Raw genomic sequence first — 144,179 nt, forward strand, 5'->3', positions numbered from 1 at the left:
AGGACAAGGAATCTTCACAGAGCTGGTGAAATACCAAACAATCAACAGGGTGAAGATCTTTCAGTATGGAAAGTATAGTCAAAGGCATTAGACAGAAAATTAGGAGATTATTTTGCCTTTCACTGGAGTTAAGCTAAGGTAAATGACATAACACTGGGTCTGGATTAGAAACGGAACAGCTGATTACAGCTTAGGGCATGAAATTTGAAAAGAGCTGAGTCAGTCATTAGGAGCAGAACTTAAAATGAAACCCTAGAGACAGCTAAAGTACTTGATATTAAAAACCAAAGCCTATCTACTCTTCTGCTTGTAAATTCTCTGCATGCCATGAACTCTACATGACTACTTTGCATGACCACCACAGCCTTTTTACAGACTACCATTTCTGCCCTGAAATGCTGAGTTCTGTTGCACTCTGAGGGTCGAGGTAGTCCACAACATCCTCATTTGTTTTCTGTGACTTTTTGGTCTTCCTGAACCTCCTGCATTCGGTATGACTCTCCCGCTGGGTGTTATCCATGGGTAGTGATAAGTCTGGTTTCTGCAAGTACTTCTCATCCTGTTCCACGTTTTCTTTTGTAATAAAGTCTCTCCCACTCCAGCTGTCAATCTCAACACTCTGTTTCAACATTCCAAAAGCAGGGACAGGAAGACGTTGAAGAGCTTTCAGATTTTATTCAGCTAAGAAAGCAGCTTGAGTTAGGCCTGCTGAAGGACTGTTTGCAGTGTGAATTCCTACAGCAAATACCATGGCAGTGTACGAGTTTTTCTGATTTTTCTGATTAGGATTTATCATCTTTTCCCTGAATTACTTCTTCCATGCTCTTAGGAGGGAGGGTGCTTGTGTTTCATAAAGGGCAGCTTAATGAAAGCTAACACTGACAAGGCACCCTGTGTGGCTCTGCCACAGAGATGCTTTTGTTCCTTGCTCTAAACCAGAAGATGTCAGAGAACTGTTAGAGCACAAGGCAACAGACATTTCCTCACAGCTGCTGAAGCCTGTGACAAAAGGCATGCACACACAGCGCCCCCACCAGATACTTTAAACTGGGTCCTTTCATGGCATTCATACGAATGCATTCAGCCTGCAAACTGACAGCTTCCTGCAGCGCCTGCAAAATTCAAGTGGAGAAGCAATGGGATATTACTGCTGTCTTTGCCCAGCTTTCTTCTGGTGTCCCCCTTCCTACAGAAATATTTTGCAACAGACTCGGCTTTGCAGCCTGTGTATGCAGAATAGCAGGCAGTACACTGGTAGAGCACGGAGGGAAATAAGAGTCTTTTTCAGCAGTTTACTCTTCTTTCTGATGCTGTTAACAAAACAAGAAATGAAAAAAAGAATCCATCCCAACCCTGACTTTTTCTATTAGGAATGAAGAAATCTGGGTTTATATTCTATTCCTGCTCACTACTTTACTGTAAATGACTTACTTTCACAGGGTCAGAGAAGGGTCTGGGCTGGAAGTGACCTGCAAAGGTCATCTAGTCCAAACCCCTCTGCAGTCAGCAGGGACATCCTCAACTAGACCAGGTTGTCCAGAGCCCCAGAGACATGCCTTAGTTTATACTCATATGAAAAAAAAAAAAAAAAAAGGAATAAATTGATATTTCTCTTGGGACTTCTTGTTACAAAAGGGTAAAAACTCCTGCATTAAAGATAAATACCTGCTGTTAGTACAGCTTCAGCACATTGATTGGAGAAAAAAATGTTAAGTAAGATTAAACACCTAGGTTGGTGATGAGGCCCCATGCCTGAAGGTATTAAAGGTCAGGCTCAACAGGGCTCTGAGCAGCGTGATCTAGTAGAGGATGTCCCTGCTGACTGCAAGAGGATTGGACTAGGTGACCTTTAGAGGTCCCTTCCAACCCAAGCTATTCCGTGATTAAGCACATCCATCTTGTCCTAAGTCCTTTCACCCATGCTGAAGCACCTTCATTGCCACCTTGCCCCGGTGAAGCACCCTCATTCTCTGTGCAGTGCACATATACCTCTTCACCTACATATAGCAACAAACTGCACACAATAAAGAACACAACGGGAGCTGTTCAAACCCCCTAAGGCAAGGGTTCAAGATCACACTTTGTGCTAGCCTTTAAAATCCTGAGTTTGCTTGCAGAGCCCCTTCTAAGGATGAGGGATTTGTGAGGAATGAGTGAAAAACATGATACTGAACACAGGAAGACTGTACAAAAGTGGGAGCTAGGCGACAGTCGGGGTAATAAGTGAAGCCATAAATAACCTTGTACATTTACAGTGCCAGACAGAGAAGCAGATCCTATGAAGCATACCAAATCAATAACCACGAACACATAACCTCTTCCTTCCCACCTACTTCTCTTCCAGTACCTTTGCAGAGGCAGCCACACAGAATAGAGATTTCAGGAAAAAAAAGGATTTTAATCTAACATCTCCTAGGTTGAGGTAATTAGCAAGAGCTAACATTCAATGATGCTTTCCTCGTGAACGGATGCCAAGAGTTATGAAACCTTGCCTGGCAGATAAATGGGACCTTTCTCAGCCTGCTGTCTTACAAATGATCCTCTGTGTACAGCCATTATTTCAGTCAGACGCTGGCAGCTCTGCAATTGTTCATGGCCTCTGTGAAGAATGGTACCTGTCACATAATTTGGCTGCTCCAACTTCTAAGAGACCTGCATTCAGCTTGTCTGAAATGCTGAACACCTGCACACGGGGAAGCAACAGAAAACAGAAGGAAACATAAACCCCAAGGGTATTCACATGCCTCCATATGTAGGTTAACTCTCCTCAGCACTGTCCCAAGGAAATTTTGCTAGAACTTGCTTCTAAAGTTGTGCAGATGGTTCCCTACCCACTCGTGAGAAAACACTGCTGAGTAGCCCTCCTCCACTGCTGTCCTCTTCCCTGGCAGCCATATCATCACAGGGACTTCTTGGTTGTTACTCTGTCACTTCTGACTTGGTCTTATGATAACTAACTCCTTTAAGAGCTGAAATTGCTTTTCTAAAATTCAGGTTCCTGACTCTGCTCCTTGACTGATTTGTGTCCCTTAGTACTGCAAATTCCACGAGTACATGATCACTGAAGCCCAGGCTGCCTCCAGTCTTGACATCCCTGATGAGCTCAGCTGCACTGGTGACCGATAGATCCAGTACTGCATCCCCATTTCTTGTCTCAAGATATTATCATCCAAGCACTCCACGGTTGCCTACAGCTTGCTGTGCTACTTTACTAGCAAGTGTCAGGGTCCCCCAGCAGAATAAAAGCCAGTAAGCAGGATGCCTCCTGTAGCTGGAGTAGGAATGCTTCATCTATAAGCTCCTCTTGATCAGGAGGCCTGTACTAGATTATGACCACAAGGTTCCTCTTGTTGCCTTGATCTCTAATTCCTGACCATAAGCTTTTGACTTGGTGGTGGTTATTCTTTAGAGACATCTCTTTACATTCAATCCATTTCTCAACATAAAGAGCAACACTTCTTTCCCTCCTTCCCCTCCCTGTCTCTTCTGAACAGCTTGTATCCGTTGATAGCCACACTCCACTCCCAGGATTCATCCAACCAGGTTTCAGTGACGGCCACTACACTATAGTCTTCCAGGAGCTTCCATCTCCTCCTGTTGGTTGTCCATGCAGCAAGGTAACTTCCACCTCCTCCTGTTGCCCATGTTGTGAGTTCATGTAAAGGCTTTAGCTGGGTTGTCAGCTGTGTCCCCTTGGAGAGAAGCACCCCTTAATTCCCTTTATGTGTTTCCCTGTTGGCTGCTACTACATTGCAATTCTTAGTTAAGCACTGGACAGGTCTGTTGACCTCCTTGCTACCTGAACTACTGTGTATCTTCAGGGCTATTGTGACTTGCAAGTGAAGGTGACAAGTATCCTGTTGCAATTCTCTGTTATGTGTCTTCAGGAGTATGCTAACAATATTCAACACACTCAACATATTGGCACCTACCTTTCAGATATCCCAATACCCTGAAATCAGTAAACACTCATGCTTGAGCCTCTTCCATGACTCATAATAATACTTCCATACTTCATAATAAATAACACATAGCAGCAGATTAAAGGCTGGTGATTTATGACAACCAGAAGAGCATGACAGAAAACCCAAAAAAGCCATCATGGGGAAACTGATCTTAAAGAACCCCTCAGAAAACAAACCAAACATTTTATTTTCTGTTCTTTGAAGATGAATGTGTAATAATGACCAGCCAGAGGTTGATTTCTTCTACTGAAAGTTCATTCAACAACACACAGGTGAAATGCGTTCTAGCAACACTTACCTACAACTATTTTAATGTATCCAGTTGACAATTTGATCAGTTTCACAATATTTGACAGCATGTGTCACTGGGACAATTTTGAGATGAGAATCCTCCAGACCAGGTTTAAGCCTGACAAAACAGAAATGGCAGAGATGGTTCATATTCTGTATGATGGAAGTAGCCCTCACTCAGACACAAGGGATTGCTTCTCTGTGCGTAGAACAAGTCCACCTTTATGATTTTATTTCTGTATGGAAACTTGTATTGGTTTGAGCTGATGGGCCCCACTGGGAGGGATGTGGGACAGAGGATGGAGGGATGAGGCTATGCTCCCAGAAAGCAGCACAGAGCAACAGAGCAAGCTGGATGGTACATTCTACACCATGCTCTAGTCGTGCTCAGTGTGGCAGGAAGGGGGTTTATGGATTTGCAATACATGCCAGAGTTTGTAAAGTTTCCTGTTTCACAATTGGTTTTTTTGTGCTTCTTCCCCAGTTTCTAGGCTGGGGCTTGCCCCTCTTGTTCCATTTTTTGTTTGCCTGCAGCAGTGGCAGATTTCCATGGTGTATGTTGATGCTTTTTCTCCATTGTCACAGAATGTCAGTGGCTGGAAGGGACCTCAAAAGCTCATCCAGTCCAACCTGCCCTGCCAGAGCAAGATCACCTATACCAGATCACACAGGAACACATCCAGGAGGGTTCTGAGTATCTGTGGAAAGGGAGACTCCACAACCCCCCTGGGTAGCCTGTCCCAGGGTTCTGTCACCTTCACAGGGAAAAAAATCATCCTCATGTTTCCATGGAAATTCCTATGCCTCGACTTCCACCCATCGCCCCTTGTGTTATCGTTGGGTATCACCAAGCAGAGCCTGGCTGTATCCTGTTGGCACTCACCCTTTACACCTTTACCAACATTCATGAGGTCATGCCTCAGGCTCCTCCTCTCCAAGTTAAAGAGTCCCAACTCCCTCAGTTTCTCCTCATAAGAGAGGTGTTCCTTCCATTCCTTTCATCATCACTGTAGCTCTGTGCTGGACTCTCTCAAGCTGCTGTTTTCCCTTTCTGTAATCTGATACCTGTGCAATAGATCAGGAAATTGTCCTTAACTCAAATGACATTTTGGCTTTTTCCAGGCCTCTTTCCTCCTTGACCACCCAAAGAGGGGGGGGAAGAAGAAAACCCCTGTGTTGTAAGTGGCCTGCCAGGACTCAGTTGCTAGCTGAGTTAAAAGCAGAACACAAGTAAATCAGCTTTTGCTTTGATAATGTTTATCCGTAAAAGTAGATGAGCAAAAAGGAAACAGGAACAATCTGAAGCCTAGCATTTTCTAGCAAGGCAAAAGCAAACTAACACAGGGATTTTTTAACCTGTGTAGCCCTCAGGTAGGATGCTCACTTATACCTTTGTTAACCCTTGCCTGGAATCAGCCTGGACATGAATCCATCAACCTAGTTACTGATATAGAATCACAGAAGAAGGTCAGGGGCTGGAACGGATCTTGAAAGCTCGAGTCCAACCTCCTTGCAGAGCAGGATCACCTATAACAGATCACACAGGAATGTGTCCAGGTGGGTTCTGAGTATCTCCAGAGGGAGATATTCAAAACTCCACTGTTAACTGTAGGATTCTTTCCAGGCAAAACGGTCATTGTTAAGGTGCAAACTAAACTTTTTAATTAGAATATAAAAATGCTACTTAGAAGTTCTTTTTCTCTTGAACAGATTAACTCAAATAATCCAAGGACAGTTTGCTATTGATCACAGTTAAAGTATTTAATGACAAAATCAAGGCTTCCAATAATGACTCAAGAGAGTAGATCCCACTTTATGTTTTTCTTCTGTTTTGGTCTTCCCCCCCAACAGCAGAAAATAATTTCTACATCTTTGAGAACTTTCATGGAATTAAGTTACAATAGATACCAGCAAGTATTACAATTCTGGCCTATCATAGCCAAACCTACCTATGAGATAAGTAATTTTGTTTTTCTTGTTAGCATTTCACATAATGCACACCTTTTGCTAGACACAAAAGTAGCCTTTTAAGACAAGAGTTTGTAGTACAGCAGTCAAGTTCTAACAATGCATCATTTTTATTCTCCGCAGAACTTTACAAAGATAAAAGAGACTTATTGATGTTGTTACAATTTACAAATACATTCTTCCATATGAAACATTAACCTGAAGTATATGTTATGTACATGACTACTTAATAACACTAGGTTGTATCCACTACAAGCTAAGTCCCAGAAGGAAACAGCAATGCTGTCAAGATTTACCTTTGGAGAGACATTCACACACCTCTGATTATCTAAAAGCTACCAAAAGGTTGCAGTTGAATGAACAAAACAAACAGGCAGATGAATTGCTCTGCCCTCCTTCAGAATTTCCACAGTAAATGGCTGAAAGTCCTGAGGTATGATCTATAACACAAAACACACTGAACTGGAGGACAGAAAAACCCAAAATGCTCTAAAACTGTCAGTGTAGCTAAAGCAGTATTTTGGGGTAGCTCAGCTCTGAAAAAGCTCTGGGAAGTTAGCAGCACAACTGCAACCTTGTTCTGTCCAGCAGATATTCATGTAAACAGCTGCAAAGCAACATCTGTTAAGCTGAATTCAGACAACTAATTCTTGTCAGTTTTACCTCACCTGGGGTTTAGCGATTTCTCCTGAATTACTGACAGCAGAAGACCAGCTAGGTGGCAGCAGTTCAAAACCTATTCCTTCCTGCTCTCAGGAGAAAGAGACTTGTGAGGTTAGCAGCATAACAAGACTTACAAAAGGAGTGGAAACGATGATGACAGAAGACAGCTACGTGGTCAAGAAAACTGACTCCCTGACTAATTTCTAATGCAGCTACTTTTAAACATTTAGTGCCCAGCAGAAGTTTGACTTCTAACGAGGGACTGGTTGTTGTGCAGAAATACCCACAGTCATCACAAGAGCACTCGGGAAGCTACTGGCACTTCCAGGGCAAGCATTAACAGCACACAGCTCAGCAGAGGATACAGAGGCCATGGCGTTAATGAGCCTGTTCCGACTCAGAACAGACGTGGCCAAACTCCCTTTCAGTTGATATAATAACTGGTAGGGGTGACGCTAAATAGATCTAAATGATTCTACTATGCTACACAGATGACAAATTTACCCTCCCTCCATTCCCACTGTGAAATGAAATACAAAGCTTTGTACAAAAGGGTTTAAATTACAGGGACAACAAACAGATGTCAAGTTTGAATAGAATCACTTCACTGCACAGTCATCCTTCAAAGGAGAATTATTTTCCTAAAGCCAAGCATCTTTGGGTATTTCCAAGAGGTTTTCACTTACTTCAGCTTGCAGGAACTAAAACAAGAGTCTCAATTACTACAGAAGCATTTATCTCCCTTACAAACACCGCTCTGAGGATTTTAGACTGTTTAAAGTGTCGTTAATAATGCAAAAATCTTATTCTACATTGAAAATGAAGACTACAGTACATTCATGTAACGCCAGCTTGCTGGCTCACTGGTTAGATGAGGATACAAACGAAGAGCAGACATCTTCAGAAGATCAAGGCTGAAATTTCTGCTAGAATTTCTGTTTCCAGCTCACTGGTAAAAAAAACAACGAACCAACAACTAACAACAAAAAAATAGTACAGAAAATAATGCAGCTTCCCCCTTTTCCTCCCCCTTTCTCTTTTCCTTTTAGTAGTTTATTAGAGCATCTTAAAAATGTGAAGCCAACAGCTGTGAGGAAGAGAAACCTACTTATTATTGTAGGAGAATATAGTGCACGTATTGCATACAATGAATAGAGACTGAAGTTGGGAGTCAATCGTCAAGTGACAATATAGACTGAAAACTGAGACCCAAAATAGGAGTTAGGATTCTAATATACTAAGACATGCTTGTTGAAAACCCCTGTTTAAACATAAAAGTTAAAAAATCAAACTCTAGCTAACATAAAAGTCACTCTAACAGGCCAAATTTCTTATCTGTTCCCCAATACTCCTACCGTGGGGTTCAGGAAAAGCAGATTATTTGGGAAATGGTGCACTTCTATTCTCCCAAGTCGTTGCATCCTTATTTAACAGTTAGCTACAGAATCACAGGTAGAAAAAAGAAAGTGAAATGTTAATTTTCTAACAGATTGCTAAATACCAGACTGTTTGACGAGCAGCTCTGTGTGTACAGATGTAAAAATGACTTTTTTTGTCCTCAATTTTGGAACCTCCAGCATATATTCTGTGGGTTTTGTTATGCTACCCAAACAACCAATCCATGAGGGAAAACAGAAATACTCAAAATGCAACTCTAATAACAGATTTCTGTATGAAATCCAGACATGCACTTCTGAATGCTGGTGCTGGCACATGCCAAACTTCTCACACTGCACAGCAGAAGCAAGTTTCCTGTTGCCCAGGTTAGAGCTGTTCAATCACTACAGTTACAACCTCCAGGCAATTAATTCCCATATTCACATTCTGCTGATGATATGAAAAATGAAATATACCCCTTGCTTGGGTTTTATCTCCACACATACCAGTTAAATATTTTTTTTGTACAAATGGGGAATATTATTACTGTTTTAATCCTGATCAGCTTGGCATTTGGTCCAGTTTTCCCTGTTTGCTTTCACTCCTGTAACAACTGAAATACAGGTAAGAAAGTACTGCAGGACTGTGTGGCAATATTACAAAAAGAGGAACAAAAAAAAGTAAGTCAAAAAAGGTAGAAATGCAACACTTTTTCCTGCACAGAAACTGAAAATGCATCTCCACTGAACTGGAAGAACTAAAGCACGCAGTAGTCTGGATCTCCTGCAAGAACTGCTGAATAGAGCTTTTCCAGTTTCTCCTGGGAAGATTTCAACTTTGGGCAGTGTCTCAGCATTTGTGCTTCATGGCAAGCTGAAAAACAAAACCAAAGTGAAATTAAAGAGTGATTGCATGTAAAAAGAGCTATGGCAAATTTATGTGGTCGCTGCCCAGATCAAAAGAACATGCATCAGAAGAATTCTCCAAAAGATGCTTGAAACCCTTAACTTCTTTCTTTTGCTGTGACAGATACATCAAGTCTCCCTTTGCTGTGTGGGGAAGACAGCAGTTATCAGCTTTCTCAGCAATGTTTCCCAGTGTTCCACTACTTTTTGCTACCTGTGAGGAAGGGCTAGAGCAAGATGCTAGAAACAAAGACCACTCGTTTAGACCTAACAATCTGGGAACTTAAATACGATCAGAAATCCTAGACAAGCAATTTAAGACATCTGCTCAGCAGCTCTGCCACTACAGCAGGATGAAAATGAACTACTGATTGCCTTTCTACCTCTGATGATTTCAATGTTAAACAATCATAAAATGGACTTAAAACTGAGAATAAGAGGGGAGAGAAAAGAGCTTAAGTGAGTTAAATAAAAAGTGCAGGCAAACTGAGCTAATGTCATATGGTATGGAAACCCCCTTTGGTCAGTTTGGGTCAGCTGGTCTCTCCCAAGATCTCGCCCACCTCTGTTAGTGGGGGCATGTTGGAAAAGCACAGCACTGGTGCACAACAGAGGACCAACCACTGGTGTGTTCACAGGATCACAGGATGTTAGGAGCTGGAAGGGACCTCCATAGATCATTGAGTCATCCTCTCTGCCACAGCAGGACCATAGAGTCTAGTGCAGGTCACACAGGAACACATCCAGGGCTTGAAAGACTGCTGAGAAGGAGACTCCACAGTCTCTCTGGGGAGCCTGTTCCAGTGCTCTGTGACTCTTACAGAAAAGTTCTTCCTCATGCTGAGGTGGAATTTCCTGTGCTGTAGTATATACCCATTAATCCTTGTCCTGTCACAGGGTACAAGTGAGGAGAGTTTGTCCCCTCCCGCTTGACCCTCAGCCCTCAGAAAAGCATTGATTAGATTCCCTCTAAGTCTTCTCTTCACACAGAAAAGCCCCAGGTGCCTCAGCCTCTCCTCAAAGGGCAGTGCTCCAGCTCCTTCAGCATCTTACAAGCAGATTCCTATCCCTCTTGAACTGGAGCCCAAAACTGAATGCAATATTCCAGGTGAGGTCTCACCAGGGCAGAGTAGAAGGGGAGAAGAACCTCCCTCAATCTGCTGACCACACTCCTCCTAATGCACTTCAGGATCTCATTGGCCTTCCAGGCCACAAGGACATGTTGTTATCAACAGCCTTCCATCTACCATTACAAAACACAGCACTGTGAAAGATGCTTTGGGGAAAACCAACTCCACCTGAACCAAACTCAATACAAAGTTATAAACCAGAAAACTGCCAAATGAGGAACTGCATCAAGGAATAACAGCAACCAACTGCAATTTCTTCTAGAAATTCTTCCTCTCACAGTACAGCAGTGTGTGGCTCTGACCTACTGAGAGCCTTGTTCCATTAAACTCTTACCTTGTGTGCAGTTTTCCCACTAAACTCTTACCTTGTGTGCAGTTTCTGCGAACTGCTGAGCACTGTTTTTCAGCTCCTCTGTCTTTTCTTCTGCTCGACCTAGCCTTTCACCACGCTCATTCAAAGCCTGGCTTGCCTTCTGTACTGCACTTGTCACACTGTCTGCTGCTGAATGGAGTATGCTATTTCCTGCAATAGCAAAAGAAACAGAAGACCCAAACATCTATTATGCTTTGTATTAAGTACAAGTATTTTTGTGCAGAAAGTTATAGAGCAGATATGTTATCTGCTAATCATCCATCTCCATTTTTGGATAGCAGAGTAAATTGTTTTCTCACTCAAACCATATCATACAGGTACCAGTGCTGCAATGTAATACTTGGGTAATACAAGAAGAAGTGAACATTAACTTAGCTTCATAGTTTTTAAGCCTTATGCTCATACATCACATCAGGAGGGTGTTCTACTAAATCACTGAAGCCATCCCCAAGTGCACACACCACTCATGTTAATACAGATTAACTCTGATTGAATATCACATTATTTCCCTGGAGAATACATGACTGACTCTGCAGGACAAGTCTGGATGCATTTAACTTTTGTTTTTCCAATTACTGTAACAATATTTCACTTTCAATTGCCCCCCCTACTACTAGAGTTATTTTATGCTGCTCTGATCCATCTACCTTTGACTCCTCTCCATGTGGAGCACTGGCCATATTTCATGTCATCATACACTTTATTTAAACCTTAGTAGCTGAAGTCTCAGCAAGGCTCAGTACCTTCTAAGCTTTCAGCTTTATCTTTCTAGTCAACTTGTTTGTTTTATCTCTTCTGTGGCCTACAGTGTAGCAATTACTCCAGTTTTTCAACAGAACAGCATTTCTCCTCTACATCTCTCCCTTTTACGTGCTCACTCTTTTCAGTAATCTTTCTCTACTGCTTCTGAACAGAAGGGATCATCCTCTTTCCAGAATGAACTTCTGGTAAATGTTCGTAATATGCAGAATCACACAAACTGAAAACTCTTCAAAGTTTATATGTTATCAGTATGAACTGGTAGATATTAATACACATGGAGCATCAAAAAAATATTGTGTCCTATCCTTTACCCATTTCATCAAAAGAAGTAGTAAAAAAATCAGCTTTGCGTGATACAGTCCCTTGGTGTCAGCCACAAGCTTTAAAATTTAACCTACTTTGCAGGGAATTTATTATCAGGCTGGAGAGAATCTCATGAGGTTCAGCTAGGCAAAGAGTAAGGTCCTGCACCTAGGCTGGGGCAATCCTAGATATCAATCTACACTGGGAGATGATGAGATTGAGAGATGTCCTGTGGAAAAGGATTTGGGGGGTGCTGGTTGATGAGAAGCTGCACATTAGCCACTGTGCACTTGCTGCCCAGAAGGCCAACGGCCATCTGGGCTGCATCAAAAGCAGTGAGGCCAGAGGTGGAGAGATGGGATTCTGCCACTTTACTCTCCGGCAATACTAAGACAAGATCTAGAGCCCTCAACACAGGAAAGCCATGGACCTGGCAGAATGACTCCTCGGGAGAGCCACAAAAATGATGAGGGAGCTGGAATACCTCTGGTATGAGGACAGGCTGAGGGAGTTGGGGTTGCTCAGTCTTGAGAAGAGGAAGCGCCAATGAGACCTCATAGTGCCTTCCAGTACCTGAAAGGAGCTACCAGAAGGCTGCAGAGGGACTGTTTGCAAAGCTGCACCAAGTACTACAGCAAATCTTCTGTTGCAACAGTCTCCTGTTCTTACAGACATACAAAGAAAAGAAAAACTAACCACAAACCTAAGTGCTTTTCTTCATCTGTAAAGTGTGTCTACTTCAAAAACATTACCAACTTAAAAAAATAAACCCCAATCATTAATTTGAAGGTTTTCTAAGGCGAAAGAACAAAAGTCCCATTCAGCCTTGTTTGAGAGATAACACACCTTTCCATAGAAACAGCAAGCAAACAGTGAAGAATGAAAGTGAAGGCTGCCCCAAGTAGCCTGTGGAACAACTGTACAAGCTGCACATGCAAGAACTCTTGAGATTAAAAAAAATGCCTTAAAATTGTATTGAAGTAAAACACCAACTATGGAGGTGGGGGAGGGACCCAAGAACCTCCACACAATGACTCACACATGATGAGTCAATATGAGAAATACAGCTTGGAACAACCTGGCCTCCTGTATACCAACATTGTTCCATTTTTAACATCAGCAATTAAGAATAATGGATGTATAGAAAGTGGAACAGATGCAGGTTTAGACTTCTATTTTTTCTATTAATTCCTATTTATTTTCTGTTCTATTCCATTTTCTGTTATTTATATGCAACAAAGATGCTGCACAACAATTGACATTGATGCTGAAACATGTACCTGAGAACACTGAGAGCTGGAATTTGCAGAGACAGAAATGAAATGTCAACTTTTACACTGCTCTCTCTTCAGACACTGAGGAAGCAGATCATAAAAGCAAGTAACTTTAAATACAGCACACTGGTTTACTTCAAGAGTTTTCAGTCAATTATCATTTTGGTTTTTAGAAAAAGTCTGCTAAAATCTGCTAATTTAGTTAAATCAAACTGATTTTCTAGTTGAAATCCAGTACTGAGATTCATTTGGCATCTCCTTAGGTAACATTTCCAACAAATACATGTTCAGGGCAATACTACAAGGGAAATAGTTTCCCTTTTTTGGTAAAGGCTTGAACCTCTTGTATAAATCAATGCCAGCTTTCCAGGGTAAGAGTTTTAAAAGCTCTTAATGCTGGATTAATTCTCTTGTTGCTTTACAAGGTTACAAATACTCTGCTGAATTCAAGAGAGGCAGGATATATAGGGAGTTTAGTATCTTCTGCAGACTTAAGTTGGTAAAAGTTAGCACAGATTGCTGGAATGTGTCCAGAGAAGGTCCACGAGGATGATCAAAGGGTTAGAGCACCTCTCCTATGGAGACAGACTAAGAGTTGGGGATGTTCAGTCTGGAGAAGAGAAGGCTCTGAGGAGACCTTACTCTGGCCTTCCAGTGCCTGAAGGGAGCTACAGGAAAGCTGGTGAGGGACTTTCTAGGATGCTGAGTAGCGAGGACTAGGGGGGAATGGATCCAAGCTAGAGGAGGGAAGATTTACATTAGACATTAAGAAGTTCTTCACCATAAGGGTAGCAAGACACTGGAACAGGTTCCCTAAAAAGCTTGGGCAAAGACAATTTTAGGCTAGGCTGGATGGGGCTCCGGGCAACCTAAATCTAGTGTATGGAGTCCCTTCCCAGGGCAGGGGCATTGGGAACTAGATGATCCTTGAGGTCCCTTCCAATCCTGACAATTCTGTGATTGCTGACCTTGCTAGTGCCAACAGGAAAAGTGTAGACTGACAGTGCTCTGTACTTTCCTGAAAACATCAGGATTTGTGGCCAAAGACTGGTAATTGTTACTCCACATTGTTTTCAGTGGAGAAGAAAGAGCTTGGAAGTTCTCCCTAGGTAAGCTCTGCTCTACTTTTCTATGGGTGGCAACTTGCAGAAGCCAGGATTCTGAGACCGTTCAAGAGAAGCATTTTTAGACAAATCTTCTGCAGTGCAATGTGAGTAAAATATTTTTAATTCCACTCTAATCTATGAGCAACACAGAAACCTACATGTCAGTAGCCTACTGAATTTCATCAGTGTATTTTTGCAGCAGGTGTAGGTGGTTTCTGGTATGACTGACTGTGCCTTTTCCTCACATTAGTATCACTGCAAAAACAGCCACACTCATACTGGGATGCATTGGAGAATCAATGCCATGAAAAAAATCACAACCTGCCAAAGTTTTAAGCTGCTCTCTAGGAGGTAAATACTAAAAGATCTTCAGAGAAATTTGCTTTGCGAGAGAATAAAACTGCCTGAACTGTGCTTCTTTAGGTGTAAACTTGCACCAACCATTTGCACTGAGTCAGCTACGTGTGACTCCTGGAGTCTGGAAATGCTGTTTTCTGTCTTTGTTTAGCTTCTCCCCAGAGATGTGGCAATTTCGGATAACCACCTTGTTTGGTTTTGTCTGGTGGACACAAAAAGCCTTAAGGAATTTCAGAACTTCTCATACACTGGGTGAAGCACACAAGCTCAAGAGCTGCAAGATGGCATAAACCCCACCAAAAGGTGTTTATGGGCCAGTTGGGAGTTTTGAGTTGTTTTTAGTAGGGAGCCACTTGCATTATTCCCAAGATGTTCAACTCCAAGGGCATCTGAGCTCAAATTTTGCATGGTTTATTTTTACTCTCTTTACAAATGTTTACTGTTCACTGTGATCAGATAGAAGTATGTGCTTGTGTTCCTGCTTCTTCCTAGAGTACACAGAGATCCTCCTAGTTTTGGAGTGCATTTATTTTTCAGAACAGACCCCAGCAGGTGAGACTAGTGACTCTCCTTTTTCAAATGAAAAAAAAGAAAGTTTACAGATTTTGTCACTAAAAGCTTTTCCTTAAAAAAAACCAAACCAAACCAAACCAAATCTCATTGCTGGTGACCTCCTCTGGACCTAACCTGAAGTACTGCATCCACCTCTGGAGACCTCAACACAGCAAGGACGTGGCCCTGATGGAGTAGGTCCAGAGGAGGGCCACAGAAATGATCAGGGGGCTGGAGCACCTCTGCTATGAGGACAGACTGAGGGAGCTGGGGTTGTTCAGCCTGAAGACAAGAAGACTCTGGGGAGACCTAGTGGCAGGCTGCCACTGCCTGAAGGAGGCTACAAGAAGGCTGCAGAGGGACTGTTTGCAAAAGCCTGAATTGACAGGATGGTTTGAAATGAGAGCAGAGCAGACTGAGACTGGATGTTAGCATGAGGGTGGTGGAAGACTGGAACAGGTTGCCCAGGGAGGTACTTGAGATTCTATCTCTGGATATATTTCAGGTCAGGCTAGACAAGGCTCTGGGCATCCTGATCTAGTAGATAATGTCCCTCCTTACAGCAGGGAGGGTTGGACTGTATGACCTTTGGAGGTCCCTTCCAACCCAGACCATTCTATGATTTTATTTATTTAGTTCTGGCAGGTTTCTAATTCTTCATACCAACAATGTTATTAAATTTCACTTACATATAAACTGTGATTGACTAAAGAAAATCACAAAGAAAAAACCCAGTTTGCTAGTATTTCAATCTGTGCTCTCATGTAGCAAATCTCTTCCTGGCAAGTTACCTAAGAATAGGAAAATTGCTCAAGCAAAAAAAAAAATCAATTTCAAGTCAAGTGTTTTTGTGATTTTTGACAACCAACCTGTTTGGTCTGGAATGAACTTCACAATATTATAAAGTTTATTTTCCCTTAAAAGCTACAGTTAATTTCTTTAGTGTCTCTTAGCATTTCATGCTGCCATCCAGGCTGCTAATGTTAAATAGCATGAGCCTTGATGCTGACTTAAAAGGAATACCAAGAGAACCTGGCTACTGTTCAGATTATTTTTTCTTTCTGAATGATCAGATCTATTTTAATCCACCCTCATCTTTCTCAGCCTTCATTACAAGTTTTTAAAGACACCTACCAGTAATTACTGCACAAAGATCTACTTCCTTGATACTGAACTCCTTCACTACTTCTTTAAAAAGTTTTAATAGACTAGAGAGAGGGAAAAAAAAAAGAAATCTGTCAGCATGACAGCTCATTCCAGTCACAATGAGAAGGTTTTCTTTAAATCTAATGTCCTTTTGTGCCTTTCTGTCAGTGAAGGGTGGCTATTTTAGCATTCAGCCTCTGTCAGAGATAACATTGGTATGCTAAACCTGAAAGTAACATGGCTCAAGAGAAACTGTGGGAAGGAATCCTCTACTGTGGGCTGAGTGGGAATTTGGACTGGGTACAGCTAAACTATGGAATTATAGGACGGCTTAGGTTGGAAGGGACCTCAGAAATCATCTACTCCAACCTCCCAACTATGGGCAGAGATGCCTCTCAACTAGACTCTGCTGTTCAAGGCCTCATCCAACCTGGCCTTGGACACCCCTAGGGAGGAGGTATCCACAGCCTCCCTGGGCAACCTACTCCAGTCTTGCCATCCTCATACTGAAGAATTTCTTCCTAAGATCCAGTCTGAACCTACACTCCCTCAGCTTCAAACCATTTCTCTTGTCCTATTGCTAGACACCCTTATGAATAGTTCCTTTGCAGCCTTCCTGTAGGATCCCTGCAGGTATTGGAAGACAGCTCTAAGGTCCCCTTGAAGTCTTCTCTAAGCTGAACAACCTCACCTCCCTCAGCCTATCCTCATAGCAGAGGTGTTCCAGCCCTTGGATCATCTTTGTGGCCCTCCTCTGGACTCCTCCCAACAGCTCTGTGTCCTTATGTCCACCATACTGCAGGTAAGCAGGCTCTGCAGTCTGCAGCCCCTGATGCAGACTTCCCTACACTTCCCCTAAAGGCACCAGAACACAAAAGCTGCTCCAATGAAAAATCTCTCTCCATGTTCAAAGCTGAGAGGTGGGCTTTGCCCTACCAAAAAACCCTGAAGTGTTTCTGAATGTGGCAGAAACTGGATGATTCCAACAACATTACTGGGCTCAGAACAGCTACAAGAAGTCACAGAAAACCTCACTTCTGGCTTGCAGTTAGTAGTGTGTGTCCGTAGTAACATATCTCATGCCCATAGTATTGTTTAGTTTTATTTTCAATTTAATCAGTCTGCAATCAATGAAGAGTGGGTGTCAAGATGAAGATGCCAGGCTCTTTTGGTGATGCCAGGACAAAGAACAATGGCTACAAGCTCGAACACAGGAGGTTCCACCTCAACACAAGGAGACACTTCTCTATAAATGAGGGTGATGGAACACTGGAGCAGGCTGCCCAGAGAGGTTGTGGAATCTCCTTCTCTGGAGACTTTCAAAACGCTCCTGAATGAGTTCATGTGTGGCCTGCCCTAGGTGAACCTGCTTTGGTATGGGGGTTGGACTCCATAGGGAGGTCACACCCAACTCCTAATATTCTGTGTCTCTAGCTACATTTAGATCTGTACTGTAGCCAGCTGTTTGATCTCCTTCAGAAAAACATGCTTCAACCTTAACTGCTTTTGACCTTCCATTTAGGAAGGATATTCCTCTCTCTTCCTAAAAGCACTGAGAGCCCCAACAGGGTACATAAGATTTAGCAGTGACCTTGGTTTCTATAGAAGCAAGTATAAACAAGAGCCTTTCTGCATACCAATCCTTAGGAGTAACTACAAACATCAGGCAGCATCGGCCCCAGAAGCAGACACTGTCTGCAAAAACATGCCACATGACTTCAGAAAGTGCAATCACTTAGAAAAGACTTGGCTGAAAAGTGAAATCACTGAACAGAGGATTGGTTCTGTTCTAGCTCAAACCAGGACAGCAGAAGTCATCTTGAGTGAATCATTTTCACCAACTTCATCAAGAGAAGAACCAATCCCACTTTTAGCTGGCCAAGTATTTCCAAACACACCAAATACAAGCATTTGGATGACCTCTGCTGTTTTTTAACTCCCATACTTCAACACTTCCTAATCAGAACCACAGAAGTTACAATGGAACACAGTAGACCATTAGTTGGCCAAAACCTGACAGAATGGCTTCTGCCAAACACAGGAAATAAAATGTAAATCAAGTGGAAAAGATGAGGTCTTAATAAATAAAATTTATTATATGGGTTCAACATGTCTGTATTTTCTTTCTAATGAGCAAAGGTTTATAGGAATTTCTCAGCATGGCTTGCAAAATCCTAGCTTTAGAAAGAGCTGCATTGCAAAAAAATGTTCTTATGGTTCTGCATGGGGCTACAGAAGTCTTTCAAGGACAGCTGAGTGGGACAAGCTTTCCTGCCATAGTCAGAAGAACTGTATCTGGAGCTAGTGGCCTTTCAATTTAAACAGTGTCTTTAAACAATATAGGAGCCATAAGAGTAAAAAATGAAGATTGTTCATTGATGATATCTCTTCATAATGAAACAAAAGCAACCTTGAACTACTGAGATTCTCTTTTGTTTTATTCAGTACTCCATAGCAATAGTGTCAAGTCACCTACTCACACTCTTGAACAGTTATTATAAATGCTTCTATAAGCAGAGATTATTTGTGTTGACTGAAGAGATGCATGTCCTTATGCACACTAAAAGGAAGCTGTTGCACAGATCATAGAATTGCCTGAGTTGGAAGTGACCTCTGAAGGCCATGTAGTTCAACCCTCCCTCTCTGAAGTCAGCAAGGGCATCCTCCATTAGATCAGGTTGCCCAGAGCCCTGTTGAGCGTCACCTCGAGCATCTCCAGGGATGGGGCCCCAACCACCTCCCTGGACAACCTGTTCCAGTGTTCCACCACCCTCATGGTAAAGAGCTTGTTTCTAACATGCAAATGTGAAGTATGTTATGAAAAGCTCTACAAGTAATTACTCTTTTATGTCACCTAAGTAAGACCAGACACAAAGGCGAAGAAAGAGCCAAATTATTTTCTCCACTGGAAATCAGATAAAGACCAAGAAAAAGAAGAAATCCCCTGCAGATTAAAACTGCTTAGTTTGAGGATGAGGAGCCTGAAGGGAGACCTTATCACCTTCTACAACTACTCGAAAGAACAATAGAGAGGTAGGTGCTGGTCTCTTCTCACATGTAATTAGCAATAGAACAAGAGGCAACAGCCTCAAGCCCCACCAGGGGAGGCTTAGGTAGGACATTAGGAACAATGTTTTCACTGCAAGAATGGTCAAGCACTGGAACAGCCTGCCCAGGGAGGTGAAGGAGCCACCATCCCTGCATGTGTATAAAGGTTGTTTAGATGTGGTGTCTAGCAATGCGGTCAAGTGGTGAACTTGGCAGAGTAGGGTTAATGGCTGGAACTGATGATCCTAAGGCTCTTTTCCAATCCCAATGTTTCTATGGCTCTATATTTCAACTGCTTCACTTTACTGTAGGAATTTCTCTCTTATCTTTACTTAAAATATTGAGTTAATCCTTGGGAGGGCACTATGCTCTTCACTTTACCACATTTTACGCAAATATCTTCTTATAGAGAAATCCTGACAAATTAAAATCAGTATGAAATAACAGTGTATAATTAACATTAGTGCTCACATTAATGTTCATAGGAGAATCATCACAGAATCAACCAGGTTGGAAGAGATCTCGAAGATCATCCAGGACAACCTAGCACCCAGCCCTGTCCAGCCATCTAGACCATGGCACTAAGTGCCTCATCCAGTCTTTTCTTGAACACCTCCAGGGACAGTGACTCCATCACCTCCCTGGGCAGCCCATTCCAATGGCAAATCACTCTCTCTGGTAGCAACTTCCTCCTAACATCCAGCCTATACTTCCCCTGGCACAACTTGAGACTGTGTCCCTTTGCTCTATTGCTGGTTTCCTGGGAGAAGAGAACAACCCCCACCTGGCTGCAACTTCCCTTCAGGTAGTTGTCGACAGCAATGAGGTTCCCCCTGAGCCTCCTCTTCTCCAGGCTAAACAACTCCAGCACCCTCAGCCTCTCCTCATAGGGTTTGTGTTCCAGGCCTTTCATGTTAAATAGTTGCAGTTGGGATCATTAACCTGGCACATAAAACACAGGCCAAATACATTTGCAATTCTGGGAGAAACTTAACACCTAAAGATCCAAGGTGGAAAAAAACTTTGTGAGTTATCACTTTGAAGGAAGAAAACAATTTTTTCTCTTAAAAGTGTAATTTTCTTGGGGATTATAAGACCAATAAAGCCTAAAAATTTTACTGAGCAGTGATATTTGCCCAGATTGACAATGCCGATGGGAAAGGTTTAGATGTTTAGAGAATTGCCAGGAGCATCACTGTTAGAACTTGACCTATCAAGGAGCAGAACATGCAGCTGAAAGAAAGAACCAGCAGCTATATACCATGGCAAGCTGCCGTTTGAGAAGGAGATGACAGATTTAAACACCTTATATGCAGTTCCACTGGAAGTTCATGGACTGAAGATAAACCAGAATTTGTCTAAACAAAGATGCTGCTCAGAGGCATTGTGTCAATACTATTGATCTTCTCATTAACTAGTTAATTACTGAGAAACATAATGTACTGAAGTTCGAAAATGGAGGCAGAGCACACAGTCTGGTTTGTCTACTGATCTGTACTGACCTGCACTTTTCAATAAGGTAGGTGACTTTGAAAATTCCAGATGGAGGGAATGGATGCTGCCACTTTGCTCTGCTTTGCCGAGACCTCACTTGGAGTACTGCATCAAGCTCTGGAGCCCTCAACACGGCAATGATGTGGACCCAATGGAGTGGGTCCAGAGGAGGGCCATGAAGATGACCAAGGGGCTGAAGCACGTTTGTTGTGAGGACAGGCTGAGGGCGCTGGAAGTGTCCAGCCTGGAGAAGAGGAGGCTCTGGGAGAACTTAATAGGCTCCGGTATCTGAAGAGGGCTACAAGAAGCCTGCAGAGGAACTGTTTGTAAAGGCCTGCAGTGATAGGATGAGGGACAGTGGTTTGAAATGAGACAAGAGCAGATTTAGACTGGATGTTAGGAACAGGTTCTTGAGCATTAGGTTGGTGGAAGACTGCAACAGGTAGTCTAGGGATGTAGGTAAGGCCCCATACCTGGAGATGTTCAAGGTAAGGCTCAACAAGGCTCAGAGCAAACTGATCTAGTTGAAGCTGTCTCTGCTGACTGAAGAGGACGTTGGACTAAGATGACTTTTGGAGGTCACTTCCGTCCCACATCATTCTATGATCCTGTTTGCGGAGCTTAGGAAGAATGTGGTCTGGTAAGCTGAGAGCTCTACATGCAAGGGCGATGTTATAGCAACATCCCTGCCATCCACTACCAGTCTGACTGTTGATGTCCAAACTGTTTTCTCTGCTGATTATGCACATTTCTCCCATCTGTTATCAGCTGTCATTAATAAAAATGAAATTGGATGCACCCAATTAATTACTGCTTTAGAGAGCATTTTGCAAAAAACATCTCCACCTTCCAAACTGTACTTAACCACTGAAAACACTTCAGAAAGACGAAAGCCTCTACAGGAAACTCTCTATCTGGCACTTGTTCAGATAGGAGTTTAACTATGTAGAAAATAATTCTTTTTCTTCAAGGAAAGGGGGAATGAGGAAGTCACAAGTTTCCCTAGTCTGAAAGTTTCTCCTAGGCTGTCAAGACTCAGGTGACTTATAGGCATCAGCCAGATTCAGCAATCAAAACCACAAATTTTGTTAGGAGAAGGAATGACACTTTTTTAAACCCCACAGAGTTAGTAGTTGTTCATTACTGCAACACATCACTGAAGGCATGAAGGTAAAGCTCCTCCTGTGCTGAAATCACCATGGAAAACTGCTCACAAAACAGAAGAGCTGTGTCTGGAATGACCCCATAAAAACAACACAACATTAATAAAGGACTAAGTGAGCTCTTGGCTTCTAACTCAGGAAGCTTAGGTATTTCAAACTCAAACTATTTAGCTTGATGAATTCCAAGGGATGGTGGCACTTCACTCAACAGCTCCCTTTCCTTACTGAGCATATTTGTTTTGTTAAAATCATCATTACTAGTGGCATGAGTTCCTAGACTACCATTAGCCCGAGGCTTTCCAACGCTACTTGAACATAACAAGGGATCATAAAAGGTTCACAGAACACACACGTTCTTCCCCTTCTTTTTCATCCCTCTCACCTCCCTGCCAAGTGACTGCCACACATCCTTGTATGTCTACTGGGGCTGTACTGACAACCTTGCTTACACAATCACAAAACCACAGAATGGTTTTAGTTGGAAGAGACCTCCAGAAGCCATCTAGTCCAAGCCCCCCTTGCAGTGAGCAGTTTAGAAGCTCTTTTGAATAAAAGAGGAAACTACAGCTAAAAAGAATCAGACAGATGAAAGGTTTCTGATCAGCTCAAGTTAAGTAGATTACAGAAACAGTACTTCTGTGATTGTAATCCTTGAAAGATAATTCCCTCTTAAAACTTAATGAATTCCCATATCGCATGAATGGAATGTTCTCTACAGAATTTCAACATTTACCTTATCAGCCAGAAAGGATGACTAAGTCATCCGAAACACTGAACACTCATAGGAAGTAGAACCTTTACTGGATTTATTAATTGTAACTTTGAAATACTTGAACCTCAACATCAATTTATCTTTAAAGGTTAATGTCATTTTCCAACTTAAATCTGAGCCTTAAAGCCTGGAAGTGTCCTTGCTCAGCTTGGACTGGAGGATTTCCAGGGATTTCTACCTCCTTTGAAAGCAAACACAACACTCCTGCAGGTCTTTGCACCTAAATCTCAGAGACATGACCTTCAAAAGAAGCATTAATTACCAAAGTCTGCTAACTGTTGTGTTACATATTCTGCACTTCATCTATCTTTTACCAATCACACAACAATAAATCACAATAGTCCCCCTTTAAGAAATCTGATTCTGCCCAGTAAAGCAGAATAGGTTTCAGAGTAAAAGTGATCTCGAATGAAGACTGATTATTTTCCCCTTGTTTGATGTAGGGTAAGCAATTCCTTTGAGACAAATTAGTCTTTTATCTATTCATGCACATAGTGGTCAAGGACAGGTGTGTGCCTAAGAGACACCCTCGAAGTTGTTGCAGACTTCTTGTTCATGTCATTATTGGTTTATGAATCCAGGCAGTTGCATTTCATTTGAGATACAGTAACTTTATAAGCAGAGGATGTGATCTCTAGTGTAATGCAACATGGGACACCCACACAAGGTTTTTCTTCTTGTAGGTAGCACTGTAACACTCCAATTATATTCCTGGCATGGCTGATGTGTGCAGAAGCTGACTTTTCTACCAATTTATTTTTCCAGGCTGTTCAATTTCTTCCACAAAAAGCACTATTTTGAGCACAACTCTAAAGCACCACACCGGCAGTGCAGTACCTTGGAAGCCACAATAAACAACACACAGAGCTTAAATCAATTTCCCAGGAAAATACTTAGCAAGGCACAGAGTGAAAGCAGATACACACAAACACATGGCTGAGAGGTGCTGGAATGCATTACAGATAGGACAGCAGTTCAGCAGAACAGCATTAGAGACCAGCTGTATTTTAATTATAGAGGAGATAATTGAACAGAGCTGCCCCAGCAGACCAGACCAGTGTCTGTCCAGCTGTCTGCATTATCATCTCCTCAAAGGGATACAATACAGCAACAGGGAAGACTGGAGCAACATTACAATGAAAGCATGCCCTAAGCCTCAATAATTAGCAGTTTGCTTGATGACCAGAACAAGATCACTGGGCCAGTGACAACTGCATGAGGTTCAACAAGTCAAAGTGCAAGGTCTTGTATCTGGGTTGGGCCGATCCCAGGCAGAAATCCAGGCTGGGTGCAGGGTGGGTTGAGAGACTTGGGGGTGTTGGATGCTAAGAAGCTCACTGTGATCTGGCAGGGTGCTCATGCAGCATGGAAGGCAGCCAAGTGCTGGGCTGCATTAAGAAGAGTGTGGCCAGTGGGGCAAGAGAGAGGATTCTGTCCCTTTACTGTTCTGTGACTCCACCTCGAATGCTGCATCCAGTTCTGGCATCCCCTATCAGAAGGAGGACACAGAGCTGTTAATAGTGAGTCCACAGGAAAGCATAAGAATAATCCAAGGGCTAGAACACCTCTGCTGTGAGGACAAGCTGAGGGAGTTGGGGTTGTTCAGCCCAGAGAAGAGAAGACTCTGTGAGGGCACCTTAGAGCTGCCTTCCAGTATCTGAAGGAAATCTACAGGAAGGCTGCAGAGGGACTTTTCATGAGGGTGTCTAGCAACAGGACAAGAGGGAATGTCTTTAAGCTGAGGGACAGTAGGTTTAGATTAGATCTGAGGAAGAAGTTCTCCAGTACGAGGGTGGTGGGACTCTGGGATAGGTTGCCCACCTCCTTCTCGGGGGTGTTCCAAGGCCAGGCTGGATGAGGCCTTGAGCAGCGGAGTCTCGTTGAGAGGTGTCCCTGCCCATGGTGGAGAGGTTGGAGTAGACAATCTCTGAAGTCCCTTCCAACCTAAGCCCTTCTATGAAATCTCGCACAGCATGGTAAACCCCACTACATGCTTACCAGGTCTGAAATGTGGTAAAATAAGATGAATCAACAGCATATGAAAAAAAAAATACTCATTACCATTCTTAGACTGACAAGATATTTCTGGAGGAGAAAAAGAATGATCCATTAATAACTCCTGCCAGCTGTCCCAGAGGTTACAGAGGCAAAGATGTAATTACTTTAGGCTGCTATTTTAATTAATTCAGAATGACTGTTAAAAAAAATAAAATCAAAGAATATAGGAAGCACAAAGCCTAAAACAAATAAAATTGGCAAGATCATAATATCCAGCAACCTGAGATCTTGCTCCTTTCCCAGGATTGTGTTTTTCTAATCTGCACATAAATGTGGCAACAGCTGCTTATTCTTATAGGCCCAGAATTAATCTCTGAAGAACTTTAGATGCTGTATCATTGGGCTCTATACAGAAATGAGAGTCAAATTCATCCTGTCTCAGCCTAATGCATTTGTCAAGAATCAAGTTGTTCTAATGAACACAACCTGTAAATGACAAAACTTCTGCACATCATTCAGCTCTTTGTTTTTCATATTAGTGATGTAAAATCGATACAATTTGATTAACTCACCCACCAAATAACAACACAACACAAAGATACTCCAAGTGTCTGATATTCTAGTATCAGAACCTGTACGTCAGAAAGACAGAAAGGTGGAAAATATTTCTGATCTAAGCCAAAATGCCTTCTGCCTCCAAATGCCTGCCATTCCTTCTCTCCAAACCCACATCCAGACTGCACAGGAGCTACGGCCACAGCTCTTCTACATTGCAAACAAAAGGCAAATCTGAAATATTTAGTACAAGGTATTAGTGGGAGGAAACTTATTACAGTTCTCTTAAATTTGTTCTTTGTTCTCAGAATTAGCACTCATACTTTTAGTCACTTCTCATTAGTACTATAATTACTAATGTCATTAATCAAGTTACAGGAAACAGTCTAGACTGTTTAACTCCAGACTATACTGCTACACACTAATCCAATGGAAATGGAGCAAAAAATGCTTCTGGAGAAGATGAATACAGGACAGGACTGTAGCCCACAAGGAGAAGCGTGTGCGTGTGGGAGGAGTTGTAAAAGAAGGAGGGCAATGAAGAGGGTCTGCAGTTCCACAAGGGCACCCATATTTACTTAGGGCTAAGCTCTCAAGCACTTCCTGCAGGCACAGAAGCAGCATGAATTTCACTTTCTTCACTACTGCCCTTCAGGAAGGAAGAAAGGTCAATAAGATAAGTAAATTTGTAAACAAGCCCTTTAAGATCTTTCATCTTCAGTTCCACTTGTAAGAAGTTTTCTTTGGTGGCCTTCTTCTGGCTTTGAAAACATGTATTTGCTACAAGATACACATTACACATCCGGTGTGCATCTCTGTATCATTAAATCCAATCCTGTGGATGTGTCCATATGTACATTCTCACAACATACTTTAAAAATGCTGGTGGAGTATTAGAATTACTACTTTTTCTAGATGGTCAGTTCAGAGTCTCACATCCCTCAGAGAAATCAAAAGCAAGTAATTTAAAACACATGCTGCCTTGGCAGAGGGGATGAAGTGACATAGAACCTTTACATTGGTTTGGGTTGAAAAGGACCTCCAAAGGTCATCTAGTCCAACCCCCCCAGCAGGGACATCCTCACCTAGATCAGGTTGCTCACAGCCTTGTTAAACCTCACCTTGAATATCTCCAGGGATGGGGCCTCCTTGGGAAACCTGTGCCAGTGTTACACCAGATTGTACAGGTTTGAGGTCTCCTTTGGGTGAAGTCTCACCAGATTCAAAACTATTTTATTAGACTTTCCATTGCTCAGTGAGGCATGCAGAGAAAATTACTGGAATTAGAGACAACTAGTACTTGGCTTACAGCTGTAGTTTCTGTCCAATGTAAGCTATTTACCCAGGAATCTGTAACTCAGTGTGAGGAAAATGCTGACAGTGTGAAGAACAGTGAAAGTTCTGTATCCATGAGGAGAGAGTCCTTGGCCCTGTACCATGTCCAAAATCTTTATCCTGTGTACACACAGACTATGTCTGTGCACAGGCAGAATGACAGACAAGAAATATGGAGTCACCATCTGGAGGATGGCTGAAGAATGCCATTTTAGTTATGGTGCTTCAACAGGGAAGTCTGGAGCTCTCAGTATAAGAAGGACACATAGCTGGTGGAGGAGGTCCAGAGGAGGGCCATAAAAAATGACCAGGGGGTTGGAGCACCTCTCTATGGGGACAGGCTGAGGTAGCTTGGGTTGTTCAGCCTGCAGAAGAGAGTGCTCCAGGCAGACCTAATAGCAGCCTGCAACTACCTGAAGGGGGCTACAAGAAAGCTGCAGAGTGACTGTCTGCAAAGGCCTGGAGTGATAGGACGAGGGGCAATGGCTTCAGATGAGAGAAGAGTAGATTTAGATTGGCTCTTAGGAACAAGCTTTTTACCATGAGGGTTGCCTAGGGAGATGGTTTGGACCCTAAACCTGGAAATATTGAAAGTGAGGCTCAACAGGGCTTTGGGTAACCTGATCTTGTTGAGGATGACCCTGCTGACTGCAGAGGGTGCTGGACTAGATGACCTTTGGAAGTGCCTTCCGACCCAGAGCATTCTGTGATTCTGTGACACAGAAGGTCTAGAGTGTATTAAAAAAAGCCAAAGTCAAGCTGAAGCTTATGAACCTCAGCAAACAGATGACAGAGGCTTGATATGAGATTTCTTCCATATGAAATCAAGAAACTGTAGAGGTTATCTCAGGCCATTGGTGCAGAACCTGCTCCTCTGTCTTCCTCAGAGTGAAAACAATGGAAATCCTATTAATATGGAAGGGGGGAAATGGAAGAAGTTTACAATATTTTTTTTGCCTTTTTCTTAGGTTGGGAAGGTACTAAAAGAAAGGAATCACTGAGAGAACAATTCCAATTTGTGACCACAAAGTTAGTGACATTCTCTAAAATGTAAGCACCAAAGTTGATTTCCCCTTTCCTCCAGTTTACCTTTGGTGTTTTAGAGGCAAGGGATGCAGACAAAAAAAACCCCAAAAACAGAAGAAAAGAATGTGTAAAGAAAGCAGCACAAAATCCAGGTTTGATAATAGCACAATGGAATTCTTCTAGATTTATGAGAATCACCAGAAAGAACTGAGTAAGAATTGTTATATTTATAACTGATGTCTATTGTGGGGAAGAAATGACAACTAAAGAAAACTCCAAGTCAGCCTGCACTTCTATTCTATGGCTTGGAGACTCATTGAGAAAGAGAAAATTCATCTTTTATTTCAGCTATTAAGAACGCAGGAGGTGTAAGAACTTCAGAATGCACTGTTTTAGTGAAGACAAAAAAACCCAGAGCATATTCTCAGACATTTCAGTCTAAGAGAACAACCCAAATCGGTTTATTTTCCTCAAGAATCCTCCTCCCAAAATAGTTTTTGTTGTTAGGGAAGAAGACAGTAAATACTAATTTCACATATTGACCAGAATCTTTTACCTAATTAGACATTCTGAAAATTCATCTTCACAGAATCACAGAATCTTAAAGGTTGGAAGAGACCTCCAAATATTGAGTCCAACCTCCCTGCCAAAGCAGGATCACCTAGGGTAGTCCACTCAGGAAAGCATCCAGAATGGTCTTGAAAGTCTCCAGAGGAGATTCCACAACCTCCTAGGGCAGCCTCACTGTAAAGAAGTTTCTCTTCATGTTGAGGTGAAACCTTCTGTGGTCAAGTTTGTATCCAGTGTTCCTTGTCTTATTACTGTGCACCACCAAAAAGAGATTGGCCCCAGCCACCTAACACCCCCTTTGATATGGGACTTATGATGTACCAAACTAAGATATTTCTGTCAAGATGAAGGTAAATTCCACAGAACCCAAGTTCAGTAATAAGCACAGACTTGTGAAAAAATGGCAGTGCTGAGTAGTAGGAAACACGTGACGTGGCCTGGAAATGTTTCTGGGTGAACAAAATTTGAGAGAGAAAATCAAAGTTGCTAAGGAGAATGACTTCTCAACAAGGTGGACAAGGGATGCTGCCTCTAGAACTGAAGACTGGGGAAGCACAGAATAGCAGAAGAGTGTATAGTGGTGCTTGACGGAGAAATGCTGAATCCTAGAATTTTATTACCATGATATTAACATATTCAGATCCACGATTTCAAATTGTAAATAGGTTGGAAGCTCATTTGAAGGCAGAATAACTGACAGTGCAAATCATTTTATGTTCAACTACAGAAAGCAGTCCAGTGTCCAGCTCTTACTGACTTACCTCCCATAATTTTAGATTGGCAGTTGATAAATTCTGGTTTCTTGTCTGTAAGGTATCGCTGACAAGTGTGATGTAGAACCTGAAAGAATGTGCACTTTTCTGATGCTGTGCTTGCCACCCACTGGTCAAAAGCATTTTCAAATAGTAGATCAAATTCTGGGGAATCCTAGAAGAAAACCAAACCACACTGCTATTATTGCCACTTCTATAAATTATTTGGAGAAGGATACAGAGATATTATTTTTTAAAAGGTATTATGCTGGGAAAAAAAAAGCAAAAACGTCACAAAACTCAAAACTATCCTGGATTATTTTTCCTTTATGTGTTTTTTAATGAAAAAAAAAACCAACAAACCAAAACAGGTGAAGGAAGCCTTTTTGCAAGTATTTTTAAATGAAGAATATGCAGATATGACAAAAGTACCCCAAATAAAAAATACTTCTATGCATCTTTTATATTACACAAGGATTTGTGCTTTTCAGTACAAAGTCTACTTTCACACTGTATTATAGATGTGGTTCTGCTCTCAGTGCTCAACCAAAGGAAAACAAACAGCAAGATCTAGTTATTGCATTTAATGTATTATCATAAGGGATTGCATGGGTCTGAACATGAACAAAAACTACCCCCAGCCTAAATCAAAACCCAGCTCTACACCATGCACCAACTGCCAAAATAAATGTATTTTAATTTTTCAAGAAGTCTTGCTATATATTCAGCAGTATTTGTTGCATGTAATTTTATAACCTAATCTAGTAGATACTTTTTTGACACCAGGAATTCATAGAAAGGTAGGTTAGAAAGCAACATGTCTTAAGAACTTGCTAGGATTTTGAATTTGAGACTATCCCAAACATTTGTTCTTTACACAGCTGCACAAGAGATGCTGGAAAAGATCTAAACCTCATGTTAACTTTTTCTCATTATTTTCATTTCCATCATCACTTTTACTCAGAGAAAATACAATTCTACCTGCTTCACTTCACAGGGCAGTGGCCAAAGGGCTTCTTTTTTGTACAAAAGGCCATTACTGGTGGACCATGCTTATGTGGCTGATCAGAGCACAGCTTTGAACAAACTGAGCAGGCTGGTGTACAAGGAACATGGTGAGTCACTCTGTGACCACATCGTATGTGCCTCATTCCTGACTTCTAATTCTCTGGTTCAACTACTCAAGATTTGTATTCATGAGCTCACTATGTGTTAGGACCGACTTTGTCTTGAGAGAGCTCAAGTTCGGCTGTGTATTCCACATTAAAGGAATAATCTGAGAACTAGCTAATGGGGGGTTGGTTTGTTTGCTTTATTTTACTTCTGCTGGGGTATTTTTTTCAGTTGAAATCAGCGCTCATATCAACACCTAAACCACACCACCACCCTTTGTAAAAAAATCCTCAGCAGGACCTGAGGATTATCCTATAAAACATTCAAGGTCCACAATATTTCCCAAACTTGAACCTCAGTAACCTCCACACAGGTGCATGACAAAATGGACCTCATGAGGCTTATAACTAAAAAAAAAAAGGGCAAACAATGTTCTTATTTCAGAAAGAAGAGAGTGAGAAGAACAGTAGGGAAAGGCAGTTGGAAAATAAAGCCTCCAACTCTGAACTTTGGCTTGCTTTTGTATTTCCCATTAAACCTATCACAGATTCCATTGACGTCTTTAAGAACTTGCACTTAAAATCTGTATCTTACCTTTCCAGGTGTATTTAATTAGTGAAACAATGCCTGATTCACAAAGCAGTTACAAAAGAGCTCAATTTTCATGTTCACTTTCTAGACTTGTTAGAACTCACCCGGTTAGGGTCTATCCCGTTGACCTGGCGAAGCTGTTCAAGCATCCACTGCGTTCTCCTGACAAAAGAGGTAGAGCCTTCAAATTGCTTCACCTTCGTGATAGAGGCTTGGGCTGGTTTCTTGTTTGTCACTGGACATGGAAAAAAAAATATAGCTGAAAGGGGTTTAATGTTTCAGTAACATGTCATTTAGTTCAGTGTATCAGTAGGTGGCTCACTGGTGTCCCATGAAGTGCATACATGTCAGTGGTGGTTACGGCAGCACATGTTCCCATTCCTGGGTAACACAGAGAAGAGAACATCCCTTATTGTCAGAATGATGGTATGATGTCAAACAAGTGTTATGCTACTTCAAGTTGGATATTGTTTTAGCCACTATCATCTAAAAGTTGTCAACACCCTTTAAGAAACAGAATCAGCATGAAAGTCTTTGCATCTTCAAAATCACCTTACTGCTTTCTTTCCTAGGCTGCACTGAGTGTGGCCAGTAGGTAAAGAGAGATGATTCTGCCCCTTTACTCTGCTCTTGTGAGACCCCATGTAGAATACACTGTCTAGTTCTTGTGTTCCCAGCATAAGAAGAACACAGAGCTGCTGAAGCAAGTGCTATGAGGACAGGCTGAGGGAGCTGGGATTGTTTAGCCTGGAGAAGACTCCATGAGGGGACCTCAGAGATGTCTTCCAGTACCTGAAAGTATCCTACAGGAAGGCGGCAGAGGGACTTTTCATAAGGATGTCTAGCAACAGCATGAGGCAGAAATGGGTTTAAGCTGAGAGAGAGAGTAGGCTTAGACTGAATCTGAAGGAAGTAAATAATAAAATCATAGAATCACAGAATGATTTGGATTGGAAGTGATCCCTGAAGCTGAGAGCCTTGTCAAACCTGAACTTAGGTATCTCCAGCCACTCAAGAACGCTCTGCTTTAGAAATAAACCAAATGAGCAACACCAATTACTATCTCCTTAACTCAGAAACAAGTTTTCAAAGAGTTCTTAAACATTAAAGCTAACTTTTCAACAGCAAGGAAATTGCTTTCCTGTATTAAGACCAATGTTTTTTTACATCAGTCTAAATTTTAGCCTTGACACAAGTTTAGTAAGCAGTTCTAGGCACTTTTTGCAGTCATTAATTTACATGTCATTTATCTGTTGCTGCATGTTAAATCACTTCCAGACATACTTCTACTTTCTGTGAAGAAATCATTAGTAGATTGTACAGTACAATGATTCTGTAAGAGCTGATATGATTCATTTTTCTCTGTGAACTCTATTTCCCAGGGAGGTAGTTGAGGTCCCATCCTTGGAGACATTCAAAGCCAGACTTGACAAGGCTCTAAGCAACCTGAGCTAGTGTAAGACATCCCTGCTGACTTCAAGGGGTTGGACAGCATGACCTTTGGAGGTCTCCTTCCAACCCAAACCATTCTATGATTAAAGAACAAGTACAAATACATCTTGATTACATGACCTTCTGTATCACTCACCATGCAGTAATTCTGACAGGCCAAAAGGGCTTTTCTAAAGAAGAGCTTACAACAGTCATAGTATCTCAGTTGTCTTTGGTAGAGATTCACATTGACATTTCTCTCCCTTTAGGTCTCAGGCTCCTTATGCACAGTGAAACAGATCTAGCTGCAATCTTTTGCATCTTGGTATTTTAGGAAAGGGAGCCTTTCTAAAACATTCATCAGCTATCCACAAACTCAGCAAACATGCTTCAAAACCATCAGACAGTGTCTGACAGCTTGACAGTAGTATGGCAGTCCTTACAACTTTTGAGACACTCTATGGCAGCTGGGAAAACCATTCTCACTTGCTGCTCATTATGGTGCTTTGCACAACAGAGCACTTCCACACAAGTCCAAGTGCAGGCCAAGTGCAGGGTTCTGCACTTTGGTCACAACAACCCCAAGCAGCACTACAGGCTGGGGACAGTGGCTGGAGAGCAGTCAGGAAGAAAGGGACCTGGGGGTAAGTGGTAGACAGTAGGCTGAAGACGAGCCAGCAGTATGCCCAGGTGGCCAAGAGAGTCAATGGCATCATGGCGTAGATTAGGAACAGTGTGGCCAGCAGGACAAGGGAGGTTATTCTTCCCCTGTACTCAGCACTGGCCAGGCTGCACCTTGACTACTGTGTCCAGTTGTGGGCTCCTCAATTCAAGAGAGATGTTGAGGTGCTGGAAGGTGTCCAGAGAAGGGCAACAAAGCTGGTGAGGGGCCTGGAACACAAACCCTATGAGGAGAGGCTGAGGGAGCTGGGATTGTTTAGCCTGGAGAAGAGAAGGCTCAGGGGGGACCTCATTGCTGTCTACAACGACCTGAAAGGAGGTTGTAGCCAGGTGGGGGTTGGTCTCTTCCACCAGGCAACCAGTAATTGAACAAGGGGACACAGTCTCAAGTTGTGCCAGGGGAGGTATAGGCTGGATGTTAGGAGGAAGTTGATGATGGAGAAAGTGATTTGCCATTGGAATGGGCTGCCCAGGGAGGTGGTGGAGTCACCGTCCCTGAAGGTGTTCAAGAAAAGCCTGGATGAGGCACTTAGTGCCATGATCTAGTTGACTGGATAGGGCTGGGTGATGCCACTGGCTTTCTTGGCCACAAGGACACACTGTTGACTCATGGTCATCCAATATACAGACTAAATAAAAAAAAACTTAGGGTTTTTAAGAGGCTGAAGGCTGGAATCAGGAGATGATTGGAGAAGCAGACACCTCAAAAGCTACAAAATAAGACATCAACATCCAAGTTTTATTAACTGATTTGGCCTTTTGAAGGGTAATTAATCATCTTTAGGCAAGGCCAATAGAGCTAATGACTCAGGTTCTCTCAGTTAAGCCCTATGGACAGAGACTGCATACTAATGTCTGCTTTAAAATGGGTCATCAGATTAGCATTGGAATATTGTCTCATCTAAACCTGGCTCTCTGTAACGCAACTAATGTACAGAAACAAAACAACAAGAAGAAATAATCAAAACAAAACAAAAAAACACCCAAAACAAAACAGAAGAAGCCAAATCCTCTTCCTCTGGTAATCATAAAATGCACAATAAAACTGTTACACATCTACCCTATGTATCTGCTTTGCAAAACAAAATAAAAGCTCAACCCAACCCAAGCAAACAAAAGAGCCAGATCAGAAATAAACCCACATCTATTAAAAGCACTACTGCTTTCATTCACAGATAACTATAAATTATTTGTCTGGAAGTGTGTTTTGCATAATAGAAATGGATAAATTTCCTACCAAAAAAAGAGCCAGTGAATGTATAAATGAATTGACAGTGTACAAAGGATAAGGTAAAGGAAATTCACACAGAGCAAAGAGCGTTTAAAGCAATAGTCAAAATGTTCCTGGACACAGTGCCCTGAGAAGGGACTCCACTCTGGTGAGACACCTCCTGGCACACTGCATCTGGTTCTGGAGCCCCTATTAAGAGAAAAGATAGGGACATACTGGAGTGTGCCCAGAGAAGGGCCACAAGGATGATCAGAGGGCTGGAGCTGCTCTCCTATGAGGACAGGCTGAGAGAAGTGGGGTTATTTAGTCCCGAGAAGAGAAAGCTCCAAGGAGACCCTTTTGTGGCCTTCCAGTACCTGAAGGGGGCTAACAGGAAAGCCAGGGAAGGTCTTTTTAGGATGTCAGGTAGTGATAAGACTGGGAGGAATGGAACAAAATTAGAAGTGGGTAGACTCAGATTGGACGCTAGGAAGAAGTTCTTCACCATGAAGGTGTTGAGACACTGGAACAGCTTGTCCAGGGAGGTGGTAAAAGGCCCATCCCTGGAAGTTTTTAAGGCCAGGCTGGATGTGGCTCTGATCAACCTGATCTAGCATGAGGTGTCCCGGTCCACGGCATAGGGCTTGGAACTGTATGATCTTTGAGGTCCTTTCCAGCCCTGACAATTCCTTGATTCAGTGAAAACCAATTATTTTCTTTGCAAACTCTGTGTATAAGTAACAGATTTCTATTCATAGCTAAATTAAAATCAAGTGGAAATGAAAAAAAAAAAAAAAATCAACGTTTCTCAGATCCTTATTTTCTCTACCTTTGAAGGTTAAAACTAAATGCAACAGTGTGAAAGAAGAAGAAAGCCTAACCAACCTGAAACATGAAAATACAGATCACAGACATCAGGAATCTTTAATATTTAAAAGAGTTTCACTCTGTCAGAAGTTCTGTAAGTAGGACACTCGATGGTGTGAACAGCAGGTGTGCCCCCTTAGCTTACAGTCATGCTGTGACTGTTGGGGGAAAAGCTATAATGCAGCACAGCTACCTGCTGGCTTGGTGGGCGGTCGTACAGAGGACATCGGTTCTACTGCAATCAAATTAATAATGAGCTATTCCCACAAAGAGTCACATATCAGGAGAGGAAAAGCCAATTCTACAAGAGTGTCAAAAACCCCTAATCCACAGTACTATTTGGAGGGTAAATAGTTCCTCAAACAAGGAGAAAAGAATAAACTGAAAAAACAAATATAAGCTATGCAAAACACCCCAAAGATCTGCATTTCACCAAACACAGCCTCACACAAAAATAGTGCCTGATCATGAAGACAACAGTTGATACTAGGAGCAGCACTGTACCACCTTGCTGACTTTCTCCTGTTGTTGTCACTGTGTAGTCACTGCACAATGCAGAGAAAGGGGTTTATTTTACAATAAACTGCTCATTACATCTCCCTCTGCTTAACTCTTCTGTTTGACTTTCAGCTTCTCTCCAGTGAGAAATGAGATGCAGACTAGCATTAGGGATGTCACCTCCCTGGAGGTGTTTAAGCTTAGGTTGGATGAGGCCTTGATCAACCTGAGCTAGTGGAAGGTGTCCCTGCCCATGGCAGGGGGTTTAGAATTAGATGATTTTTAAGATCCTTTCCAACCCAAAACATTCTATCAATCTACAGTCAGGCAAATTTGATACATGGTAAAACTGTTAATCTGTAAAAAAAAAAAAGTACCAAATTATTTCTTTTTTCCCCCTAGAAGCCTATACTTGAAGTTATGATCTGTAAATACAACCTCTTCTAAAGAGATGCACAACCTGCAAACCAAAATCTGACAGCACAGCTTTCTCATCCCATCACAATTCAATCTTGTGTTTCATTCAGTCCTTTGGAGTGCACTGGGAGTAGCAGCGTGGCTCACCTATATTATATTGTATGTTTTACAAGATTCTCTGGAAACATGCTTGATATGGAAAACACATACATTTCCTTCCAGCCAGACACAGAATCACTGAGGCTGGAAAAGACCTCTGAGATCATCAAGTCCAGCCTATGACCTAACACCACAACATCAGCTAAACCATGCTAGAAGAAGAACGAGACACAACCAGATGAAAATAATGACTTGAACTTCTTTAAAATGGGAGTCCCTAAGTGCAGCTTTACTGTGGAATTTCCTCATGAGGGAGATTAAATCTGGGCAGTTAAAAATCCAATGCAGTTTCCTTCACAGCATGACATTGTTATAATCTTGCTATATTCCAGCGCTAAAGTTTGGAAAAGGTCATCAACAAACTTAAGACCAAGCAGCAAAAGTTTGGCAATGCTTATCCAGAGCAAAGATAAAATTGGTGTAGTTTTATTTTATTAGGAGTTTTACTCTCACTAAATGTCTTTACTAGCATCTCAGCTCTTATGCAACATACCTGTCATTAAAATTAAAGTTAATCCAGAATTAAGAGATATCATAAAACTCAACTTTCAGGGAGGAAAACAAAAAACCGACAAAAAAAGTGTCCACTGATACCAGTGGCAGCCTTAGGAAGCACCCAGCACATTGCAGAAGAGATTTAATGTAAATCTAATACCTTCCTCTGCCCTCCACAGAAGTTTTTCTGCCCGTTCTAATTCCATTATGGTTTAAAGAAGCTTCTGTTGTATACAACACTCAGATTTGCCAAGTATTTGTAATTTTGTGACAGACTGGCATTACTTTGTCTAAACATCCTGGAGATTCTCCACTGCCACCTGCTCATTTGTACAATACAGAACTTTAAAATGGAAACAGACTTCTTAAGGTCATGTCTAAGCAGGGCAAGCATTAACATTCAGCGATGCTGCTTAATGGGAAAACACAGTAAAACCAAGTGTGAAACTCACCCACAGTGATATTTTTTCCTAACCTTCCCCTTTTAACAAAGTGGGATTTCCACAGCTGTGACTTGTTACCTTTGCCTCCTAGTTTTCCACTGCAGATAACTAAGAAGACTCTAGTCCTGCCTTCTTTACAAGCATGAAACATTCAGGGACTGGAGGGCTGCGATGAGATTCCCCTGACATCTTGTCTTCTCTTCTGAACTTTTCTAAACAAACCCAGTTTTACCAGTCTCTTCTCCCATCATAGGCTACAGCTTCCCAAACACCTTAACTGACTTGTGCTAGACTGAAGTTTCACGGTAGGTGCCCTGTTCTAGGAGGCTGAAAGCAGGTTTCCAGGTGCAGTCCCATATGCTCATAATAGTTCTTGCTATCTGCAGGCTATGCGCCTGCTAATGGAGCTCAACACGCAGTGTGCCTGCGCTGCTGCAAGGGTGGTCAACTGACACCTCTCCAGCCTGTCTTCTCAAGAGGCTACTCCCAACTCAGTCAACCAGCACCAGCCTGAGCAGTGGATTATTCCAAGTCAGGTGCAAGAATTCATATTTGTCTTGGCTGAATGTCATCATGAATGGCTGAAGTTTCCATCATCCATTCCTTCATCTAAAGTCAGACTACTCTAAGCCTTGTCTCTCTCCTTCCATGTCAATTATTCCCCTCCAACTTGGTATCACTTGTAAACCTAAGGGAAGCATAACACATCCTGTTGTCCTAGTCCTAGACCAGGATATGACCTAGCATAGGCTCTGAGATCAGCCTCTGCACTGTGTCACTAGTGGCTGGCGAGTTAAACTCTGAAGCACTGAGGAGACACAAAAATCACACCTTTGAGCCCTGTGGTGCTCCTAGGTCTTCCCCTGAGCTCAACAGTCCATCTCTCCAATGCAAGGCAAATTACTGAGTCTGCCTGCAAAGACAGGCAGAATATTAAAAATGATGCTACACTTCTCCATGACTATCTTCCTATGTGATAACCAAGTGATATCAGCCTTACTTGAGATTCTATTACAAGCATCAATACATCAATTTACTCTTGCAATGCAAAAAAGTGAGCTGTGTATCTTCTGTCTTATGGTGTCCATTTTACACAATTACTTATACCTACACTTCTACCCTCAGCAATATTCTACTTTAGCATTACTTAATTATTGAAGGCTCAGGGCCTAACACTGAAAATCAGATCAATAATCACAGAATGGATTGAGTTGAAAGAGACCTCCAGAGGTCATCTAGTCCAACCTCTCTTCAGTCAGCAGGGACATCCTCAACTAAATCAGATTGCTCACAGCCTTGTTAAGCCTCACCATGAATATCTCCAAGGGTGGGGCCTCAACTACATCCCTGGGCAACTTCTTGCAGTCTTTCACCACCCTCATGGTGAAGACCTTGCTCCTAACATCCAATCTAAATCTACTCTGCTCTCATTTGAAACCATTGCCCCTCATCCTAGTACTGCAGGGCTTTGCAAACAGTCCCTCTGCAACCTTGCTGTAGCCCACTTCAGGTACTGGCAGGCTGCAATTAGGTCTCCCAGAGCCTTCTCTCCTGCAGGCTGAACAACCCCAGCTCCCTCAGCCTGTCCACATAGCAGAGGTGTTACAGCCCCTGATCTTCAGGGCTCTCCTCTGGACCTGCCCCACCAGGTCCATGTCCTTTCCTGTGCTGAGGACTCCAGAGCTGGATGCAGTACTTCAGGTAAAGTCAATGATGCCAAACATTGTGTCTAAGGATCCAGCACTGAGCAGATTTACAAATGAAATTTGATTTGCAATTTCAATTTATGTAATGTTTACATAAGCTTATAGTGAAAGCCTGAATGTACTCTAAAGATACACAGAAATGACATAGCTAACAATTCTGTTATTCAACTTAGTTGGTGTCAGCACTTTGTCCTGGTCAAATTCTGTATTGTTAACATTTACATCACATTTGTTTTTGTGTCCTGATGACTCTGGAAAAACTGCAAGCACTTAAAATTGCAGGGATTAAGTAAAATAAAAACCCCAACAATATTTCTACAGATCACCCATTCCTCCACTTAGAATCACAGAATCATAATGATCAGGGTTGGAAGAGATCTCAAAAGGTCATCTAGTGCAGTCCTCTCTGCAGTCAGCAGGGACATCCTCTACTAGATCAGGTTGCCCACAGCCTTGTTGACCCTGATCTTGAATATCTCCAGAGATGTGGTCTCAACTACCTCCCTGGACAACCTGTTCCTGTGTTCTACTACCCTCCTGGTGCAGAACTTGTTGCCATTAATTTTAAATTTATATCAACAAAGAGAAGACTCTCCAAATGCCAGGGCTACCAACTGGAATTTCCACATATAATTCACTCATTCCTATTTTTCTTGTGTGAAATTCACCAGTGTGCAATTTCACACATATTTGTATTTGCCCTTTAAAACATTTTGCGGGGTTTGGTTATGTCTTTTTGGAGTTTCTTTCCTGTTCTCTGGTTTTATGTGCCTGTAAATCAGGCAATTCCCACCCCTAAATGAAAGCTCCCATGTGCAATCCCACAGTGTGTGTATAGTTGAGCAATTGCTTGATTCTCTTTCTCTCTAACACACAGTATTAGCATATTCTATTATTCTAAGGCTCATTGCTTACAAATTTGCTGTTAATGGCTTCTTCCCACTGCATAGTTTAGAGCCAAAAATCACTCTAAGTGTTGGCTTGTCTGCTGCCTGTAATTGCCCTGTTAGACTCATTCATAAATACTTATTGGTAACAGCAGTTAAACGATGCAGCAAAGAATACAATATATCTGCTGTCCTTACTGTAAATTAGTTTAAATGTGTCAATGTGTTTCTCAGGGGCTCCAAACTATGCTGAAATGTGTTAACAGAACGCCCTTGAACTATAGTAGTGCCATAGTAACTCCAGAGTTTTATCTTCCTTAAGATTTCAAACTATGTGAAACAAAACTCTTTCAAAGCTTGATGAAAACCATAAGCCTATAGAACTTTTAGAGCAGTAGACACGAAGGCCAACAAGTAGCCATGCTCCCCTCAAAAGACAAAAGTTGCTTTTTTTAACATAAAAAGAACAACATAAAATTAATTTCTAAAAACTGTAATAAAAATGCAGTTGCATTTGTTAAAATTACTAATAGCAGCAGACAAACAGGTACAGTTGACATTGGTTCAGGTTGGAAAGACCTCCAAAGGTTATCTAATTCAACCTTCCTGTCAGCAGGGACATCCTCAACTAGGTCAGGTTGCTTAGAGCCTTGTTCAGCCTCAGATCTCTAAGGGTGAGTCCTCAACTACCTCCCTGCGCAACTTGTTGCAGTGTTCCACCATCCTCATGGTAAAGAACCTGTTCTTAACATCCAATCTAAATCTACTCTTCTCTCATTTCAAACCATTGCCCTCATCCTAGCACTGCAGACCTTTGCAAACAGTCCCTCTGCAGCCTTCCTGTAGCCCCCTTCAGCTAGCGGACAGCTGCTAACAAGTCTTCATAGAGCCTTCTCTTCTGCAGGCTGAACAAACCCAGCTCCATCAGCCTGTCCTCATAGCAGGCCTTTGGAAACAGTCCTCCTGCAGCCTTCTTGTAGGACCCCTTCAAGTACTGGCAGGCTGTTTCTGTATTCCATGTATACCTATCTCCGTGTTCCACACTATATAATTTAATTATCATTTACTTAAGATATTTACAACATAATTAAGATACACATGAGTGGATTCAGTACCATTACAGGTGGACTTCCTCCAAGTCCAAGCTAAAGTAAACCTAGAAGTAATACACAGGAACAATCAAAGGTTGTGCAAGGACATTTTGCAATGAAAAAATAAAAACAACATTTTTCAATCTATGAAAGAAGAGCTAAAGGTTAGGAAGAAAGAACAAGGGCAGGAGAGGTGTAGAAGTAGTCCCAGCCTTTGAGAAGAGCCTGAGGATGGTGAGTAGGGAGAGAACTATTTCAGTTCTTCCTCATTTCTCACAGTAACTAGAAAACATTAAATTATGTTAATTAAAAAGAAAGGAGTCACAGGCAATTAAAAAATTAAATCACTGTCACAGAACAGCAGAAAACCTAGATGGGTTTAAACATTAATTAGAAAAGCTAGTAAAGGAGGATTGTTAAAAAATAAAGCAGAAAGAGCCAGTACCAAATTCACTAAGCCTAAGATTTATGAAGGAGACAGAAAATATATTAGTGAGAATATTGACACATTTGCCCTCTTCTTCTCTCCACTCCCCAAGTACTCAGCATTAACCAGTAGCAAACAAATTTGTTGCTAGGTGGATCCCTCTTGGTACCAATGTTACAGACTAACCAGTCATAGCCAAATTAACTCTTCCTTAGCCACAAGCACTATGAAGCTATTCAATCAAAACCCACTACAGAACAAAAAGCAAACCTGCTGACTCATGTTTCTTTGCAAGTTACCAAATCTTTGGATGCTTCTGAAGGAAAACCAAACAAACTATTGCCAGATTTATTTCTCAGCTACCTTCTGCAAAGCCATTAAAGGCTTCAAAATGGTTAAAGATGCTGAGCAACAAAAAGAATACTGTAAAAGCATACTGATATAAGCAAGTGGAAGTCTCATTTCAGATCAAAGGTTATTTACTTTACTGGGCTCAGCTCTACAGTTTCAGGAAGCAGGGCTGAGAAACTCAGAATTGCAGGCCACACATTGCTGTTAACTGAGCTGCACACTTGTGTTACAAGACATTGCTGTTTGCAGACTTCAGGCTTCTAACATTTCCCTTTTCTGTCAGAGCCCTGTGACAATGGCATATCAACCTTCATAAGCTAAGATAAAAGGAGAACATGACAAGAAGCTCTGGCACAATCTACTTTCCCCTAACAGCTCTCTTCCATACCAGTTCACAGCCAAGCTGTCCTCAGCCGTCAAGAGATAACTGTGTCAGAGCTCCACATCTCTGGCTGATGTTTCAGGAGGAAAACAATCCCAAGCCATTGTATACTACACAATAAAGGTAATATTTTTTGTTCGTGTAAACTGAGAAAGATTTCAACCTAGCAGCACCAAACAGCTACATCACCCAGGCTCATTAAGCATTTGAAGAGTGACCTAAAAGAAAGGGAGAAACTTTTCCACCCTTCTGTGTTTGCCAAATTGCCCAGACATAAGAGCTATTAATTTCATTTCAAAAGGACCTTGCAGAAAGGTCATCTCTGCAGTAATAAATGACCTTTAAGCTGCACAGCTTTCCTTCCTACCCATGAAGCACATACATGTAAGCATCATAATTCCATTAAAAATAAAAAACAAAGAGGAAAATGGATGCTGTTCAATGCAATAATTTTGCCTAGGAATAAAGTAGCTTTTTACTTATATCTCACTATGAGGTACAAGGATTAGAATGTGACAGGGAAAATAATGCTGCCAATTACGTTCTCCACAACTCACCTGACACCATCTATCAGAAGCGTTTCTTCTAAGAAGGATGAAGCTGGAGGTACTTACAACTATTGCTGACCCCCATTGGACTCTCTAGTATTTCCCTGTTCCTCTTGAACTTGGGAGCCCAGAAGTGGACAGAGTACTCCAGATGCGGCCTCACTAGGGCAGAGTAGAGTGAGAGGAGAACCTCCCTTGACTTGCTGGCCGCACTCCTCATGTACTTCAGGGTACCACTGACCATTCTGGCCACAAAAGCATGCTGTTGTCCAATGGATAACTACTTGCCCACCAGGACTCCAAGGTCTTTCTCCATGGAACTAGTTTCCAGCAGGTCAATCCCTAATCTGTTCTGCTGGATTTCACTTTGTTCCTGTTTTGCTTATTTACATATAATATTTTTATTTTATTTTTAATCAATGTAGAACTCATTTATGAAGACCTCACTTGATCTTACTAAGCTTGAATACAGCTTTGCACAAACACATTGAAACTGTGCAGGATTTGTACCAGCACCGAATCAGAGATTCAGTGCAGAAACAGCAGAGACTATGCTTAGAAGCTTGGTACCTCTATGCCTTAAGCAGGGTACTGCTGCCAGCTACCTTCTCCCATTGCCTTGGGCGTCACTGTGTCCCATGCTGTGGCTTTGATAGTCACAGAAAGAACCACACTGCAAAGAGAACAGGCTGCAAAAGAACACAGGAAAACAGAAATATTTTCCAGTTGAATCAGTTCCTGACCTGTGCACAAACTGCACAGGTTGCCTTTAGAGGGAATGGCAACTCCCTGAATGCACATCAAGCGGTTAACTATAGACTTATGCTGAAGGAATAGCTCTGCAGCCTTGTTTCAGACCTGTCACTTTTTTAGGTGGTTTTGGCATTAGTTTTATGCTTTGGGTTGGGTTTGTGGTTTTGTTTTTGTTTTTTTCCCCTCTGTCTGATCTTCATTCTGACACATTGCCCAGTGCGTTATTGAGCTAATCCCATGTCTTGCATAACCTGCACCATGTCAGTCTCTCATTACACCAGACAGAACCTGACCTATTCAACCTCAGTCTGCTAAGCAGTATTTTGAGACCTACATTACAGGAAAGGCATATATTAAAGATAGGGCTTCTTCCAATCTTAAGTTTTGTAAATTCTCTATAGCCTCCCTGTTGATTTCATGTTTATGTCAAACCTCTTCTGCAAAAACAAACATGAAACCAACCAAACCTCTGTAGCTTGAGAAGGAATTCATTTAATTGTCAAAAATCAAACCACAGTAATTTACTTACATTAAGAAAACTGACCCTAATGGCTAGCTTAAAACAGTTCCTTGCACCAGTGTTTCCTATCTGGACTTGATGATCTCAGAGGTCCTTTCCAGCCTGGATCAGAGGTCTTGATAGTTGGACCTGATTTCAAGAGGTCTTTTCCAGCCCAAACAATTCTATGATACTATTGTACTTTTCAAGCTGGTATATATGGCTTGAGCTGTATCTTACACAATTTAATTCATTTAAATACTTCACCTATATTTGCCTGGAAATCTCACGTAGAAACACAGGCATTTTGCTGAAGATTGCTTGGAGTCCTCAACACCACAAAAATCTCACCCTAGTACTGCTTCACTACGATAAAGAGCTCTCATAGTTGCATATACTTCTGTCAGTGATCAAATAAACAGATTGAAAAGCTCACGTCCTAGAATGACATTAGCTACTTCAAGTACCTAGAGGAGAAACACACTGATACTTGGTTTTTTTCCACCCTGCTTATAGCTGTTGGGGAAAAATAACCCAATGAACTACCTCAATATCTACTTGAAGTTCCTGTAGTTCCTTAGTCTTTCACATACAAAATACAGAACCATTTTGGTACTGAAACACTTAAGAGATTAGAGAATGCATGGTGTTATAGGCAGAATTTTGCAGGGGATAACTCTTGTTTATAAGAATTTCCAAGAACAAACAAGAAATTGTAATACTCAGTCCTGAAAAACAAATGAGACCTTTTAGTAGTTTATTTTTAAGGCAGGATTTCATGCTATCTTCAGATTAGTATCGCTGAGGACAATCTAGGACATAAATCAGTACCTTTTAATAGGAATGCCAGCCTCTTACTAATTCATTCTGCCATCCTATAAAGCTCAGCTTTAAGTTTTACATATTACAGAGAAAATTCATAGTGGATTCTTGGCATATTAATAATGTTGAACTTTAAAACCGAGCGTAGCATACTGCATAACACTACAGAAATTGCAGTTGTATAGCCCCAGACTGCAGTAAGTTCTCATCATTGATAATTCACAGAATGGCTTAGGTTGGAAAGGACCTCTATTCCAACCTCCCCACCATGGCCAGGGACACCTCTCAGCTAGACTTGGCTGCTCAAGGTCTCATCCAGCCTGGTCTTGAACTTCCCTAGGGAGAAGGCAACCACAACCTCACCAGGCAACCTATTCCAGAGTTGCACTGCCCTCATATCAAAGAACTTCATCCTAAGATCCAATTTAAACCTACTCTCCCTCAGCTTCAAACCATTCCCACTGGTCCTGTTGCTAGACACCCTTATGAAAAGTCCCTCTGCAGCCTTCGTATAGGATGCCTTCAGGTATGGGAAGGCAGCTCTAAGGTCCCCCTCTTGGAGTCTTCTCTTCTCCAGCCTGAACAACCCCAGCTCCCTCAGGCTACCTTCACAGCAGAGGTGTTCCAGCCCTTGGATCATCTTTGTGGTCCTAATACCTATTACATTTATGTAATGAAAAGGATTTCATAATGTAAGAAGCAGCTGCATCTTGAAGGCTTATATGAACGTGGAATACATAACATGGGCAAGGCACAGCCGAAAGTGATGATTTGGATGATCCTGTGGAGTTAAAAAACAGAGTAATGACTGAGTGGGAAACGATTACGTTTTATTACTGCGCTATGATAAACAGTGCTTATCTGTGAACCAAGGTTCCAGGTTACATAAGAGATCTTAGTGATGAATGATTTAACAGTCTGGGATGAGATACAGTATGGTTATCACAGATGAAGGTTCTGGGTAACAGAATGTAGGGCTCAGGGTTGGTTCTTTAGTGTGTATATAGAATCTACAACTGAAAGCAAACAGTTCTGAAATTAGTCAAGAGGGAATCTGAAAAGCAAGACCTTAGAGGATAGGCACCTTTCAGTCTTCAAAGAAAGACTTTCCAGATCAGAAGTACACTGAATAATCACGTGTTTGAGTGCAGCAGCAGTCCCTGTTCTGAGGACTAGGAATTACTACAGGAAAACAAACTTCCATTCTCCAGGACTGCATCAAAACATTTTTAGGAATAAGATATTTGTATTAATTACTCTGAGAAACTTTAACTTCTTATCTAAAAAACCACCGCCCCCTAAGTGTGTAATCACCCCTGTGGAACACTATCACCAAGTTCAAACACAATCCAACAGCAGGTTGGGCACAACAGACATCTAACCAACTCTGTAATAACTCTGACAATGTTCTGAACAAACGTCTACCAGATGTAAAATAAGGCTTGGTTGAACCAGATATGGTAGTATCCACCTATTTTTATAGATCAGCTCTACTCTCAGCAGGATCCACTGGCTGCAGATAAAACTATATAGTCCAGTTCCCTATCTTGATTCCTTCTTGCCTGGGTTATACTTCTTGACACCACACCGCATTCCTCAGACAGTGCATCTCAAAAAGCTAACAAAGAGAACCTGGAAGAAAATTGAATGAAATTATTTAGGAGTTATCAACACCATTATGAATGGTAGATCAAGCATTACAACACGAAAAATACAGGGAAGACAAGAAAGTCATTTTAGTACCTTCACAGAGCAACTAAACAACCCCAAGGGTGAACGGGTGAAAGGTAAATACATGTTGTATCACTCACATTTTACTTTCCAAGCACACCCAATATTTGTAGAGATGTTCATAAGAATCACCTTTTACTGTTGAAATACTATGACCCTTTTAGACTACAGACCTTACTAATACAGTATTTGTATGGACTGAAATACATCAGTTTAGTAAAGTCATCTCCGTGAACCCTCCTCGGACAGGTGTTCAATTCATAGAATCATAGAATCAACCAGGTTGGAAGAGATCTCCAAGATCATCCAGTCCAACCTATCCCCCAGCCCTACCCAGTCAACTAGACCATGGCACTAAGTGTCCCATTGAGTCTTTTCTTGAACACCTCCAGGGACGGTGCCTCCACCACCTCCCTGGGCAGCCCATTCCAGTGGCAAATCACTCTCTCTGGGAAGAACTTCCTCCTAACATCCAGCCTATACTTCTCCCAGCATAACTTGAGACTGTGTCCCCTTGTTCTATTGCTGGTTGCCTGGGAGAAAAGGCCACCCCCCACCTGGCTACAATGTCCCTTCAGGTAGTTGTAGACAGCATTCTTTACAATCAACACCAAAGGGAACACAGTATTATACATTACTTCAATTGTTATGTTGTTTGGTTTAGCTTTCTGTCATTATATTTCAGTGGTGAAGAAAATCCTGTATTGAAAATATACATAAGTAGTATCTTCACACCCTGCTTAGCCACACTTTGACTGTTCTGCAGCCAGCATAATTCTCAGTGAATGGTTTTCTCTGTGGCACACTTTAATTTACTCCTGCTATTCCCTTCATGCAGACTCAATTCCAATAAAATAACTATGGATACCATTAGCTAAAATATCAAATCTAAGAAAATATGACCCACAGGTTCTAAGCCTCAATCTCCTTTGGCTGATGATAAAGCACTTACAGGTCTGGCTAGATGACAGATATGAGCAGAGCAGTTGCACAGCTGCGCCCTTCTCATTCTGGAGCCTACACACTGTACTATGCACAGCTGCACAGAATGGTACTAGTTGGACCCTGAAGCTGCCTTTTCTCTGTGTCTCACAAAGATCCTGCTTCTGTTTAGTTTTCCTTACTTATTTGGTTGTTATTTGATGTTGGCTTTCTTTCTGGGGGGGTTGTTTGGGATTTTTTTTGGCCTTTTTTAATTGTAGTTTTTAATTTTGTTTGACTTTTAATAAAAGTAAGCTCTACCCAGTGACTCAGGTAATAAAGCATTCTTTGTGGAAATATCCTGCAACATTATGATTCAAGGCTCCTTCTATGTATTTTTTTTGGCATTCTCTAACATAGAATGGTTTGGGTTGGAAGGGACCTCCAAAGGTCATCTAATGCAATCTCCCTGCACTGAAGCATGGACATCCTCCACTAGATCAGATTGCTTAGAGCCTTGTTGAGCCTCATGTTGAAGATCTCCAGGGATGGGACCTCAGCTATCTCCCTGACAGCCTGTTCCAGTATTCCATCACCCTCGTGGTAAAGTGCATGTTCTTAACATCCAATCTAAGTCTCCCCTTCTCTCATTTCAAACCATTGCCCTCGTCCTGTCCTTGCAGGCCTTTGCAAACAGTCTCTCTGCACCCCTCTTGTAGCTGCCATTGGGTACTGCAAGGCCGCTGTTAAAGTGTCCCTGGAGCCTTCTCTTCTGCAGGCTGAACAACCCCAGCTCTCTCAGCTTGTCCTTATAGCAGAGGTGTTCTAGCCCCCTGATCATTTTTGTGGCACTCCTCTGGACTCTGCTCCATAAGGTCCACGTCCTGCCTGTGTTGAGAGCTCCAGAGCTGGATGCAGTATCCAGTAAGATAAAACTAATTCCTATAAAAGTTGCACCCACAGTGTCAGAGTGAAGCTAAAATGGGTTTATGTTCAAAAATAGCCAGCCACCCCTTTTCTTTACAGATCACCCCTCATGCCAGCTTACAATCTCTAGGCACCAACTTGGTGGTTTGCCTTTGTTTCAGGAGCATTGGTAACTAGATTATGAAACTCCTGGTTCAGTAAAAATAACATCTTAAAGTACATGTCAGTCAAGTTATTCCTATTCTAAGAATTTCTGTGCATGCTCTGAGTCAGATTGCTTTAACAGTAAAGCACAGAGTCAGTAAAGCTTGAGAAAGATGCATGTGAATAGATCATATTAATGTTTCCATAATTTATTGAACATTGATTCCATCCAATTCTTGATAGATTTGTATTATGTGCATAATTAAACAAAATCTATCCTTTAAAATTCATTTATTTCCCCAGGAAAAAGAATTTCTCCATCAGCCCTCAAATTGATGCATTCTTTTAATGACTTAAGAGATACTGTCTGCTCAGGCAGCATTTTAAGGCTCAAATAATTTGTATATCTTTTATTAAGGTTTCTCTATACATACAGCTATTTGACAAATTGTCATTAAAATGTCACACAATCAGACAGAAAATATTTTATGGAAAGAAAAAAGTAACCACATTGCTCAAGTTTTATCTGCACTCTTCTGAAAGAAATGCTGAGAGAGAACTTACTGCAAACAGGAAAACTAAATCTAAAGCTGACTTTGAAACATGTAAAGATGGATGTGCTGAATCACAGAATGGTTTGGGTTGGAAGGGATCTCCAAAGGTCATCCACTCCAACCCTCCTGCAGTCAGCAGGGACATCGTCCACTAGATCAGGACGCTCAGAGCCTTGTCCAGCCTCACCTTCAAGATCTTCAGGCATGGAGCCTCAACTGCCTCCCTCGGAAATCTTTTCCAGTCTTCTACCACCCTCATAAGTAAGGTACTTGGTTCCTAACATCCAATCTAAATCTTCTCTCTCATTCGAAACCATTGTTCATTGTCCTATCTCTACAGGCCTTTGCAAACTGTCTCTCTATAGCCTTCTTGTATTCCCCTTCAGACACTGGCAGGCTGCTATGAGGTCTGCCTGAAGCCTTCTATTCTGAACAAGCCCAGCTCCAGCAGCCTGCCCCAAAAGCAAGATCAATCAGCATTCCACTCTCCTGTGTTGTTCACTGGAATGCCAACACGTGGGCTATAGAAAATACAATTTCTTAATACTTATATGGTATAGTATTGATAGAAAATGCTGTGTATAAAGAGGGTAAGAAGCTGTAAATTCTCTTTCTGTTAAGACTAATACAGAAAAGAGAATGAAACATGAACAGATAAGCCAAAAATCTCCCACCAGAAAGAAGCAATATGCTTTAACAAGTGAAAAGGAGGCCAGAGCAGAACAAGCTATAGCAGAAATTTACAGCTGAATCCCAAACACTTAAGAGAAAGCAACCCAGCTGCTTCCAATAAGCCATCCTCACAAACACCTCCAAATGCCCACCCATAAATACAGAATTACAAAGCTCCTCTATTAGTCATTGCTTCTTTGCTTTTCTGTGCAGTTAATTTTCCAAAAGATTTTACAAGAAGGTTCCATGACCAAAAAAAAAAAAAACAAACCAAAAAACAACCCCACAAAAAAACCACCCAAATAATTTTTCAGTAACATTTTCTCTGCCCTTCTCCTGTGCAACTGCCTGTACAGAGCCCACAAGCAAGTGCTAGGAGTACTTTAATAAAATACTGCAAAAATCAGCTAAATTACATCTTTTGATCTGCAAACAAATCATGGACAGCTCACAAAACCCAACAGAAACAGCAAGCATCCAACTGGGCTGGAGGCAAAACATTCAAGGAGAACAAGCAATGGGAATTCTGCACTCCACATGATTACTCCTGAGCAGGGAACAAAGCCAAGTGATAGGATATCGAATTTTCACGGAAATGGCATACAGGAAGTATGGGTTTACAGCTGCAGCAGGAATCCAAAAACAAAGGGAAAGCGAAGCAAACAAAAATGTGATCCAACAGAGCAGACAAGGAATTGAAAACTGAAGAGCTTGATTGAAAAGTTAGAGAAGTGAGAAGAGTGGACTGCTTAAAAGAGTAAGAAGGTAGAAGGGGATAGATAATCAGATGAGGTTAATACTCAGCAAACTATGATTCTGTATTAGGAATGGAAGAGGTCAGCACCAGTGATAGCTGAGAAAGGAAGAACAGTGTTATAACTGTTTAAAAAAAAAAAGAGGTAGATTCTCAGTGGTGCTGGACAGATGGAAATTGAGTTAAACAGAAATAGAGGCAAGTCCACAATGGTTTGTTGCAAGTGAATATTCACATTCAGGAAGGAAGCGTGCAGAATTACACTGAGAATTAACTCAAAGTGAAGGAACTAGACTTAGTGACTGAAGTTTCTCCAAGGTGGTGTTATAACATCAGTCACAATCAGCTGATATGGCAAGATGCAATACCAGTGGCTGCAGAAAGTATTTGCTAATGAAGTATAAGGAAAAAGGAATATTTTAGAAGTAATAAAGAGAAACCTTGCCAAAATAAAACTTGCACAGATGAGAAGACTAAAAGAAGCTGTCCACAACAGGCTTGCTCTAAAATAGGAGGTACTAAGAAAAAAGCATTTTAAACACTTTTTCCAGTCTTTAAATGCATTTTAGATATGCAAAAAGGGGGAAATGCATCATGAAACAAGTACATTTTCCTAAAGTATCCACCAAGAATGTGATCAAGACTGAAGTTTAGACTGGATAGTAGGAAATACTTCTTTACTTGTAAGGGTTCTCAAAGAGTGGAATGGTCTGCCCAGGACAGTGGTAGGGTCATCATCCCTGAAGGTGTTTGAGTGGTGTGTAGACTGGGTGCTTGTGGACATGGTTTAGTGTTGACCCTTCAGTGCTGGGTCAACGGTCTGACTGGATGAACTTGGAGGTCTTTTCCAACCAGATATGTTCTGTTTAAACACTCTGAAACCACACATTATGGGAAAATGCTTAAAATAGGGTAAGCAGAGCTGGAGAAAGTCACAAATATAAGTTCTTCTGAGATTTTCTCCACTCATTTAGATTTGGAGTCCAAAGAAATAATACAACTCTGATTACTCAAGATGTTGAGAATCTGCTACCTAAACAAATGGTGAATACAATTCTTGACAGTAATTCTACTGTTCAGGCTGCTGCTGTGAATAATTGTAGCAGATTAACTTAATGCTACCACTTCCCACTACAGACTGTATGTTTTTAAAACAATGTTTAATGAGTAAAGGTTGAACCAGAAGCTCTTTCAAAGTCCCTTCCAATTTGGGTTGTTCTGCCATCCTATGATTAATATAACATAAGGACTGAATTATGACTAATTAAAAAGTTATTTTTGTCATATTTAAAAGGCTCCTATCTCATCACCTGAATCACAAAAATACAACCCACAAACCAAAAAACCACTACGACTCAGAGATAATCATAAAGTCCTCACAGTATCTCAGTGTGGACAGAAAGATCTATCTTGCAAAATGGCAACATCATGCTCCAATACATCAGTCAAAGTAAGTCTGTAGTTCTATCAGCTTGAGTAGCACAAAAGTTTCATTAGGCTATGTTCATTTCTAGCCAAAAACCAAAGAAACTTCACTTTTGTTTAACACTGATCCATGCTGCTTTATACAAACACCTGGAACACTTCTGCCTTGAGGACAGGCTGAGGGAGCTGGGGTTGTTCAGCCTGGAGAAGGCTGTGAGGAGGCCTAAGAGCAGCCTTCCAGTACTGGAAGGGGAGCCAGGAGAAGGCTGAAGGAGGACTGTTTGCAAAGGCCTGCAGTGATAGGATGAGGGGCAACGGTTTGAAATGAGAGATTTAGATCAGATTTTAGGAACAAGTTTTTCAGCACGAGGGTGGTGGAAGACTGGCACAGGTTGCCCAGGGAAGTAGTTGAGGCCCCATCCCTGGAGATATTCAAGGTGAGGCTCCACAAGGCTGTGCACAGCCTGATCTAGTGGAAGCTGTCCCTGCTGAATGCAGGAGGGTTGGACTGGATGACCTTTAGAGGTCTCTTCGAACCCAAACCATTCTGTGATGCTATGACTACACAGATTTATCAGTCAGTTTGCAGTGATCTTTCAAGATGCCACTACACAAACTATCACTTTTTTCAACTCCAGACAGATTTCAAAGTGTCTCTCCAACTCTTTTCCAATTCCATGTTCTCCATAGTTGAAGACTATTTCTGCTCTTTCGCTTCCCAACTATCTTCCTTTATAGACTAAACACTGGATAAAGAACCAGCGTTCCCTGCAAAATCAGAGCTGAAAGGTAGTCTGGGTGTATTTCTGTGCTAAATTGATGTGGGCTAAACTTAAGCAAGCTCTTCTTCAAAGCAACTGTGATATCTGCATACAAAAATAAACCAGAACACAAATACACAAATTACTCCAGAACTTCTCTAGAAGTTCTTTGTCTAGCTTTTAACTAAATTCAAGAGATTTCAGCTGGGAAAACATAGAAACAAATGAAAATCTTCTTTAGTAGTATTCTAGACAAGTGTAGATATTTCCAGACACTTGAACAGTTAAGGTTTTTGTAGGGATGTGTCATTAATGCAGGTGAACAAACAAGGGTTGGAGCCCCTGTTTACTGAAGCTGTGAAATTTCACCTCACTTGGAACAAGCACACTTCATGCAAATGCTTTAAATGCTTTGTGTAAGCACTTCTCTTGCTAGAGGAGAACAGTCCTTTAACAGCTCTGTTCTCGTCCATGTCTTCGATCCAGTCACACCAAACTGCTCTTGCCATCACTACTGTGGTCCACAATGCAACAAGAGGCAGAGATTTAATGAAACTAACACAGCAGGGGCTGATACCATATTATCCATGGAAAGAATTTACTACTTAGCTCATCTAGCAAGTTTATGTTACAGCTTCCCTTCCAGCTGAGCCTATCCTCTGAAGATATGTTGAGGAGACCATACAGAAGGACGATTAGATGCTTTGAGCAGTTTTTCAATAACCATGTATATTTAGGGGATAGAACTCCCTGACAAACTTGAATACTTGATGAATACTTCACAACATTATAAAGCTGCTACAGATCCCTCCCTTAAAAATTGCATCTAAATGAAGTTTTCTGCAAAACACTTATATTGGAGAATGTGAGGTGCATTATGTTTTTTAACCTTGAGGCTACCAAAGCTACCGTGTGCTGCTGAGCTCTAAAGAACACAGCAGAAGAGCAGCTGACAGGGTGTGCCAGACTTGCTGTATGAAGTTCTTCCAGCGAAACAGTTATTAGAGATTGTTTTAACTTGAACAAACGTCTAGGCAGGCTCCTCCCTGATACAAGGCCAACAAAACTTTGCATAGTTTATATTCTTGCAGCCTCCCCACCCTTCATATGTTGTTTTTTCCTTCCACGTTACGTAAAAACTTCAATGTAGGTAGGCTGGAGGAAAAATGCTGCCTTGTAAATGCAGAACAATTGTGTGGGATAGAATATATACACACACGACACCAGAGGCTTGTTTTCATTGCTACACTTTCATATTACACCAGGGACGGACAAAATTAGTGTGGAATTCCTACCCTACTGTATTTTCTGTGTGGCATTCTACTTGAACCTCTGTGACAGTGGTTTGGATAAATGGGGGGATACAGGCTAATCACAGCAGAAGATCAAGCATCAGCTGTGATCTGTTCTGCTCTTCAACTTCCTTTAAAAAGATTGTTTATAGATTAAAGCCACAAACTGAAAATATTTAGAGATTGGGGCTGTATGAGTCATCCTCTTCCTTGTGAAGGTAATAATAAAACCTGCCTAATGATAGGGAAGCTTGATGGAACATTCCAATCAGCTTAGCAATTCCTGACATGCTGCTCCACATTGAAAGTTACTTGATTGCACCGAAGGTTAAAAGTAGGATGAAAAAATAAAAGATTTGACTACTACAGGTTGGAGTATTATAAAAGATGAGAGAGTTTAATTTGATGTCTGTCTACCATGACAGTCTGTAAACATGCCAGCCACTGCTGAAGAAGAAAGTACTTGTTTTTCTTCACTAGCTGATACCACTACTAAGAGCAGAGATACACAGCAATTGACAGAAGAGCAAGAGGCAAGAAACAAATCCAGATGCTTTCAAGTTCAGCAGTCCATAATGCAGTGAGGCAAGGTATTATAAATATTCCTTTATACCACTAAGAAAAGTAAGCAAGCTGCTCAAAATGAACCCTGTCTGAAAGCAAGCCACACTGGGTTTAACTCTTATGTTACAGGGAGAAAAGTTCTCACCAAAGCTAGCAGTAAGGGGATACTCAGCCAGGGCTTCTGTGCACAGCTGATATATTTCAACTTGAAGGAATAGTTACCATTTAATGTGATTTAGTATATCCTTACTTGTAGCTTTACATTTTTAATCACATGTAAGACAGCACCAAATCCTGCTAAAATCCTCATCCAGACCAAGAACAAACAAACTGCTTCCAAAGACTGCACAACATTAATGCCAGGTTAAAATGCTCGAAACTTGATGCAGGCATCTGCCATGTTCTGGTCAAGTTACTGCACTGAAATATCCTGAAGGAGGCTACTGTCATCTCTTGAAGAAGAAAAACTTCCCCAGCCCAAGGAATTCTGATGAAAGGATGAAGCACAGAACCAATATCCCTTTCTCAGCATGGGAAGGTGGAGTCAGCAATCTAAACAGTAATTCACAGGAACTGTTGGATGCCTCCAAAGAAAATGCTACAAAATTTTTACCAAGAATAACCTCAAAAAGCTTCCTTTATGAATGGGACAACATACAGCTCCCAACACAGCTTCATTCTTTATGCTTGAAAACTTTGTGCATCAGTAAGACTTCCTATGTATCTATATTAACTCTATCCCTAGTACTAATTATTGCAAAATTACATCTGACTAAACAAAGAGATTTGACTCCTCACTTTTCCCAACTAGTTTTCTATGGCTTTGATTGGCTTATGTTTCATCCTTTCTTATTTTTCAAGATAATCTCATCTGATACTTGGAATTCTTCCTAAGGGGTCCATACGGGCTTGAGATGAAAGGAAAAGCAAGTCCAAAAGTTCATTTTTTAACAAAACTGAATGCCACATTAGTAACACGAATTCCCTAGACAGACACATCAGTTTAGAGAATCATAGAATGGTTTAGGCTGGAAGGGACCTCCAAAGGTCATCTAGTCCAACCCCCATGCAGTCAGCAGGGATATCCTCAACCAGATCAGGCGCTTAGAACCTTGTCAAGCCTCATCCTGAACAGCTTCAAGAACAAGACCTCAACTACCTTCCTGGGCAACCTGTTCCAGTCTTCACCACCCTCGTGGTGCAGAACTTGTTCCTAATATCCAATCTAAATCTCCTCTTCTCTCATTTAAAACCACTGCCCCTTGTCCTGTCACTGCTGGACTTTGCAAACAGTCTCTCTGCAGCCTTCTAGTAGACCCCTTGCAAGTACTGGAAAGCTGCTATTAGGTCTCCTCAGAGCCTTCTCTTCTCCAGGCTGAACAACCCCAGCTCTCTCAGCCTCATAGCAGAGGTGTTTCAGCCCTTTGATCATTTTCATGGCCCTCCTCTGGACCTACTCCACGAGGTCCATGTCCTTCTTCTGCTAACGTGATGCACAGTAAGCTTTATCAATCTGCTACAATTCTATTCTGAAAAAGGAAAAATAAAAAGGGGGTGGGCGAGAGTGGAACCCAAATCACTGAACGGCAGACACACACCTTCAGCTTGCAATTTCAAAACTATTTCCTGTATGCAAATCAGATCAAGTTGTGTATTGGAAGGATGCACAGGAGGACAGACACATTCCATCTCCACTTTAAGAACAGAAGAATCCCAAATGCTCATCTTAGGCTGGATGCTTTCAAATGCGCAATTTGGTAGCTTTGCTATATAGAGGTTCCCTCCTACACAAAGCTTGTGTGAAAGAGGACTGGTTATATTCAGCTGAGCAACTCAGAGTCAGCAGGGATCAGAGCATCCACATATACTGAGGGTACTATTCGGAATAGGATCAATAAAAGTAGCCTACCCACCACAGAATTCCATCATTTCCCTTCTACTTCAATAAAGATAAAAAGATCAATGATGAAGAGCAGAAGGTTAATCTGACTGAAGCTACTCTGAAAAACAGTACAATATATTTTTTTAAATATGTAGTAACGTTTTAAACCCCTTCAAAACCAGCTGAAACTAAGCACATCTGAGCTCTCAGAGCAACACAGAATCACACGGATTGGAAAGGACCTCTAAAGATCATCTAGTCCAACCCCTCTGCAGTAAGCAGGGATATCTTATCCCAAGGGCAAAACCAGACACCTTTAATGTCATTCCTAACACACGTCCACAGCTTCTTCCCAAAGGTCTCCAATATGTAGCTTCCCATAGCTATCTAAACCAATTACTTGTTATTCTTAATATCAAAAGAACAATAAAAGGATTATTTACTCATAGCATCTTCATCAATGTGCTTTATTTTTTATTGGCCTTAATGGTTTCATAAAGGTCAACTGAAGTTAATTTTTTCTCATGGTCAGAGATTCTGGTTCACATATTTACACCTGTGCAGCTGTAAAAAGCTTCAGTGAGCTGCTATGGTCAGCTCACTACATAGACACATGGATGTCAGTGAAGGCATAAGGAAGGCAGCCAGAAGCATCACTCCAGAGGACAGGAATAAACACAAACAAATTGACACGAAACAGGCACCTAACTACTTATTGTAGAAACCACAGAATGTTACATCAATTTAACTCCATCCACACCAGCAAATTGTATGACTGGCTTAGCCAACATGAATGCAAAATCTGGGCAGATCTCTGAGTAACTGGAGAGAGCAAGATGCACAATGAGGAAGCTTTAGAGGAACCAGTAGACAGTTGGACAAAGTCTCCAATGTGCCTGTACTTTAACACTAAAAAAAAGCAGTAATAATAAATCTATCATCTACATTTTCCGCATTGCAGAATCATGTCCACCAAATTCTGGAACAGTTTGTTTCCATTGGCCATCAGAAAGTAATCCAGGTAGTTTCAGGTAAAATGCAGAAGTGTTAGGCAGAGCATTGGTGATGACAGTCATATTCCTATTTAAGAAACAGGAATACTTGATGAACACCCACCTTATCTCTCTGAAGGACAGAATAGGAGTCTGTTGTGTGAGACACCATCTGCAGCAGGCAGCCCTTGCACTAAATACAGGGATCATGAATATTGCTCCTGATCCCTGACTGATCATACTAGATGTTCAGCCTGCTGTATCAATCTGAGTCAATGAGTCCAGGGAAAACACCACAACAGGCCTGCAGCTGCCTTCAAATGGCTGTCTAGGTAAGAGCTTGCACAAGACTGGACCACCATTTGGTATGCTTGGCATGCACGTTCTTCTGGGCTGAACAAACCTTGCATGTCCAGTCCGAAAATTATAGAATCCCTTGGGTTGGAAAAGACCTCTAAGACCATCAGGTTCAACCATCAGCCTAGCACTGTCAATTCACCACTAAGCCATATCCCTCTGCATCACATCTATAGTCTTTTAAATACCTCCAGGGATAGTGACTGCACCACCTCCCTTGGCAGCCTGTTCCAGGGCTTGACAATCCTTTTGGTGAGGAAATTTTTCCTGATGTCCATTCTAAACTTCCCCTGGTGCAACTTCCTCTCATCCTGTGTTCTTTTATGCATTACTAATTAAACATTCAATGGAGAACCTAACATCCAAGTGAGTCTGACTCCAAGGGAATGTGCTGTGCCTGGCCATGGACACCTGTGCATCATTCTTCTTAACATTTAAAGAGAGGGGAAATGCTCCCCACCAACTTTCCCACATACACAGTATTGCCTCAAAATACACACTCTGGGGAGGCAATTACAGCATCCTCCTGCAAAATCAGTGGAAAATTAAGTCTAATTTGGTTTCTCAGGTCCTGAGAAGAAACTGAGGGATCCTCTGCACCATAAGCTCTTGAGAAATGGGATGTTTTCTTTAATAACATAGAAAATAAACTGGCAGATTGTCATTTCAGTACAGCAGCAAAACTCCAACAGAAAATGAAAACACAGTAGGACAGAACTGAATTCTTTTGATCTGAATTTCCTTCTCACTGATTTCCAATTTTCAGCTCAGCTACCATGCTGAAAACAACTGCACTTAACCTGCCCTTGAATTCCTAATGAAATGATGGCAAATTTCTGACAGCCAAGTACCTTTCAAGGAGCAAGAGATACAGGTCATTCCTGGGTAATATTCTATTCCATGAGCAACCAGTATGCGAGAAATGACAAATTCATATTTAAAAGAAAAAATTCACAGCACCAAAAAAGATATCATGAAAGCTTCTGTTGGAAGTTTAACCAAGTGGTGTGGCTAGAAATCTGTTGAAGTAGGTGTGCTGTGAGAGCACAAATGAGGATACTCAAAGAACTACTCAAGCTAATAGGCCAAGCCTCTGTCTCTCTATATACTTAGAATCACAGAATGCTAGAAGTTGGAAGGTACCTTGAAAGATCATGCAGTCCAAGCCTTCTGCCAGGGCAGGATCACTTAAAGCAGGTCACACAGAAATGCATTCAGGTGGGTTATGAATTCCTTCCGAGCAGGAGATTCCACAACTTCTCTGGGCAGCCTGTTCCAGGGACTCTGTCACCCTTTCAGGGAAAAGGTTTTCCCTTATGTTCATGTGGAACCTCCTCTGCTCCAGCTTGCACCCACTGCCACTTGTCCTGTCACTGGACATCACTGAAAAGAGCCTGGCTCCATCCTCCTGACACTCACTCTTCATATATTTATAATGAAGTAAAAACAAAGAAAAAACCCCCAAACCAACCAACCAAAGCAACTGCAACTAACAAAACCAAACCAAACAACCTCAAAAACCTCTTGTGATAACAGCCAATAGCTTTTTAAGCTATTTACTACCTGTTTGTTTTAAAAACTGTGAGACATGGCCAGTAAGATTAAATTTTAAAGAAGGAATCTTCATAGAATGGCTCAGGTTGGAAGGGACCTCAGAGCTCATCTACTCCAAGCTCCCTGCCATGGGAAGGGATGCCTCTCAACTAGACTCAGCTGCTCAAGGCCTCTCATCCAGCCTGACCATGAAATCCCCAGGAAGGAGGCATCCACAGCCTCCCTTGACAGCCTACTCCAGAGTCTCACCACACTCAAAAACCCCCAACACGCTCTCCCCCTGCATCTTCACCCTTTTTTGTGTATTATTTCTTAAGATTTCATTGCCTTTTCTTCTGGCTTTTCCAGCACCATTCTTGATAGATTGTACTTTTGCCTAAAACCTATCAACCCCATGCCCCTGAACACATTAATGTAATTTGCAGATGGCAAAATTTGCCCTCTGAGTTTTAAACAACTGCAGCTTTGCAGCTGAATCTCAAGCTCCTCAGCAGAGGGACTAGAAAGAGCAATGCAGCTAGGCTGAGAGTGTTGTGACACAGAGGAATGAAGGTTCAACAGGAACCATCTGGTTCATTCAGTTCACTACAATTGCAATGGATTTTTAGCCCTGAAAGGTCAATGCCACATCCATATGTACAAACTGGAAAGCTTCCAATGTGCTACAGCAAAATTTAAATATTAGAAGTTACTTGGAAAAAAAAAGTAATGATAGGGTGAGGGAGGAAACAACACAGAGAGAACTGTGCACAAGCAAGCGAGAGAGAAAAGATCACTAATGTCCTCTATTTCTGAAGTGACCTTTCAAGTATTTTATGCTTAATTCACAATTCTAAATAAGGCTAACACTATTTTAAACAATTATGCTTCAATTACATAAGACAATGCTGACTAAATTAAAACTGAGATCTGATCCAATAGCTGTCACTAGGTCTGCTAGTGTGGAGGAGGTGAAACATATCCACTTTCAGCTCTGAATGTTGCCTTTTATGTGTTAAATCCTCTTCTACATTAAAAAAATTAAAACATTAAAAGAAAATAAACCAACTCAGTTTGCATCTTCTCTGTCCTGCCTACAGCCACCTTACCTCTGTTTCCCATCTGTCTACTCCTTTCTTGCTGTTCCTCAGCTGAAGAACTCCCAGTGGATCTCTCTTGGCTAATTTGGCCAACACTACCATTACAGAAGGCTAAAAGGTTGCAGGTAACCCTCTAGGCAGTTCTGCCATTCTGCTCTCCTCTGGTAAATCCTCACCCCAAGTACTGCATCCAGCCCTCAACACAGGAAGGTCATGGACCTAGGGGAGTGGGGCCCAGAGGAGGGCCACAAAAATGATCAGGGGGTTGGAATCCCTCTGCTATGAGGACAGGTTAAGGGAGTTGGGGTCGTTCAGACTGGAGAAGAGGAGGTTCTAGAGAGATGTAATAGCAGCCTGCCAGTACCAGAAGAGAACCTACAAGATGGCTGCAGAGGGACTGTTTGCAAAGGCCTACAGTGATAGGACAAGGAGCAATGGTTTGAAATAAGAAGAGATTTAGAATGGATGATAAAAAGTTCTGCACCATGAAGATGCTGGAACACTGCAACAGGTTGCCCAGGGAAGTAGCTGAGAACCCATTTCCAGAGACCTTCAAGGTGAGGCCTAACAAGGCTCTGAGCAACTGGATGTGGTGAAGGACGTCCCTGCTGACTGCAGGGGAGTTGGACCAGGCAACCTTTAAAGGTCCCTTCCAACTTCAGCCATTCTTTGATTTTATGTGCGAGTGTGTGATGTCTCACACCAGCTGCACAGTCACTGGGTTTTACATCCCATTATTTTGAAAGCTTTAGCATTATTTTCAGGAGAAAAGCAGAGTCCATGAAACATTTCCATTTAGTTCAAAAACAACTGCTGTCTTCTGAGATTTGTGAAGTATTGCTTCCTCTGACCACTAACTGTAGTTCCAGTAAGACACACAGAATCAAAGGGAGCAACTGATATGTCTGAAAACTGAAGTGTCTAAATCATCCTAGGATACAAAAGACAATCAGAGGCTCATTTGGCAGATGTAGATACACCAAGGGATTTCTGCCCTCCTGGAATGCTACCTGAAGGAAGGGCTGGAAACTGAAAACTGCACTCAGTGCCTGCAGACAAATGAATTCTACTCTAAGTTTGAAAACAGTTATTAAACTACAGGCAACACAGGATCAAAAAGTGCATTGTAGCTACCTTGAGACAATCTTAAAATAAGGTAAATTTTACTAAAGAATCATAAAAAGCATAATAGAAAAAAGCTAATCAGAACCCTGTAACACCATGGTCGACTTCAAGTAACCCAATCAATGGGTTCATTTACACACTTAACATATTAATTAGACCTTTATTTCTATGAGAAAGTGCAAAAATGTCATACAGCTACCATCTATCCAGTCGCTGAAACCCAGACTCTCCAAAGTGCTACTTTGACATTGGAGGAAGTAAAATTCAATTTCATCTGAACACATTAACAACAAATAGATCATTTCTCCCTGTTCCCTGTGGGCTCTCAAACTGTGTCTTTGTAATTCCTTAGTCCTTCAATCCAGCTATTTCCATCTTCATCTCTTTCAAAGGCAGGTGATTGACACACAAGATCACTGCTCTAAACTGAAAACATTTTCGCTGGAAGTTGTATATCTAAGTACCCAATAGAATCATAGAATCAACCAGGTTGGGAGAGATCTCCAAGATCATCCAGTCCAACCTATCACCCAGACCTGTCCAGTCAACCAGACCACAGCACTAAATGTGTCATCCAGTCTTTTCTTGAACACCTCCAGGGACAGCAACTCCACCACCTCCCTGGGCAGCCCATTCCAATGCCAATCACTCTCTCCGGCAAGAACTTCCTCCTAACATCCAGCCTATACTTTCCCCGGCACAACTTGAGACTGTGTCCCCTTGTTCTATTGCTGGTTGTCTAGGAGAAGAGGCCACCTCCCACCTGCCTACAATGTCCCTTCAGGTAGTTGTAGACAGCAATGAGATCACCCCTGAGCCTCCTCTTCTCCAGGCTAAACAGGCCCAGCTCCCTCAGCCTCTCCTCATAGGGTTTGTGTTCCAGGCCCCTCACCAGCTTTGTTGCCCTTCTCTGGACACATTCCAGCACCTCAACATCTCTCTTGAATTGAGGAGCCCACAACTGGACACAGTACTCAAGGTGTGGCCTGACCAGTGTCGAATACAAGGGAAGAATAACCTCCCTTGTCCTACTGGCCACACTATTCCTGACACAGGCCAGGATGCCATTGGCTCTCTTGGCCGCCTGGACACACTGTTGGCTCATCTGCAGCCTACTATCTACCATTACCCCCAGGTTCCTTTCTGCCTGGCTGCTCTCCAGCCACTCTGTCCCCAGCTTGTAGTGCTGCTTGGGGTTGTTGTGGTCAAAGTGTAGAACCCTGCACTTGGCCTTGTTCAATCTCATCCCATTGGACTCTGCCCACCCATCCAGCCTGTCCAGGTCCCTCTGCAGGGCTCTCCTACCTTCCAGCAGATCAACACCTGCTCCTAGCTTGGTGTCATATGCAAACTTATTGATGCTGGACTCAATCACCTCATCCAGATCATCAATAAAGATGTTCAAGAGGACTGGCCCCAGCACTGATCCCTGGGGAACACCACTAGTGACTGGCTGCCAACATGATGTGGCACCATTCACCACCACTCTCTGGGCCTGGCCTTCCAGCCAGTGCTTGAGCCATATCAGACTGAATCTACCCAAGGCACGAGCTGTCAGCTTTGCCAGGAGCTTGTTGTGGCAGTCAGTGTCAAAGGCTTTGCTGAAGTCCAGGTAGACTACATCTACAGCCTTCTCCACATTCACCAGGAGGGTAACCTGATCAAAAAAGGAGATCGGGTTGGTGAGACAGGACCTGCCCTTCCTAAACCCATGCTGGCTGAGCCTGATCCCTTGGCCACCCTGTAGGTGCTTTGTGATGGCACTCAAGATGATCTGTTCCATGACCTCGCCTGCCACTGAGGTCAGGGTGACAGGTCTGTAGTTTTCTAGTTCCTCCTTTCGACCCTTCTTGTGGATGGACATCACATTGGCCAGCTTCCAGTCTTTTTGATGATTGCTTCTGTATGTTACCAGTAAACTGGTAACATACAGAAGCAATCACCAAAAAAATAAAGAGGAAAATATATTCAGGGTATTATAATTTATATAATGTAACATTTATCCCTTCAGCAAAAAAGCTTTAACCTCAAGAAGCAGACCACTACCAGATTATACATTTGTCCATCCTCTGCAGCTATGCTGTGAGAGAACACCTAATTTCTTTTAAATGATGAAACCACCTCTTCAATTTATTATATAGCATCAATATTAACAGCCTTGAAGATGTAGTTTCTCAAGATTACAGACTGAAGTGCCATAATTCTCTGGTTCCATTATTAAGATTGGAGTCACCCAGCTCCCTATGGCTACAGGTAACATCAAAACAGTTTAGCAAAGACAAACTCAAACAGATAAGAGGATGTCAAAACCGTTAATCTTACCTGACAAGCAGATGTATGTTAAATATTCACCCTGACCCCCAGTAGCTAGGAAAGGTATCTTTTTTTTTGTTCTTCTTTTCACTTGGACGGCTCCCAGCATCCGTTCATCATGTGGGGCAAAAACTTCTTTGCTGATAGCAGATTTGACATTCATTGTAAATCAGATACAGCAGACTGTTGCTCTCTACAAATAAAATGATGGGGGAAAAAAAGTATTAGAAATTCCTACATTATGTAAGTCCAGTTAACACTGGCATTAGAAGTTCAGACATTCAAATAATGTTTTTTAATGACTTGGAAGAACTTAGAATTTCATGAACTTAGAGGCAGGATTCTGAAAGTGTTTACGAGTTGTCACTGAAATTGGTCTCTGTTAAACTAGCTTAGCTGATGAGAGGCAGAAGCTGTCCATAGCAGCATTCCAGAAGGATGCAACATCTTCCTGGAGACACCCTGTAACTCCACGCTGTGTAAAAGCTCCAGTCATTCCCTTTCTGGTAACTGTCCCACATAGACTGGGAAAGCACTGCCAGTGCAGGGAGAAGGAACACCGCGGCTCTTCTGGCAGACAAGAAGTCACGTTCACAGAAGGTACAGAAAGCTTCAGAGGTGGCACAACTGTTCCTTCAGGAACACTGCCCTTGATGACAGCACTGAATTAAACAGCTCCCGCACCTCTTGCAGCTTTAGCACCTCATCCCCTCAACTCCTCCACAGCCAGCAACTGGGCAACTGCACAGGAAACAGTGTCAGATAAACTGTTCAGGTTAACAGAGACAAAACCACACCTCTTCTTTTCTGCCAAGTAATTCTGACCCCGGCCAGTTCCTCTATGTGTTTCATAAGAAAACAGCACAGAAAACTTGGAAGAGACATATGGAGAAGAAAAATAGCTAACTAAATGAAAATACATAAAAAGGGGGAGAGGGGGGAAAGGAGGGGAGCTCTGATCACAGTTCACAGAGAAGGTTAATGTGGACTCATTTGATACTTGATACAATTTAACTACTAGAAAACAGACAAATCCAAGTCAAATTAGATAATGAATCCAAAACTCATGGATCCTTTTTTTTTTCAGTGTGCATACTACCAGCAAAGTAATCATTTTAGCACAAGAGCTGTATTCACGGAGGTGTCAGAGAACAACTTAGTCCAAATCAAATTCACCAAGTACATATTCTAGGATGAAAACATTTTTTTTTGCCAAAATAATATTCAAGAATATATCTTGGTTAAGCAACATAGAGGTGTGGAAATTCTGAAGAGTTTGAACATTAAGTCATTTTACACACCCCTTTACAAAAATCCATTTCCTTGAAATAATGCCTCACCGGACGAACTATGAGGGAAGAAAGAATGTGCAGCTCCTGAAAAGCCACAGAGTGGTTTGGAAGAGATCTCCAAAGGTCATCCAGTCCAACCCTGATGCAGTCAGCAGGAACATCCTCCACTAAAGCAGGATGCTCACAGCCTTGTCTAGTCGCACTTTGAATATCTGCAGGGATGGAGCCTCAACTACTTCCCTGGCAAGTTGTGCCAGCATTCTAGCACCCTCATGGTGAAGAACTTGTTCCTGACATCCAATCTAAGTCTCTTCCCTCATTTCAAACCACTGCCCCTCACCCTGTCACTGCAGGCTTCTGCCAACAGTCCCTAAGCAGCCTTCTTGTGGGTCCCCTTCCAGTACTTGGAAGGCTTATATGATAGGCCACTTCACAGCCTTCTCTGGGCTGAACAACCCCAACTCCCTCAGCCTGTCCTTGTGGTAGAGGTGTTCCAGCCCACCGATCATTTTCATGGTCCTCCTTGCCCCTACTCCATCAAGTCCATGTTCTTCCTGTGTTGAGGTCTCCAGAGCTGGGGGCAGTACAGCAGTGGTCTCACCAGAGCAAAGTGGCAGGATCCCCTCCCTCCATCTCTAGCCATGCTGCTTTTGATGCCATTGGCCTTCTGGGGCTTCAAGCTCACACTGCTGGCTCATGTCCATCTTCTCATCCACCAGCAGGCATCAAGTCCTTTTCCACAGAGCTGCTCTCAATTTCATCATCCCCTAGTCTGGATTGATATCTAGGACTGCCCTGACCTACATGCAGGACCTTACACTTTGTCTTATTTAACCTCATGAGATTCTACTTAGCCTACCTCTCCAGCCTGTCCAGATCCCTCTGGGTGAGATTCCATCCTTCACTTATCAACTGCATCACTTAATAACAAAGACATGAACATGAAAACATAATCAAATGAAGAAATTTAACTGACAGCTACTTAGAAAATATTCTTTCCACATTCATGTTCATGACATCACAATTTTTCCTGCTTTCTGAAACTACTTGCAGTGTATCTTTTACCATCATGGAAGCTGTGGGTACATTTTAAGGAAGTTTTGAGTTTAAGTTTCTTTTTTTACATTCAAAGCCACTGTCAATGACTATGGGTTTAATAACACAGACCTCCTCCTGACCAAGACTGATAAACTCTGCAAAAATAACTTCAATCTAAGACCTTTATATGCTTAAAGAATTTTAAATAGTTTACTGGCAACACAAGTGTTCTAAAGTAAAAATATTCCTGAATTATATACAACTGAAAAACATTTCTCCAGCTTGCAACAATCTGATGCTGTTTATTCTGCAATTGAGCTGCTGAATAGATGTTCTCAGATGTTTTTCTGAGGTTCACACACTGCAAAATAAAGTGTGGTTTCTAAGATACACTCAGTGATGTAAAGGCTTCTTGGGTTAAGAGACAATAGAAACTTTCCTTAGTAGCAGAAAATGTTACTGGTTTCTAGCATCAAAAAACTCCCACGTAGTACTTTGATATCCATTTCAAGGATATTACAAGCAACAAAACTCACTTCATATGCTGAGCCTGGTAAGACTTTGCTGAGCAGGACAGTCAAACAAAGGGACACTGTCCAAATCCTACTCCACAGGTTGCCCAGATAATTTTCCCTCATACATGTGTTGCAGCTTACAGCATGAAACCAGAACTACTGCCACATGTGTAATAACCCAGAACAAATGCAAAACCTATACTGCTGTGGATACATACATGTTTAGCTCTTCATTCAAGTGCTTTTCTGCACAATTGCCACACAAATTGAACTTCAAATAAAGTCTAGCTCAGCATGGGATCACAAAAGAGATTCATGGAAATCACAGAATGCTAGGAGTTGGAAGAGACCTTGGGAGATCATACAGTCTAAGGCCCCTGTCAGAGCAGGGCCACCTAGAGTAGGTCACACAGGAACACATCCAAGGTAGGTTTGAATGTTTCCACAGGAGACCCCACAGCCTCTCTGAGCAGCCTGTTCCAGGCAGTCACCCTCACAGGGAGTTTTTTCTTACATTCATATGGAACCTTCTTTACCCCAGCCTGCACCTGCTGGCCCTTGTACTGTCATTGGATATCTCTGAGCAGAGTCCAGCTCCATCCTCCTGACACTGCCCTGCACATCTTTTTCAACATGAATGAGGCCACCTTTCAGGCTCCTCTGCTCCAAGATAAGAAGCCCCAGCTCCCTCATCAGGGAGATGTTCCACTGCCTTCAGCATCTTTGTGGCTCTGTGCTGGACTCTTTCAGGCAGCTCCCTCAGGCACTTCTTGAAGTGAGTGGCCCAGAACTAGGCACAATATTCTAGATGCAGCCTCACCAAGGCAGAATAGAGGCAGAGGAGAACCTCTCTCCACATACTAACCACAGACCTTCTAACACGCTCCATGATGTCACTGGCATGAACACAGAAGACAGGACAGAACAAGCAAGCACTGGAGTTTGCTGTTACATGCTCTTCACAGAATCACAGAAACATTCTGGTTGGAAAAGATCCCCAGGATCATCAAGTCCAACCATTATCTCCACCCTATGGAGTTCACCCTTAAACCATATCTTCAAGTACCACATCCAAATGACTTTTAAACACATCCAGAGTTGGATGTGTATTAAATGCTTTAAAGAATCATAGAATGTGTTAGGTTGGAAGAGACCTCGGAGATCATCTACTCCAAACTCCCCATTATGGGCAGGGACATCTCTAAACTAGACTCAGCTGCTCAAGGCCTCATCCAGCCTGGCCTTGAACATCCCTGGGTAGCCCATTCCAATGCCTGACCACTCTTGCTGGGAAAAAATGTTTCCTAATGTCCAGTCTAAACCCACAAAGTCGCAGCTTGAGGCCACTTCCTCTTGTTCTACCACTATTTACCTATGAGAAGAGACCAGCAGCAGCCTCTCCACAACCTCTTTGCAGGTAGCTGTGGACAGCTGTTATTCACTTTCTGATTGAGCTGATTGACACACATTCACCAAAGGCTGTACACTACAAGCCAAGGTAGGCACCAGATGTCATAAGTGGAGCTTCCAACTACAATGTACACTCACTGCAAAGGTTGTGATCCTTCTGCTCCCAACACTTGGTTTACAACAGCCTTAGACGTCAGGCAATTTATCTAATGCAGTGCACTGGGCATGGCTGATGAATCTAACAAAGAAACTGACACTAGCACAAAAACCTGTGTAGTTAAAAAGAAAGCAAATAATTATGTCTCTGTGTAGACTTTGAAGTCTCAGAATAGTTTGGGTGAAGTTGTACCACACAGGAGAAAATTCTGCAACTGGATTTAAATAAGTAACCTGCTCCACATTTACTGATGGATCTCTGTAAAAAGATCTTTGCTTAAGCAAGCAAAACACTGCAGTGCACCTCTTTTTAGAAAGCACATGTAAGGTACTCTAATTTTTTCCCATTCTCCAATAGAAACACTTCATAAGAAAAATAATAAATAAATAAAGCTAACAGGAAAAAAATATGCTGGCTGTACACACACAGCTCCATGTAGTACAGGAAGATTTCTTTTCACAGGAATGTTTGCTCTTGGCTCAGAGCAGTGTTTGCTCTTGTTCCAGGACAAACTCAAGCCATCAGCAGTTTCCTTCATGGTCAAATATTAAATGCTTTAAAGAATCATAGAATGTGTTAGGTTGGAAGAGACCTCGGAGATCACCTACTCCAAACTCCCCATTATGGGCAGGGACATCTCTTAACTAGACTCAGCTGCTCAAGGCCTCATCCAGCCTGGCCTTGAACATCCCCAGGGAGGAGGCAGCCACAAGTTCCCTGGCCAGCCTATTCCAGAGCCCTTGTACTGAAGAATTTCTTCCCAAGATCTAGACTAACCTTACTCTCCCTCAGCTTAAAACACTCCCCCCTTGTCCTTTTGCTAAACACCTTGAAGAAAAGTTCCCCTGCAGCCTTCCTGTAGGATCTCTTTAGGTTTTGGAAGGCAGCTCTGAGGTCCCCGTAGAGCCCTCTCTTCCCCAGGCTGAACAACCCCAGCACCTTCATCCTGTCCTCACAGCAGAGGTGTTACAGCCCTTGGATCATCTTTGTGGCCCCCCTCTGGACTTGCTCAACTGCTCTGCATCCTTATGATGGAGACACCAGAAGTAGGTACAGTATATTTACTAAAGGGACAGAACCCCTTCTCTTGCCCTGCTGGCCACACTCCTCTTGATGCAGCCTAGCACATGATTTGCCTTGTGGGTGGCATGAGCACACTGCCAGATCATGATGAGCTTCTCAACCAATACACCCAAGTCACATTTTCAGAAGAAAACTTGTTGGAGGATCACTGAGCAATCCCAGGACAGAGCATTACTGTTCATAATGCTCACTGCTCTGAGGCATGCAGGATTTAAATGTGTCACTAATATGTCTTTGAGAAGAGTTCACATTTCCTGCCTCCTATGATTTCTTTGTTCCGTATGTTCCACACATTTAATTTTGCTCTGCTTTTGGCTGAACAAAGAAAATTCCGTTTTCCTCACCCCAGTTTTTCACTCCAGCCATCGCAGCTTTTCAGAAGAGGATGTCAGCCTTCACACTGTGCCCCCAGCACCCAGCAAAAACACCTGAGAGGAAAGATTCCCCAGCAGATCTGACCCGGTGCCTGCAATGCAGTGTGTACTTGCATCTGTTCATATTTTCCTCTGCTGTAATTCTCCACAATATTTCTTTCACCCCAAACTCCTAGTGAACAGTTTGCCATTCTTCTGAAAGTGTATGAAAGGACTGTAATTAAAGCTAAAAGCTGATACTTTCACAGATCCCACAAGCTTGTTAATAAAAAACTTAGACCATTTTGTGTTCTCAGGCAGCCAGCCAGCAACCAGCTGACTTATCTTTATATCCAGATGTTTTATGGGAGCAAGTGGAAAAAATGATGATTTACAGCACCTTTGTGAAGGTATCTGTACACAGAAAGAACTGGGGGCAGCAATACTCCACACACAGATTTTAAACAGTAGTAAATTAGCAAAGAGAAATTAAGAAAGAAGCAAGAGAAAGATGATAAAGTAACGTCTGCCAAAAGTAGAAGGAAAAGAAAATGTTTGGTATCTTCAGTCTTTCTGCTTTCAAAGATCTTTACTCACAAAAGCAGATGGGCTCACAGGACAGGCTAATCACTGAAGTGCTGCCTGCAGCATGATGTCATCTGAGCAACTCCTGTTGTCGGGCTGCAGTGGTAGCTCTAGCAAGTATTTGAGTCTGATTTTAATAAAGCCACCATCCTGGCAGAGCGCGGTATCTGCTTCAGGAAACCATTTCAAGACACCATTATTAGCCCAGCTTCTGCTATTGTGATAATTGTCTGTACTATTTAGAGTACAGAATGGTCTGGGTTGGAAGGGACCTCCAAAGGTCATCTAGTCCAACCCCCTCTGCAGTAAGCAGGGGCATCCTCAACTAGCTGAAAGCAATGAGACTATATATTTGATCATTAACGTTCAAAATTCAGGTTGGGAGAAGCAAAAAAATAATTGGTAAACAAAGGGAAATAATTAATAAATCCTTAAGAAACAAGTATTAGAACAGATAATACTCAAAGGTAGTTTGTAACAGATTTTGTAAACTTAGTTCTATCCTGAAGAAATAACATCAAGTTTAATTAGCTCTGCCAACAGGGATTAAAATTTACTCTGAAACTTCTGCTACTCTGCTCTGCTAAGACTGCACCTGGAGTACTCTGTCCAGCTCTGGAGCCCTCAACACAGGAAGGATAAGGACCTGATGGAGAAGATCCAGAGGATGGCCACAAAAATGATCAGGAGGCTGTAATATCTGTGCTACGAGGACAGGCTGAAGGAGCATCAAAAAAAGATACCTCACATCTTAGTAATTATTTATTCCCACTTATTAGTAGATTTTTGTACTTCCTACTTTCAGTCTACTTCTCCAATACTGCAAGCTCATTTAAAATTCCAGTCCCAACTTTCAGAACTTCCAATCTCTAGACTGACACCCACCAAAAGTCAGGATGAACATTCTGTTTGCTACCACTTCATCAAGCTGAAATTGCTTGAGACCCAACACAGCCTCCCCTAACTCCTCCAATTTGATCTAGAAAGCTAGCAGCTCCTGTGAATACACTTCTACAATCATTTTTGTGTTCCTACATCTTGTGCTACTTCCATGTAAATTTAAGTTCCTTAGCCCACACATGACTGAAGTCACAGGAGTCAGCTCTCTCTGCCAGTTCCAACTTCATCTAATACTTTATCACAAATCAATTGGTTTAAAGTTGGGGTTGGTTGTTTGGTGTTGGGTTTTTTTTTTTAAGTTCCTCCCCTATTCGTTTCATTCTTTGTCCAATATTTTGGTAAGTAAAAATCATCCCCCCTAAAAAATAATTAAATAATATTGGTAAAAAAGAGCAGCTTGCATTCACCAGTGAACGAGGGACTGGTCTGAAGGACTGCAGTTCCAAGCAGAAGCAATTTCTTTCAGCATTTTGCATTGTTTCACATTTAATTTATGTTCACTTCATGCATTTTTGTTGGCAGAAATCATTGATTTCCCTCTGCGCTTTTCTGCCTTACAACAGCAAAAGTGCTATGTGGTAGTACAGTGAACCACACAAGAGAATTAACCCAGATTTAGTCCATCTTAAAAGAAGAAAAAAAATAGAGATTAGTTTTAGTTTCACTGGGATTAGATCCCTGATTGAGTTAACTACACAGCTGTGTAGTTGGGAGAGAAGAGCAGGGATAAGATTAGGTTGCCTGTTAACTTCAAAGCATTGCAGAACTGCAGTTTAAAGACAGATCCTGAAATATCAGAAGTTCTCATCAAATGGCAAAACTGGCTGACTGAAGGCATGGCACAGGGCAAAAGAGAGACAAAAGCTTTTGAAATCAAAACCTGAAACAAAGGACTAAAACCGAATAAAAAGTGGTAAAACAGAGGAGGTCATGTGGGGTTTCTACCTTATAACAAGCATGTCTCAAGGTAGGAGCAAATTCCTTGCTATGTTGATTCAATTTTTTTTGGGTTGAACAGGAGCACAGCTAAAAGCAGGTCGGAATTGAAGTCCTGTCTGACTGCAGTCTGATTTTTTGATAGTCCAACCTACAGTTGCATTGAAAGAAAAAGTTTATTTTAATATCAATGATCCAAAGCAAACTTCTCTGGATCTTTTACTTTTTCACACAGTTACTATGTAAATAAACATGGCTCCTGAAGCTGGTACTTGTCCATCAGACTACCAGTAACAATTTCTCTACATGTTTATTTTGTAGTGGTTAACAAGACCTAGCAAATAAACTTGAGAACTCACACAGCTGGCTTAAATTCCCAATCCACTTACAACTTCTATCTGCCTTTGATTTAGAAGCTCTCAGCAGGTCTCACATTATGAAATATTTTGCCACAAGAAAATGAAACATTAAGTTCTCCATATCCCAGAGGAAAAGGTAAAACTTTTTTCTTCACCCATATAATACCACCATTTCACCTTGGAGGAGAGTAGAGAGAACCCAAAAGCATAGAATCATAGAATAGTTGGGGTTAAAAGAAACCACCAAAGGTTGTTTAGTCCAATCCCCCTGCATTAAGCAGGGACATCTTCCACTAGATCAGATTGCTTAGAGCCTTCTTGAGCTTCACCTTGAAAAGCTTCAGGGATGGGAAATGTCCTTTCTGGACAACCTGTGCCAGTGTTCCACCACCCTCATGGTAAAGGACTTGGTCCTAAGATCCAATCTAAATCTCCTCTCATTTCAAACCATTGTCCCTTGTTCTGTCCTTGCAGAGCTTTGCAAAGAGTCCCTCTGCAGTCTTCTTGTAGTCCCCTTCAGGTACTGAAAGGCTGCTATTAGGTCTCCCTGGAGCCTTCTCTTCTCCAGGCTGAACAACTCCAGCTCCCTCAGCCTGTCCTTGTAGCAGAGGTGTTCCAGTCCTTGGACCACCTTTAAGGCCCTCCTCTGGACTCACTCTAACAGCTCTGTGTCTGTCCTTCTTATGATGGGGACACCAGAACTGGGTGCAATATTTGAGGTGAGGGTCTCACAAGAGCAGAAATGCAGAAAAAACAGCTTCATTTTCAACAACCACTACTAGTGTCACAATACTGCTTTTCAAGTAGTTTGTGTTTAAAACCCTCCTTCTTTGAAACATTTCCCTACTACTTTCTGTCAGCCACTGAAAGGTTTCTCCCTTCAACGATGGCATTTAACCATAGATAAATTTAGGCTAAAACTGAGCTGGCAGCAACATGCTGTTCCTCACCACTCTTGACATAGTCTTCATCCTCTCTTACTGCATTCAGATTCTCACTTTTACTAAGACAGACATTTTCTTCAAGTGCCTTCCATCCATTTAATGAGGAATAAAGGGAAACTGCTCTCTTGAACAAAGTCCCTAGTATCAAGGGATAAGAGTAGAAGGCCATGAGCTAGCATAAAAGGAAGGTAAGTTTTACTGACTTCACATTATCTGCTTTTGGAGAGCACAGTGAAAATCCTGAAGTCTTCTGATGATTTCATTGCGCTGAGACCAGCACAGTTCCCAGAGCCATGACTCATTCAGATCTCAGCAAATAAAAAAACTGCTGGGGAGACAGATGTTTTGTTTATGATGAATTAATTCCTTCAGCATGTCTTGCTCATAAAAATTCCAGACTTCATTTTGTAAGCAGAAGATAAAGCATGTCAGGCATGTTCTTGCTTACTCTCTTCTGAATACTACTGTATCAAAACTCAAATGGTAAGAGGACACTGCTGATGCTTGAATAACTCTGAAATATTCAGGCTTTAAAGTTTTCTTCTTTAGGTCTTAATCTATTACTGATTATTGTGACCTAGAATTAAACTAAGGCCCAAGTACAATTTATTAACAGATAATTAAGTTGAAAGAAATAAATTTCAGTATTGCTTAATGTGGCCCCTAATCTCAAAACAGTAGGGGGTTTTCATTTCATTAGAGAGGGGATTCTGACACTTTGCTCTGCTCTGGTGAGACCTCACTTGGAGTACTGCATTCAGCTCTGAGGCCCTCAACACACGAAAGACATGAACCTGATGCAGCACATCCAGACATGGGCTACAAAGATGGTCAGGGGCTGGAACACCTCTGCTACAAGAACAGACTGCGGGAGCTGGAGTTGTTCAGCCTGGAGAAGAATAGGATCCAGGGAGACCTAATAGCAGCCTGTTAGTATCTGAAGAGGGCCTACATGAAGGCTGCAGAGGGACTGTTTGCAAAGACCTGCAGTGATAGGAGGAGAGGCAATGGTTTGAAATGAGACAAAAGGAGACTCAGACTGGATCTTAGGAACAAATTCTTTACCATGAGGGTTGGGGAATACTGGTACAGGTTGCCTAGGGATGGAGTTGAGACTCCATTCCTGGAGATACTCAAGGTGAGGCTTGACAAGGCTGTGAGCAACCTGATCTAGCGGAGGATGTCCCTGATGACTGCATTGGGGTTGGACTAGATGACCTTGGAACGTCCCTTCCAACCTGGACCATTCTGTGATTTTTCTCTACCCCTAAAATGAATGGTATTCCAGTATCACCCAGTTAGACATGCACTTCCTTCTGATCAGTGCTCGTTTTCTTCTACCCAACTCTCTGCCATCATTGTATCCTTCTTTGCGCATGACTCATTGATTTCCAACATTGTACTTCCTCCTTCCTATGCAGTCTCTTTTAACCGTACTCTGAGGTGTATCTAATTTGCATCCCAGTGAAGAAAACCTGGCACTTTAGAAGCTTAAAGTAAGCTAAGTACCCATACTTTAGTGAAATCCATGGAACTGGAAACCAGTTCCAAACATGCTGTCAACTCCTCATGTTCAAATATACTGCATTTCACTTGTGTTTATGGGAAACTCTGTTTTTTATGTTCCATACTGCAAAAGAAAGACCTCACTCAGCTTTCATACCAAATACAAAACAAGACATGTATCCATGCATCTGAAATGTTAATTATCTGGAAAAAAAACCTGTGGCAATTAACCAACAAATGTAAGCTGTTACTCATCCCAGCTAGAGATACATGATGCATTTAACCAGTTCTTTAGTAAGATGGATGCTTATTCGAGATGAAAAATACAAATCCCCAAACCCACCATAATCACCACCTCCCCACCAGCCTTGATTTTCTGCTTCTGCAGCAATCAACATGCAGCTGTTACATTCAAGTCTGTTAAGGGTGTTATCAGCTACCTGACAAAGATACAAAAGTACACAAGATAACAGCTGGAGGTCACTTATATCATAACACATTCAATACACCAGCACAGCTCAATATCTAGAGAACTGCTGTGTTCACAGGAGTGATTTTGTCACATTCCCACTGCATTCTTCGCAGTAAGTTTGAGGTTAACCTAGTTTCAGACATATAAAAAGCAGTATTAGAGCTATGCAACTTTTTGTCTACCTTCTACAGCATAAATCTGCAAGCACATTTCTTCCAAATGGAACAAGTGGTTGTGCTGTAGCAAACACTCTCACTAAACCATGTGCTTTACAGAGTGCCCGTAATAAGACAAGTACTAACTTCACTGTTACTTCAGCACAATGAAGAGCTAAAAACAAATCACACTTTCTTACAAAGCAAAATTAGGGTGGAAAAATTCTCAGACTTTTGTTGGTGCTGTAAACCATATTACTTGGTGCATCAATTAGACAAAGTCCTTCACACATTAATTTTTATACTGTTTAAAGGAGAAAGGACATAGATAGAGAAAGGAATGGGGGAAGTGATCCTGTTTTCTCTTGGAGCCTTGTCTGACCATAATTCCCCTCAGGAGGCCTGATCCAGCCCATTACCCGACTGAGCTGATGTCCTGGCCTGATCTCAGTTTGTCCTCAATCCCAGGAAGATGTCCAGTGTCCCAAGGCAGTGGCTGCCCACCAACCATGGCCACAAGTCCCAGCTGCTCCTGGTGCCCTGGCCATAGGGAGCTGCAGGGAGCACCTGGGCAGGTTTAACCCAAGAAAGAAATAAAGGAGCAACTCAAAACTGATCAGTAACTGTTTGCACAAGGAACATCAACAACAGCTTGAGTAAATGTCCTGAGCAGCAAGCAGGAGCCAAAGCCCACACTGACTCAAGCATTTTGTTACCACAGTTATTTCAAGTCTCATTTTGACAGCAAAAGGAAAAAATCCAAAGGAATCAAGCAAACAAAATTGATTTTCACATGCTTTCAGAAACTTCTGAGTAATGGACTGAAAATCACATGAGAGACTGCTGTGGAAGCTACCAGCAAAGGACAGAGCAGACAAGCAGAAGGAAGGAAACAGTTAAAGACATCTAATTGCTTGCACACAGTAGTATCTCTGATTCAGCAGCAGTAGCCAGCCTGAGGCAATTATGCAAGAGACTACCAGAGCACAGCAGTGGGAAGGAAGACAGCCTGCATCTGAAAGCTATACCACTGACTCAAAAACTTTGTGCTCATTTGTAGTTAGCAAGGGCAGCAAGGACTTGAGAACTGCAGATGGAGATCTTCAGAGGGAGGGCTGCAAAACTTGTGCAGAATGACAGCAGCAACCTGCTTTGACTTTGACCTAGAAAGACTACATTATCTGTCTTAGTCACCCTGCCTCCTGTAGGCAAGCTCCAATGCACAGAGAAGTGACAAATTACATTCTTCGAAACACTTCCCAGCATTGTAAGAATGCTCTTGGCCCTTCTGATAAACTTTGAGCTGAGACTTAGTGGGCAAGAAAAGAAGTGAGTAATGCTAGGCTAACAAAAGTGCATTAGAAAATTTGCTCTGTGACACTGGCAAGAAATCCAGTTAGATAGAAGGCAAACTACCAGCCAAGCCTTGTCAGTTCTTTGACACTAGGTCAGTTCAAGAGAGACACTAACCTTTTGACACTAACCAGTTCAAGAGGGACAGGGATCTACTTGAGAGTCCAATGGAGAGCTACAAGGATGCTGAAGGGACTGGAGCACTGCCTGATGAGCAAAGGCTGAGAGACCTGGGGCTGAGAGTCTGAAGAGGAAAAGACTGAGAGGGGATCTAATCTATATGTCTATAAATATCTGAGAGATGGGGTTCAGGAAGGAAGGACACCCTCTGCTCACTTGTGCCCTGAGACAGGACAGGGGGCAATGGATGGAAACTACAGCACAGGGAGCTCCACCTCACCATGAGGAAGAACTTCTCTACAGTAAGGGTCCCGGAGCACTGGAACAGGCTGCCCAGATCGGTTATGAAGTCTCCTTCTCTGGAGCCCTTCCAGCCCTGTTTGGGTGTGTTCCTGTACGACCTGTGTTAGATTCTATGGTCCTGCTCTGGCAGGGGAGTTGGACTGGAAGATCTCCAGAGGTCCCTTCCTATCCCTAACATCCTGTGATCCTGTAACAACGATGTAATAGAGCCTAGCGCGTCACATTGGTGTCAATAAAAAAAATCCTTCTTATTCAAACACAAGAATTCATGCACAAAAGAAGTAACTGCTCAGACCACAACTATTTTTACCAATATGCATCAACACCCTAGGGGGTGTAATCCCTTTTTAGTAAGAAGATAAACAGAGCAGGCCAGAAAGGAGAATTATGCACAGAAAGGTTCAGTGTGGTTCCCTTTCCACATGAGTCAGCAATGCACAGTCTTCTGAATGGCAGAAAGATTCTAGAAGCCTCTTAGCTAATAAATCTGAAGAAATTAAAAAAGGAAATAAATCATTGAATCTGTAGGCATGTCTGAAGAGAAGGAAAAAACCAAATAGCTAGCACTGCTATTGCATAAGTGACAGAGTGAAATTAATGCACTAAATTACACTTCTGAGCAGTTTTCAGAAAGTTAACCCCCTTTCACTGATCACTAGGATGTGCAGCTATCAATAAAACACTGAGTATAAACCTTAATAGCTTAATTAACTCTAGCTCCTATGTATGAGACTGCAACTTAAGACATTTTGGTGTCATATTTCATAATAACCTTTGGTGGGTTCCAGAGGTTTCATCATTTCACGCAGTTTTCTTCCACCTTTGACCAGTGAAGGAATGAAATGAAGAACCTAACTGCACCATCATAAACAAAGACTGTTAGCCTCACTTTTTCGTAACACAAACCTGGTTCTTCTCAATCTTCTTCTGTGTTACATAAGGAGGCAACGCTTTGAGATGTGGAACAGAAAACAGCAGTAAGATGTTGCCAGACGAAGTAGAAGTTAAGAATTATCAGTTATAGGAGAACACCAAAAGCAACAGACCAACTTATTTCTGAGGACAGGACAAGAGTGGGAAGGTTTTCATTCTGAGATAAGCTCAATTCATGTTGAAACTTGGAAACTAGATCTGGAATGTTCCTGCCCAGGGACAAGCCCAGCACAGATTTACAACTAGTATTTCTCTAAGCATTTTTTAATGCCACTCCCAGGTAACCTCCATTGAGAGGTCAGGTTTTTTTTACCCTCAGGAGTTGAAACCAGGAAACAACATTCCCAAATCTGTCTAAACCAAAGGAAAAAAGGGGGCAGTAAAACTACAGAGGAGTAGATTTGCACTGAATATTAGGAATAAGTCTTCATCACGAAGGGTGGTGGAACCCTGAAACAGGTTTCCCAGGAAGGTGGTTGAGGAGATATCGCTGAAGATATTACAGGTCAGGCTGAACAAGGCTCTGAGCTACCTGATCTAGTGGAGGATGCCCCTGCTGACCTCAGCAGGGTTGGACTAGATGACCTTTGGAGTCCCCTTCCAACCCAAACCATTTTATGACTCTATGGTTAAGTACAGATCTCAATCTTCTAAATGTAAATTTCAAACAAAACAAAACCCCTTTGTATTTAGTACCTGATAATGTTGTCAGCTATCATTTGAAATAGACAACTGCCTATCAAAAATAAACCATTTATCTGTAACAGTTTTAACACACACATCTCATGTTTGACAGCTCCATGTGTCCTGTGGGCACCACACTTGATTACATCACTGCCTCTATTACACCATCACTTGGTCTGACACTGCGTTCATGCCTGTGGTTGTGACACATACGCAGGAGGTAACTGCAGTGCTTCCGCAGAGGATAGAGGTACACAACACACTCATAGGTCACATGCAGCCATGCTAGAACAGCTCAGCACTGTAGCACCAAGAAGTAGATGGTGCACTGTACAAATGATGATGCTGACAAGTGTTACAAGACAGACTCAGTTGCTAGAGAATGCCCACAAACCCATTAAAAGTAGTGCAAGCAATGAGACCAAACTCCTGTCTATTCAAAGGCAGATTTGAAAACTGTCATTTATACCAAAGTTGAAATTCACTTCACTAAAAATCTGCAGTGAGAGCCATCGAGCATCCAAATGTGTAAGGAGACTAAAAGACATGCTTAGAGCATATTCATAGAGAGCTTAAGTGAAGCATTCATCTGGTCACTCTCCAGTAATGGCTGAAATCTAAGATTCCAAGTCATCCAAATTTTTCCTTATGGTTTTCAATTTCTTCGAACACGAGTTAAATGCATCCCTTCAGTTGAATTTTTGCTCTGTAACAAGCAAGTTCCAGACAGAGACAGACAGTTTTCTTTCCAACGTACTTACTAACCCCTGCCAAAAGAAACAGCCATGTAATATTCCATGTAACTTCTTTTCAGCTTCTTGTGGGTTACAGAGTATGTGAATTAGTTAACCTGAAGACCAGCAAAGGAAATTCATTAACAATTATCCTTATATTGCATGAATAAGCAAGGTGCCACTTACCACCTTATAGCACAATCCCACAAAAAAGGTTGTGTATGAGTAGAGAGCAGACCTCTTCCTTTAAACCACATAACCAAAAGATATAACAAAGCTCACTGACAAGCATGATGCTGTAAGATTGGAACATTCCCCACTCAGATCCACATAATCCTGCATTTACTGGCTTTTTGGGTGTGATTCTTGAATGAGAAGTAGTAATACGAAAGTGACCAACTGCCACTTCTTACCTAACTGCAGCTCCAAAAGAAAGTCTTAAACTGAGTAGATCTCCAATGTGTTTTCTTCCAATTCAGATGTCATAGAATCACAGAATATATCCAGTTGGAAAAGACTCCAAGTCCACCCCTCAACCCAGCACTGAAAGGTCAACACTAAACCATGTCCCTAAGCATCAGGTCCACACACTGCCTAAACATCCTCAGAGATGGTGACTCCAGCACTGCCCTGGGCAGACCATTCCAATGTTTGAGAATCCTTTCAATGAAGAAATATTTCCCAATATCCATCCTGAACCTCCTCTACTGCAGCTTGGAACCATCTCATCTGCTCCTGTTGCTTGACACCAAGGAGCAAAGGTTGTCCCCTCCTCACTCCAACCTCCCTTGAGGCAGCTCCCCTCAGCCCCCTCTTCTCCAGACGGAACCTCCAGCTCCCTCATGTCCTTCCTGTAGTGGGGGCCCAAAACTGAACACAACACTTGAGGTGTGGCCTCACCAGCACTGAGCACAGGAGGATGATCACCTCCTGTCCCTGGTGGCCACAGTGTGTCTGATACAAGCCAAGATGCCATTTGTTTTCTTGGCCACCTGGGCCACTGCTGGCTCAAGTTCACTTGACAGTCAACCAATACCCCTCAGGTCCCTCTCTGAGTAGCAGTTTTCAAACCACACATTCCCAAGTCTGTAACCTACCATGGGGTTGTTGTGACCCAAGTACAGGACCTGGCACTTGGCCTCATTGAACTTCATACAATTAGCTCTGGCCCACTGGTGTAATTTGACTACTTTCTTAAAAAAAGCTATAAATCCAATCCATTTAAGAACTTTTAGGACAGCTTTAATGAAAGGCCTTATTGCTATTACTCAGTAACACACATCCAAGGAGGACTGTAATTACCTTATTTTCCTTACCTTTATTTAAAGAAGGCAAAAACTACAACTGGAGTCACACACAATTCCTGTTGGTGGTATGGTCCCAGCATAACTTCACAAAATGAATGGAGAGTGTGGAGGTGAAAGGGATAACAAAATCTCCTTGTCAAAAAAAATACAATCTCTTCAAACTACATGAGTTTCATAAACAAATTTATGTCGTTCTAACTTTTTAGAAGCTTTTAAATCACCACTGCCCAGTTTTCTTGAAATTATCAGGCTCTTCTGGCTACCACTGCTCTCCTCACTGATGAGAAAAACACATGTACTACTTCTTCCCTTCAAGACTACCTAGTTTTTCACTTTCATATTCATTTTAATATGATCAAGATTGGATTTCAGTCTAACAATCCCTATCTGCACCCTTACTTTGCCAGCAGATTACAGATTTTTTTCAGGTGGTGTTCCCAAACTCCGAACCTCTCACAGGTGATAGCCCAGCTGCCTCCTCCCTTGTACTGCAAAGATGATGCAAGCTATGTTTCACACACAGACAGAAGAAATTAAATCCTTCTGACACCATTAGGTTTTCTTCACCCTCTGCTAGGACTCAGCTTTCTCAGTAGTCAAGACACCAGTCTGCACAGCTGTGTTCACACTGAGGCACTGTGCTTTCACTGTATCAGCACACTCTGTGCCTTGTAAGTTTACTGACACCTATGAGCTTGCCTAAAATAAAGGACAAATGTTTGCTGAGCATTCAGATGCATGCAGGATCCCTTCTAGCTTTCGCAAATATGTTAACTGCTGCAAGGTATTTGACACTCAGTAAGCCAAGGTACAAACACCTGAGGAAAGTACACGGGGAAAGCTAAATTGCTGCTCACGTTAGAGCAGCCACAAGTTCCTGCTCCTTTAGTCTAGAAGCAGGTGCCTTGTCAGATAAACTATATAAATCAGACACAAGACCAAACCAAAATGTTTACTGTGCTTTGGCTGTCTTTGCTGCTACACAATAGAATTATTTACTATTCTGATGCCTTTTCACAACTGCAATATGAACAATTCAGATCTAGGATTTCCTTATACACAGCCCCAGGGCAGTGTTTCACAAGAAGCACAGTTCTCTCATCTGTGTTTTTCTGAAAGAGAAAAACATGACTCAACTCAAGGTTTTTGAGCCTTGTTACAGTGGGAAGCACAAAGAGACGTGAAGCTGGATGCTGAAGCCAAAAGGAAAAGCATTTCAAAACAAGTATTCGTCAACCAGAAACTTATTCTACAGCTATGAAAGTCTCCCTCAGATTTTTGTTCTTAATGTTCTTCTGTGATCGGCAACGTGCAGGGCATTTGATATCTTGTACAAGCTCCTTCTGTTTAACAATTTGCTACGGCTTAACACTTTTCTTCCCTCTTTAAAGTTTTCTCCTTTTAATGTTAAACCTTCACACTGATCATGCTATAATCTGAGGAGGCATCCTGATGCAATTACATTTTTTTTAGTGAAATTTGGTCAAGCTAGAAGATACAAAAGAAAGGCAATGCAAGTACATGACACCAGGATAAAGAGAAAGAGAACTGAGAGCAAGGAAGGAGGAGAATGACATGAATTTATTTGTATTATTAACTTTCATATGAAGACAAATATGCCACAGAGACAGGACAAACTTAAAAGAAAGGAGAAATTTCTTCCTCTTGGAAGAAGAAAATCCATAAATGTCATGCCTTCAACAAAGATCTGGGATCCTGTTTCACCTTTAAGGTTCATGATGCTTTGTGCTCACTATGTCCAACGACTGGAGAAAGCCCTGACAGTGATCTTCAAGACAGGCAGTTAAAACCTCACAGATAATTCTTTATATTTAACAACTCTCCCAGTAGCTCTCCCATTATGCAAGAGGATTCAGCCATACCTTTTATTAAAGATATCAGTAATATATGAACCACAGTGTAAACAAAATCCAACCAAACAGAAAATTATTCATACCCCATCAAGATAATAAGGCAAATCCAATCGATTTTGCATGCTTTTGTTTTGCAAATAACATTTTTACCCCTACACTGGTAAGGATCAGCTGCTACATTACCACTACTAAGCTTCTGAGCTCTGCATACACCAAGCTGTAGCCTTTAAAACAGATCACCTGGCGTACAGAATTCCTCCACATTCCTCACTGCACTTTCACAACTGATTCCCAATCCACGGCTAAAACAAAAACAACAAAGCCAACAAAACAACCAGAAACTCAAAGATCTGGATTAAAGAACTGACAGCTTTTTAAAACAGAACCCTTATGTGAAATGCAGATGTACAGTAAGCACTTGAAGAGTGGTGATGCTGAGGCAAAATGGAAATTGACACACTGCAGCTAGCATAACAGTTATCAGTGAGGCCAACAATGAACAACATACAGATCATCAGAGAACTTTTGAAGAAGAGAACCATTAAACATCATCCACAAAAAGTCTGACGACACAGTGGTTACATGCTCACATTTACATATGGTTTCTTCTGGTCATTCTCCACGTGGAGTTAGTCAGAACTATCTGGCCATGAGGCCAGATTTCTTCACCAAGGTCAGTAGCATTGAATGCCTTTTAAAAAGTGAAATGAGAATTGCAGTCTTTTAAAAATCATGATTATTCCCGTCCACATGCTTGAAAAGTTTCAAAGGCAGACGGGCTGACCACATTTTCCACATTCATTGCTTAAAATGCTCTAGGGAAAAATCAAAACACCAAACAAAATCCTCCTTAGGATTCATTTTTCTTCAAGAAAAAAACAGAAACCACACAGATTATTCCATTTGCTTAAAGGGAAAACAAGCACTTCATTTGGAACGTGTCTTAAGGGCTGCAAGACCCATCACTGGGAGCCTTCTATTTCTCCAAGGCAATTACATTCATACAGGAAGAACTGCAAGAACAGGTAGGAAACTTCAGAAAAAAACATTTACCATGCAAAAGCCAAAGTATAAGCACATGGCATGATACCAGTGTGTTCTCATAACTTCTTAGGAGGCTGTCATTTTCACAAGGATTGGCAAAAGATATAATGACAGAATGTTTTGGGTTGGAAGGGACCTCCAGAGGTCACCTAGTCCAACTCCCCTGCACTCAGTAGGTACATCCTCCACTAGATCAGGCTGCTCAGAAGCTCGTGGAGCTTGACCTTAAATATCTCCAGTAATGGGGCTCCAAATACCTCCCTGGGAAATCTGTACCACTGTTCCACCACTCTCATGGTAAAAACCTTTTTCTTAACATCCAATCTAAATCTGCTCTTCTCTCATTTCAAACCATTGTCCCTCATCCTAGCACTACAGGCATTTGCAAAGAGTCTTTCTGCACCCTTCTCGTAGACCCCTTCAGGACCCTCCGCAGCCTTCTCTTCTCCAAGCTGAACAACCACAGTTCCCTCAGTCTTTCCTCATAGCAGAGGTGCTCCAGTCCCCTGATCATTTTTTTGGCCCTCCTCCGGACCTGCTCCATCAAGTCCATGTCATTCCTGTATTGAGAGCTCCAGAGTTGAATGCAGTACTCCAGCTAAGTTCTTAACAAAGCAATGTGCAGAAGAATCCCCTCTCTCCATCTGCTGGCCATGCTTCTTCTGATGCAGCCTAGGATGCCATTGGCCTTGTGGGCTGCAAGCTCACACTTCTGGCTCAGATACATCCTTATGAAAAAAAAAGGAGGAAAAAATAGAAAAAAAAAGGATAGTAGATAGGAATGGGAATATCACATCTCACTTTCCTCAAACATACCCCATTTCTCAAGACACAATGGAAAATGAAATGGGGGTCAGGGAGAACTAACCTGCCAATGGAGGAAATCAATCTCTAGCAAAATAAATGTTGTCTAAAAGTAGAGTGGAATCTGTTATTTAAGGTGAGGCAGGACAGTGAATTGCACACCACCTAAGTCCCTAAGAAGTCTAAGTTCACTGCTAAACGAGCTTTGCAAGAGAGCAAGCAAACTGCAGAAGGCATACAGAAAGGATGTCAAGATGAGAAATGATGAGAAACGCTGAAAGAACAGACAAAAGGCAGGAAACGGCGTGAGATGTGGCAGAGCAACAGACAGCTGAGACCAGGTCATGGGAGTACTTCTCATCCAAGGACAGCTGAACCAGCGCTACTGGTTCTGGAACCAGATAAACACATCCAACAGCTTCTAACACCTCAGTGTTAGAATACTCATTGCACTTCTCCATGTTTCCGTGGCACTGGAGTTCCACCTCCTCCCCTTTCAGACGTGCTTATAGGGGGACTGTAGCAGCTTCTTCTATTTGCAGAAAAGTTTTTCAGCATAGCTTAATACATTTTATCAGAGTCTGAGTTCCATTTTTCTGATCTCCAGCTCCCTCCCCAGACAGCTCACTGAATTAAATGAAACTGATTTTTTTTTCTTACTGACAGAAAAAGTATTTACTGCCCTTACAAAACCGTAACAGACATAAATTGCCACCTCTATCTCATACCACCTTTTGGAGGGGTGTTCAAACAATAAGGCAAAAATGAGTACAACCACTCACATCAAAGCTGGGCATGTCTTGAAGTTCAGACAAGCCTATATTGTAAGAACAGGTAATAAATCCACAGAGTGGAGGGAACTTAGGAAAAAACTAACCCTGGATTTACTGCTCTTTCACCAGCAGGAAGTGAGCAAAGGCACTCGTGCAATTGCTTGCCAAACCAGGTCACTATGAAACACCCAGGCACTACACCTTCACATGCTGCCTTTCATTGCTCCACATGTGACATGCCATTTCCTTCTTAGAGATTCACAGTATGGATAAGGTTGGAAGGGACCTTCAAGATCATCCAGTTCTGACCCTCCCTGCCATGGGCAGGGACACCTTCCACTAGACCACACAGAGAATCAGAGAACTGGAAAAGACCTTTGAGATCATCAAGTCCAACCTATCACCCAGCACCTTCTAATCAACTGAACCAAGGGACTAAGTGCCTCATCCAGACTTTTTTAAAACACCTTCAGGGACAATGATTCCACCACCTTCCTGGGCAGCCCATTCCAATACCAATCACTCTTTCTGTGAAGAACTTCTTTCTAACATCCAGCCTAAACCTGCCCTGACACAGCCTCAGACTGTGTCCTCTTGTTCTGTCCCTGGTTGCCTGAAAGAAGAGACCAATCCCCACCTGGCTACAACCTCCTTTCAGGTACTTGTAGAGAGCAAAAAGGTCTCCCTTGAGCCTCCTCTTCTCTAGGCTGAACACTCCCAGCTGCCTCAGCCACTCCTCGTAGGGCTGTGCTCCAGGCTTCTCACCAGTCTTGGTGCTCTTCTCTAGACATGTTCAAGCACCTCAACATCTTTCTTAAATTGAGGGGCCCAGAACTGGACACAGTACTCAAGGTGTGGCCTAACCAGTGCTGAGTATAGGGGCAGAATGCCTTCCCTGGTCCTGCTGGCCACACTGTTCCTGATACAGGCCAGGATGCCATTGGCCCTCTTGGCTACCTGGACACACTGCTGGTTCATGTTCAGCCAGCCATCCATCCTGGCCTTCACAACCTACCTGGGCAACTTGCTTCAGGGTCTCACCACTGTAAAGAATTTCTTCATAACATCCAGTCTAAATCTGTTCTCTTCAAGATTCAATCCATTTCCCCTTGTCCCCTCACACCAAGTCTTGTAAAAACTCCCTTCCCAGCTTCCTTGCACCCCCCACCTCAGGTATGCCTCTTGGTATGCAGAGGCAAGATTCCTCATGGCAGAAATCCACAAGTCCAAATACCAAGGGACACGAAATGCAGACTGAGTGGATTTCAAGGCATTTACTGAACTGCTTAGAAGATAAAACCTGAAACACTGGCTATCTGTAAAAACAGAAAGATTCATTATTATCACGGTTTTAGCCCTGAAGTACAGTATGACCTACAAACTATTCAGTTAAGGTCATCTACTTCAGCAGCAAGAGGGCTCGCTACACACAGCTCACAGATGTGTGTGCGCACTTGAGGGGCCTCAGGTGCAGCAGTAGAGAGTTGCACAGCTGCCTTCTTTAGCCTGATCACTTCTCCAAGGGCTTAGGGAAGCCTCAGCACTTTGAGTGGTACCTGGCTGTCAGCAAGGACAACCCATTCCTGTACTTTTCCCAGTAACTAAACGGAATACAAACAACAAATCCCAAGGTGTACTAGGTTAGCTTTTGAATGAACAACAAAACTAATTTCACACACAAAAAAGCAAGTACCCAACCACATACTATCAGCATCCTGACTAAACACTGCTTCACAAGCTAGGAGACAAGTGGAAAATAATCAAATGTACTACCACTGGAGAATTCCCAATTTACCCAAGCACCCAAAAAACAGCTCCCTAATAAGCTAGCAGCAAGGAAGAAGCAGCAGAGGTACAAACACTTTTTCATCACCCCCTATTGTCTCTGCTACAAGAGAAAAATGATAGAAACAAACAAACAAAAAGCAGTTTTATTTATGTGATGTGATTAAGTCTAAATGTATGGGTGTGTAAATATATATCACATACAGCTTTCTTTTATGCATAAAAGTAAATAGAATTAAGGCATTTCTAAGCTGATAAAGGTTAACATTGAAATTTTCTTTTTAGGAGCCTGAGATGCAGGATTTTGAAAGAAAAAGAATTAAAGTAACCAAGTCTGAAATATTTAAGCTGCACACTTCCTGTCACCTGAAATGAAGCACTGTCTAGCAAGGGAACAGAACCTGAATCTAGTCTTTCATGTAATCTTTCCAAGGATCTGAATGCACCCTATGCATAGCTCACCTTTACTAGGTTCCTTAATCAAAGCCTAGGCATTTTGGTTTCTTACTCCTTTAAAGGCTGCCATATCACACTTCTGTCAGACAAGGACTTTGAGTTAAAGTATCAGACACACAGGTTTTACTTCTAAAATGTTAAATGTCATATTTATTATCCCATGCAGGCATTAAAAATGTTACGGGTCCCAACTTCACCCCGAGAAAGTTCACAGCTCAGTGAATTCTCTTACCTTCACAAGACTTACTCAACACACAACTTCATGTAACTGATCTCCTGGGCTGCAGACAAGAATCATCCACGACTCACTAAGTTTGGGCGTGCAAGGACAGTGATGTGTTAAGATGTCTAAATGGGACATAACCCAACAGACAAAGCTAGCATCATCTCACATAAAAGTTATTTCTGTTCATGCTTTTTAATAGTGCTTACTGAAGCAGTGCCATTACTTTCTGAAACACTACAATGCTCCCAGTCGTGCCCTCAGGGCTTTCAAACTCCTACTGACTAGACCAGAAAGGTGGACACCTCAAGCTACAGAATAATCAGGTGCATGAAGTAGACAGCATCGAGTCACAAGAGTCAACGCAAGGGTTGACTAAAAGACTCCAGTTTTAAGCCCTGAGACACAGATGTAATCTGCAGGTTAAGAGCAATACTTGTAAGATACAAATGATCAACAGAAGAAAAACACTTAGACTTGGGTACTTCAGGTACAGATTATATCCTGTGACTACCACCTTCATATCTGAGAAACATCTCACCTAGTTCCATTATTACTTATTAAAGGAATATCTTAAGTCTATCTAAATAGGTAGGAAGGAGAAAAGTAAAAGAACTCCATGGGACAAACCACTCTTAGCTTCTCTGTTTAAATCCCAACTAAGTCAGCTACAGCCTTTTCTTTCATTTCCATAGGAGTTAAACTACCATCAGGAATTCCAAACCCCACATTTCAGTCATGAAATTCTGTGTGTGCATTTCAAGCCTTGGTGAACTGCAAGTGATCTGAACATCCTACCTCAAAGGAATGTCGGTCTGCTACATTAACACAGCCTAACTAGTTCATCATCCAGAAAAATTATTAAACCTATGCAAATATTCATCCTTTTTTGCATTTTTCTAATACAGATCATACTCAATTAGCAGCCCTGTGGTAAGTATCCACCGTTTCATATGCTGTTGAGTCATTCTTTGCTGCTCTGACAGCCACTTCTGAAGAGCTGCAAATGCATACAGGCTACAATAAAACTGATGTTTTCAAAACTTAAGCTAACAATTGCTACATGATTGTAATTCTATTAAGCTGGAGTTTTACTAAACCAGTCAAGAATAATTCTTCCTCAAATTACATACTAAAAGCATGTTTATACTGAAGGTGAACTTCTCCACTGAACAAGACATAAATAAACAGTTTGAGTACAACTTAAGATGGTTCAGAAAGATGTAAGTTAGGAGAATTTTAGGTGTAGTAGCCAAGAACTCCACTCCATCTTTGAATACCAGTCTGACCTCACTTACTCATTTGCTTACATAAGGAAAAGAACAAAAAACTATGTTTGATATCCCCTCCTAACTAGGGAGCATCTACATTTACAAGCAGCAATTGCCTTTGTAGTCTCCTAAAACAAACAAGAAAGTTACCTCCAGGAGTCCCATGCACCCTCAGCTCTTCTGTGTTCATCTGGTCTTTCTTGTATCCTCAATCACTTTGGTGCGGGTACATATTTTTACATGACAGAACTAAGTAGTGAATTCTGAGCTTCAATACAAGGAGAGAATAGACCTGATGGAATGGGTCCAGAGGACTGTGAAATGATCAGTGCTGGGATGCCTCTGCTATGAGGACAAGCTGAGGGAGCTGAGGTTGTTCAGCCTGAAGAAGAGAAGGCTCCAGGCAGACCTAATAACAGCCTGTCAGCACCTGAAGGGGATTACAAGAAGGCTGCACAGGGACTCATTGCAAAGGCCTGCAGGGACAGGACAAGGGCAATGGTTTGAAACAAGAGCAGAGCAGATTTAGATTGGATGTTAGGAACAAGTTCTTTACCATGAGGGTGGTGGAACACTGGAACAGGCTGCCCAGGGAGGTAGTTGAAGCCACATACTTGAAGATCTTCAAGGTGAGGCTTGACAAGGCTTTGAGCAACATCATCTTGTTAAGGATGTCCCTGTTGACCTCTGGAATTCCCTTCCAACCCAAACCATTCTACAATATTGTGCAGTCCTAGAGACTAAAAAAGACTATTAGAAGGCAGAGTTGATTGCTAATCTACCATGAACAAACCGCTACTCCACAAAACTAATTAAAAGGAATGTATTGAAGTCACAAAGATACTAACAAAGTAATCTCTCTGGGCGTAGCAGAACATTTGGATACTTTTTCCTGGTGTCAGGAACCTTCCATATAAGCTCAAGAAAATAACTGCACTAAGAACTCACTCTAACAGAGTAATAATAATCTGGGAGTAACTGATCACATTCTTACTATATATGACTAACAATAAGGCAATGTGCATTCCACCTCTTTAAATGATGAAAGATGATACACTCCAATAATGGCCCACAAAGGCAAACAATTCAAAAGGAAGCTTGTAAACATCCTAGAACTTCCATAAATTACCAAGAGGGGGTTTCCAAGTGTGCATTACATATGGCCAAATGTTTGTTCTTCCCCTCTTCCAAAATACACAGGCTATTGGAAAGGCAGAAATAGAACTGAAATACTTTACAATCTTTTCCTGGGAAAGAAAAAAAGTAAGCAAACATAGGAAATAACTGTTTTGCTTCTCTAAGAAACAAATAGCAAGACACAAAAGTGTGTTTTCTTAAACAGCCTGCATGCATAGCACAGAATTGCCTATGAAAAGGAGACCCAAAATCAAAATGTCTAAGCAAAAAAACTTGCTAGACAGCAGAACTACCAAAACAACCTTGTAAGTATATGTAAGAATTTTTCCACAGATCCACAGATTAATTGCAGGCAAGTATCCAATTCTCTGGAAGCCACACTTCTGATTTTACCTTACGGTGATGCCTCAAGCAAAAGGAATTGTTTTCACAGCAGCAGGCTTATTTTGGTTCATTTTAAATTAACTTCTTATACTGAAAGTCAATTCAAAACAAGTTTATTACTGAGTGCAGCCCTACAGAGGAGGAGCTGGGGATACTGGCGGATGAAAAACTGAATTCCATTCTGGGCTGCATCAAATGCAGTGTGACCAGCAGGTCAAGGGAGGTGCTTCTGCCCCTCAGTTGTGCTCTCATACAGCTCTGGGGCCTCCAGCATAAGAATCATCGAATGGTTTGGATCTGAAGGGACCTCAAAAGATCATCCATGTCATCCCCAATGACATGGACATTGGAGCAAGTTCAGAGTAGGGTGACAAAGACTATCAAATGGCTGGAACCCTATGGGAACACGCTGAGACAGCTGGGGTTGCTCAACCTGGAGAAGAGAAGGCTCCAGGGGCACCTAATAGCAGTCTTCCAGCATTTAAATGAGGCCTACAGTAAAGATAGGGAGAGACTCCTTATCAGAAAATACAGTCATAAGACACAGGGTAACAGTTTTGAATGGAAAGAGGGTAGGCTTAGGTTAGATATCAGAAAGAAGTTTTTCCATGTGAAGATGGTGAGACACCAGAACAGACTGCCTAAAGAGAGTGCAGATGCTCCATGTCTGAAAGTGTTCAAGGTCAGGTTAGACAGTGCATTGAGCAAGCTGGTCTAGTGGAAGGAGGTCCTACTCAGGGCACGGAAGCTGGAACTAGATGATCTTTAAGGTCCCTTTCAACTCAAACCATTTTACGCATTTATGATTTATTACCAATGTAGGTTTAACAGAACTGGTTTATGCGGAGACACAAAATAAATTGAATCTACCCAGAAATCTGCTATCTAAAGTCTTTCACAATTCCAAGTGCTTCATACAGATACTTAATTAGGGTGCTCCTCCTGTTCTTAACAGATATAGCTGTAATTAGACCACAAGCTCTAAGTTATTTCAAAAGTTCATAGGTACCAAAAAAAAAATCACAGGCAAGCTCCAAGGAAAGATAATGAAAGGAAAGCATCTGAAATTTACCACACAAGATAGCCAAGTCAGGAGGAAAAAGAAAAAAAGACTTGTGATGCTGGCATCACAATTAAAACTAGGTTTAAAGGGCAAGGAAAAAAAGTTTAGCTTTCAGTTCTGGACTTTAACCCATATCAGATCACGATAGCAAGGCTTTTAGTAACTCATGTTCATAGCCATTTGTACAAATTCTGCACCATCCAGCAATCTTAAATGTTCATAATGTTTTTACTTTATTAAGGTAATCTAAATGTTAGAGATCAGAAATTAGGGTTTTTTTTTCATTAAAACTACTGTCATTGCATTAGAACTAATCTGAACTAATCTACACAGAAAAATAAGAAATTAAACATATGCATGCACAGACAGGGTCCTTCCTCCCTAAAAACCAGAGTTCTCCCCTTCCTATCATAGTGTAAACATTTCATAATATCATTTGGATAGGAGAACCAGTAGTCCCTTCTCTTGTTAACATACTTCTTATTTTGAACTGTTTGAACTGTTGTTATTATTTTGCTCTCCTTTTGCCCAAGTCAGAAAAAAAAAAGTCTGGGATATAAAAAGAAAAGGTTTAATTGTTCCTTATTGAAGATTTGTGTAAACAAAAAATGCTACACAGAAGATAACCAGAAACAATCAGGTGATGCTTATTAGCACCAACACGACAGTGGATTTTCACTAATTTGTGGGTCCTCACAATGAGAAATAGTGGAACCAGAAGACTGAATTAAAATGTACTTCCATAGAGTGAAGAATTCAGTAGCATATCTGCCTTGAACACAAAAGCATCCATTTCTGAAATTCCAGACGTCACTAGAGACTGCAAGTCAACGATTGAGCACGTCAAGGGCTCCCTTGATTTGTGTCTGCACATACAGCAGGCACAGCATTTCTATTTGGTTCAGAGGAGAAAAAAAAAAAAAGAAATAAAAAAAAAAAAAGAAAGGAGGAGAAAAAAAAAGAAAGGAGGAGAAAAAAAAGAAAGGAGGAGAAAAAAAAGAAAGGAGGAGAAAAAAAAGAAAGGAGGAGAAAAAAAGAAAGGAGGAGAAAAAAAGAAAGGAGGAGAAAAAAAGAAAGGAGGAGAAAAAAAAGAAAGGAGGAGAAAAAAAAGAAAGGAGGAGAAAAAAAAGAAAGGAGGAGAAAAAAAAGAAAGGAGGAGAAAAAAAAGAAAGGAGGAGAAAAAAAAGAAAGGAGGAGAAAAAAAAGAAAGGAGGAGAAAAAAAAGAAAGGAGGAGGAAAAAAAGAAAGGAGGAGAAAAAAAAGAAAGGAGGAGAAAAAAAAGAAAGGAGGAGAAAAAAAAGAAAGGAGGAGAAAAAAAAGAAAGGAGGAGAAAAAAAAGAAAGGAGGAGAAAAAAAAGAAAGGAGGAGAAAAAAAAGAAAGGAGGAGAAAAAAAAGAAAGGAGGAGAAAAAAAAGAAAGGAGGAGAAAAAAAAGAAAGGAGGAGAAAAAAAGAAAGGAGGAGAAAAAAAGAAAGGAGGAGAAAAAAAGAAAGGAGGAGAAAAAAAGAAAGGAGGAGAAAAAAAAGAAAGGAGGAGAAAAAAAGAAAGGAGGAGAAAAAAAGAAAGGAGGAGAAAAAAAGAAAGGAGGAGAAAAAAAGAAAGGAGGAGAAAAAAAGAAAGGAGGAGAAAAAAAAGAAAGGAGGAGAAAAAAAAGAAAGGAGGAGAAAAAAAAAAAAGGAGGATAAAAAAAATAAAGGAGAAGAAAAAAAAGAAAGGAGGAGAAAAAAAAGAAAGGAGGAGAAAAAAAAGAAAGGAGGAGAAAAAAAAGAAAGGAGGAGAAAAAAAAGAAAGGAGGAGAAAAAAAAGAAAGGAGGAGAAAAAAAAGAAAGGAGGAGAAAAAAAAGAAAGGAGGAGAAAAAAAAGAAAGGAGGAGAAAAAAAAGAAAGGAGGAGAAAAAAAAGAAAGGAGGAGAAAAAAAAGAAAGGAGGAGAAAAAAAAGAAAGGAGGAGAAAAAAAAGAAAGGAGGAGAAAAAAAAGAAAGGAGGAGAAAAAAAAGAAAGGAGGAGAAAAAAAAGAAAGGAGGAGAAAAAAAAGAAAGGAGGAGAAAAAAAAGAAAGGAGGAGAAAAAAAAGAAAGGAGGAGAAAAAAAGAAAGGAGGAGAAAAAAAAGAAAGGAGGAGAAAAAAAAGAAAGGAGGAGAAAAAAAAAGAAAGGAGGAGTAAAAAAGAAAGGAGGAGAAAAAAAGAAAGGAGGAGAAAAAAAGAAAGGAGGAGAAAAAAAGAAAGGAGGAGAAAAAAAGAAAGGAGGAGAAAAAAAAAGAAAGGAGGAGAAAAAAAAGAAAGGAGGAGAAAAAAAGAAAGGAGGAGAAAAAAAAGAAAGGAGGAGAAAAAAAAGAAAGGAGGAGAAAAAAAAGAAAAGAGGAGAAAAAAAAGAAAGGAGGAGAAATAAAAAGAAAAGAGGAGAAAAAAAAAGAAAAGAGGAGAAAAAAAAGAAAAGAGGAGAAATAAAAAGAAAAGAGGAGAAATAAAAAGAAAAGAGGAGAAATAAAAAGAAAAGAGGAGAAATAAAAAGAAAAGAGGAGAAATAAAAAGAAAAGAGGAGAAATAAAAAGAAAAGAGGAGAAATAAAAAGAAAAGAGGAGAAAAAAAAGAAAAGAGGAGAAAAAAAAGAAAAGAGGAGAAAAAAAAGAAAAGAGGAGAAAAAAAAGAAAAGAGGAGAAAAAAAAGAAAAGAGGAGAAAAAAAAGAAAAGAGGAGAAAAAAAAGAAAAGAGGAGAAAAAAAAGAAAAGAGGAGAAAAAAAAGAAAAGAGGAGAAAAAAAAGAAAAGAGGAGAAAAAAAAGAAAGCAATTTTTCTGTTGTCTGTAATGCATGCCCTCATTTGCTAACAGCAGAAGCACAAGAGGTATCTATTGATAAATTCATCTTATTTAAGAAGATGAACTTCCAGTATAAGCTGCCTGAAGTAGTATAATGAAAAAATACTCAACTGGGGGGGAGGGCAATCCTTTCATCCTGAGGATTTTATAACTAGATTATTTGTATATTACCCTCATTGTCTTAAAATCCCAAGTGCACGTTAAGAGTTAGGTGACCTGAATATAAACCTGTAAAAAAAAAAGTAAAACATCTCTCTTGGTGCCTTCTCTATTACACATTATTGTGTTATCATCACACTTTCTTGACTCTAGACATTCAGATTCTGACTGTGTCTGGAAGGAAGCTCAGAAACTTGAAGATAAATGAAATAGAGATTAGAAATTAACAGCTTCAGTCCTACAGCAAACAGCCTTACTTGGGGGTAAAAAGCACTGCCTACTTTTCATAGCACAACTCTTCATGGACGTTTTCCATCTGAAAAGTCCTTCACCCAGGGAAGCTATCACAAAATGGTGATTGGCCTAACTTCCAAAAAGGTGCTTTGACTCTGAAAGTCACAGTATTTTTTGTTTTCTTTGATCTCTATTAATGTACCTTTAAAGCTGCCATCCAACTCTGAAGGCATGGTCTTCCAGAAAATTGAGATCATGCACAAGGGGAATTAGCGTGGCATGACTATACCATAAGTGCATTCCCCCAGACAGAAAGGCCCTTAAAGCATTACACTGAAAGAGACCTTTTCCAAGTAATTTATCAAGCAGAATGCCATCAAGCCCACAAGGATCATTCCTGGTAAGGGCAAGAAACTGTAAAATCTGTGGAGATACCACAGAGGGCGAGGGGGGTAAAACAAGAATGATTTGGGTTGGAAGGAACCTCCAAAGGTCATCCAGTCCAAACTCCCTGCAGTCAGCAGAAACATCCTCAATAGATCAGGCTGCCCAGAGTCCTGTCAAGCTTCATCTTGAATATCTCCAGGGATGGGGCCTCAACCACCTCCCCTGGCAACCTGTTCCAGTGTTCCACCACTGTATTTTTTGTATTTTTTCTACCACAAGTATTTTTGTGTTCATTACTTTCAAAACTACCATATTTGTAATTTTTAGGGCCTCAGTTACAGAAAAATTCATGAGTTAAAAGGTACTTGGAAACTAATGATGTGAAAAAGAAACCCATGGCTTGCTAACTTAATGCATCACCAGCAAGGTACAACTTCCCTGCCCTCTGGTAATTCCTCTCATAAGAGGATGGCAGGTCGCAGACCTGCTGTACAGTTTGATGTTGCAGCTTTGATGACATGTGATAACTGAAAGAAAATCCAAGTACCAGTATTCCAGGATGGAAAACGATCAGGTCCTGCCCACCTCAGTGAACATTAAGCACAAAGATGCCAGTTGATGCCCATCACATGAGCAACTACTCTTAGCACTCTTAAGAGAGGTGTCATGGGTCTGTAGAGACTGTTCAAGCAATGAAAAGCAGCAACGCTGGTTCTGACTCATGAAAAGAGCCAAGCTGAAGACATCCTAAAGGCAGCTTATATTTAGAAAAAGATAGAGGGATTTACAAAGTGATGCAATTCCTGAAACGTAACCTGCTCTGTTCGACAGAGGGCAATGCAAGACGAAAAAAAGAGTAACACGCTTCCCTAAAAAATGGTAAACATCTCCCTGAACTTCAGGCTTCATCAGGCTCAGCGCCACACATGTGGATAATGAACGCAGATGTTGTGAGTTTTACTTTCCCATTAGCAAAGCTAGTTCAAACAGAAGGCAGGGGACGCGGCGGTGGCTGTTTACCGGATTGTCAAGGTTACTCCTCAAACACTGTGTTGGAAGGAGCCCACTAGATCCGCTTAACGCTTGCTGGCCAGTTCTGTGCCGCTCTGCACCGGAGACTCTCCCAGAGGCACGCCGGGGGCACAGGCACAGCGCGCAGCCTTTCGGGCCGCCGTCAGAGCAAAGCCTTCTGCTAGGGGGGCGACTACAGGACCAAAATTCCCCCCGCCGCCCCCCCTCCCCCAGCCTCCGACGGCGAGAAAAGAAGGGCTGCGCAACCAGACGCACCGCTCGCCTCACTTCAGCCGTCCGGTGGACGGCGCTCGGCGGTCGCAGAGCTCCGTGGGCTTCGGCAGAGGCCGTTCCCGCCCCGCGGCGGGGAAACAGCCTCCTCTCGAGGGCGCAGACCCAGCGGCCGCGGCTCAACACCCCCAGGGCGCCAACGGCGCTCCCAGAGCTAAGGTCGAGGCGACACAGCGGAGTTAATGGTGAACTCGCTGCCCAGCTTCCTTAGAGAACTCCTTCCACGGGTGCCGTGGCAGCCACCAGCCCCCACGAGGCAAGCGCGGGGCGCCCACGGAGGGAGCGCGGTAGGTGCAGCCCACAGCCCCCACCCCCATCCAGCCCACACAGCCCACGACCCACTGCACAGGAGCTGCCGCCCCCTACCTTCCCGCTGTTCCAGCTCTTCTCTCCGCAGCGGCGTGAACGGTGCGCAGAGACCCGCGCAGAGCGGAGTGGAGTAGCGCCGTTCCGTGCTCCGCGGCGGCAGCCGCCGCGCTGCCAGCGCCGAGGCGTGAGGGCGGCCCCACGTGCGCCGGCTGCGCCAATCGGTGCCACCCGCGGGCCGCCCCCCGCCTCCGCCACCGTCCCGGGCCGTCCGCGAACCTGCGGCCGGCCGGCGAGAAGCGCGGCCAGGCGAGGAGGAGATAGGCGCGTTGGGATGGGATTTTGCTACCTCTGGGGCGGAGAGAACAAAGAAATCCAAAACGCTGTCGATCGCGGGCCGGACGCCTCTTCCGCGCCCACGGAGCCGCCGCGTAGCCGGACGGGTGGCGATAGCAGCAGCGCCGCACCGCGGAAGCAGGCTGCGTGTCCCCGCCGGGGCGGCGGCTGGGGGAGGCTCCCGGGGGCTGGGTTCCACCGCGACCGGAGCCCTGTGCAGCTGGAGCGTGTGGTCGGCGGGAGGAGGTATGGGGTCGTAGTAGTTTGGGCGGACAAAGCTCCAGAATGAATTCGTAAGGCACCGTTTTAGCTCTCCCATGAGTTTTGCAGCGCTGAGCGTGCTGCGGAAAGAAAAAACAAGTTCACACCTTGTGACAGAGCCCGGAGCATTCTGTGCGGTCAGCTCTGGCTCTTCGAAACTTCGCGAAGGTAAAGAAGCGCTGGAGAGCCTCAGGTCGGTCAGGTGCGGGAACGGCTGCTTAAGCCCGTAGGGAGCTTCCTGAAGGCATTGCGTTCTGCTAAAGCATCAGACATCAAATAAACAGTAACAGAGGGCTGTTAATCCACGCTCAGAGGGTAGAACAACACAAATTCTTCTGCTGTAGTTTCCACTTCGGGTGCTAGAGAGATGTCCAGCTTCTGTTCCACATTGCTAGCATTGCTGTGAGTTTGCTATGGCAATACTGGGAATGCAACGCTGGAAAACAATGAGCTGGTTAGTAGGAAAATAAACATTCCTAGCATAGCAAAATATTTTTGTACTTTATTTTTCAGTGTTTAATTGATAACGCTGCATTCTTCCATGAATTGTAGTTCCTACAATTTCTGTTAGACATTAACAAGCAAAGTTGGTTGGTTGCTTGATGTGACTATTTTGATCCCATGGTTTAATCCAATGATTGTTAATGTTACACATTGGTAGTGATCACTACTGCCTCAGTTTTTCTGCATGTTATGCTCAGTTTTATTGTAGTGCCTTTAGAGCTCTCTTAAAAATGCTTTGAGATCCTTTCAGTCACTCATTAAATTCAATATATTTAGCACTGCCGTAGTGGCAACAGGCCAGTCTACTTTTGTTTTGTTGTAAGCAGCAGCCTCCAGAAAGTGCCTTATTGCCTCCTTCTCTTATATACAAGTTCAGCCCCCGGTGCCTTTCAGTTTTTCCTGTGTTAAAAATAAATTTGCAGAAGGCTGTGTGAATCTGGCTGCCAGTAGACTTAAATGTCTCCTGCATCCATGGACAGCTGCACAGATAAGAAAACAGGGAAAATAGACCACAGTTCTGAAAAGCAAAGCTGGAAACAAGGTTACTTTTTTTTTTTTTTTTTCTGATGAATTTAGCTGTTGAAACCTTCAAAGAGTTCATAGCAACCTCTCTTAAGAAGATAAACTTGGGAACATCCAGATATGTGATCCATTTTTATCTGCTATCTAAATACCAAGCCTTTTAAAATGTCATTTTCTAACTTCTCTGCAACCACACAGACTAGTAACACTGAACTAGGGATAGCCATTTCATTGCCTCATCCCAGAAGCCATAAAGAGAACAGCCTAATATGCATTTAAAAACACTAAAAGTGACACTTTTTTTAGACCTTCAATCTTTTTTCAGTCCTAATGTATTTTTGTAGTTCAATGAGGTTTCACTTTTGGGAGGGAGGGGATTTTTTTCTCTATTATTCCCCCTCCTCTCCCCCGTGGATTCCTGCAGGCAGTGTATTTCAGATAAGAGTAGAACTTGAAGTCCAGCTTTAATTTTTGTGCTTACTCAGACTTTTCAAACATCTTGGGTTTTTTTGCTTCCATCATCTTTTGAATAGCTGGCATTTAATTTCTGTAAATTGTTGCTGCTGGAAACGCTGAATTGTATTCCTGGGCTTTGGGTTATATTTAAGCATATAGCCTGTCATTTACAAAGACTTGTCCTGTTCTTGTAAAATATCTTTTTCTGTGCCATTGGACTTGTCAGGCTGAGTTCCATGCTTGTGCTTAGCCATTGTTGTCCTACAACTGGATAAATGTTTTAGTTAGACAGATTTAGCACACGAAAACTATCCAGCAGACTTCAGTCTTCGTGCCAAACAGGTCTAGTCAAGCAAGCAGATTTACATATTCAAGTAGCCCTGAGCAACATGAGCAAAATCTGTCAGTCACCGTGTAAAATTATTTGAACTTTTAAGGGTTTTGACATGTAATACCTGGTGGATTGAAATGAATACTTTGGAGAGATTAATGCTGACAGCACTATGCCAGACTGCTTTGCAGAACTTAGTCTCTTCATGGTAGAACAGGACGTCTACTTGTGTGTCTGTTATCCCAACGTGTAGTTCTTAGATAAGTACAAAGCAGCCTCACCTCTAGCCTAAACATTGCTTGCAGCAGTCTGCTGACCAGGAGGCAGAGCTTAAACCTGGGAAGTGATAATGTCTTATACCATTCTCATTAGTTCTGCCAAAGCCATCTCTGAGAGTTGGTGTTCACAGGGTTGAGATCCAAAGAACAAACTCTAAGTTTGCCCTCATGTTCTGTAATTTGGTGGGAGCAGGGAGGAGGTCCAGATTCAGAAAGGTTGACTTTCCATCCATTCCAGCAAAAGAGAGATGTAAAAGATATTGGTAGTTACCTGGGTCTGAGACTCCTGTGAGTATTTGAAAGTGAAACTTAGCCTCTGCTCCAGAAGCACATGAACCTGTGGAAATGGCTTCTTTGCAAGATGGTTCAAATTCTATTTCAGGTAATAAACTGCTTCTGAGAAGTATCACCTTAGAATTTAGGCCAAAGAGATACCATGTAGGCCTGGATAGCAGGAAATCTACTACAGCTATGCAGCTGAACCACCAGATGCCTGGGAGTGTCACGGATAAACAGCTTAATAAAGGGCTAAGGAGCAGGATGTCTACCATCCATATCTGCTCTAACTCTGCAGGACACCTGAAGTATATGGAAAATAATGTTCAAACATAGTATTTAAGCATGCATAGTATTTAAAGATTGCATAAACAAAATGCATGAGGCTGCTGGTGGCGAGTGCTGGCATTTATGCTTAATGCATAGGTAAAGTCATTAATTTAAATGCTTTACAGGTGCAAGACACAGAGGATGACTTGTAAGAAAGTGCATGGTACAGTGTAGTGATGAAATGTATGGAGAGGGAAGCTGTACCCTGGATTTGTGGATTTCTCAGGCGGCAGTGCTATGCTGTCACCTGAGTATGATATTCCTCTTGCTAACTGTTCTAGCTTGTCAGCTCAGAAAACCCCACAAAGCAAATCAATTTTAAAAGTAATTGGGTGAGTCAGGGGATTGAGTGGATGGCAGGGGCAGGCTCCAGAGCTGCTGGTGTTCCTGTTGCCTAGTGGGAAAGCAGCCAGCCTCAAAGAGTCAAGAGGTGGAGTCAATGGAGAGCTGACAGCAGGAGGGCTGGAACCTTTTGCAATGTAGGTAAAAGCAGAAAGTAGTCTTCAGTGATGGAGCCGTGTGTGTGCTGCATATCCCCAGTGTATCATCTGAAGGACCATAACTCCCTGCTTTGCTTCGGAATGAAATTAGCAATATTGTTTTTTCTAATGATGAAAAATGTATGCACATGTAAGAAATGGACACATTGGTGTCTATACTTTTCTAAAGGTACAAATAAATATTTAACATAAAAGTATACTTCCCATCACCCTTGCTGAGTTGTGTTTTCTTCTGGATTTACAAAATATTAGCAAGTGTTGCTCAATGAAAAGAAATTTGGTACAATCCAGTTTGGTCCACAGAATTAATATAGTTCAGTAATGTTTGCAAGAGAAGCAGTGTGCTTTTCTGCACTGCAAAACTAATGTCTGTATTAATAGATACAGACTTCTTGTGAAAATAAGGACCTTAGAGCTGCCTTCCAATACCTGAGTGGAGCCTACAGGAAGGCTGCAAAGGGGCTTTTCATAAGGGTGTCTAGCAATAGGACAAGGGGGAATAGTTTGTAGCTGAGGAGAGTAGGTTTATACCGGTTCTTTGGAAGAAGCTCTTTAGTACAAGGGTGGTGAGACTCTGGAATAGGCTGCCTAGAGAATCTGTAGATAGGTCCTTTCTGGAGGTGTTTAAGGCCAGTTTGGATGAAATCTTACTCATCTGAGTCTAGTTGAGGGATGTCCCTGCCCATGGTGGGGAGGCTGAAGTAGATGATCTCTGAGTTTCCTTCCAAACTAAGACCATTCTATGATTTAACAAATTGCTCCCACTCTTGTTACTATCTGAGGAGCCTTCAAGAATTCTGCATGTCTTCCAGCAGCAGCAAATATTGGCTGCTAGTAAAGGAGGTACTTCTCTCTACTCTTTTGGGCTCTTCATTTCCTGCATAACAAATAGCTCCCCAAATAACCTTCTTGAGACTATGCTGTCCAAAACGATTTGGGCTGGGAAAGCAATCCAGGCTGACCAAACAACACTTTGTAGAAAAGAGCCTGTCTGTGTATGGGATATTCTGCAGCAATATCTCTAGGACATGCAAAGCGAAGGAAGTATTTCATCAAAGGACTTATCTGGCAGAATCATAAAACAAGAGGAAGAAATTTCAATACTTAACAAAAATCCAGCATGTGGAGGGTGCTGTTCTACAAGATTGGTTTATCTTCCTTTACAACAGACAAAAGAAGCACAAAAAGTCAAATAACATTTCATAATCATTTTTTCCTGTGCACTCTATTTCTTTGGTGATTATCTTCTTATCCATTTCCTGTTTACATTAAAAGTAACTGCAAACTGAGGTCTCTAAGCCTCACCTCCAATTGAAAATTAAAATTTTTAATTAAGTACAAGTGCTATCCAAAGTAAGTACCCCTTAATTTTAATCAAATTAAGGTACCATTAAGAGATACATAAGATAAATATCTATATATCTATATCTATCTACCTATCTATAGGTATGTTTATCCATGTAAAATCCAAATCCCAAATTACCAGGATACATCAGAACTCTTCACCTTCCTAAAATAAGGATACTGTAGTTTGTTGTCACAGAACATGCATGGACCATTTTAAAATAGCCTTGTAAGAATGAGATGATGAATAGCCTTGTAAGAATGAGATGATGAATGGTCTTCCATGACCAATGGTATCTTGGAAAGCTTCCAGATACATAGCCAGGCAATGGGGAGCACAAGTGAGCCTCAAAGGTTTTCGAAGCATTTGTGACATTTTCTGAAATAGTCTGAAAAGGGACACTTTTCTGAAAAGAGATGAAATGATTAGACAGCAGTGGGAACTTGGAAGGGGTCCTCATTATTGACACAGGCTGGGGATGAGATGATAGAAAGCAGTCCTGTAGAAATGGGCTTGGGAGTTCTGGTGGGTGAGAAGCTGGACATGAGGTAACAGTGTTCACTTGCAGCCCAGAAGGCCAATGGCAGTCTGGGCTGCATCAAAAGCAGTATGGCCAGAGATGGAGAGAGGGGATTCTGCTACTTTGCTCTGCTCTGGTGATATTTCACCTGAATTGCTACTCCAGTCCTGGAGTCCTCAGCATAGGAAGGACATGGAGCTGATCGAGCAGGTCCAGAGGACCACAAAAATGATCAGGGGACTGGAACACCTCTGCTATGAGGTCAGGCTGAGGGAGCTGGAGTTGTTCAGCCTGGAGAAGAGAAGGCTCAGGGGTGACCTAATAGCAACCTGCCAGTACCTGAAAGGGGCTACAAGAAGGCTGCAGAGGGAGTGTTTGCAAAGGCCTGCAGGGACAGGACAAGGGGCAGTGGTTGAAATGAGAGAAAAGTAGATTTAGATTGGATGTTAGGAACAAGTTCTTTATCATTAGGTTGGTGGAACACTGGGAGAGGCTGCCCAGGAAGGTAGCTGAGGCCTCGTCCCTGGAGATAATCAAGGTCAGGCTCAACAAGGCTCTGGGCAACTGATCTAGTGGAGGATATCCCTGCTGACTACAGGGGGTTTGGGCTAGATGACCTTTGGAGGTGTCTTTCAACTCAAACCATTCTATGATTACTGTGTGCTCACAGGACTTGGAAAACCCTAGCGCTTCATTAGATCTGGTTGGCTAAGTCACTAATTACAGGTCTCTCATGAAGAGCAGAAACAATCTCTGCATAATGTTTGTGATTAGCAGGGGAGAGAGAGATGTGACACGCTGCACAGCTTAATGAAGTGTGTATGACATGACCGTGGCAATTCTGGTGTGATTCATAGCATGGTATGGGGAATGCAACATAACATTATCTATAATTCCCACAGCACTCCTTTCTGTTTGTCATCGCTAAAGAGTTAGTGTCATAGCTACTTGGAGATTACTCTTCAAGATTATGGGGCTGAGTATGAAATTCAGGGACTTTAGAAAGGTTGGAAACATTCATTCATACCAGTTCATCCAGAAATGTTAACAGCTGAGGGTTTTTTTGTTTCAAACTTTGTAGTCAAGAGTACTTAGAACATTTATAGCATTTACTTGATAACCAGCCATCATAGAAAAGTGGAGAGAAAACAGCACTAGATAATTTGCTGGGATGCCTGTACAAAGCACTTGTTTAATGTTTTATCAGCTCTGCCGTATGCTTTTCCTAAATCACGTCCCAGATTAGCTAAAACAATTAAATTCCTTCCTTAGAAACAGACTTCTTTTTGTATTCATCTTGCAGTTGTGAATGAAAACCAGAAAATCTGAGGGGTTTAGAAAAGTTTTGTTCTCCCAGAGAACCACTTGGTTTATTTTATATTGTTGCATTAAGTTAATTTTGTATTACTGCAGTGATTGTGGACTCTGATTTTGCCTAAGGCATAAAGCACTGTGTGGTTTCACAACTGAAACAGAAAATGTACATGAAATGTGTTTTCCTCAAGTATTACATTTCAAACAGATTGATGAGAGAAGTCTCTATAAAGCTAGATAACTGAAGCCACGCTATATGCTAGAGGAAGGATTGAATATAATTGTTGAAAATTGTAGTGTTTTTATCAATATGATATGCCTGCTTCACAGTTATTTAGGAAGATGCTAAGTTTTCAAAAGCTCCTCAAAAATTACTTCTCTTTCTGCATATGAAAATTAAAAATTTAAGGTCAAACTACTTTGCCTTTCAGTTGGCTGTGAAAGGGCTGAATGCTCTTCCTTATTTGTGCAGTTGTCTGGTTACAGGTGCAAAAATACATGCAGACATATATGCACACTCTAAAGTCCAGTTTTCTGTGGGGGAAAAAAAATGCTAACTGTTAGCCAGGGTTTTACATTCAGTTTGAAGAAAAGTGTAGTCCTCTGAGAAAGGCAAGACTATGAGTAGATATCCTTACAGCAAATTGCCTGTGCAATGGAATCCATATTTTATAACTCATTGTCACTGAAGTGAAAGCATCTCATGGACGTGCTTCATGTCCAATTACAACTCATCAACGGGACACTACTCTCTACTTCCTAAAGTCGTGGGAATAACAGTCTAGCTGGTTAAAGTGGGGCTTTGGATGAGAGCTGTGGGAAGCATGTGACTGCTTCTTCTCACAGAACCACAGAAACTTAGAGGTTGAAAGGGAGCTCCAGAGATCCAACCTCCCTGCCAAGGCAGGATCACCTAGGGTAGTTTGCACAGAAATGCATCCAGGTGGGTTTTGAAAGTCTCCAGGGAAGGAGATTCCACAACCTCTTTTGGCAGCCTGCTGCAGGGCTCTGTCACCCTCACTGTAAAGAACTTTCTCCTCATGCTGAAGTGAAGCCTTCTGTGTTCCAGTTTGTAGCCCTTGCTCTTTTTCTTATTGCTGTGCACCACCAAAAAGAGATTGGCCTCTTCCACTTGACACCCACCCCTCAGATATTTGTATACATTGATCAGGTCTCCTCCCAGCCTTGTCAAGACTAAACAGCCCCAGGTCTCTCAGTCTCTCTCTATAGGGGAGATTCTCAAGTCCCCCCAGTCATCCTTGTGTCTCTCTGTTGGACTCTCTCTAGCTGGTCCCTGTCTCTCTTGAACTCGGGAGACCAAAATTACACACAGAATTCCAGGTGGGGTCTCAGTAGGGAAGAGTAGAGGGGGAGAAGTGTGACCTGCTGGCCACGCTATACCTAATGCACCCCAGGATGCCATTGTCTCTCTTGGCCACGAGGGTGCATTTGTTTCCCAAAACCAACCTTTTATCTTTTTAAGATAAAAAGAGTGGTTTAGTGGAAATTCACAGGAAAAGCCAGTTTAAATTCAGCATTCCAAACCAATAAATGGAATTATGCCAGTTTTCATCAATTAACATGCATACTCTGTGAATGAAGGAATGGAGACCACAGATACCAAAAGCTCAATCTTCAAAACTGATCTCAAACTTTTTGATATCTCAGGCTTGAAAAAGTATTTAACTGCTCTCTGCTGTGACTGAGTCTGTCAGGAGTGATAAGACACACAGTCTTGCAAGAAAGGAGCATTGGAGTTCAATCAGCTCCAGCACTGTAGGTATCACAAACTTTAAAGAGGTTTCACTGCATACAGTGAAGGACATAAGCCAACAGCATGAGCCTGCAGCCCAGAAGGGCAATGGCATTCTAGGCTGCATCAAAAGCAGCGTTAGCCAGCAGATGGAGAAAGGTGGTTCTGGCACTGTACTCTTGTGAGATCTCACCTGAAGTATTGTATCCAGCTCTGGAGCCCTCGACACAGGAAGGACATGGACCTAATGGAATGGGTCCAGAGGAGGGCTGTGAAGATGATCATGGGGCTGAAACACCTCTGCTATGAGGACAGGCTGAGGGAGCTGGGATTATTCAGCCTGGAAAAGAGAAGGCTCCAGGGACACCTAATAACAGCTTTCCAGTTTCTGAAATGGGCTACAAGAAGGCTGCAGAGGGACTGTTGGCAAGGGCCTGGAGTTATAGGATATGGGGAAATGGCTTCAAGCTAGAGAAGAGTAGATTTAGATTGAATGTTAGGAACAAGTTCTTTACCATGACAGTGGTGGAACACTGGAAGAAGTTGCCCAGGGAGGTAGTTGAGGCCCCATCCCTGCAGATATTCAAGGTCAGGCTTGATGGTGCTCTGGGCAACCTGATCCAGTGGAGGATGTCCCCACTGACTGCAGGGAGTTTGGACTAGATGACATTAGGATGTCCCTTCCAACCCAAACCATTCCATGACTGTATGGTTCTGTGACAGTAGCAGGCATGTATAATTAATAGCTTTTGAGTTTCCTTTTGTATTTAAAAAAAACAATAGCAGTAGCATAGTTGCCAGCCTCTCCAGTCATTTAAAAAATGTTGGGTGGGATGGCTTTGTGTATTTTCATAATGAATTAAATGCTCAATTGAGAAATGTGCACTCATGATTAGCTGAATAATGGCACCGCTCCCTGATGGTGACTAGCCCTGGGGGAGCTAGTCAAACCATGTTTATCAAAATAAGTAGCTATACATATATATACACACACACATATATATGGCCTGAGAGCAGCCCTGAAAGACAGGAGCTGGAGGGGTACTGGTGAGCAAGAAGCTCAACATGAGCTGTATGTGTGCACTTGCAGCCCAGAGAGCCAGCTAGACCCTGGGCTGCATCAAGAGAAGTGTAGCCAGCTGGTTGAGAGAGATTATTTTCCCCCTCCACCCTGTAGGGTGGTGAGACCCCACCTTGAGTATTGCATCCAATTCTGGAGCCCCTGTTATGAGAAGGATGTGGATGTGCTGGAACGTGTTTAGAGAAGGGCCATGAGGATGATCAGAAGGCTGGAGCACCTCTGCCATGGAGGCAGACTGAGAGAATTGGGGCTGTTCAGTCTGGAGAAAAGAAGGCTCCAAGGAGACCTTATTGTGGCCTTCCAGTATCCAAAGGGGGCCTACAAGAAAGCTGGTGAGGGATGTTTTAGGATGTCAGGTAGTGATAGGACAGGGGGGAATGGAGCAAAACTAGAAGTGGGTAAATTTACTAGTAGGAAGTTCTTCACCATGGGGATGGTGAGACACTGGAACAGGTTGCCCAGGGAGGTTGTGGAAGCCCCATCCCTGGAGGCCTATGAGGACAGGCTGGATGTGGCTTGTGAGCAACCTGATCTAGTGTGATGTGTCCCTGTCCATGGCATGGGGCTTGGAACTGGATGATCCTTGAGTCCCTTCCAGCCCTGACAAATCTATGATTCTATGATTTCATGTATATATATACACATGAGATAAAGCCACAGATGTTCCATTTGTCTGTTTCTTTCAAAACTGGAATCTCATCAATACTGGGTACCTGAAATCACTTTACCAAGTAGTACAATCATCAGGTTTCTATAAATACTAAAAATGCTGACTCAAGAGCTGAAGTCAATATACCTAGACAATAATAAATGCTTTTTTTGAGGAAGATGTTAATATATGATACAGCATCTCATAGATTCATAGAATGGTTTGGGTTGGAGGGGACCTTAAACATCATCCAGTTCCAACCCCTCTGCTGTGGTGTAGTGGAAATTAATAATCGGTTATGAATGATGACTGTTAATTTCTGTGTGAATATTAATTTGTATTAGTAATTTTTTAAAAATCAGGAAAATTCCCTGAGTTTCTTTGGATTTTTGGTCGACAGGAAAGTAATTGCACAGAATTAAACAGCTTAAACAATCAGAACTTGGAAAACAGTAATGCAAGAACAGGAAAAATTCTAGCTATGCCTGTGGAGTCTTGGCATTCACTCCAGTGTATGTACTCACGACTCTTTTGGTCCCTGAGTAAGTCTCCTGCAAGAAAGATGCTTTCAAACTCACAATGATCCCAGTGTAAAATACATATATTTCAGGCAGAGAGATGCTGCTAAGCTGGCAGGTGTGAGCTGCATACAGGTGGCTGCCTTTAATGAGCCGCAAACAAGGAGAGATGGAATGGCTACGTGCACACAAAGGCTAATGTAAGAAAGGCACGGTGCAGAAAGGCAGGATGCAGAAAGGCAATGCAGAAAGGCACAGTTTCTAAATCATCTTACTTTATATATTTGATTTGAAAATCAAACTGGCCCATAGGCACTGGCACCCTTGTTCTGGCCAATGAATTCAAAGCTTAGTGCCTCTGACTACGCAGGCACAGTGAGGGCAGCACAAGACACCTGACATGAGGTGCTAACCCCTAGCCCTCAAGGCTTTGCTGGGGCAAAACCCTTATTGTTTGCTGATCTGCTCACTCCCACACCCCAGCACAACAGAAAGATAGCAAGGGTTAAGCCTGCCTGGAATGATTTATGCCCTACCAGGACATATGGGCAAGGACAGCACCCACTAGACCAGGTTGCTCAAGGCCTCATCCAACCTGGCCTTGAACATCTCCAGGGAGGGGGAATCCAGAACCTCCCTAGGCAACCTGTTCCAGTGTCTCAGCACCAGATTTGATCATATATAATGGAAATGTAATTTAAAAGTTAATAGTCTTGATGATTAAAAAAAGAAGAGTGCCTTTTCCTTCTCTACACATCTACCTATGGCCAGCAACATTAGCTCTCCAAGGTTATAAACTTCTCATGTACTTGAAGTTTGCTTTTCTGAACGTTCAGAAATTAAAGTGTGGTTCATTTTGAAAAGCTTTCATTGACACCATCTTAAACAAGTGGAAAAAAGTTGTGTTTTTTTGCTTTTCTCCTTAAAGGCAAACCTGTTGCTTTTTGAAGCTAGGAACAGAAAGAAAATATCCATATTATGAAGCTTCTGTCTCTTAAAACTTGATGCTCTATAGGGGGAAGTAGAACAAAGTAAAAGGGTAACTGAGGAAGAGAAGATCATGAAATTATAATTTCTTTTTAATATCCAAAAGCTAGTTTTAAAAGTTAGTGTTCCATGAGTGAGAGAATATTGCTGCAGCTAACTTGTGCTTTTCCACTGCATAAACAATGTAAATGACAAACATTCTGCAGGGTGTGCTGGCCCTGCTCTGAAATGTGCACTTCAGCTTCACTGTGTTCTTGCAGCTGACTAATTTCAGTGACATTACTTTTATTTTAATCTTAGAATAAGAGAATTGTATTGGTTGAAAAAACTGTTAAGATCAAGGCCAGGCATTACTTAAATCTACTAAGTCTTAGCACTGCATCTCTGCATTTTTAAAGCACCTTGATGGATGGGGATTCAGCCACTTGCCTTGGGAGGCTATTTCAGTGTTTGAGAACCCTTTCAGAGAAGAATATTTTTTCTACTATCCAAGCCAAACATCCTGTGACACCACCTGTGGCCCTTTCCTCTTGTCCTATCACTCATTACTAGGGAGAGGAGGTCAACACCCGTCTCGCTACAACCTCCTTTCAGGTGGTTGTAAAGGGTTAAAAGGTCTCCCTTCAGCCTCCTTTTCAGAAGGCTAAACAACTCCAGTTCCCTTCCATGCTTCTCACCAGACCTGTTCTCCAGACCCTCCACCATCTTCATTCTCTGGACATGCTCCAGCACTTCAATGTCTTTCTTGTAGTGAGGTCCCCAAACTGACTGCAGTACTCAGGGTGTGGCCTCACCAGTGCTGGTACAGGGGGACAATATCTTCCCTGGTCCTGCTTGCCACACCGTTCCTGATAAAGGCCAGGATGCTGTTGGCTTTCTTGGCTACCTGAGCACACTGCTGGCTCACACTCATCTGGCTGTCAATCAACACCTCCATGTCTTTCTCTACTGGGCTGCCTTCCAGCCACTCTTCCACAAGCCTGTAGCATTGCATGGGATTGTTGTGACCCAAGTGCAAGACCCAGCACTTGACATTGTTGAATTTCATACAGCTAGTCTTGGCCTACCAGTCCAGCCTGTAATCCTCTAATCTTCCCAAAACCTTTTTTTTTGTTTGTTTGCTTTGTGTGTGGCTTGTTTGGGGGGGAGAGGGTGATTGTTTTTTTGTTTTTAATAACATAAATACTTCCCTTGTGTACCAGTGAAAAATATTTCTAAGACAGGAAGAAGCATTTTTTTCGTCAGCTGAAGTTTTTCATACACATAGAGGATTAGAAGCCAAAACCACTCTCCTGCTGCTTCCAGCCTATAGGCCAAATCCAAAAGGCATTTCTTTTCAACTGGCATCTTTTGTCTGGATGGCTTTAATATTCTTCTGTGCAACAGTGCAGAGGTAAGTACTTATGATGATAAAGCCTTCTCCCCAAGATAATAAGGAGTGCACTGCAGTAATACATAGCCTGAAATACAGAAACCCACACTATGTCCTGTAAGAGGTTAGGGCAGTTTAAATGAAGTACATTGAAAGCTTTATGTATTTCAGTCTATTTTGGAGAAAACTTTTGATTTCAAAGTGCTCAGCAACCTATGATTTTGTTCTCAGGTGTTAATAGTGAAAACTCGGAGTCAGGGAATAAGCATTTAGCATAATAAAAAGCTCAATAAAACCAGGGAAAAGGTTTAGGAGAGTCAGGGGTTTGTTTGAACCCAAGCCTCTGCATCTGCCTTAATTTAAAGGGGATCCTTGTGCTCCCAAATCACCGAGTGCTGCAGATTTGAATGCAGGTATGAATACAGAGAGCACATACTATCACATTTACATCTGCATGCTCTGTGGGCATGTGGGCTGCTACTCCAGACTGCCTGCTGTTTTTCTTTTCCTGTGGCTACATCGCACATTGAGAAAGGTTTGGCAGCTGGTTCCTAAGCTCTGCTGTTTCTGAGCTCAGCCTTGCAAAAAGGCCCCTGATAAAGAGCCACTATCAGGGCAGTCATTCCCAGAGTGCTTTTTCGAAACCTTTCTGGTCCACAGCCCAACAGGACGTGAGGAATGGAGCTCTGCAGCCAGTGAAAAGTGGGCCCTGTTTCCTGCTCTCCAAAAACCACAGTGGTAGGCAGGGAGCAGAGCTGGCAGTGCAGGCTGTGCATCTGACTGCCAGATGTCTGTGCAATAACCATCCAGACACCTACACCAGGAGTTATGTGCACCCTGAGAAAGACACTGTCTGAGCTCTGTGGAGTGGCCATCAGTGAAGGAAGAGCTTCCAAACAGACATGTAAATCTGTGCTGAGTTCATCTTTATCTGCTAGAGCAGACAACTGCCATTTCTGGCAGGCAGTGAAGTTATCATTGGCTGTCATTTGACAAAAATTCATGAGGTGGTATTCACCAGTTCAAAAGCTCTTGCCTGCCATCTCTATGAGTGGTAGATACAGAAGGCATCATCCCTTGTGTTTTCTCCCACTAGTAGTGTCTGGGTTATGTACATGATACTGCTTTTAATATCTGTTCCTCTATATTCTCAATTCTTCAACAATCAGCACATAGAAGAGGGAAAATTGCTTACTCAAAAACCTGCTTGAACACCTCCAGGGAGGGTGACTTCCCCAATGCCCTGGGCAGATCATCCCCAATGTTTGCAAATGCTTTCAGTGAAAAAATATTTCCTAACATCCAGCCTGAACCTCCCTGATGCAGTTTGGAACCATTTCCTCTGGTTCTATCTCAGCTTGCCACCAAGGAGCAGAGGATGCCCCCTCCTTGATCCGACCTCTCCCGAGGGAGTTGAAAAGAGCGATGAGGTCTCCCCTGAGCTTCCTCTTCTCCAGACTGAATGACCCCAGCTCCCTCAGCCCCTCCTCATAGGCCATGTGTTCCAGGCCCTTCACTCGCCTCCTTACCCTTCTCTGGATGCTGTTGCTTTGTAGTATTCACAAAATACTTCAAAAATCACTAGTGAAGAATTCAAGCTGGATACTTCATTTTACACATTGCATCGGGCAGCACTGAAAGTAACTCCCAAAATTATGGTTTAAGTAATATGAGGTGGGGAAATACTAAAAATGCAAACAAAGTAGTCTTGTTTTTAACAGTTGGGAGGTGACATTTTGTGTTATGGCAAGTCAGCTAGGAAGAAAAATTGTGTAGAGAGAATAAATATATAATGCAGTCTTTAGTTTAACAAATAAAATCATGTTGAGGTTGGACTAGATGACCTTTGCAGGTCCCTTCCAACCCAAACCATTCTATGATTCTATGTTTAAAATGATGCTTCTGCTTACAAAGATGCCATGTTGCCAGCATTTGTGTCTTACGTAAGGAATAGTTAATTCCATTAATACCCACTTTTGTGTCTGTGCTGAGAAAATGCTTGTTGACATTACATTGTGTATGAAACCTCCCTTCTTGAGTGTTAAAAACATGCTTTGGTTAATGTGCATACAAGAGCCTGTGGTTTGCTTTCCTTCAGAAATGGAGAGACCTGCAGGCAAGAAGCAATTGCTTTTAAAACATGGTAATTATATAAAGAACAGACACATTCCTGAAGAAATGAAGAATGGGGCAGTAGTCTAGTTCTGGGAGGGGGGAGGGGGAGAAAAAGAGGTAAAATCTGCAGGAGGCTGTCACTGTGCTGCAGTGGGGGCTGAGAGAGGTGAATTCCTTAGCTAGGGCAGCAGGAGATGATCAGCCTGGAAGGAAAATTGGGCTCTTGTGGACCTGGATGCTGTGTGTGAACCCATATGAAGCTAATGGTGCTGAGAGTCGTGGTCAGGAGAAGGGAAGTGGATGAAATGCAGGGTTAGAGTTGTGCACTTATCCCTCTGGAGGGAAGATGGGAACCAGGCTTGCTCAGGCATTGGAACAGTCTGCTCAGGGAGGTGATGGAGTCACCATCCCTGCAGGTGTTCAAGAAAAGTGCAGATGTGGCACTTCAGGACACGGCTTAGTGGCCATGGTGGTGCTGTGTTGATGGTTGGACTCAATGATCTTAGAGGCATTTTTCAGCTTTAATGATTCTACGATGCTAACACAGCCTTCATTTTCAGTGAAGTTTAACAAAAGTATATTTTCTGTTATTTTAAAATCACAGGACAAGATGTTGTAGTTCCTGCTCAGATACATGAGGAGCATTTCAAATCAGAGCTGGGTTTTTTTAAGCCCTCTTTTTAAAAAAAACTCTATTGTGTCTGACAAAAGTAATTTTGATATGTGGCCATTCTTCGAGAACGTTTCTTGCCTTGCCTTAAATGCTGATAGGAGGGGTATGGGGGTGTATTCCAGTGAGAAAGCCTAGATGCTTGTCTTGTAGGCAGCTGAACTCCATATTGCAGATTCAGGTTTCTGGAGGAGAAAGCATGCATGTGCTAGCTGTTCCTCTAAAGAAGAGAAGGCTAAGAGATGTAAGCAAAGGGAAAGAGGAAAGAAAAGATCTGCTTTTTGTTTGCTTGCTCAAAGACAGTCTGCTAATCTGACCTATCTGTTCTAGTGAGAGAGAAGAGAGAACTCTGCACAAGTTCCTTGCTGACTCTCTTGGAAACTGGCATGGGCATCTGAAATCAGCATATGTACCTACAAACAGAGCTGTTTTGTGTGCTTCTGTTCGTTAGGCAGCACCACACACAACTTACTGCTTTTACACTTCCATGCTACCCAGAGTTGCTTCTGCATGTTAAATTCTTCTCCCCATGTCAGGAGATCCACTGCAGGCCATCAGCACTTAAAAGCCATGAGAGCTTGGTGAAGTAGTGCTCTGTCTATGTTTTTACCCCATAGCTTGGGCTGAACTATTGGAGTTCCTTTGTCACTCAGTGACCACTCTTCAGCTGAGAGGGCGAATGAAGAAAAGGAGAGGAACCCATGGGCTGAAATGAAAAGAGATGCAATGAAACTGCAAAAATAAAAAAGCATGCAAAGTCATAGCCCAGCAAAGCTACAGCAGTCACAATCAATGGGAAGGGACTCCTTGGGAACAGGAGAAGGAAGGGGGGGCACATAAGCAAGAGAAGAAACCCCAGCAGAAGGCTCTTTTATCCTCAGCCAAGTTCCCCCTTTGTAATGAGCATGGCTTTTATGCTTAGGGATACACCTGGAGCCAGATCAATTCAGCCGCCCTGGCTGATTCCAAGCTAATGGTCTGCAAATTATGGCTGCCCTAGCATTCTGTCCCAGCAAAGCCAGAACATGCTCTCAACCTGTTCCCAACACATTGTGATACCTTTGGAGAAAAACAGAATACTCTTTTGGGGAATTTGCTGCCAAATTTGGAGGTGTGTCTTAGGCATTCTGGAAGTGGGAAAGAGAGAACTGAGATTTGGAGAAAAATGTGAAAAGGCACGTGGGATTGACAAGGGGACAGAGAGACAAAACCAAACTCTCTAGAGCATCTTCTGGCACCAGCATATACTGCAGCATCAAATGCTGGATTCCTTGGATTGCATTTTACCTCTATAGTCTCTGCACAGAGCAGATTGCTACCGTGTACAGTTCAAATCTTGATGAAGGATAGGGAGAAAGTATGGCTGTGAGTGGCTGAGAAATTGTCATATTTCAGATATTCCCTTATAGATGTCTGGTGCAGGCATCTGTAGCCTGAGAACAAAGGCCTGTGCATGCCAATCAGTTGGTGGATACCTGAAACAGTGAGGTTGCCTCTGAAAAGAGAGAGTTTATTTTCATCCTGCTTCTGTGTGGCTTTTGGCTGCATGTAAGGCTAGTTGGAACTGAAGTGGAAAGGGAGAGGAGAGTCACGAAGAGGCTGTGTGGCCTTGGAGATGTTTGTGCAGAAAGCAAGTATTGTTGTCAGGTGGATATTACTAACACCAGGAAAACAGACTAATAAGCACATCTGAGCCCATGACAGTATGGTAGAGTAAGACATAACTGTTGAAGAGGACAGCAAAATTACCACTGATTTGCCTTAAAGAAATTCGCTCTCAGCGCTCCAGACTACCAATGCAAGGACAAGTTTTCACAGAAGCAAGGCAAGCAGTCTCCTCTCTGCTCCCTCGAACCCAGGGGGAGAGGCTGTTCACAGCAATTGTCTCTGCTTCAGCAAGGAGTACCACAATTCCTCACGCTCCTCTGCTATGCTGCTATAATTATCTCTCAGAACCTGATGACTAATTTGAAGCCAAGCACTCCTAGAGGCTGCCCAAGTAACATTTAAGTATATTTTTAGACTTTTTTTTGGTTGGAAACCAAATTAATGAAACTGTGGTAGTTCTTACTACCTACCTCTAAAACACACTCTGGATACAAATGCAGTGGCATTTGGTACCAGCTTGGATTTATGAAAAATGCTTTATCCTGGCTATAATGGGCTGCAGTTTCTATAATTGGGCACCTTGCATTTCATTCGTGTCTTAAGCTGAGTAATTCAGAACTGTGCTGCTAATAAATCTTCGCCTTGAGCCTCTCTGTGAGAATAAATTGCATACCTGTTTCCTACAGACCTTAAATTAAGACATCAAGATACTGAATGGGAAGAGAAATTAGAAATCTATGTCAACCAGTAAACAACCTTTTTCCCTTTGGCTCACTTGGTAGACAGTGAGGTGAGAAATTAAAGGTTAAAAAGTATTTTCCCTTCTAAATCCAAGTAAAGTGAAAAATAATGTCTTGTAGCAAAAAAATTAGAAGAATTTATGGTGTACAACAGCCCAGTGGGTCTCAGTTTTTAAAAGCATCTGTGCAACCTGCTTGATTCTATGAATATTTTCCTGCAGCAGAGGCAGGACCTTTATTTTCCTAGCATGTATGTGTTTTTCCCCAGAGGATATCTAGGAGTTTGATATTCCTCTGTCAAATACAAAGCAGTCAGAGTTCCTTCTGGATACAGGCTGCAGGCATGCAACCTTGAGCAGTTTACACTCCACTGAGAGCAAAATCGTGCCTCTCATATTCCTTGAAAGCACTTGCTCTTCTGTGACCCAGAAGCAAGCCTTCTGTGGTCAGAAGAAATTTATATCCAGATTTTGAAGCTCTGCCAAGAGCCCATTTCAGAATACAGAAATAGCTTTTGAAGTATCAGTTCTTCTAGGTGCTTTGACATCATCTGATGGATTCACAGCTTCTGGGGCCATTCTTTTAGGGAAGAATATGGTCATCTCGAGTCAGTCTCTAATATAAAGGCTTAAGGATAAAGCACCACAAGTTAAAAAATTGAATATTTTTCATGTGGTAAAAGGCAGTAAGAGAGGATCATTTTTGGAAGGAGGTTTGGCTGATAGCTATTAAACATCAAATTTTGCTTCCAAAATTGCAGCTTAACTGATCTACCAGAATCCAAAAGGGGAAGGACCATATGAAGGCCCAGGTTCTTGTAACCTCCTCTTGTGCACAAAGCATCAACTGCTGCAAGGTTTAGACAGCCCTTTGCACTGACCCTGTGTAACCTTCCTTATTTTTGACTTTTCAGCTCTGGCCTGAAAAGCCAAATGAAACACACAATAAGAAAACTCACAGAAAAAGTGAAACTAATGAATTATATAAAAAATAACGGTATGCAGAACTGGAAAAAATTCTGAACCACTTGAAAAGAAAATTAGATGTTTTTTAATTTCATTTTAATGGTGTAAAGCAAAAGTAGCAGGCTGACAGAGAGGAAGTTTTCCTTCTTAATATCTTGAAATAAATCTGTAAATGCATATATTATCATGCAGGATTAACTTGTTTGGTCTCCAGATAATCATACTCCATTTCCTTTCAATCAGATGAAAATATTTTTTGTATGCCACTCTTAGGAAGATAGATTATAAATTATACGAAGGAATCCAATGCCTGAAGGGGGCCTACAAGAAGGATGGAGAGAGGTTGTTTATAGAGGCCTGGAGTGATAGGAAGAGGGAGTCATGATTTCAAACTAGAGAAGAGTAGATTTAGGTTGGATGTTATGAACAAGTCCTTTACCATGAGGGTAGTGGAACACTGGAACAGGTTGCCCAGGGAGGTGGTTGAGGAGATGTCACTGGAGATAGTACAGGTCAGGCTGGACAAGGCTCTGAGCTACCTGATCTAGTGGAGGATGTCCCTGCTGACCTCAGCAGGCTTGGACTAGATGACCTTTGGAGGTCACTTCCAACCCAAACCATTTTATGACTCTATGGTTAAATAGAGATCTCAATCTCCTAAGCCTAAATTTCAAACAAAACAAAACAAAGACAAGAAACCCTTTGTATTTAGTACCTGATAATGTTGTCAGCTATCATTTGAAATAGACAACTGCCTGTCAAAAAGACAATCGTTTATTTGTAATAGTTTTAGCACACACATCTCAAGTTTAACAGCTCCATGTGTCCTGTGGGCACCACACTTGATTACATCACTGCCTCTATTACACCATCACTTGGTCTGACACTGCGTTCATGCCTGTGGTTGTGACACATAAGCAGGAGGTAACTGCAGTGCTTCCGCAGAGGATAGAGGTACACCACACACTCATAGGTCACATGCAGCCATGCTAGAACAGCTCAGCACTTTAGCACCAAGAAGTAGATGGTGCACTGTACAAATGGTGATGCTGACAAGTGTTACAAGACAGACTCAGTTGCTAGAGAATGCCCACAAACCCATTAAAAGTAGTGCAAGACCAAACTCCTGTCTATTCAAAGGCAGATTTGAAAACTGTCATTTATACCAAAGTGGACATTCACTTCACTAAAAATCTGCAGTGAGAGCCATCGAGCATCCAAATGTATAAGGAGACTAAAAGACATGCAAGGAGACTAAAAGACGTGCTTAGAGCACATTCATAGAGAGCTTTGGTCAGACTCAGTGATCTCAAAGGTCTTTTCCAACCTTTTTAATTCTGTCATTCTGTAATAGTGGGAGTATGAAACATCTAATAGTTCAAGTATAAAATACCTAGTAGTACAAATCTTTCTGCAAAGTAATCTATTCATGGACAAGGATGCCAGCTGGTATTCATCTGATGTATTTCCAGTTGCAGATTAGCTGGGTGTTAGTCAGCAGTATTTCAGAATCATTAACCCCTCAAATGCTGTTAGGGAAGGCGTAGTATACAACCCTGCTTTGTCCAGCATTCATTTTCTCAAGACTTTCTAGACAGATTTTTGTCATTTCACAAGTTATGAACATTTTTCTTTCCTACTCAATTTTCTTTCCCACCTGTCAGATTTACAAACTCCATCTGGAACCTGAAAAAAGCAAGCTGTTCGTTCTCTCCACTCTCCTTTCTAATGAGAGCTTTGCAGACAGAGCTAAGCTGACAGTTTGGATGATGTGGAAGGAAAGCTGCATGCAGTCCTGCTCATTCTTCCAGAACTCTATTGCTACTATAACACAGAAATGAAAAATAAAAACACTTGTCTTTGGCATTAAAGAAGGTGTATGTGACTCCACTGCATTCACAGGTGTATACTCAGAGTAATAGGGTGTCACTCCTTACAGAATCACAGAACCTTAGGGGTTGGAAGGGACTACCAGAGAGCATCAAGTCCAAACACCCTTTCAAGCAAGATCCCCTAGTGTCGTTCACACATGAATGCATCCAGGCAGGTTTTGAAAGTCTCCAGAGAAGAAGACTCCACAATCTCTCTGGGCAGCTTGTTCCAGTGCTCTGTCAACCTCACTGTAAAGAAGTTTCTCCTCATGTTGAAGTGAAACCTTCTATGTCCCAGTTTGTATCTGTTGTTCCTTGTCTTATTGCTGCTGACCATAGAAAATAGATTGGTCCCAGCTGCTTGACACCCACCCCTCAGATATTTATAGACATTGATCAGATCCCCTCTCAGTCTTGTCTTCTCCAGACTAAACAACCCCAGGATTCTCAGTCTCTCTTCATAGGGGAGATATTCTAGTCCCCCAGTTATCCTTGTGGCTCTTACAGTGTTATCGTTCCTGAGTATAGCCTGAGCAGGTTGGTTTATTAGTGGATCTCATTTTATTACTTTCTCCAGATGCCTACAAGTAATAATCCAGCATCTATTTCTTCATTTGCATCAAGAAATAAAAAGGTCTCTGAATAGTTTCAACCAAAATAGAAGGCTGCTTTAGGAGAATAGAATGTCTTTCTTCCAGGAAAAATACACCTGTCTTGTTGTGTCCATAGAGCATTTTTGGAATATTTATCTGTCTATTGAACACTACTGTGAGCATTTCACAGTATTTGAGAAAGAAACAAAAATTATGAAATCACAAAATAAATAGGAAGGGAAATATGGCTGTCATCCCAAACGACAAGCTAGTAGCAGCTCTGCTATTTTGGGGAACTGCCAAGCATCAGTTACCTCCCATATACATGGCTGGAGTTCTGACATTGAAAACAGACAATGAAATGTAAGTGCTCCCAGTGTTCTGAGATACAACAAGTATTAACAGTTTCACATTAAAAGCATATTGGAAAAATAAATCAAATCTGCACTGGCATCTGTTATTTTAGCTTCTCAGTTGATGTGTTACAGCTAGAAAGTGTTTTAGTTTTTTCTGTCTGAAAACTACTGAAAAGTGTAAATATTCTTTTACTAGAGAAAGCTACAGAATAATTGTTTACAAAGGTGAGATAAGAGGTAGTTAGAAGACACTGCCTTTACTGTGTTTGGTGTAATGTAGCACAAATGTCCAGCCCTGAGAAAAATAACAAAGAAAATCTATCAATGATGAAATGCTGTAGTCTGCATTTCCATAATGTGAGCAGAGCGCAGGCTGGCAGGCAAGAGACAAAACTGGAATTGTAATGGAATGTTACTGAACTGAGTAAATAATAAGCAAAGCATTAATATACACATCGTATTTCTCCATTTTCTTGTCATGTGCATTAATGGATGTGGAAAGAATTCATACAGCTTCATTCCATGACAGCTGTGCAGTTGCTGGACATCACACTAGCAGTGAAACTCAGCAGGGTGAGCAGTAACACCTTCAGAACCACCATGAGCCCGCACAACGCCTGTCTCTTTAAAGAAAGCTGGGAATGTCATTCTGCTTCATGGTTTGCCAAGATTCCTAGATTTGGCTGTAAAATGGAGTGTAAAACTCCAAGCTGCTCAAGATAAAGATTCTTATTAACAGGTATTCATATAGGAAACAAGATTTGTTTTTTCACCTTAGGAAAATGGGAAAAAAACCCAAATGAAGCAAAACAAAACTCCATTTAAAATAGAAAAAAAAAAGATAATTCCAACATATATTTTTTTCCAGCAGTGAAATATTTTTTTCATTTTCTATTTTTGTTTATCTCTCTTCTGAGGAAAGCATGTGTATATGTGTATGTAGATAAGCACTGCAGTCCCTCTCAGTGCAGGGGGAGTAGAGCAACAATAGAAGTGAGTAGATTCAGACTGGATGTTAGGAAGGACTTTACATGAAAGCAGTGAGACACTGGAACAGGTTGCTGAGGGAGGTGGTGGAAGCCTGATCCTTGGAAGTTTTTAAGGCCAGCCTGGATGTGACTCTGATCTAGTGTGAGGTGTCCCTGTCCGTGGCATGGGGATTGGAACTGGATGATTTTTGAGGCCCCTTTCAACCCTGTCAATTCTGTGATTCTACTGGATTTTTTTTTCTTTTTCTTTTCCCTGTGATTCTGTGATTTTTAAGTTACTATTATTTGAAGAACCCCACTAAAATGCTGAATTTCATTTCTAAGCCCATTTTCTCATTTTGGTTTGTATATAGAAGAGGAGAGAAGAAATTTCTTTTCTGTTTGTTTTGTATGCAGAGGAGAAGAAAATAAATTTCTGTTTGCTTTGCACAGAGAAGAGGAAGGAAGAATGTTCTGGAAAGGAAATTTTGGAACCTTTGGCTACTGTCTAAAACTGCTGCTTTGTATTTTTTGACTTTGTCAATAATATGTGATGTGAGATAATGTCAATAGTATATAACATAAAGTAGTGTGAATATATGAACTAATGAGACTCCTAAGCAAACTACGTTTCCCCCTCTCATATATCAGGTCTCTGAAGCAGGGGATATAAACACCTTTCAGTTATGCATACTTCAATATCCTCTTCCATGAACAAGGATTGATATAATATTAGTTAACTTTAACAATCATCAAGTAGTAATTTGGTAATTAGTAATTTGCAAATTGCTGATGCTTGCTATTAGTTGTCTTAAGATCTCTTCCATAGTGTGTAGCCTACTATACAGATAGGGAAAAAAACATTAAGAAAGGACATTTTAAGATTATTTGCCATTAGTTTCAGTATAAATGTCATTCCCATCTTAGGTACCATGGCAATTAACATTTGTGGAGGGCAGGAACAGACTAATAGAGTAAATCAGGCTCTGGTTTTATTGAATGTCTAAAGAGCCAGACCCCCTTAGGGGATTAAACTTGATTTGTTCAGGCAACAACTTGTTCTAATATTCCATATAATTTAAGGGTTTAGTTCATCAGTTGCACACCTTTGTCATACTACAAGTTACCTTTTCCAGCTCACATTTTATTAGGGTAGGTGATAATAAGAGGCAAAAAGTATAAGAGCACAAGCCCTACGAGGAAAGACTGAGGGAGTGGGATTGTTTAGCCTGGAAAAGAGGAGGCTCAGAGGAGATCTTAATTGCTGTCTACAACTACCTGAGGGGAGGTTGTAGCCAGGGGGAGGTTGCTTTCTTCTCTCAGGTGGCCAGCACCAGAACAAGAGGACACAGCCTCAAGCTACACCAGGGGAAATTTAGGCTGGAGGTGAGGAGAAAGTTCTTCACTGAGAGAATCATTGGACACTGGAATGGGCTGCCCAGGGAGGTGGTGGAGTCACTGTCCCTGGGGCTGTTCAAAGCAGGATTGGACGTGGCACTTGGTGCCATGGTCTAGCCTTGAGCTCTGTGGTAAAGGGTTGGACTTGATGATCTATGAGGTCTCTTCCAACCTTGGTGATACTGTGATGCTGTGAAATTGCGAGCAATCATGATATATACGTATTATAAACACGTACTATCTCTGTAGTAATTTGGATTCTATTATCCAAGGGAATAGTTTCAGTATGGAAGTATTTAAATACAAACTCTCTTTTGCTACAGAAATGAGTAGTATTAATTCATATTTATACTTCCCTTCCAAGAGACATTGGAAATTTAAATGCAGTCTGTGTAATTTCAAAAACAGTTTTGCAACCAATCTTCCTTCCTTGTATGCAAAGAAATGTCACTTTTCAAGTGCAATACAAAGGCCATTCAAATAAAGGCTTTATTTTCAAACAGTTTTCCTATTTTGTTGTCTATTTTCTATTTATTTAACTTACTTATTTTATGAGTGCCCACTCCTATATTTTTCTGATTGAAAAAGCCAAGCTTTTTTTTTTTCTCTAGGTGCATCTCATCTGTCACCCCAAATTTATCTTTATTTAGCAAAACCCTTAGACTAGTGTTTAAAATTCAGCAAAGCATAAAAATAGTCTTTTTTTTTTTTCCATTTTGAAATGATTTTTTTTTCATTCAGAAAAAAAAAATCAGTCAGTTCAAGGAATTTTGTGATTACTTACTTTTGCCTAACCACTAAGGAAACAATTTTTCATTATTCTCACCCAACAAATACATAAAATTTCAAAACTGGTACTGTCTGTGTGAGAGCAGGATGAGGCAAAGGGGACATACACTTTGCTCTCCTCCCCATGCTTTCAACTTCTTTTTCATCCAATCAAGTTACAGGCACAGCTGAGAAGATTGTGCCCTGAAGACTGATGCTAAAAGAACTAGATCCTGCAGGGCTGATGGGGGGATGGAGAATGGGAGAGAGTGGGATCTACTGGGAGGAATGGAAAGAATTGGGTTTGTGCATCCTGGAGAAGAGATAGCCTCCAGGAAGACCTTACTGCTGCCTGCAGATCCCTAACGAGAGAATGGAGAGAAGGTGTGATGGTTTGGGAGTTACCCCCACACACACACACATATGAAATCACCCAGACTAGACTCATCTGGGTTGAAGTTAAGGAATGAAGCTATAGTTACAGATTAGCAAAATTTACAAGCATATATATATACACAATATACACAAATATTTACAGTTATATACAAGTTAAATGTAATACAGAAACAGAAAATCCCTCCCAAAGCAATCAATTTGCCAGGAGGCTCCCAACCCAAACCTCTTCTTTCCCCCCATTCAGAAATAACCAGGTCAATCCCTGTATATCTCACATGATAAATCTGGAGAGATCTGAGGTGAGATATCAAAAAAACAACAAGGAGGTTAGAGGAAAAAGGGTTAGGTCAGATTAAAGAACTAAGGCAGATGCAACCACACAGACCACCAGAGAAAAGGATGAGAACAGAGAGTCTGTGAGGAGTGTCATATCTGTATTTTGACTGCTTGTGCTTCTCAGCAAAAGAATGAGTGATAGAAGGTACTATTTGTTTTTCTTTCTCTTCACAGCTAAGGATATAATTTCTCTCAATAAGCCTCAAACCAGCACAGAAGGTATAGCTAGACTTTTGGAGGGGCACAGAAACGGGGTGAGAGGCAACAGGCACAGACTGGAACAAGGAAAGCTCTGGTTAGACATAAAGAAACTGTTTTACCAGAGGAACATATTGGTTGTAGACTCCCCAGCCTTTGAGATGTTTAGAACCTGACTACTCTTGGACTTGGAAAACTCTGTATTAGACCTGCACTGAGCAGAGCTTGGGATAGATGCTAATGGAGGTGCCTTTTGAGCCTAAACTATTCTGTGATTTGATGCAAGAAAAGGCCAAATAACAGCAGTCAGGAGAAGGCAATGGAGAGCTGCATCCTCAGCTCACAAGGGAACAACAGGTCAGTTGTTCTGGTATCAGCTGCTGCCTATTCCAGCAACTACCTATTGCTACTAACAGATGTAAGTATTTCTAAGCCCTGGAATAACTAAAACGTGCATGAATCAGAGAGTTTTCTGAAGTTATCGTTATTTATTTCTGTTAAAATATGTTTATTGAGAAACTAGCAAAGCTTTAATTTTCCACAGTATGAAAGACAATTCCTGTGGTAGATTGAAAATGTTGTTTGGGGATTTTTAAAGTGCAAGCATCCAAATGTCTGTATGCTACCTTGAAAATTACTCCTGCTCTGCTTTAAGATATGTTTGCCACAGCACTTTTGTTCTGTCTTTATTGAAGCTTCAAAGCAGTAAAATGTGTGTTGCAGCTGGTATGACTGTCTACAGGACTAGCAAATAGTTAATCTCCACAACTCTTGGGGGCCAAGCTGCAGCAGTCCTTGTATAAACCAGTGAAGGACACAACAAACACTCCTCACTATATACAATTCAGACTCTTGGGCATCATACACTTGAAATATGAGTGCTAACACAGGATGCTCTGTGGCCAGAGAGAGCAGATACCATTCTCTGTTTCAGCTTTGTATTTCACCAAAGGCAAGCTGTACATGGAGAAGCACACTGCTCTTAAAGGACTATGTTGCATTTTTTAGTGTATTTTCCTCTTAATAACAGCAGAGCTGTTATTTCATATGAGGAGGCTTTGTGCTTAGTTTGGTTAAAAGCTACTTTGATTTTTAGCTGAAGCCTGATATATGTTGGAAGGAGGCTCCAACAGCATGCAAACAGTTTTAGATTTTGAAGTATTTTGCAAATATTTTAGTTTCTGTTAAAGCTCTCTCATCAACACACCTTCTGTAAAAAGCATAGTATGTTCTGTGGGACTTCTTAAAAACAAGAGACTAAAACTCACTTTTTATTTGAAAGACTTCTTTAAAACCTCCTAAAGAGACCTGGACATCATATGAGTAGTAAAGCCAGACTTAAAGAATCATAGAATCACAGAAACATTCCAATTTCAAAAGACCCCCAAGATCATAAAGTCCAACTGTTATCCCTGCTCTACAAAGTTCACCCTTAAACCATATCCTTAAGCATCATATCCAAACGACTTTTAAAGAAGCACTTCAGCTCCATTGAGCCTCACACCAAATGGTGATAGAGAACTGTGCTTAGCCTGGGCAGATCCTCATCTCACTACAGGAGGCTTAGGATAACATCTCACTTACTCCCTTTTTCTGTATAGACCCTAACCTGGGACTCTAGAGGTCCCACAAAATCAGACTGTCCCATAAATACATGTGGCAGAGGGCAGAAGAATGCAGAAGAAACCTGACATGCTCCTTTGGATATTTTGAGCACTTTTCCCAAAGGAAGTTTGATGATATTTAGAAAACTGTGATGGGTACAATCCATCAAGCCATTTTCTGGCTGCAAAATTCCACATTGTACTGTGTGCTCCAGCACACACAGCAGCAAGGATCCCAGATCAGTTTTAATGTGAAACTAGATAGCCAGTTGCCAGTTCTGTTTTCAGTACAAAAGACAAAATCCATTTATAATGAATTTCAGCAGCACCTTCCTGCCTCCCCAGTGCTGGAAAAAATCTGAGCAGATATCTGTAACAAGTTGTATCTTATTGTGATCAGCTACTGGTACATAAAAATCAAAATCCACTTGGTTTCATTTCTTCATGCAAGCTTTTTGGTAAATAAAGGGGATGACAGGCAGTGTGGAATTGCTATCTGAAAATATTTGCCTTCCCTTACTCCAGACTAAAGCAGCAGAAGAAAATAAAAGAATATTTTAATTAAATATTTTTATAGAAAGTGCATTGGGCTGTAGGAATTGTATTTTCTTATTGGAGCTGGCACTGCTGTAAAGAAGAATTTCCTAGAGAAAATATTATCAGGAACCCAGAGAGGAAAAGGAAAAGACAAGCTCTTTCTCCTTAGAAACAGCAACTTGTGTTTGGCAGCTGCACAGTGTGCAAATCTGTCTCATGATCATTCTTCTAACTTCTGCAGCTGCCAGAAATCAAGTAAACAATATTACCATAAGATTGTTTCCTGCTCAAAAATCTGCTAGGAACGGCTAGAAAATAAACACAAGGTTTGGGGTTGGTTTTTTTTTGGGGGGTTTGGGTTTGGGTTTTTTGATACGTATCTATTGAAGAAGTTTCACTACAGCTCATTACTCACATTAGATTCTGAACTATTATATATGAGGTAAATATATGGCATGAACAACAGAATCACAGAAACATTCTGGTTGGAAAAGCCCCTCAGGATCACCAAGCTCAACCCATACCCCTACTGTACAAGGCACACCCTGAACCATATCCCCAAGCACCAAGCACCACATCCAAATGACTTTTAAATATATCCAGGGTTGGGGACTCAACCACCTCCCTGGGCAGCCCATTCCAATGCCTGACCACTCTTGCTGGAAAAAAATGTTTCCTAATATCCAGTCTAAGCCCACACAGTAGCAGCTTGAGATCATTCCCTCTTGTTCTGTCACTAATTACCTGTGAGAAGAGACCAGCAGCAGCCGCTTCACAATGTCCTTTTGGGTAGCTGTAGACAGTGATGAGGTCTCCTCTCAGCTTCCTCTTTTTTGAGCTAACCATCCCCATCTCCTTCATTCGCTCCTTATAAGATCTGTTCTCCAGGCCCCTCCCCAGCTTGTTGCCCTCTTCTGCACTGACTCCAGCACCTCCACATATCTCTTGTAATGAGGTACCCAAAACTGAACACAATATTCAAGGTATAGCCTCACCAGAGCCGAGTACAAGGGGACAATCACCTCCTTATCCCTGCTGGACATGGCATTTCTAAATCCAAGCCAGGATGCCATTGGCTTTCCTTGCCACTTGGGCACACTGCTTGCTCATATGGAGTTGTTTGTCTATTACAACCTCCAGGTCCCTTTCTTCCAGGCAGCTATCTGGCCACACTGTCCCAAGCATCCAAGGGCCTGGGTTCATTAGCTGAGCAGTTTAGGTAACCTACACATAGCTGAGAAGGCTAAAAGGTCTTAAGTCCTAAACCATCATGGAATAGTTGGAAATTATGGAATGCCAGAGAGTAGCAGGTAACATAGAACTAATAGAAGTACATTTACTGTATCTTATCCTTTTTGTTCCTTACTGAGTGATAGTCTTGCTTGCTTCAATAATCCTGCTACAAGTAAATACTGCTAATAAAAACTCAACCTGTCAATTATTATAACACGTTTGAACCAACAGCATAAACTCATAACACAATCTCAGTCTGGTGCTTCTTCTTTGGGAATTTCTCAGCAGCCATTTCAGCAGTTTTGGGTCACCACTTCCACCTAAAGCAGTCCTGCTCACTCCTTACCTGCATGCTCCCTGCTCTTAAGGTTCAGTTGTGTCAAAAAGTTGCTCACGTGTCACAGCAGTGAATCAGATGCAGGATCTGATCTGACAGAAAATTACTCCTCACTCTCACTTTCCTCCCCTTCCATTTTTGTCTGCACAACATTTTGACCCAGTTTGCTGTAAAAACACACACAGTCACTGGTGCTGGTAGAAGGGGTGGGAGGAAGAAGGATAGGACCATGTGCTTAGTGGTGACCAGGAATGCTTTTTCCAGTATCTGTGCCAGTTTATGCTTACTGAAAGTGCTGAACAACCTAAAATTCACTTAGTGCATTGGGTTTGTGCTTATATTAATTTTCATGCACATTTTGGTCATAAGACTTAAAAATTAGAAAAGTCCCCAGACTGATTAAAAATTACAGATGTATTGTAAGCAAAGATGTAGCAGATGTTTTCATATACATTTGACAGTGGAGAAAATACATGACCCATAATGTGTCCTCTTTTGCAGTAGCAACCAATATCTTCCTATTTCTGGGACTTTTATTCTGCTCTCTGGAAAAAATAAACCTTGGGTTTTCTGTTTGACTTTCTTTATCTGCTGAACCTCCTCTAGGAATAGCAATTTCAGAGAGACATCTCTGGCTCATCTTTTCAAGCTTTCACCTTTCTCCATTTCTGCCCTATCAGCACTATTATTTCACTAGAAGTCTTGGATGGATATTCAAGATTTAAAATTGCTCTTTTTCATGTAACAAGTCTTAATGACTCCCACCACAAGCAAGAAAGCAAGCAAGCAAGAAAAAAGCCCAAACACCACAACAGCTGTACTGTGGAATCTTGAATTCGGCATTGCCAATCTCAAAGCTTTCTAAAGCTACTCAATTGGCTTACAAATCAGCTTGGGCTCCAGATGGGGTTCTATATTTTCTTATTTAGCTTTTATGCATCCTAAGCTGTATCTATAGAAAGGTGGAGTTGAACTAGATGATCTTTCAAGGTTCTTTTCAAGCCCTAATGTTCAGTGATTCTGTGGCCAGCAGGTTGAGAGAGGCCATTCTGACACTTTGCCTTGCTCTGGTATGACCTCACCTGGAGTACTGCATCCAGCCCTGGAGACCTCAACACAGCAAGGGCATGGACCTGGTGGAGTGAGTTCCAGAGGAGAGCCACCAAAATGATCAGGGACTGGAACATCTCTGCTGTGGGGACAGGCTGAGGGAGCTGAGGTTGTTCAGCCTGGAAAAGAAAAGGCTCCAGGCAGAACTAATAGCAGCCTGCCAGTACCTGAAGGAGGTACAAGAAGGCTGCAGAGGGACTGTTTGCAAAGGCCTGCAGGGACAGGATGAGGGACAATGGTTTGAAATGAGAGATGAGTAGATTTAGGTTGAATGTTAGGAATAAGTTCTTTACCACGAGTGTGGTGGAAGATTGGAACAGGTTGCCTGGGGAGGTAGTTGAGAACCCCATGACTGGAGATATTAATGGTCAGGCTCAGCAAGGCTGTGAGCAACCTGATCTAGTGGAGTATGTCCCTGTTCAGTGTAGGGAGTTTAGACTAGATGACCTTTGGAGATCCCTTCCAACCCAAACCTTTCTATGATTCTATGAGGTCACAGTCTGAAGTTTTCTAATGAAGTAAGGAGAACAAGAATCCCACTTTCTATGCTATAGTACATGTTGTTTCAAATTAAAATAGATGCTAAGTGATAGAGAGTTAAAAAATGCAAACACTGCTAGATAATGTAGATGTGAAGGTAAATCATAAATTGTAATTTTGCTAAGATATTCCTATTATTATACCTGGGAAAACACCATAAAAATGCTGGCATCCAGCATAATGAATATGGAATTTCAGTTACCATCTGATCTGTAACTTGATAATTCTGATTTCTATTTGCAGTGCTACAAAGGGTCCAATTTCTGCAGATAAAGTTATGCACTTGAATTTCAAAATTATTTTTAATTGATGAAAATCCTTAAAGTTTGATCAACTCTGGAAAAATTCTGTCCTGGAATGGGGGAAAAAAAAAAGTCTTGCCAAGATGAATGTCACATAATGGAGAACAAATTACCAGATGATGTTAAAAAAAGATGAGTTATTAGCATTACAGAAGAAGGTTTCTTTCTTTGACCTGAGTTGCTTTAAATTTTCCACAGTTCATACTTGGAGTGATGGAGTAAAGTTGAATATGGAAAAAGAGGAAGGAAAGTTGATGTTTTAATATTTGATTCTTACTACCTGGGTCCATTTTAATGAGCTATAAATTAAATTAATTTTCCCCAAGTCAGTCACTGGTGGTGTCTCTGTCTTTATCTCAAATTACAATCTTCTTTTCTACCCTCGTCATGCTGAGTAGCAGGAGCAAGCAAGCAGCTAAGTGAGAGTTTGCCCCTTAGCCAAGGTTCGGCCACCACAGTAAAGCAAATTAAACATAGGGCTCATCACAGTTCCTTACAAAGCTTTTGAACAAATGTCTCAGAGCATTTGACATAGAACTCCAGGTTGTTGCATAGCTTAATTATGAGCTTCCCTAGAGCAGAGGAGGCCTTTTAATATTTGAAGAGGGCCTGCAAGAAAGCCAGTGAGTGACTTTTTAGGATGTTAGGTAGTGAGAGGACTAGGGTGAATAGATCCAAGTTAGAGAAGAGTAGATTTAGATTAGATGTTAGGAAGAAGTTCTTCACCATAAAGGTGATGAGACACTGGAACAGTTTGCCCAGGGAGATGATGGAAGCTTCATCCCTGAAGGTTTTTAAGTCCAGGCTGGATGTGGCTCTGGGCAGCCTGATCTAGTTGAGAATGTCCCTGCTGACTACAGGGAGGGTTGGACTAGATGACCTTCGGAGGTGCCTTCCAAAACAGACCATTCTATGATTCTATGAAATTGCTACATGAGAATCTTGTGACACAGCTGAGCAGTAGCAGCTGTAAGTAATATAAAGCATTAGGATGATACAGGTTTCATCAAAATTCCAAAGACTTCTTTGAGTCTTCCTAAAGTACTTATCCCACTGCTTAGATCATCCTGATTTAATACTATTGGTTCTCAGACCTGATGAAAATGAGAAACTGAGTGCAGAAGTCTGTATGAACCCTGTAAATGTACAAGCATTCTTATCTGTGGTCCAGCTGCAGCACTTTAATTTCCAAAATGTTTCTGCAGTCTTGTCTCTTAAAATAAATAGAGGCTAATACCAAGATGGGTGGTTCCCTGGTGCAGAGTTGCAACTGCAGTTTTGGTAACTCATTAGGAAGCAACTCAAGAAAATTTGAGTAATTTAAAATGTAATTTAATCCCCTCCCCTCCTACCCCCCCACGTAGGTGTCTAAAAGCAACATTTTATTCTGTACTAGTTCATTGTGCTTATTTACTTAGAAGAGATTTATGCTTTCTTTCCTGCAGGTTGGGCTCAGTAATGCAGTGGAAGTAGTCTAAGAGAAACACCCCTTTGGTGAAGAAAGTTTCGCTGTGGAAAATCTGTTCCTTCAAATAAAAACAGTCCCACTCTAGGTCACTTCACTTCACAGACATAATATTAGCCAATAAAAATGCTTCCAATATTCAGCAGTATGCTGAAAGCAGTGCATAGAAGTTATTTTGTTACACACTTTAAAATCCTCATTAAAAGAAGAGATGAATGTTCTCACTCTCTAATATTAACATCCTCTGCAATCAAGTCAAGCAAATCCATTTGTGGTCATTAGTTTCACTAATCACCGTTGCAGCTTGGAGACTGCTGAATGTGTTTAAAATAGGAGATGTGAATTGAAGTTATTGATACTATTGTTCAGATGGAATTTGGAAATACTGTATAATTGTGCTTCTGGGCAATGTCCAAAAATGGCTCTTAGATAAATCTCTAAGTAAAGAAATGTCCAAGGAATGGAAAGAAAATCTGTGATTCAAATTGATGCTTACAATTGCTGCTGCCGAGAAGGGGATGTTTTGCTAACACTGCAGTTTCTCACTGCAAGATCCTCAGAAAGAGACCAAGTTATGATTTTTTTTTCAGAAAAAGAATAGCATAAAATTCTGTCCTGCATCTCAGATGGATTGCCTCTCTCTTTTTCCTAACATTCAAAGATGCCTGAGAAACTCCACTGCAAGAAATTCTACAATTTGTAGCTGCATTAACAAGTAAAAGTACATAAGTGTAATTGCTATTTAATATTTAGATAGTAGTCCAAATTAGGCCTTAATAGCTGGGCAATCACTTTCCTGATTTAAATTCTTCCTGATAAACAGAAGATTTGGTGAGCAAATTCCAAAGTGGAGAAGACTTACCGAAGGTTCAGAAGAGTAGCTTCAACACTGATCTCTTCTGCACATGAAAAGATACAGATTAAACGTGGGAGACAGAGCTTGTCCAACACTGGTACTCCTTCATCATTAGAAAGAAGCTGAGAAACTACTTCATTATGCACTATTTTGTTGATCAGTTAGAGGAATTAATTCTTTCAGAAGCAATTAAATACTTGTAGAGGGATGCAGGGTCAGCTCAGAGTCAATACGTGATTAAGTCTCATCAGTACATGAAAGTCTAGCATTACACTCCCAGCAAGTACCTATTTAAAATACATCTTCATTTTGTCTGGTCTCTGAAAATGTAAGGAAACAAAGCAATAGGAAATAATAAAATAGCATTAGAAGCATATACTCTTGCAGCATCCCACAGCACAGATTACAATTAGCTTTGATTGAACTGTTTCATAGAATTAATGATTAGCACATCAGCAGCAAAACTGTTAGTCTGAGAGTCATGTCTCATTGCCAGCAGATATTTTGTGTTGCTGCAAAAAGCAGACAGTGTAATAGGGAAATGCCCAGATATAGATTGATACAAGTACAGGGAAAAAAAGTGTTGTTAAATGCTCTGCCCTTGACCTTGGCTTTTTAATGAGCTTCCTTTCTGTCAACACAGTAGTTTTGAGTTCCACCACTGTCACCTAATTCATAAGAGGTTTCCTACAAATAATTGCAAACTCATTGTTATGGCACAATTTGGACTAGAAGGATTAGAACATACCTTTGTATCTTTTCCCTCCATAAAATTCAGCTAACATTGGAAATGAAGGAGTCAGTATATCCCATTAGTTATTGGTTTGTGAAAAATTAGTTTATGTGGACTGCTCTTTCTAATTAATTCTCTTGGACTCCACTCTGGTGAGACCCCACCTGGAGTACTGCATCCAGTTCTGGAGCCCTTGTTGTAAGAAAGATCTGGACATGCTGGAGTGTGTCCAGAGAAGGGCCATGAGGATGATTGGAGAGATGGAGCATCTCCCCTAGGAGGACAGTCTGAGAGACTTGTGGTTGTTCAGTCTGGAGAAGAGGAGGCTCTAAGGAGATCTTATTGTGGCCTTCCACTGTCTGAAGGGGCTAGAGGAATGCTGGGGAGGCTCTTTGTAGGATGTCAGGTAGTGATAGGACTGGGGGGAATGGAACAAAACTAGAAGAGGGTAGATTCAGATTAGATGTTAGGAAGAAGGTCTTCACCATGAGGGTAGTAAGACACTGGAATAGGTTGCCCAAGGAAGTGGTGGAAGCCCCATCCCTGGAGGTCTTTGAGGACAGGCTGGATGTGGCTTGTGAGCAACCTGATCTAGTGTGAGGTGTCCCTGCCCATGGCAGGGTGGTTGGAACTGTATGACCTTTGAGGTCTCTTCCAATCCTGACAATTCTGTGATTCTGTGACCCTAAAAATTGTATTACAGGAATCTTTGTGATATGTAATTACTGAAGAAGGATAGAACCTTACAATGGATTCGACACAGTTTTAGAAGACTACTCTTGCAAACCTGGGACCAACACTTTCAATGTTGATTACAAGAGAACACATACTTGAAATGTATGATCTTTGATTTCTTCCTGACAGGAGTTGTTCCTGACAATAGAACTGGACGAAAGTACGTTCATAGATACTCCAGCTCTTAGAATGAATGATGTAAAACTCATAAAAGAAAGTTGCTGGCTGCACTTGCATCTTTTTTTTTTTGTACTGAAATATCTGCCAATCAGTTGAAATGCATGTGCAAGCTTTTGCTTTGATCAATTAACTTTACTTCAGGGTCCAGAAGTCTGAAATATGGAGTATCGCTCAGAGCAGAAACCAGTATTATCAGCTGGAAAAAGTGTACAACATGAAACTGATTAATACAAGAGTGATAATTAAGGCAGAGCTGTTGTCAATACTTAACCACCTGAGAAACTAACAGCAGAATATGGCCTGACAATTACAGAGTCTAATCATGTAGACTGCAACTCTGCTGAGATATTATATAGGGCATAAAGACGTATAGAAAACTGCTATTTTTTTTTACCCTCAAAGACAAGACGTTTTTTTCCCTTAAAGGAAGAGACCTCAGCTGCTTAACATCAAAGAGGTCAAGCTGGCTACAGAATAGGAGATTCAAGCATGTGGGATCAAGACTTGCCCAAGGGCTCAATAGAAAAAGCCCCAACTTTGGTAACAAAACATCCTCTTCTAGAAAACAAAGAAGCAAACAAAAAAACCCCCAACACTTTCCAAGGGAGAAAAAGGCAATACAACAAATATTAATTCAATTCTGCTGTAAAGATCAGAATATTATTTCTTGTAGCTTTGGAGTGAGCATCAAGACTGGAATACCAATAATTATGTACACCTCAAGAAAACCTACCATATTGCTGAAATTGCTGCCGCTGTATAAATGCATTGCACAGTTTTCTTGACTAGAAAAAGACATTTTGGTTATGTGGAAACAACAGATATGTCCCAGTCAACCTCTATTTCAGCCCAAATGCTTTCTGTGTCAAAGCTTTGTGCATGTATAGAAACAGTGTTGATAGTAGAAGCACACAAGAAACAACAGACAAAGCATCTGTTTGATTCAATATCACAAAAGTAGACTGTGAATGATAAAGAAAGGGCAGTTTTCCATATTCAGGATTGGGAGACTGGTTGGTCTTTACAATCTGAGGATAGTGAAGCAGGAAAATTTCAAGAGAAGGAGAAAGAAACTCAAGGCTGAAATTCCCAAACATGGATGTTCAATTAGAAAGTTGGTGTGGGTGTGGAGAAATGATTCATTTTTTGGTTGGTTTGTAAAGAAGAAACCTAGTGGCATATTTTCAGGCTGCTGGTTCTGTTCTATTGACTTTACTTTTGTTGCAAATCAAATAGGCAATGACACCACTATTTAAAAAATCAGTTCCAGAAAAGAGCCAAGAAAATGATGCACAGAAAATCTTCCCTCACAGCAGGGCCATTTACTGCTGCTGTAGTTTAGTTCCTTTGACTAAAGGGTTAGCTGTCACTTGTAATTTTTCTGCTGCTCTTGGTGTTTCTCAGGTCAGGCTGCAGCTCAGTTCCCACAGTCTACAGCTTTTTCATGCTTGGAAATTCAGTAAAATCACCCAAACAACATACTGCCTATGCAATAGGTCAAAAGTTATCCATAAGTGATATCAAAATCATGAACAAAATAGAATGCCAACTGTATTTCTGCATCCTGGAAAAGTCACAGAGAACGAGTAAACAGAAGACAGTCACAGAAAAGTCTAAAAAGACCTATGAAAAAGTAATTTTTGCAACTTAATGGGATTTAATAGCAAAGCAAGACTTCTGGCAGGAACAAAAAAGGGTACCTAAAACCTGTTGACAAGCTCTTCTGTGCTTTGCCCTATGGAAGCCTGGAGATCCCTGACAGAAGGAAAAGAACAAAACATAGTTCTGTCCAATTTCTACTATTCAGTGTTTGAAAGACTCGACCTAAAGGCTGTGCTATCACAAGACTGGATTTTCCTGACTAGTTGTCAAAGAGGGACTCTTTCCCTGAGATTTCCATAGTAGATGCAGGTACTCTGAGCACCACATAAATTGATAGTCCATAAATAGCTCAGTCTTCAAAACTTGACAACTATTAGGCAGCCTCCTGTAATGCTTGTCAAGCTGACAGGTGATTGTCATTCTCATCCTTGCTGCTCCCATTTGCCTCTTATTTTATACTCCAGACTTAAGATATGATCAGGGAGGAACCAGCGTTGATTATATATATACCCTCTCTGCCATGCTCTGTGTTCTATGATCCTTAGAGATGATTATACCCCAAGTGATTTGTCCTCCATGCTGACTACGAGGTGATGAATTCTTAAATGTTGGTCTTTCAGAGAACCCCCAAAGGTGCCGTCTCCATTATTTTCTAGACAGTATGTATCATTAACACTTCCACAATGCCTTGCTTGATGGCAATCACAACATTGCTTTAAACAAGCAATCATTGCCTATTCCCTCAGACCCCTGATGAGTAAGCAGAGGGTACAACTACAGCCTTTTAAAGCATTTGCTCTATTCTCTCATGTCACTAGTTAATTCAAATACACTTAGGTCTTCCTCGGGCAAATTTTGCTGCACAGAAAACTACCACTAATTTCCAGGTATTTTGGGTCATCAGAATAACCTGAGAGTGTCCTGCTGAAGCCCAAGGCTCAAAGCCGTGCAGGCATCGGCCCTCGACTGCCCTCTTCTGTTCACAGGCGGCAATCTCAGCATGTTGAGCTTCACCTGGGTTATTTTCCCGTTTTCGAATGAGCTGAGTCTTTCGAACAGCGGCTAGCCAGCAGGATGATATGTAAACGCCTTATTTCCCCCCGGAGGTGACACTGAATAGGACAAACACGGTCCAAAATGTATTTCAGGCACTTGTTGCATTAGAGTGTAACTTTTTGGTGGGACATGAATTTCAAGATGAGACAATTAAATGTGAGCTAAAGGGAACTATTCCTCTTTCAGTTAACTTACAAAGCTATGATTTTGTTCTGCACTGCTGGTAAAAAGCATAAAAAAGTTATGGGCTTGAACTTCTGTCTTAAGATATTGCTTTAGGTTTTCCTTAGTTCTATGCTATATTAATTTAGGCTTGCATTTGATCTGAATCTTTTATCTTCTTATGTCCATGGTAATTCTGGAGGGATAAACACTTGGGATTGACTCCAGAATAAGGCAGCTGGCTCCTGGGATTTTCAGATCTGCAGCTGATATCCTGATTTAGGGAATTAATGCAGCCCTTGAGCCCTGTGTTCCTTTCTGCTTTTCTTCTTCTCAGAATTGTTCCTCTCCATAGTCTGAAGAGGCATGCAGATCAGCATTTCTCCCTGCCCTTCCCCCCAGAAGCAGCAGAAGCCTCTTGTGGAAAAAGAAAATCCACTTATTTATAGGAAAACAAAATCCAAATACGGGGCCAAAATGAGTTAAAAACTTGGTATTGTGCAGATCCATGTCTGTGTTGACTACTAGTGAAGGTCAGACATAACACAACAGAGTGAAGGTGATAGGTTAGTAATATTGCCTATAATGTAGCTTCTCTGCTTCAGATTAATACTATTTCTTACAATGAAGTCCAAATATCTTATTTTCCGTACTAAAAATTTCCTAATACAAGTTGAACAATACAGTTGAAATGGATTTCAAGCTTGCTAAACTGAATAGCCTTGATAAATGTGCTAAGCATATTTAAAAAATCAGTTATTTCACTTGAAAGATTTCGATATTGTTCCATCAGCAGTTTGCAGTGGGAAAACAGAAAAATCTTTATCTGGAATATTTTAATCAGCTGCACTGCAGCACTTGTGCCAAAGCCTACACAGTGATCCCTTGTGAAATCTGGCTTGTCTTCTTAGTGATCAGAACTTGTTATAACTGTTTTCCAGTTTTGCTGTTGGCTACCACTTGAACTCCAGTACTATTAAGAATGCTTGGCTATTTCTGTCACCTTTGAGTCTAGAATCATAGAATCACTATGGCTGAAAAAGCTCTTCAAGATCATTGAGTCCAACCACAACTCAACTACCATGAACACTAAACCACAGCCTGAAGCACATCTACAGCCTCTTGAACACCTCCAGGGATAGCAACTTCACCATCGCCCTGGGAAGCCTGCTCCAATACCTCACCACTCTCTCAGTGAAGAAGGTTTTCCCAATGGCCAATCTAAACCTTCTCTGGCACATCTTAAACCCATTTCTTATTGTCATGGAAGGCCAAAATAGGCCTAACACATGTCCTGGCTTGCCCAGGCATGATCCTATGGTCCCCTTCCCTCTGCTTGGATTGGGGGAAGCAGAGCACGGGGAGCAGACGAAAAGCTTGGAAACACTTGCTTTGAGTGTCCAAGACTGACCTTGTTCTTCCCAAATAAAGCAAAGCAAGCTCCTGACTTCACCTAATGTGGTCAGGTTTGGCCATTACATTCAGGCAAATAATAAATAGGCTTTTTGCCTGCTCTGCCCTGCCACATTATGCTCTGCTTTGCCTGCAGTGACTTTCAAGACACCAACAGACCTCCCTCCAAGTGTTTGGGTACTGCCTGATACTATTTTGTGAGTAAATATTCAAACTGTGAGTTTTGAACATTGTAAACAAGTTTTCTGGTGAGATTTAATGTTAAAAACCAATTTTCATAGTTATTAAGAGTCTTTGCCTGCATATAAAAATTAATGTTGATTATTAATTTTGCATAATTTGTAACACCTATCATCTTGTTGTTGGTTACTTGAGAGAAGAGACCAACACCAGCCTCAATCTAACCTCCTTTTAGCTAGTTGTAGAGAGCAGTAAGATCTCCCTTTAGCCTTCTCTTTTGCAGACTAAACAACCCCAGCTCCCTTAGCTGCTCCTTTTACGACACACTCCAAACCCCTTGCCAGCCTCAGTTCTCTTCTCTGGGCACACTCCAGCACCTCAATGTCTTTACCATATGATGGTGCCCAGAATTGAACCTAGCTGTGGCCTCACCAGGGCTGAGTACATTAGTTGTCAGGAATTATGACAGTGATTTCTTTGCTTGCTTCCTAATGCGTAGCCTGGAGTACATGAAGATAGGGTGACAGCAGGGGTCAGGTTCCCTGAAAATTTTCCTGCCTTTCTACATCAATTCACAGCTAAGATGCTTGAAAACCAGAAATGGATCTTTTATATTTAGTAGTCCTTAAAACTCCATTTTCTTACATGAATGCAACCTTTGGCTTTCTTTGACTTGTAAACTTTTTGCATCTGCAGTTGTTTGTGACAAGTTAATTAGATATTGTGTGAAGAATCCCTTCCTTTCATTGTAGTGTGCTGGTAGTTCCCCTCAAAGCTCCCTGGTGCCCCTTTTGTAAGTGCCATATAGCCTATTAAGTTGAGAGTGAGCAATACACTAGTAAAGGGAATTAAGAATTTTCCCTAGTTAGCTACAAAATCAAGACTAACTCTGGCTGTCAAAGTGACTCCCAGCCTATTAGTTTGGATCTGTAAAAACAAATTAACAAAATGTTCTGCTTCAGACTTACTTAAATGGATTTGAAATTCACCTGGATAACAATTAAATGATAGCTATTAAAAAGTCTTATCAGCAAAGACATAGGATAAATAGGCAGAGAGACTAACAAGAAGGGTCCAAACGAAATCAGAGCCACAAAGATGATCCAAGGGCTGGAACACCTCTGCTATGAGGGTTGGCTGAGGGAGCTGGGGTTGTTCAGTATGGAGAAGAGAAGAATCCAGGGGCACCTTAGAGCTGCCCTCCAACACCTGAAGGGATCCTACAGGATCTACAGGCTGTAGAGGGACTTTCATAAGGGTGTCTAGTAGCAGGACAAGGGAGAATGGTTTGAAGCTGAGGCAGAGCAGGATTAGGCTGGAGCTGAGAAAGAAGTTCTTCAGTATGAGGGTGGTAAGGCTCTGGAATAGGTTATCCAGGGACGTTGTGGCTGCCTCCTCCCTAGGAGTGTTATTGCCAGGTTGGATGAGAACTTAAACAGATGAGTCTAGTTGAGAGGTATCCCTGCCCATGGTGAGGAGACTGAAGTAGATGATCTCTAAGGTCCCTTCCAACCTAAGCCATTCTATGAAGACCATGATGCCACTGTTTATTGACGTTGCAGACCAGCATAACAGAATGTGCCACTCATTGCTCAACAACTACAAAAACATCTTCTTGCTTTGGAAAACTTAATGGAAATGAAAAATTCATATGTAGCACCATGAATGTATGCAGAAGGGAAAAGATCAAGGAATCAATTTCTTTAAAGGGGTAAGAAAATGCAATAAACTCACTTATTTTAGTAATTCCATCTTTTTAACCTTTTACTTTGTTTTGCACTGTTATGTATGTCCTTCTTCTCCCATTGCTTCTGTGCTATATATAGTTTGGTTTTTTTTTTCACTCTTTCCTTTTCATTTTCCCTTCTTAGTACTCAGAAAGGACACTTTTTTTCCCTTACCCTTTCAGCATTCATCTTTGACTCATGCTTAAATTTCTTCAGTACCTTTTGTTCTTTTTACCTCATTTTCCCCCTCCTAGTAGCTGTTATCAGTTTTACCTCTCTGTCTAATAATTAACATATATATAGTGCTTTATAATAGAGAAAATATCCATCTTCTTGCCTGGGAGTAGAAAAATTCAATCAATCCAAAGAAATAACAGGGATCAGAACTGCAGGCACTGGAGATTTGTGCTGCCAGTTCAGTGATTATTTTGTAGCCAGAGCTATTACCAGCTTTTGAGAACAGGACTTATCTAATATGCAGCTAGCTGTCGGTAAGGGTTGAGAGGAGGCTTATAGTGAGTCCTGTCAATGGCAACTGAGTGGAGGCTTGTTGTGAGTCTTGTTATTTGGCATGGATTGGAGCACCTCTGTTACAAAGACAGGCTGGGGGAGCTGGGATTGTTCACCCTGGAGAAGGCTCTGAGGACACCTAGTAATGACCTTCCAGAATCTGAAGGGGGCCTACAAGAAGGATGGAGAGAGACTCTTTACAAAGGCCTGCAATGATAGGACAAGGGGCAATGGCTTCAAACTAGGGAAGAGTAGATTTAGTTTGGAGGTCTGGAACCAGTTCTGCACCATAAGGGCAGTGAAACACTGGAATGGGTTGCCCAGGGAGGTGGTTGGGACCCTATCCCTGGAGGTATGCAAGGTGAGGCTTGACAGGGCTCTGGGCAACCTGATCTAGTTGAGGAAGCCCTTGCTTGCTGCAGCACAGGCTAGACTAGATGACCTTTGGAAGTCCCTTCCAACCCAGACTATGATTCTATGATTCTATAACTGAGCAAGATTCATTGTTGTAGATTTTTTTTGCATTTTGAAGAAAGCAGCTATGTAACAACCTGATATTAGATGACTGCAAAAACTCAAGACCTATGAAAAGTCTCTGAATTTAGGAAACATTTTGTGATGGTTGGCCTATTATACTTTCTGTTGGTTTTCATTAACAAAGGCTCAGCATAGGTAAAGAACACTCACTGAGTGCTTATAACAAGAAAACAGAAAACTACCACAGAATGGATAGGGTTGGAAGCAACCTCTGGTGATCATTGAGTCTCAATGCCCTGCCAAGGCAGGCTCACTTAGAGTATGTAGAGAATCTGTGGTCTTCTGTTTCCCAAAGGAAAACTTTACAGCTGTAATGCCTTAATAACTTTGGTACTTCCCCTAATAACACTCAGTGATGTAAAGGGGAAATTATTCAGGCAAAACCAATCTATTTTATTGAAGTTAAAGATGAAATGTGTTTGCACAGTAAACTAGATATATACCTCAATAACCTCCTATATCTCTGGCCCAGGGGGATGCTAGAAAACTTTATTAATGCAGTTTGGTGTTTTCTGAAGAAACCTTGGGGTTCAGAATTTTATCCTCATCTTTTTTTTTTTTTTTGTGTTTAACAAAGGAAAAAAAGAGTTTTCAAGAGCTGCTTTAGGACAACACAGGTAACACCTTTGATGTGGAATACCTTTGATGAGGAGCATGAAACTAGAGGTGGAGGTTTATACTGTAAGGCCCTACATTTGATTAAATGAGTCTCACACCAAATGTCTACGCCATGGGGGAGCACTGGAGCTTCCTTTGTATTTGTCATCATATCATCCTTTGTGTCATTTTATTGTTAGTTGTTATCAGTGAACACTTCACTGTCAAAACTGATTAACTTGGATAATTTCCTATCAGCAGCAAAAATTATCACTTTGCTCTTCCCAAATATTTTGTGAATACGTTGGACTGCACAAAAGACCTGGTTTCTTTGAACTTCCAAGGCATTTAAATCTTCAGAGTACAAGAACTGAAACACAACTTCCACATCTGAAATTGTTAAGGCAGCTTGTGGTCTGAGAGATCTGGTCAAAAGGACAGATGTTTAGGTTTTGAGGAATCTGTAACTACCCATTGCACAAGAGTAACCATATTTTAAAAGAACAAGCCTTTCCCAGCAGTCAAAGCTTAAATGAATAATAAATGTCACATTCATCTTCATAAACTAGTTCCTCAGGTGTAACATTAAGAAGCAGTCCTTGAAGTATACCTTTGGGGCAGTCTAACTGAGTTTCTGTTCATACACAGGTAGCTGTTAATAATGCATATTCTGCTGTGCATTATTCAACACTTCATAAATGGCATTACAGCTTTTAGCCCGTTTTACATCTGTAAAGGACAGTAAGAAACCATTGCTTTCATTGAGAAGCATCTCATGTAGAGTGTATCCCTTTTGATTTAGGTCAGATGTACTAACATTTAAATGTTAACAAACATAGCTGCCATTAACAGTTGTGATTAAAGTATTATTGAACAGGATACCAAACAGTTCTGATTCATCTAGGCGCACAAGCATGAAGGTGGCTTATCTGCATTTGGACTGGTGTCTTTGCTATTTTGCCATTAAATTAATAACAGTGAAACAGCAAAACTGTCTTTATGTGCTCCACAAAACACACAAGACCCAAACTCCAAACATAGAGGAACTCTGTAACACCCATATGAACCACGTGTGTGGCCTCAACCTAAGTATATGGTTATCTGTTGAATTGCAGCTAAAATGGCAGAAGTGAAGGGATAAGCTGGCATTGAATTTGCTTTTCAGTGGACTGAGTGCTAATCAGATGAGGTAAAGGTGAAAGAACAGCATCAGTGGCTTTGAGGAAAATGTCACCTATGCTGCAGCACATCATCTCATTCTGCATATAATCACAGAATCATAGAATCATAGAATGGTCTGGGTTGGAAGGGACCTCCGAAGGTAATCTAGTCCAACCCCCTCCGCAATCAGGGGCATCCTCAACTAGATCTGGTTGTTTAGAGCCCTGTTGAGCCTGAATATCTCTTTGAATGTCTCCAGAGATGGGGCCTCAACTAACTCCTTGAGTGTTGTGGAAGGCCAAAAAAGGTCAAATTAGGCCTAAACATGTGCTGGCTTGTCCAGACAGGTTTATCTGCTCTCCCTCCTTCAGCTGATGGGTGAAGCAACCACAGGTAAGGAAGACAAAGGGACCTGGTGCCACCATGTCTGTCCAAACTTGTTTACAGGGTACCTGCACATGCTTATACACTTGTTTGTGTTCTGCCCTAGAAGTCAGCCCTGACTTCACCTAATATTGTTAAGCTTTGCAAAGTGCCATTCCGATTGCCTAATCTGTGTCCAAAGGTCTATTAGACTCAGGCTACATTGATGAAAGAGATGAACAGGTAGACACAATGTGCCTGCTGCTTGCTGCTGCCATCATTGTTTCTGCCTGAATGTGCTCTCTGCTTCTGGCAGTGATTCTGCTACTGCTTCATTGCATCCTGCCATGCTCTGCAGCATTATATATGCTATGCTAAGCTACAAGCTAGCTCTGCCACAAAGTGACAAACCCTTATACTATGGGTTTGTCTGCCTAGAAACTGCTTTGAGTTTACCAGAAGTAGGCACCAATTGCCTGCACACAGTGTGACATCATGCCAAGACTGCACATCTGCAAGACATCCTGCCTGCCCCTCTGCAAGCTTCTCTGCAGAGTCTAGAGCCAAGAGGGACCAGGACCAGGCAGAGATTGTCTGCTTTCTCCCAGCACCTCCGCTAAGAGCCTGGGAAGATCAGAAGGCTCAATGACTAAGAAGACACCAGCAGATTCCCCTGCAAGTGTTCAGGTACTATCTAGGGAAGTGTAGTTGGCCCTGCAAGTTGGGAAATAATTTTTGTGAGTAAATACTCAAAGCCTCTTTAGTAAATCTTCAGCAAAACTCCATAATTGAGTTTAATTGAATCCTAGTCTTCCATCTTAAACAGAAAGGAGCTTCCCCATTCAGTGGGGAAGTGGTATAATTGACTGCAAGAACTTAGATTCCAGTTCAATGGAGTTTAATGTTGTACTATTGTTAGTTATTTGTTCTAGATTCAGTTATTCCTTTGTATAATGTTTTCATGACCATTGCAAAGAACCTGATAACTATCATTAAAAAATACTGTGCAGGCAGTGAGAGTTTTGAATATCAAAATAAATAAACAATATTATTTTTGAAAAAAATCCCACCTTGCATTAATTAATTAATGTCCTCCATTACAAATGTTCAGATTGATTTTCTGGTTTGCAGGCAGGATTCAGTTACAATTGTATGATGCAGCCTTAAGAGACCCAGAGAACTGTGGATTCAACTGCTATGTTAGAAGAAAATAGCTTTATATTATTTTTTATACAGTAAGAGACTTCTCTCATTAAGATGCAAAAGCAGAAGTTTGATCTGTCATCTAACTCTAAATTTTTAATTACATAGTCAAAATCAGTGTATTTAGCTTGAAGGCAAGAAGGTTAAGGTGACTTAATTAGTCTATAATTACTTTGAGAGTAGAAGATGCCTTGTACTACAAAGCTTATTTTTGCAGTAGTTGAAAGCATTTTCAATTTAATGTCTGAAAGTTAAATTCCTTAAAGTTGCATTAGAAAGAAAATTAAAGTCATTAACAGAACACAATTGACAAGGATGCTGTAAAATGTGTATCATTTGAACTGAATCAACAGTCTGTCTCTTCCTAAAATAGAAACTTAAAAAGAACTGTTGCATAAACTGGAGAAGTCACTGGGTAAAATCTCATGCTCTGTATCTTTCAGATCAGATTAAGTAATTGAAAATACTCTTTATGTCTTAAAAAGTTATCAAATATTCTTATTTTTAAATAAAAAAAACCAACAAAAATCATAGGAGACAACAATGAGATAAAGTTACAAGAAGAAGTGTTAAGTAGTACACTATAAACAGGTAGGTGATTTATAACTTGATGATAGTTATTATTCTGTAATCTAAGATAAGGCAGAGGTGTGAATATGAGAATTATAATGGAGAATGCATTCACGTTGATGGGAAGAATGAAGACTATTAAATCACCTCTCCAGAGAGGGCATTCTGCCACTTTGCTCTACTCTGGTGAGACCTGACCTGGATTAAGGTGTCCATATCTGGAGCCCTCAACACAGGGAGGACATGTATCTTACGGAGTGGGTCCAGAGGAGGGCCACAAAAATGATCAGAGGAGCACCACTGCTATGAGGACAGGCTGAGGGAGCTGGGGTTGTTCAACTTGGAGAAGGGGAGGCTCCAGGGAGACCTAATAGCAGCCTTCCAGCAGCAACCTGAAGGGACTACAAGAAGGCTGGAGAGAGACTGTTTCCAAAGGCCTGCAGTGATAGGACAAGGGACATTGGCTTCAAACTAGAGAAGAGCAGATTTAGATTGGATGTTAGGAACAGATTCTTTACTATGAGGGTTGTAGAACACAAGAATAGGTTGCCTAGGGAGCTGATTGAGGCCCCATCCCTGGAGATATTCCAAGTAAGGCTTGCTCCATGGGTCTCTGGGCAACCTGATCTAGTTGAGGATGCCTCTACTGACTGCAGGAAGGGTTGAACTAGATGACCCTTGGAGGTCCCTTCC

At 41.7% G+C, this 144,179-nt stretch overlaps 1 protein-coding gene and 1 long non-coding RNA gene across 6 annotated transcripts; both read right to left on the reverse strand.

Moving 5' to 3' along the window:
- Window positions 1-2,377: 2,377 nt before the first annotated feature.
- Window positions 2,378-5,806, reverse strand: LOC135180786 (uncharacterized). The gene is made up of 4 exons (XR_010304560.1): window positions 5,647-5,806; window positions 5,140-5,321; window positions 4,264-4,374; window positions 2,378-2,683 (listed from the first exon to the last, which is right to left on the reverse strand). It is a non-coding gene; the product is annotated as an uncharacterized LOC135180786 (long non-coding RNA).
- Window positions 5,807-5,991: 185 nt separating this feature from the next.
- STXBP6 (syntaxin binding protein 6) lies at window positions 5,992-96,608 on the reverse strand. 5 transcript variants are annotated; one of them, XM_064148122.1, is made up of 6 exons: window positions 96,519-96,608; window positions 63,313-63,496; window positions 30,694-30,824; window positions 28,895-29,060; window positions 10,665-10,822; window positions 5,992-9,137 (listed from the first exon to the last, which is right to left on the reverse strand). In XM_064148122.1, the coding sequence occupies exons 2-6, from the start codon at window positions 63,464-63,466 to the stop codon at window positions 9,114-9,116; spliced, it is 633 nt and encodes a 210-aa protein (XP_064004192.1). In that variant the 5' UTR covers window positions 63,467-63,496; window positions 96,519-96,608; the 3' UTR covers window positions 5,992-9,113. The 5 variants fall into 5 exon arrangements, with proteins under 5 accessions (XP_064004192.1, XP_064004211.1, XP_064004201.1 ...); XM_064148141.1 differs by lacking the exon at window positions 96,519-96,608 and adding an exon at window positions 96,138-96,218; XM_064148131.1 differs by lacking the exon at window positions 96,519-96,608 and adding an exon at window positions 95,871-95,983.
- Window positions 96,609-144,179: the final 47,571 nt, after the last annotated feature.

This window comes from Pogoniulus pusillus, chromosome 1 (genome assembly GCF_015220805.1).
Source record: "Pogoniulus pusillus isolate bPogPus1 chromosome 1, bPogPus1.pri, whole genome shotgun sequence".
In the NCBI taxonomy this organism is placed as follows: domain Eukaryota; kingdom Metazoa; phylum Chordata; class Aves; order Piciformes; family Lybiidae; genus Pogoniulus; species Pogoniulus pusillus.

Excerpts from the sequence above, each read along its gene's own strand:
- STXBP6 (XM_064148122.1), bottom strand. The coding sequence starts at position 63,466 with ATGAATGTCAAATCTGCTATCAGCAAAGAAGTTTTTGCCCCACATGAT. Across the intron at positions 10,823-28,894 it reads CCAATCTAAAATTATGGGAG|GAAATAGCATACTCCATTCA; the intron begins GTAAGTCAGTAA and ends TTGCTATTGCAG. Across the intron at positions 9,138-10,664 it reads TCGCAGAAACTGCACACAAG|CTTGCCATGAAGCACAAATG; the intron begins GTAAGAGTTTAG and ends TTTGTTTTTCAG.